The 144,179-nt window shown below is 41.1% G+C and overlaps 1 long non-coding RNA gene across 2 annotated transcripts; it reads left to right on the top strand.

The window, feature by feature from the left end:
- Positions 1 to 30,887: 30,887 nt before the first annotated feature.
- Positions 30,888 to 124,878, top strand: LOC100359711 (ubiquitin and ribosomal protein L40-like). 2 transcript variants are annotated; one of them, XR_015628184.1, is made up of 5 exons: positions 30,903 to 31,246; positions 38,051 to 38,151; positions 51,684 to 51,736; positions 76,356 to 76,494; positions 78,217 to 78,328. It is a non-coding gene; the product is annotated as a ubiquitin and ribosomal protein L40-like (long non-coding RNA). The 2 variants fall into 2 exon arrangements; XR_015628183.1 differs by lacking the exons at positions 76,356 to 76,494; positions 78,217 to 78,328 and adding an exon at positions 123,330 to 124,878 and having other exon boundaries at positions 30,888 to 31,246.
- Positions 124,879 to 144,179: the final 19,301 nt, after the last annotated feature.

Genomic DNA, 144,179 nt, shown 5'->3' with positions numbered 1-144,179 from the left:
GTAAGAACCATTCTGTATCCATGGCCCATTCCAAAATAGGTCATAGTTTGCCCAAGTTATGAGAGGATAATTTTAAGCTCATTCTAGCACAAGGCCAGTGTAGTTAACCTCTGAACTCCTTCTTTTTTCTCTATGAGAGGTTGGTGACTGAAGTTCATAGAGTTTAGCAAGACCCACTGTTATTTTTACCTAATGAGTTTGAACAAATTTGAGACCCTCTGTATCTCAGTATTCTCATCTGCAAGACTGAGGGGACAGTAGTGACCCTAGCTCTGCTACAGAAGTGACAGTGATTGTTACTTATTTCATGTTCTGAGCAGTACGTGGCAGTAAGCATTTGATAACAACTCTGTCATTAAGGTTCTATTAAAACTCTATTCGTCTGCTGGTTCTCTTCCCCAAGGGCATGGTTAGTGAGTAGTGCTCCTTTCTTGAGTCCCTCTTCTCTTCAAAGTCTAGAACCATAAATGAGTGACCCCTATGTCACTCACCTGATTAGTAGATCAGAGCATGGACTGGACTGGTGTTCATGGGCAAGTTGTTCACGCTGCCTGGCAGCCTCTCAGAGCAGGATCCTCACCTGGAGTTATGGAGGCAGAGGGGCTGGAGTTAGCATTAGAGCATTTACAGCCAGTGGACATATTTATAGAACAGGTAAGAATTTGAAAAGGAAGTGCCTGCCATAGCTTCTCTGGACACATACATGCAGGAGTGTGGGATATTTTGGGGCTTAAGGTTAAATATATTGGGGTTGTGGGTGGAGGCCTAAAGAGCTTGATTCCTTCCAGTGTAATTTTCTTTGGGAGCTATATGGCTGAAGACATAGAGCCAAGTGGTGCTGCCTTTGAAGGGAACACTACCTATGCAGATCCTGAAACTGGTGGGGATCACATCAAGTCTACAGGAACAGTCCTGGGTAGAGAGGCTAGGAGGGGACTTCTGAGCACTGAACATTTCTTTCTGCTTGTAGATTCTACCAGAAAAATTTCCTTGGGGCTCTTTAGAGAACCTGACAGAAGCATTCCAGGTGTCTACAGTTTGGGAAATCAAGGTTTACTGTTTCATTTCTGCCTGAGGAAGAGTAAAAGCACAAAGAGGCTCTGGGGAATGACCTCCTCCACCTAACGGGAAGAACTGTTCTTGGGGCCCAAATGTGGGCTCTACAGGGAAGCAGTCTAAGAATGCGTAAGTGAGACTTGCATGGAGCTCTGGAGTCCTGGGAGGCCAGGACAGCACAGCCTTCGCTACTGCCAAGAGAGATGCAGTCAGCAGGCTCAGCAGGAACCGTAAGAATCAGAACTTACAAATTAAAGAGTCCAGCAGTCACGCACTTGTCACTTGGTTGTTGTCCATGGAGTTGCAACTGTGTTTCCCTGAGAAACGGCAGTTTCTTTTTTTTTTTTTCTTTTTTTTTTTTTTTTCCAATTCTGATAATTATCAGTTTATTTGGTGTTCCAATAACATACTTATTTCTTGATATTACACAAATATATTTTTCTTATACTTTTCTTTCAAAATGAGACAATTTACTTATTTTGGCTGAAACAGAAATAGAAGCTGATGCTAACCTACATATATCATTATCTTGACAGAGGTTCATTTATAATCTTTTTTTTTTTTTATAATCATAAAATTTTAAGTTTATAGTTAATTTTTTAAACAAGTAGGTAGAAATAGATTGCCTAAACTATTGGTTAGGTCTTGGCATATTAATTTTTTTTTTTTTATTAACTTGAGTATTTCTTATATACATTTCGAGTGTTATTCCCTTTCCCGGTTTCCGGGCAAACATCCCCCTCCCCCCTCCCCTTCCTTATGGGTGTTCCCCTCCCAACCCTCCCACCATTGCCGCCCTCCCCCCATAGACTAGTTCACTGGGGGTTCAGTCTTAGCAGGACCCAGGGCTTCCCCTTCCACTGGTGCTCTTACTAGGATATTCATTGCTACCTATGGGGTCAGAGTCCAGGGTCAGTCCATGTATAGTCTTTAGGTAGTGGCTTAGTCCCTGGAAGCTCTGGTTGCTTGGCATTGTTGTACTTTTGGGGTCTCGAGCCCCTTCAAGCTCTTCCAGTTCTTTCTCTGATTCCTTCAATAGGGGACCTATTCTCAGTTCAGTGGTTTGCTGCTGGCATTCGCCTCTGTATTTGCTGTATTCTGGCTGTGTCTCTCAGGAACGATCTACATCCGGCTCCTGTCGGTCTGCACTTCTTTGCTTCATCCATCTAGTCCAATTGGGTGGCTGTATATGTATGGGCCAAATGTGGGACAGGCTCTGAATGGGTGTTCCTTCAGTCTCTGTTTTAATCTTTGCCTCTCCCTTCCCTGCCAAGGGTATTCTTTTTCCTCATTTAAAGAAGGAGTGAAGCATTCACATTTTGATCATCCGTCTTGAGTTTCGTTTGTTCTAGGGATCTAGGGTAATTCAAGCATTTGGGCTAATAGCCACTTATCAATGAGTGCATACCATGTATGTCTTTCTGTGATTGGGTTAGTTCACTCAGGATGATATTTTCCAGTTCCAACCATTTGCCTACGAATTTCATAAACTCGTTGTTTTTGATAGCTGAGTAGTATTCCATTGTGTAGATGTACCACATTTTCTGTATCCATTCCTCTGTTGAAGGGCATCTGGGTTCTTTCCATTTTCTGGCTATTATAAATAAGGCTGCGATGAACATAGTGGAGCACGTGTCTCTTTTATATGTTGAGGCATCTTTTGGGTATATGCCCAAGAGAGGTATAGCTGGATCCTCAGGCAGTTCAATGTCCAATTTTCTGAGGAACCTCCAGACTGATTTCCAGAATGGTTTTACCAGTCTGCAATCCCACCAACAATGGAGGAGTGTTCCTCTTTCTCCACATCCTCGCCAGCATCTGCTGTCACCTGAGTTTTTGATCTTAGCCATTCTCACTGGTGTGAGGTGAAATCTCAGGGTTGTTTTGATTTGCATTTCCCTTATGACTAAAGATGTTGAACATTTCTTTAGGTGTTTCTCAGCCATTCGGCATTCCTCAGCTGTGAATTCTTTGTTTAGCTCTGAACCCCATTTTTTAATAGGGTTATTTGTTTCCCTGCGGTCTAACTTCTTGAGTTCTTTGTATATTTTGGATATAAGGCCTCTATCTGTTGTAGGATTGGTAAAGATCTTTTCCCAATCTGTTGGTTGCCGTTTTGTCCTAACCACAGTGTCCTTTGCCTTACAGAAGCTTTGCAGTTTTATGAGATCCCATTTGTCGATTCTTGATCTTAGAGCATAAACCATTGGTGTTTTGTTCAGGAAATTTTTTCCAGTGCCCATGTGTTCCAGATGCTTCCCTAGTTTTTCTTCTATTAGTTTGAGTGTGTCTGGTTTGATGTGGAGGTCCTTGATCCACTTGGACTTAAGCTTTGTACAGGGTGATAAGCATGGATCGATCTGCATTCTTCTACATGTTGCCCTCCAGTTGAACCAGCACCATTTGCTGAAAATGCTATCTTTTTTCCATTGGATGGTTTTGGCTCCTTTGTCAAAAATCAAGTGACCATAGGTGTGTGGGTTCATTTCTGGGTCTTCAATTCTATTCCATTGGTCTATCTGTCTGTCTCTGTACCAATACCATGCAGTTTTTATCACTATTGCTCTGTAATACTGCTTGAGTTCAGGGATAGTGATTCCCCCTGAAGTCCTTTTATTGTTGAGGATAGCTTTAGCTATCCTGGGTTTTTTGTTATTTCAGATGAATTTGCAAATTGTTCTGTCTAACTCTTTGAAGAATTGGATTGGTATTTTGATGGGGATTGCATTGAATCTGTAGATCGCTTTTGGTAAAATGGCCATTTTTACTAAATTAATCCTGCCAATCCATGAGCATGGGAGATCTTTCCATCTTCTGAGGTCTTCTTCAATTTCTTTCCTCAGTGTCTTGAAGTTCTTATTGTACAGATCTTTTACTTGCTTGGTTAAAGTCACACCGAGGTACTTTATATTATTTGGGTCTATTATGAAGGGTGTCGTTTCCCTAATTTCTTTCTCGGCTTGTTTCTCTTTTGTATAGAGGAAGGCAACTGATTTATTTGAGTTAATTTTATACCCAGCCACTTTGCTGAAGTTGTTTATCAGCTTTAGTAGTTCTCTGGTGGAACTTTTGGGATCACTTAAATATACTATCATGTCATCTGCAAATAGTGATATTTTGACTTCTTCTTTTCCGATCTGTATCCACTTGACCTCCTTTTGTTGTCTGATTGCTCTGGCTAGAACTTCAAGAACTATGTTGAATAAGTAGGGAGAGAGTGGGCAGCCTTGTCTAGTCCCTGATTTTAGTGGGATTGCTTCAAGTTTCTCTCCATTTAGTTTAATGTTAGCAACTGGTTTGCTGTATATGGCTTTTACTATGTTTAGGTATGGGCCTTGAATTCCTATTCTTTCCAGGACTTTTATCATGAAGGGGTGTTGAATTTTGTCAAATGCTTTCTCAGCATCTAATGAAATGATCATGTGGTTTTGTTCTTTCAGTTTGTTTATATAATGGATCACGTTGATGCTTTTCCGTATATTAAACCATCCCTGCATGCCTAGGATGAAGCCTACTTGATCATGGTGGATGATTGTTTTGATGTGCTCTTGGATTCGGTTTGCCAGAACTTTATTGAGTATTTTTGCATCGATATTCATAAGGGAAATTGGTCTGAAGTTCTCTTTCTTTGTTGTGTCTTTGTGTGGTTTAGGTATAAGAGTAATTGTGGTTTCGTAGAAGGAATTCGGTAGTGCTCCATCTGTTTCAATTTTGTGGAATAGTTTGGATAATATTGGTATGAGGTCTTCTATGAAGGTTTGATAGAATTCTGCACTAAACCCGTGTGGACCTGGGCTCTTTTTGGTTGGGAGACCTTTAATGACTGCTTCTATTTCCTTAGGAGTTATGGGGTTGTTTAACTGGTTTATCTGTTCCTGATTTAACTTCGATACCTGGTATCTGTCTAGGAAATTGTCCATTTCCTGAAGATTTTCAAGTTTTGTTGAATATAGGTTTTTATAGTAAGATCTGATGATTTTTTGAATTTCCTCTGAATCTGTTGTTATGTCTCCCTTTTCATTTCTGATTTTGTTAATTTGGACGCACTCTCTGTGTCCTCTCGTTAGTCTGGCTAAGGGTTCATCTATCTTGTTGATTTTCTCAAAGAACCAACTTTTGGTTCTGTTGATTCTTTCTATGGTCCTTTTTGTTTCTACTTGGTTGATTTCAGCTCTGAGTTTGATTATTTCCTGCCTTCTACTCCTCCTGGGTGTATTTGCTTCTTTTTGTTCTAGAGCTTTTAGGTGTGCTGTCAAGCTGCTGACATATGCTCTTTCCTGTTTCTTTCTGCAGGCACTCAGCGCTATGAGTTTTCCTCTTAGCACAGCTTTCATTGTGTCCCATAAGTTTGGGTATGTTGTATCTTCATTTTCATTAAATTCTAAAAAGTTTTTAATTTCTTTCTTTATTTCTTCCTTGACCAGGTTATCATTGAGTAGAGCATTGTTCAATTTCCACGTATATGTGGGCATTCTTCCCTTATTGTTATTGAAGACCAGTTTTAGGCCGTGGTGGTCCGATAGCACGCATGGGATTATTTCTATCTTTCTGTACCTGTTGAGGCCCGTTTTTTGACCAATTATATGGTCAATTTTGGAGAAAGTACCATGAGGAGCTGAGAAGAAGGTATATCCTTTTGCTTTAGGATAGAATGTTCTATAAATATCCGTTAAGTCCATTTGGCTCATGACTTCTCTTAGTCTGTCGACATCACTGTTTAATTTCTGTTTCCATGATCTGTCCATTGATGAGAGTGGTGTGTTGAAATCTCCCACTATTATTGTGTGAGGTGCAATGTGTGCTTTGAGCTTTAGTAAGGTTTCTTTTACGTATGTAGGTGCCCTTGTATTTGGGGCATAGATATTTAGGATTGAGAGTTCATCTTGGTGGATTTTTCCTTTGATGAATATGAAGTGTCCTTCCTTATCTTTTTTGATGACTTTTAGTTGGAAATTGATTTTATTTGATATTAGAATGGCTACTCCAGCTTGCTTCTTCTGACCATTTCCTTGGAAAGTTGTTTTCCAGCCTTTCACTCTGAGGTAGTGTCTGTCTTTGTCTCTGAGGTGTGTTTCCTGTAGGCAGCAGAATGCAGGGTCCTCGTTGTGTATCCAGTTTGTTAATCTATGTCTTTTTATTGGGGAGTTGAGGCCATTGATGTTGAGAGATATTAAGGAATAGTGATTATTGTTTCCCGTTATATTCATATTTGGATGTGAGGTTATGTTTGTGTGCTTTCATTCTCTTTGTTTTGTTGCCAAGACGATTAGTTTCTTGCTTCTTCTAGGGTATAGCTTGCCTCCTTATGTTGGGCTTTACCATTTATTATCCTTTGTAGTGCTGGATTTGTGGAAAGATATTGTGTAAATTTGGTTTTGTCATGGAATATCTTGGTTTCTCCATCAATGTTAATTGAGAGTTTTGCTGGATACAGTAACCTGGGCTGGCATTTGTGTTCTCTTAGGGTCTGTATAACATCAGTCCAGGATCTTCTGGCCTTCATAGTTTCTGGCGAAATTTCTGGTATGATTCTGATAGGTCTCCCTTTATATGTTACTTGACCTTTTTCCCTTACTGCTTTTAATATTCTTTCTTTATTTTGTGCGTTTGGTGTTTTGACAATTATGTGACGGGAGGTGTTTCTTTTCTGGTCCAATCTATTTGGAGTTCTGTAGGCTTCTTGTATGTCTATGGGTATCTCTTTTTTTTTAGGTTAGGGAAGTTTTCTTCTATGATTTTGTTGAAGATATTTACTGGTCCTTTGAGCTGGGAGTCTTCACTCTCTTCTATACCTATTATCCTTAGGTTTGATCTTCTCATTGAGTCCTGGATTTCCTGTATGTTTTGGACCAGTAGCTTTTTCTGCTTTACATTATCTTTGACAGTTGAGTCAATGATTTCTATGGAATCTTCTGCTCCTGAGATTCTCTCTTCCATCTCTTGTATTCTGTTGGTGAAGCTTGTATCTACAGCTCCTTGTCTCTTCTTTTGGTTTTCTATATCCAGGGTTGTTTCCATGTGTTCTTTCTTGATTGCTTCTATTTCCATTTTTAATTCCTTCAACTGTTTGATTGTGTTTTCCTGGAATTCTTTCAGGGATTTTTGCGATTCCTCTCTGTAGGCTTTTACTTGTTTATTAATGTTTTCCTGTGCTTCCCTAAGTGTGTTCAGGTCTTTCCTGAAGTCCTCCAGCATCATGATCAAATATGATTTTGAAACTAGATCTTGCTTTTCTGGTGTGTTTGGATATTCCATGTTTGTTTTGGTGGGAGAATTGGGCTCCGATGATGGCATGTAGTCTTGGTTTCTGTTGCTTGGGTTCCTGCGCTTGCCTCTCGCCATCAGATTATCTCTAGTGTTACTTTGTTCTGCTATTTCTGACAGTGGCTAGACTGTCCTATAAGCCTGTGTGTCAGGAGTGCTGTAGACCTGTTTTCCTCTCTTTCAGTCAGTTATGGGGACAGAGTGTTCTGCTTTCGGGCGTGTAGTTTTTCCTCTCTACAGGTCTTCAGCTGTTCCTGTGGGCCTGTGTTTTGAGTTCACCAGGCAGCTTTCTTGCAGCAGAAAATTTGGCCTTACCTGTGGTCCCGAGGCTCAGGTTTGCTTGTGGGGTGCTGTCCAGGGGCTCTCTGCAGCGGCAGCAACCAGGAAGACCTGTGCCGCCGTTTCCGGGAGCTTCAGTGCACCAGGGTTCCAGATGGTCTTTGGCTTTTTCCTCTGGCGTCCGAGATGTGTGTGTAGAGAGCAGTCTCTTCTGGTTTCCCAGGCTTGTCTGCCTCTCTGAAGGTTCAGCTCTCCCTCCCACGGGATTTGGGTGCAGAGAACTGTTTATCCGGTCTGTTTCCTTCTGGTTCTGGTGGTGTCTTAGGCACAGGGGTCCTGCCGCTCCTGGGCCCTCCCCCACGGGAGCCCAGAGGCCTTATACAGTTTCCTCTTGGGCCAGGGATGTGGGCAGGGGTGAGCAGTGTTGGTGGTCTCTTCCGCTCTGCAGCCTCAGGAGTGTCCACCTGACCAGGCGGTTGGGTCTCTCTCTCACAGGGTCTGGGGGCAGAGAGCTGCTGCGGGCCGGGATCCGTGGGTGTGGGATTTCCGGTAAACACAGAACGTGCCCGGTTCTACAGGAATTCTGCTTCCGTGTGTCCCAAGCTCACCAGGCAGCTTTCTTGCAGCAGAAAAGTTGGTCTTACCTGTGGTCCCGGGGCTCATGTTCGCTCGTGGGGTGCTGCCCACGGGCTCTCTGCAGCGGCAGCAACCAGGAAGACCGAAATGGCAGTTTCTCTTCTCATTCTGGACAGGCACCGGGTGCCGGGAAAGGAAAGCAGATGGGAAAGTTAGAAGAATCCTCCCGTGCCTGCAGCCTTTCTTCTGGCCTCTAACCTAAAGAAAACAACCCTTGAGCCTAAGAAACTGTAAGTTGGATGATGTAAAGTTTTTGATTACAGTGAACTGGATATTTTAACTGAATTGAGGCTACCATAAGACTTTCTTGAAATCTTAGCTCAACCACAGGGAAGATAAATTCAGGGCAATTTTGCAAGGATAGCAGGCAGACTCTAACTTCTTTTGTTGCAATTTAACAAATCCAGTTTAGCTAATAAAATATTTATTTATAAAAGACTGTCGATAAAATGGAAATACTTTAAGAACAAAACTCATCAATGTGTGATGTGATGTGTGTGTGTGTGTGTGTGTGTGTGTGTGTGAGAGAGAGAGAGAGAGAGAGAGAGAGAGAGAGAGAAGATCTAGAGGATAAAGAGGGGAAATTAGTTCTAAAATCATAGATGCTCTGATATTCTTTAGCCATTCTAATTATTTAACTATTCCAAAGCTGATTGAGTCTCTTTATTTGTTAATGGGTACAGTTCTAGCAGGGTCGTAGAATACTTGATAGTAACACTTGAGCATTCATTCACTAAGAATTTATAAATACAATAAGCACAGATTTAAGGGACTAACAAGATTGCTTCCTGACCACTCCGACCACTTCTACTCACTCCTATGCATTCAATCTAGGTGCATTTTCCTTCCTACCCCCCCCCCCCCAAGCCAACATCCACAGTGGAGGGAACAGTATAAACTTTATTTACCTCTTCATTGTCTGAAACTTTTGGACATTTAGTATTCAACACACATATGTCCCATGAGTGACTCAAAGGAAGATCAAGCAAGGGTTCTGTTCCAAAGAAATCATTACTAAGTTAACAAAAAGAAACTATAATAGAGTCAAGTGAAAGTGCAGGCAAAGTCCTGACCCAAAGGAGAACTCTTGGATCCAGTTCTAGTTAGTGTGAGGTGGAGAATTCACGATCTCTGGACTGATGAGCGAATGTCACAGGGATCTCTCTTTGTTCAGTTGCTCATTAGCTCATTTGTTCTGCAAATACTTGAGTGTCTAACCTGTGTTTGTAGTCTTGCCATCTGTTATAACTGAACAACCCCCAAACTCATTGTTTCTTGGGATTTCAGTGCTCTTTTCTTAAGGATGTGGTTAAGAGACTCAGACCAAGAAAACACAGTTCACTAAGGTAGGCCATAAGTTCACGATGAAGTTCAGGTTTCTTGGACATACTCGGGTCAGCTAGGAAAAGGCTGAGAGGGAGCAAGGCTTGAATCAGGCACAGGTGACTGATTATATGACTTGCAGCCCATACTGGTCTACAAGTTGTTCACCCTAGGGTCAAGGTCACAGCAGCATTAAAACCTAAACCTAAGTGACATTACAGGGAATCAATCAAACCAGGGCTGAGCTATGACCCGAGCAAATTGTCTGACAATTTTTCAGGGGAAATGTTCCCCCTCTCTCCTTGCCTTTGTTTCCTCTGAGAGATATTTGGTGCACTTTCTGAAAGTGCTGACGGATGGCCAGCCAGGCAGCAGAGTTGGGTGTCTGGGCTGTCAATATGCAAGCCATCTGTCTGTCAAGCTGTCAACCCCAGTGAAGGTGCTTCAGGAGTGTGTCTGGACTAGATCGAAGGCCTAATGTGCACAGTGGCCTGTCTGGAGTTGGTGGGCACTGGGAATAATTGCCCTCAGCAATCACTGGACCAGATGACCTTGATCACTTTAACTTCCTGTCCGGTCCTGTCAAATGGCCTTCCTCTGTTTAACTCTACCCCGCTACCCTGCAGCACTCTGGCTCAAGTCTTTTGTTTCCTCCACCTTTCATCTGCAACCACTTTGCCCATGTGTTCTTTGGTTTAAGCAGTGTTTTGTCCTGGGAAAGGAACAACAGCTTGCAGGTCAAGGTTTCAGATAGTTCAGTGATCCCAGGCTATTGACCGTTAGGCATAATGCAAACCCTCTTTCCCCTGCCTCAGCAGGGAGATCAGTAATCATAATCATTTCTCTGCCGTTTAGAGTGTTTCAGGGGAATGCATATTTATTGGCTATTCTTTGAGAACAGTGTATCTTGAAATTTTTTATATTTAAAAGATGCATTATCCTTCATAGATTGGCATCTACACTAGGAAACAAAGAAGCGAGTACATTAAAGAGGAGGACTATGGACTGCTTATAGGCTGTTTGCTTGCCTGCTAATCTCTGAAGTTCCCAGACACTTTTCCAGTGAGGCAGAGGCAGAGGCAGGGTGGGAGAAGCTTTGGGGGATATTTCTTTTCCTATTCTTTCAATGGGGACCTGGATTTTGAGCTTGGGGGGAAGCCGTGATATTGTGGTACGTGGGAAAAATGATGGATTGAATTCTAAGTTCCTCCTCACACTGAAACTTATTACCCTAAGCACTCTTTACTACTGCTAGACCTTTCTTCTCTAAATGCTAGTTGTTTAAAGATGAGGGTTTGAACTATTTAGCCTATGAATGGTACTACTCTACTTTGTTACTTAAAAAAGAATCTATCTAATCACTTACTTTTTAAAAAGATTTTTTGGTGTTTATTTTCATGTGTGTTAATGCTTACCTGAGTGTATATCTGTATACTTTGTGTGTGCAGTGTCCAAGGGTGTCAGAAGCCAGCCTTGAACTGCAGGTACTGGCAGCAGTGAGCCTCCATACCCCTTACTACTCAAAAGTGAAGTGTGTTCAGAGGCAATGTTTCTCACAGGGAACCAAACCGGAGTCCTCTATAAAAGCTGTAAATAATCCTAACCTCAGCGCCATCTCTTCAGCCTATCTAGTCCCTAATGTACTTATCCATTCAGCTTTCCATTAGTTTTACAAAAAGATTGCAAATTCATGTTTTTATTTTTGTTTAAAATCAAATACCTGAGACTTTTACGGAAGGAAAGCAGTGAGGTTGGAAACTGGAGCAAATGCTCTGCTTCTTTCTTGGAAGCTGTACCGAGAGTTCAGTTCTTAGTCTGATGGACACACACCCTGAGGCCCTGTAAGAAGATCCATCTGAGAAATATTGCCTCTGAATACACTTCCCTTTTGAGTAGTAAGGGGTATCAAGGTAGAGATTGTTTAAGTAACAGCAACAAACCCCCTGGATTTTCAACAAATTGTCAAGAATGCAGTTGTCAATATAGAGATCTAGTAGGCGAAGCAGGGGATGAGGACAGCTAAGTCTCAGGTCGGGGCTTGAGAAAGAGTATTTGCTTCAACCCAGATTCGACAAAAGAAAAAAAAACCAATTCTTCATGATCCTTTTGAAAGTAATGGACTTGAATTGAGGATCAGGTGATGGATTGTGAGAAAAGAAGAGCAAAAAGAAGTTATTACCTTTCTTACAACCTGGCGGGATGTGATGAATGCTAGAAAGGTCAGAAGGACCCAGCTGGAAAAGTTCATTCAGGTCAGGAACATTTACTCCGGGCTGAGTCTACCGAGGAACAATGCCACTCAGAGCCAACATGGTGGATGGAGCAAGGCTGCCTGAATTTTTAGGCAGAAAATGAATCCATTCTTAGCTGCAGCCGAACGATTTTGAGAGCTTGAAATAAAGGGAGGTAGGTGTTGGGTGACATGGATGAAGGAGTTATGTCAAAATAGGTTCCCGAATGCAAAGCATTTGTGCTTCCAACTCCTTGGCTGCAGATTTCCCAGCAGTTACAGAAAAAGGAATAAGAGTGAAACCCACTGGCTAAGAGGCTCACATGGCCGTGAGGTTGAGCAGGTAAGATGCATTGCCGCAGAAGGGGTGGAGTGTTTGTGGACATGCAGCTCTTCTAAGAACAGTTAAAGGTATTCTTGGAGGCTGTGATGGTTTGTATGTGCTTGACCCACAGAGTGGCACCATTTGGAGGTGAGGCCTTGTTGGAGTAGGTGTGGCCTTATTTGGAGTAGGTGTGCTACTGTGGGTGTGGGCTTTAAGACACTACTCCTAGCTACCTGGAAGCGAGTCTTCAACTAGCAGCCTTCAGATGAATATGTAGAACTTTCTGCTCTGCCTACACCATGCCTGCCTGGATGTTGCCATGCTCCTGGCTTGATGACACTGGACCGAACCTCTGAACCTGTAAGCCAGCCCCAATTAACTGTTGTCCTTATAAGACTTGCCTTGGTCATGGTGTCTGTTCACAGCAGTAAAACCCTAATACAGAGGCAGTTTCCCTATAAGAACTAGATCATCAATAAGTCCTGTGCTCCTGCTATTTTAAAAATGTTTATATCCACAAGCTTCTCTATTACCTCTAATTTTCAGTCCTGAGACATTTATCAGATTTTAAATTTAGCAAGGTGTGGTTTATTTCTCTATTGCCATTAATAATCTACAAATTCTTTCAGAGGTTTTCCCTTAGGAAAAATGCGTTCCATTTCCTAGCCCAACAACCCCAAGGAAACCTCTAGAAGGAGAACCATTCAATGAACACAGTCTTAGTGGCGTTTGATGCCTCCAGTTATCTAAGAGCCCCAGGTTCTTATCCAGAAGCCATTTTCTGGAACTTCCCTTTCCCTCAGCACTCCTGCTAGAGTTTGCTTTCACCCAGCCTGCCCAGTGACCAACAGGGACTTAATCGTCACATATGTGCCATCCATTTTAGATGTGTCTTCCTAGGTCAGTTGCGGGCATCTTTCTGAGAACTAAGTATCGATCGCTCCAGTGGATTTCTGCATTGGACTACCTTGGCTCGCACGGCCTACATTGTCCATCCCTTTGGGCTTATAAACAGAACGCTTGGTTCCCTAAAGCTCCCATTTATATCCTTGGTTGCTGCTCATCCTCCATGATGAGACACAGGGCTCCTCCACACGGCACCAGCAAGAAGCCATCTTTCTTCCTGCTAATGCCTGTCCACCTGCTAATGCCTGTCCACAGGCAGGGGCAGAGGCTAGTTGTTATTGTAAGTGCCGAATTATAGGGATTTCTCAGGACAGCCATTGGAAGGTTGTTGAGCTCTTTTCTTCCACTGGAGAATCCTGGAGATCTAGGAGGCTTCTCGGTAAATAAATACTTTGTTCCTCCTCCCCGCAAACAGACCTGCCTCATGACTCACCTCTGGACGCAAGAGACCCTTTTTCTTTGCTCTTCCTGGCAGGCTTCAGATCTTTTTTTTTTTTTTTTTTTTTTTTTTTTCTGGACTCGGAAACCAGCCAAAACATCTCACTTTTCACCTTTCTTGCCATTTGAGTAAAAGCGGCAGGAGGAAAAGGTTGGCATTTTAACCTTTCTTCTGCCCCTACTTCCTTTTTTAAAGTTAGGAGGTGAGGAGGCTGGGTGATTGAACATAGCCCTTGGGCATCTTTATCCTAACAGCACAGATAAAAAGAAGAAGCCAGCCAGAGCAGAGGCTGGTCCTGGCCAGCTAAGGATGAGCCATAGAGGAATCTGGGAGCCATCCCAAAGCCAGGTGCCCTCCTGAAGTCAGGCCTGGTGCTCTGTGAGGTCTCATTTGCATCTCTGAGGAAGCCTTGCTATTTTGAGGATTTTCAGACCTTACCCTTAAGGTGTTCATTGTTCACTATTCATAGCTTGGGATTTTTTTTCCTGGAGTTGTTGAAATCAGAAGCTGACAACTTTGCGTTGCCTCCATAGTCTCCTCCTTTCCTTGCAAACGCATTACGTCATTCTCTGGATGCTGTGTACTTTTAGGAAGTGGAAGCTCACACGCAGATGTGTAAAGAACCCAGTCACACATGTGCTGTTCACAGGAAAGGTGCTCAGGACAGTCCCAAGTGAAAGCCTGTGGATGGAATATTATTTTGCATATTTCCCATATGCTTGAACCATTTGTACCCCAAAGCAGGGCAGAGATAAAATAACTACTTGATGAAGAGCTTGCCTGAATATGCACACTTGGGAATAGTAAAGCAGTTGAGAGTATGCAGACAGCTGTAGAACTGTTGACCCCAACAGTTATATCTCAACTTCCTGGCCTGGGACTCACTTTTGTCACCTACTTAGAAGCTGAGGGAGTTCTCCCTTTCTCCACTGTTAGGATTTCTTACACCCATGTTGCTTGAGAGTACCTTAACAACTGTCTGTTCAACCTACGGGGCACATAAAAGAATACAACACTGGCTAATCAGAATGCTAGGATCAAAGAAAACCACCACGACAGTTCTCTGCATTGTAGCCCAACAACTAGGAAGGCTGAGGGTACCTGGACTACACAGGGAGACTGTGTTTCCCTCACACACAAATAATACAGATGCTCATGTATGTGTATAAAAAAAATGGCCTCGGAGTAGTTTGTCTCTATGCCTTTTGTCACTTCTTTTCCTTAACATTTAAGGCTTTGAGTCCCCTGTATCTCACTCCTGCAAGTCTTTCTCTTTTTTTCCATTTTATCCAGGCAAAAGTCATGTATTCAAGAAGTTTTGTACTCGAAAGAAGCAGTAAGTGAAAGGAAAAAAAAACTTCTTAACAAAATATCTTTAGTCTTTTATGTGGACTTTTGGTTTCAGTGATAGAGATATTTAAACAGGGGTTCTTTCCCAGTATGGCGAAATGTTTCAATTTTTAAAATGGAAAGATCAGATAGGGTAGTCTAATTTAATAGTATGAATATAAACTTGCGTGACATTGACTATGCCCTAGCATTGATTCGATGCTTTAAATGTTTAACTTATTTGGTAAATCACAGCAGTGAAGTGGTGTGAAGCAAATGCTTTGATTGTCCTTATTTCAAGATGAAGGGCTCAAGACGTAACACTAGTCTCATGTACAGGCTTTGTCAAGCTTTGTACTGAGAGTCATAATGGCTGCCGGGAGGGCTCAGGTGCAGCCCCTGTCTTTACAAAACATACCATTCAGCAAGGGAACAGGGGACCAGGAAACAGTCATTACCCCAGCATGGAACTGATCCCATCTTAGGGGTCAAGGAAGATTTGAGGCGTGTTGCTAATTGAGAAAGAGAGGTCACAAGTGTGCCCATTCTTCTTTCAAGCAGCATTCAACACAGATTGAACACACTATCACTCATGGCATTCCAGGCCAGGCTAGCAAGGACATTCAACTACATTGTTGGGAAGGGTGAATAGGGCAGAGCTGTGGACATGGAGTCTGGCAAGCATTTTGTTTATATTCTGTCCCTGCCCCTGCTCCAGCACGGCCTGTTCTGAATCCTAGTCCATGCAGAGTTTACAAGACATTCTCTGTAAGTTTGCCTTTATTTTCGTATGCCCAGCCCCCAGTGTTGCAAGGAGAAGTCAGTGAGCATTGACACCCTCTAGGTTTTAAAGTTTGCTTCTCTCTAGTCCTTGCTATGGTACGTGGGGAATGTGTATAGCTTTAAGACAGGCTCCATCACACTGTCAGTTCCTCACAGCTTACCCCAGAGGAGACCCTGGCCAGCCTCTCACTGGCTTCGCTGGAGCTCTGCAGGGCTCTGTGATCCAAGGCACCTTGACTTCTCTTTCTATTACGGTTGCTTTGGGATTTTGTGCTGATTCAATTTGCTTCCTTCTGGGAACTTTACAGGGGCCCAGAGACTCCATTTATTATAATTCTGCATTTTGTTATTTATCCTAAGAAGCCTTTGGGTGTGAGCAGCTGTAGATTAACATTCATTAAGCCTGCAATGTCGTGCATCAACATTTCTAAGACCTGCACTGGACTTGCTGTGCACAGGACTTGCTGTGCTCTGGTATCAACCAGTAAGGAGGAAATAGGGGTGTCCTGTGGTCACAGAAAATATATTTTCTTGATTTTACCATTTCCCGATTGGAAGCAGGTAAAGGGTTGCCAGAGTCACCTACAGGGATGCATTCTCTGGCACAGTGTATTCCTTCTTGTGTTTAGCTCCTCTGAAAGAATAGTTGTTTCCTCTTCTGAGTGCTGTCTTCCTGCCCTTCAAATGGGCAGGTTCGACCAAACCTGGTACTTTAATCCACAAACTTGGTAGCAAGAGTAGGAATGCCTCCTGCTCTGGTTAGTTTTTGTCAACTTGACATAAGGTAGAGTCGGGAAGGGGGAAACCCAATTGAAGTGGTGCGACTATCTGGTTGGGTTGTATGCAAATTTGTGGAACGCTTTCTTCATTAATAAATGACATGGAGATCCCAGTCTGCTATGGGCAGTACCACCTCTAGGCAGGTGGGCCTGGTTGTATAGAAAGGCAATCAGACTGAGGCATGAAGTCCAGGCAGTACACATTCCTGTGTGTGGTTTCATGCCTCTATGATTGCCTGAGTTCCTGCTCTGACTTCCTCAGATGATGGATGTGACTGATAGGTATAAGCCAATTATGCCCTTCACTCCCCAAATTACGTTTGGTCGTGGCGTTTATCACAGGTTTAGAAAGCAAACTAGAATACACCCTAAAAGAATGTTCTGCAAACCTTGCAAAATCCTGGAGAAGCTGAGGCACTAGAGTACTGACCGTGGCTCACTTAATAGAGACATTGTGGGGGAAGAACCAGTGACGTCACCACAAGGCGCCTGCTTAGTCCCGCGTTCTGTGACTACACAATGATGCGCCGTCTGGTCTGCTTCTTCACTTCAGAGAGCTTGAAATCAAATTGTATAGTACAGGGTGTATAGTCTGCAAATACACAAGAGAAAGCAGTGCTGTTTGATGCTCAGTGGGCATGGTGGTGCTCACTGGAATATAGGAAGAAGCATGAGCGCAGACGCTGCTCCTTAGCTTTAGCTCTGGACTCGATGCAGGCCAGGGTTATCTGAAGGACTCTCCCTTGGGGGATCGCTTTCATCAAATTGGGCTGTGGGAACGTCTGTAGAGATTTTCTTGATTGTTAGTTGATGGAGGAGGGCCCATAAGCAACATCTCTCTATGGCATCTCCATCAGTTCCAGCCTCCAGATTCCTGCTCTGACTTCCTTTGGTGATGAACAGCAAATACAAGGAAATGTAAGCCAAACAAATGTGTGTATTGCATAGTAGCGGAGTCCTTGCCTGGCACACACAACACCCTGGGTTTGCAACCCAGTGCGCTTACAGATTCCAGATGTTCCCTACTAAAAAGTACATTGAGTTTGCAGTATGTACCCAGTTAAGATAATGATTACTAAAATATAATGATTACTAAAATAAAGTTAAGTTCATTGGAGCAATATGTCTGGAGGTTCTAGTCTCCTGTGTAGTATTTAAAAGACAGTGTAAACTTAGTAGAAAAAAAAAACCAACCAAAACCAACTAGAAAACATGTGGTAACTGTGTTTATGACAGGATAGAATAAGTGGAACCAGAGACAGAGGCTGGGTTGAGCAGGCAAGGATTTGAAAGCCGCTATTGTGGTTTCTCAAAAAAAAATCATAAAATGAGCTCGGGGCAATGGACAAGCAAGACATTTCAGCAGATAAATGGAAATGAAGAAAGAATCAGATGGAATTTCTAGAATTAATTCCCCAAATTTTAGAATAAACAATATTTCTCGTTAGCTTAAGAGCATATCGGTGATGATAAGTGAAAGATGACAGAGTCTATTTAAAAACACAATGAGAGAAATTATCCATGTTTAGTACCAGAGAAAATTTTGTTTCAAAAGAAAAAGGGTTCAGACACATGTGAGCCAACAGCAAAGCTCTAACATACATTTAAGGAGAGACTCAGAAGGAGAGAGTATGGAAGGACAGTTGTGGGGAATTATGGGGTCCTGAGGGTGTGTGTGTGTTACTGGCATGAGCGAAGCCATGACAAAGATCCTAACCTCGGACACATGGGGACTGGCAAAGCCTTCCTCTTGACTGAATAGAAAAGTTGAAAGTGTTCACACAAACTATCAGCCACACATTCTTTTTCCAGGAAGACTGTAGCCTGAGACAGCTTCCTTATGGAGACCTCCCCCTGGTTAAACTAGGCTCCAGGTCCAGCTGTAGACCATGAATCTGCCTTCTTATTCAGGTGTATAAAATAAGCCGGCTTCCTCAGTCCACATGGATAAAGTCAACTTGCTGAGGCTGTGGGTTGCTGTTGGTGGTGGTGCATCTCCGTCAGAGTATGCAGCCCACAAGATCTCTGGATGTCTGTCTTTTCTTCACTCCCTCATTGCCCCAGTCAGGTTTGGAGGACTTGGAAAGTTATTTAAATAAACACAGAACAAAAATAATTTTTACATTTGATAAAGCACAAATTTGTAGATTTTCCAAAACCTCTGAAAACCCCATCTAGAACAAAGACCAAGAAACTTACATCTGGCAAGTCCAAGTGTTGAAAACCACAGGTTGAGTTGTGAAAGCAACCAGAGGAAAATGTCAGCAGAATTAGCAAAGTTGTCTTTGGGAACAGTGGGTACCAGAAGGCTGAGGACTGGTATCTTGAAGCGATGAGGCAAAGCCCACCACCTGAAAGTCTGCTCAAAGCAGCTTCTAAAATAAAGATAGAAGGAGGAGACAAGTGTCCGACTGATTCGATGACAAGATATTCTTTTAAGCTGTAAGAGGATCAGGGAAATTTGGGTTCTTAAGAAGAAACAAGAGACATAGAAAATATATGAACAAGTAGAAAAGTTTGATGTTAGGAGCTGGGGAAGAGGCTCAGTGGGGAAGGTGTTTCTGTTCAAGCATGGGTGCCTGACTTTGGATCTGCAGAACTGGGCCATGGAGGTAGGCTGACCAGGGAAATTCTTGGAGATCCAGTCTAGCCTAGTGGTGAACTTTGGATTTAAGCAAGAAACTTTGTCTCAAAAAATAAGGCAAAGAGTAAAAGAAAATACTCAATATTGACTTCTAGGCTTTACACATACCTATGTCCACACAAGTACACACACACACACACACACACACACACACACACACACACACATCCACACATATACCCATGCAAAAATGTACTTATAGCATGCACACATAAATAGTAAAAAACAATGTTTGAAATTTGTTTAAAATATTACATTTAATGTCTAAGCCAAAATTAATGTTGTATTGGAGTGTATAATAGATACCCATCCCACGAATGTGGCAGTCAAACCAAGGTTTGTGGATAGATTAATAGAATTGATCAATTCTTACATTTTATTGTATGTGGTCTGGTACTAACTCTAAGTATACTAAAAAACAGAAACATAAAGTATAATTTCTAAATGACCAAAAGTAAGAAGTGATGCTCTCAGAATAGGTAGACCAGGAGCTGAGGGTGGAGCTTACTGTGAGAGTGCATGGCTAGTCCTGGGTGTACTTCCTTTAAGGAAAAGGTTTGAGAAGGAAAAGGAAAGAAGAGACAGAAGTATGAACTTGGAGAATAATGATAAAATAATTGGCTTAAGTCCCGCTAACTGCACTGTATTAAACACAAACAGACTATAAACACTCCAATCTAAAGGCAGGGTGATGATAATAAGCACATTTTTAGTCTCATTGTCAGAGATTCTGGTACAGATATGGGGATGACAGGAAAGGAAGTAGATGTTAGAGATATACAACAAGAAGGGCAGGCACAGGAAGGTGTCCTGGCTCCACCAATACCAGACAGAGTTTTAGTTATAAATGTGTTCCTAGAGATAAATCAACACGTTCTACAATAATAAAAGGGCCAATTCACACACAACTTCATTCACAAGTTTAAAAGCCATCAATGGATACTGGACCTTTAAAAGATGAATACAGGGTTAGCAAAATTAAGAGAAGAAAGAAAACTGAGTAATTTTCACTCAGTTACTATAGAATTACTTACAAAAATAAATTGGCTAAAAACACAGATTATCCGAACAATAGAATCATCCACCTTGTTGTAATTAATATTCACAGACTTTACACCCAATAACTGTGGAGAACATTCTCTCCAAGCACAGATGATGTGTTCCTCAAGACGGACCATATGTTGGGCTATAAATCAAGCCTTGGTAATTTAAAAGGATTGAAATTATACAGATCATGTTCTTTGATTACAGTGGAATTAAATTATAAATAAGTAATAAGCTGTCTGGAAAACTTGACGATTGGAAAATTAAGCAATGTATTTCTAAATAATCCATGGCCAAAGATGAAATCACTGAAAACTGTTAAAAAACATAACTCAGTGTAATGAAAATACAATATGTTAAGCTTGTTTTCTGTTAAAGCCGTGATCAGAAAAAAAATTATAGCATGGAAATGCATTCAACGGCAAAGAAGGGAAGCATAACATTAATAGCCCATGGTCACCTTAAGAAGCTAGATGAAAGCAAGAGAACCCAAAATAAGCAGACAGAAGTAATAAAAGGGAGCAGACAATTCCAAAGACGAAAACTGAACAATACAAAATGAACAAAACTGGATACTGGTTTTATGAAGGAAATCAACAAAATTGAGACTTCTGGGAGATGTTTCCAACACCAGGAATGATAATGGAACCACTATAGTCATGTTATATTCATACATAACATATTGTGCTGTATTATGAACAACTCAAGATTGGTATATTCAACAAACTACTTGACATAAATGTTTTGGAAGATGCAATTACCTATCCTGGTATAAGACAGGGATATGAAATCATACCTGCCCTGTGTATCTATTGACGACTACAGAAGTTAAGTTCATTACCCTCCTGGAGAAAACTTCACGTCCAAATTGCTTCACTGATAATTTTTCTTAGCATTTAAGAAGATGATAATATAAATCTTTGCAAACTCTTATAGGAAATAACCTATAATGTTCATTGATAAAAGATAAGTTTGATTGTGTGCAAATTAACCGAGCACCAGGCTAAGAATTTCACATTTATTATCCTATGCATCAAAAACACTGGTAAGGAAGATCATATTTCCTTTCCATGTTATAGGTGTGCAAAGAGCCATAGAGAAGATTCTACTTCCGGATTCACAGCCTGCAATTGTCTTCCCATGATGCTTAATTATGTATGATGCGATAGTTGTTAAGCATAATATAATATCTGATACACAATCTTCAGTGTACAGCTTTTGAGATTGAATAAGATACATGAATCACTAACATTGGTAAATAAATACTTCTTCTCCTAAGCTAAAATGAGGTGGTCCCAGGATCATTAACATCCAGAGATAACTTTGGTCTGGGTTGCCTTGTGTGCCTACCTCCTCCTCCTTGGAAGTCTGAAGTCCTTTACTTGTCTTGCTGTGTTGTTTCCTGTACTGAAAATGCTGATTGTCTTTATCCTTGTATCTAGTGATACCGAGACTTGAGGATGCCCCCACCCCCCTTCGAGTGCAGGGTTGCCTGAATCTTTCTGCTTCTATAGCCTCACTTCATCTCTTTCATGGAGGAAGCCATAATTAAGGAGCTGTCTAAGACTGGGTGTGGTGACACACACCTGCAGTCCCAGAGGATGAGGTTCTCTTGAACTACATATTGAGTTTAGAGGTCAACTTTGCCTACATGGCACTGACACTGTCACAATAACAAGCGAACACGAACCTTACATAGTTCCCGACATCAATCTTGGACAGGGTGTTTGTGGCATGGCAACAGTGAGTGGATCTATTCAAAACTGTGTCATTTAGGGTACAAAGGTGACCAAGCACAGCTCTTGTTAAGCTTGTTGAAACCGTATAATGTCACATAAGATTAGAAGGCTGCCGTTCGTTAGAGTAAGAAATAGGTCTCTGTGTGATGGCTTCTAACTGCTACTTTGAGGCCCTTGCTTCTCCTGGGGCCTGAGGATTTGCAAGTACAACTTATTTACTCTGTGTTTACATGACAGCCACAGAGGTGCCAAGTGTCAGAGAGGGGGAAAAATTCTGGAAAGTTGATGAGCTAAGCAAGCCATTATTGGAAGGAGAGAGACTGTGGGTCCTTGGCTGGTATGAAACTTTATTTAAAGTGAGAGGAGGTCAGTATCCATGAACAGGTTAGACTTGCAGCCTTCAAGTGCTTTTAGTGTCTAAAATGCCTAGCGGGGGTGGGGTAGGGAGATGAAGTAAGGGGAAAGAGTAATACTTTGCTTTGTTATTTTATTGAGGAAAATTTTATATATCGTGAAATTCACTTACCTTTACAATTCAATTTTTTAAAAATACAATTATCTGCTTGGTGCCCATCAGCACCATCCACTTTCAGAGCAGCCTCGTTTGATAAGGTCTCTCCTGCCCATTTATGGTCAATCCCCTTGCTTACCTCTGCCCCCGGGAACTGCTGATCCTCTTTTGGCCTCTAAAGATTTATCCATCTATCTGAAACATTTAATACAAATGGAACTATGGAGCACTTATGCGTTTGTCTTACTTTGGAACAGCGTTCAAAGATTCGTTTATGTCATAGCATGCATCAACATTCAGTCCCTCTTGGTTACTGCATGTTATTCCACATTATGAAAATGTTTCATTTTACTCGTCCATTCAGTGCTTCTTAAAATTTGGGGCATATACTTTCACATTTGGTTAAGTAATTTTGAATCATTTTTTACACTGTAATTTAGCTTCTTGTTTAGTTCCCAGGCTTCATAGATACTTGTATTTAAACACTATATTTTAAAGATAGGAGTCTCATTATACCAGGCTAGCTTTGAACTCATTATGTGGTTGAAGATGGCCTGGAACTTAGGATTCTCCTAACTGCCCACCTCCCAGGTGCCAAGAGAAATGTTAATTTATAAGTTAGTGGCTATGTTATTGATTAGAGTCATCTTTCAGAAATAAAAGTACCTATTCAAACATATATGGAGTACAGCATGTACATATTAGTATTCACTGTATAATAAATTTTGTTTGATTGGTCAATACACTTAGCACAGTGTCTTAGGGTTTCATTGCTGTGAAGAGACACCAGAACCACAGTAACTTTTATAAAGGAAAACATTTAACTGGGGCTGGCTTACTGTTTAGAGGTTTAGTCCATTATCGTCATGGTGGGGAACATGGTGGCACACATGCAGACATAGTGCTGGAGAGGTAACCAAGAGCTCTAAATCTGGATGTGGCCTCAGGAAGAGAGATAGAGACACTGGGCTTGGCTTGAGCATCTGAAATTTCAATGCCCCATAATTCCTCCAGTTCAGCCCATACCTACCTCAATGCAGCCATACCGCATAATAGTGCCACTTCCTATGGAAGCCATTTTCATTCAAATCATCACACAGAGATCCCTATTCTTACAGGGCTTTTGCTCTATTTGGGGGGATATGCACAATAAGCAAAAAGAGAAGGGAAAGGAAAGAGAAGGGAGGGAAGAAGGGAAGGAGGGAAGGACAAGTACCCTGGAGGCAATGAAGTAATGGGCTATTTTAGATGGGTTTAAAGTAGACGATTATTTCAGATTGATGATCCAGAGAATCTCTTTGGAGGCATAATGTTATAATTGAAGGTCCCATATTGTAGCAGTTGTAGCCTGTCATACTGTGTACACTGCACATGGGGCAGTTAGTGCAAAGGACCTTCAGCTAGAATGGTGGCATCTCCTTGGTAAACTAGAAAGTGCCCACCTACAACCAAGGTCTGAAGCATAAATGACAGATGAAAATGCCCAGCAGTAAGGCGGCAGATGTAGAGCAAGCTTTGCTGTAAGCAGCATCAGGAACATTCTCTCTCTCTCTCTCTCTCTCTCTCTCTCTCTCTCTCTCTCTCTCTCTCTCTCTCGTACTGGAAAGCAGCCTACTTTCTTTAGTTTACTATTCCATTTCCTTTCAAACTAGTGAGTGCCCGTAAAGCTTTTTCATAAATCATTAATTTTGGTTAACCGCCTCACTACCAACCCCCACCCCATCCCCACTTAATTCTTTCACCCACAATATACTCCATATCTCACTTGCATTTTACTGACTCTCCAATTATGTTTTAATTAAATTCCAGGACAATAGGCTTCTTAAGGTTGTTCATACCTCCTTCCTCTCTGTTATTCTCCCTACCTTCTGTTTCTTCCTTATATTTGTGAGCTCTACCCTCCTTAAGCCTCTGTACTTTCACTATTCTACCTCTCAACTTGTCTAAAATCTATTATTTCCTCGATCATAATTACCCTACATGTGTGGACAATGCTACTCCCAGAAGACAGGAGTGATTAAATAAAACTAACAGTGCAAGGAAGATCCTAAATGTCTGTAAAGAAACAGTGTATTGTCATTTTCCGGCTTCCCCACCACAATGACAGTAAGAATCTATGGTTGAGTATATCATATACTTTGGCAGTAGGGCAGAGAAACACCAATTTCAAACCAACAAGGAAACTCACCTTTCTGGTGCTATGTGGGCTGCTTTGGGAGAAAAGACTTATTCTCACCTAGTGCTAGAACCTGTCTCCTACAACGGTGTTCCTACTGGTACAGTGGTGCTGACACTGTTAAGGATGATGACCACTTTCTCATTGGATTTGAAATTGATGCCCAGGAGACAATTTTATGCATGGTACAGTAATCTTGGACAAAAGCCCAGGGATGGGGATTTAATAGACCTGATACTCTTACTTTACCCAACAATCATGTCATCAAATTGCTTCTAAGCATTTTCCTTTACCCTCATAGACTGGGGCTGCTCTTGTCTCAGGCCAGAGTGGGCAGCAGTCGTGATGACTTGCGTAAGTGCTGAGAATAGTACTTAGTTCTCATCCCAAAATAGAACATCTTTATTAGCTCTTTTTCCAGTGCTTAGTGAACATCTAAGAAGAGGAGGTAGAAAGAATGGAATAAATGGATGATGAGGAGAAATACTGAGAAATGCTATTTTCAGGACATGGGCTGGCTACCATATTCATGAACTCATGGCAGTTTTAGTTACCATCACAACTGCACAAGAGTAAGCAGCTTGAGTTCTGCATCGATGGGGAAGGTGCTCTTTAGACCCCACCCTTTACTAAGGAGCTATTGGCAGTTGATAGCTACTGAGGGAGAGATGTTCTTGCGAGTAGGATTCCCATGCCCCAGTGCAGAACTCTGTATCCATATTCAAATAGGTTATATAGGTTGGACTTAATGGCTATAAAGAAAGAAGACATGAAATTTGGCAGGGAGAGTGCAGGGGAAAATGAAAGAGGAAGACAAGGATAAGGGAGACTGAATATGGTCATAGTTCATTGAATTTATTTATAAAATTCTCAAGAGTAAAGAACAAGTATAATAAAAAATAACAGAAATACAAATATTCCATCTTGGGCTTCTACAATAGGAATGGACTGTGGGAGGCAGGAGTGACACAGGGGGCCTGGTGAGGAGCCCCTCATTAACAAAATAAAGTTTCATATAATCTTATAGAAAAACAGGAGAATGCATGTGTGTCAGGATTTCCTGGGTGCAATAACTAAGACTTGTTTTAAGGATTAGGCAGTAGAATAGAGATGGGTTTCATGTGTTTTGATTTGATGGAAAGGACCACAGCGAACAGGAGATTTCCACAAGGGAAAATACAGGGCAGACTTTTGTGTTTAAGATGGCTGCTCGGCATGAGTGAGAAGACATCTGGCAGGCAGTGGGAACTCGGAGTCTGAACTTCTGGGAAGAGCTCAAGGTTATACAGCTATGGCTAGACAGCTCTGGTAGAGCAGGCACATGTGGGGAGCAAATCCAGGGAGCTGAGAAAAGCTATCTTTCCTCAAGAGGATTTATCTATAGAATGTCATAGAGACCTCTCTCAGTCAACATGGTCCTGGGCATAGCACTCCTCTCAGAAAAATCCAGTATAATTGGATTGATTCTTTTACTCCTTGAAGAAGTTAGCCACTTGCTTCATCCTCTATTGAAGGCTATTTAAATTCTCCTCAAGTTCTGTTGTATCACTCACAGGTGCGTCCTAAGATCCCATTCCCTCAAGTAAGAATGATAAGTACCTCCACTTTGCAACACATGCCATGGTCACAGCAGTGCCACTGATCTGTTGAAAAAATTAATGCAGATGCTCTTGCCTCACCTGGCCAGTCTCTGTGCTGTTACTGACTTGAAAATCTACTTCTCTTACTAACATGTCTGCCAGAAGAATCTAAAGATGACTCAAAACTTAACATTGAACTTCTTTTTATTCGGTGTTTTATATTGCTGGAGGCTGATCCAATGTACTACGCAGGATTCACAGTCATTTTTAAGTGTGTAGCTTGAATTTTACAGACACTGCTGTTTAGCCACCACCACCATACACCTTCATAATGTAAACAAAGGTTTTTATCAGGCCTGTATATGGGGGGGATCAAAACATGTACACAAAAGTCTTTCAAGGTGAGGGAGATAAAAAGATTTAAATTTCTGGTCTTAAACACAAGTTTTTTATTTAATTTTAAAAATCCCTCATTTAATATTTCTTAGGATCCCCAAGTCCCCTCCCAACTTAATATCTCTTTCCTTTTCTCCCATTAATACACTAAGTCTAATTAATATTGCTCATATGCATATGGGAGTGTGTTCATCTGCTGGGAGAACAGTCAACCTACCAGGGGCCACATCTAAGGAAAACTATCTTTCTCTCCTCTAAAGCCATCTACTGTCAGTAGCTCCTCAACTTGGGGGTGACAGCTTGTGTATCCCTGTCTTCTCCCTTCAACGATGTTGATTGCTTGATATTGTAGAAATCTTCCCAGGCAACCCCTGCTGCTAGTAGTCCATGAGTAAAATGGTCCTGCATGTCTAGAAGATGTGTTTTACCCTAGTCCTCCCTGACCACAAATCATAGTTTGGCTAATTAAGAGTCTTTGTATTAATCACCACCTGATACATGAAAAAATTTCTCTGACCAAAGCTAGGGAGATCATAAATCCTAGGAATGAAACTCCTATTACTTTGCTATTTAATAAACATAGCATCAAACTGCCTTCAAAATATGTATCTCTATATTCACACATTAGGACAGATGTCAGTCCAGAATGTTATCTTCATGAACTGGAACAATGAACCAATAAACACTGACTTCAGTGTCTTCTCTCATATTAGCCTCTGGATATAACCATTCTCCTATCATTGTCTGCATTGAACCTCGCATAAATCGAATCACACAGAGCTTGTCCTTTTGTGACTTCCCTGTTTCACGAGCATTCTGTGAGCAATGTTTGTCCACACCATGGCATGAGTGTCACAATTTCTTTTCCCTTTGTTTCTGCTCATTTAACAAGGTCTGCTTACGACTCTCATTGAGAGTTTATACTCTGGGGCCAGAGCGCTGAGCTCTAATCATGTCCTTTCATTTACTAGCTGTGTGACCTTGAACAAGTAGTTTGGGTCCAGTTCTTTCTCTGAAACTAGCTATTACAATAATGATCATTTCTAGATTTTTATCATCAGATAGAATAATGTAGTTTATGCAAAGATCAAAGAATAATACCTGAAATAGAGAAAAACACAGTTGTTGTTCTTATTTGTCTTGTTTAATAAGGTCCATCAAAGATTAAAATAACAAACATGAATATTTCCCTGATAACAATTTTAGCTTGAGAAAGAAAACACATTGTACTTTAAAATAGCAATAATATACATAAGAAAATAATATAAAGAGATAAGAGATGTATGTAGGAGGTCAACATCACCTTCTAAAATAGGGAGTTTACTATTTTTAGAATTGTATACAATATACTTTGAACATTTTCATCACCCCGTAGTGCCCCCTCCCCTTATGACCTTCTCTGCCTTCCCATCCCATTTTAGCTAATTTGGAGATGATCACTTCCTTTTATTTTCTCCCATCAAGTCCAGTTTCTGTTGCTCAGTTGGTCCTTGGGATGAAGCTTGCCCCACCCTCCACCCACCGGGCCAGCCTGTCAGGTGTCCCATCAGTAATGGAAACTGTTTCTCCTTGACGCCCTAGTTATCAAATGGCAGTAGCCCCTCAGCTCCCGGTGGGATGACACGTCTACCGTCTACCTTCGATGCTAGGATTTTGTATGGCTAAATCTTGTACAGGTTTTGTATGTGCTGTCACAGCTGCTATGAAAATAATATGTGAATCTGCCTCGCTGTGTCTGGAAACACAACTTTCTTGATATTGGCAACCACCTCTGGCTCTTAAAACCTTTCTGCCCCTCCTTCTGAGAAGATTTCCTAAGTATTTGGAGAAGGGGTATGATATGAATGTACAATTTAGTTCTGAGCACAGAGATTTTTATTTTTAAAGTCTGACTTTGTAGCTTTAAAGTAAGGCAGTATGGAATAAAATCTAAGCAAAGAGTGTTGAAGAACAAGAATAGCTGTATAGCATATTTATATATTTGTTATAGAAAATTATATTTGACTAAATATAGTGGTATAGTATTTGCCAGATTCCCAGAAAAAAACCTCTCTCTCCCTTTCTCTCTCTCTCTCTCCCTCTCTCTCTCTCTCTCACACACACACACACACACACACATACAAAGACACACACCTAGGCTAGATAGTCCTCACACTCTTGTAGAGGAAGCACAAAGGGACTTTTTTCCCTCTTTATATTTGATGTCTGATAATATTATCTGACATAGAACTCTCTCTGGCATATTGTAGACTCTGAGGCATCTTATTCTTGCTGTTGGTTCTTGGTGGCTCCTGAATGGATTTAGGTGGGTAATTGGCTTCCTGGCTTCCAGAGAAACCAACTAGTAACCATCTAGAAATGTCACTCTTACCCTCAGCTTCAGGGAGGAGAGAGGAACCAGAGAAAACTTCATAACCAGAGAGCAGTGGGGCAACTAAGCATGCCCAAGGTGGTGAGCTGTCACAAACATCCAAATGAACCCAATTTGAAAATGCAGTGGATAGGAGGAAAGTTGGGGTTCTTGGAGGTGGTGCACATGGAGAAGGCCTGAGAACCCTACACACCTTCCTCCATACTATCCCCTATCTTTGTTTTATAGTAAGCCAACAAGCCTAAGTGTTTTCCCGAGTTCTGTGAGCTGTCCTCATCAAACGCAAGAAAACTGTGGAATGCCTCATTTACAGCTAGCTGTTCAAAAGTATAGATGAAATTTACTGCTTTTTGATTGACATCTAGCATGTACATGACCCATGGAGTTAAACCCTCTGCCTGTGGGGGTCTCACACTATTTGCAGGTTGCTGGTGTGAATATGGAATTGAATTACAAGACCAGAGAACTGGTCAGTGTGAGAAAAGCTCCAGACATGTTTTGATGACCCGAGGTGAAGTACTCAGAATTGGGTGTGAATGGAGAAGGAAAGCAGCTGGGCTTTCCTCTTATATAGATAGAATAGTTAGGGAAAAAGGTAGGAAAAGAAGTACCCAATAGGGCCTAAGGCATTTAGACAGAACAATTAGGGAAAGTTCAATGTGATAGCATAGTGAGCAGGCCTGAGGGAAGCCATCAAGTGATGATGTAATAAGCTAGAGCAAATGACAATGAAGAGTCAGAATCAACTCTCAGCTAAGTGGGCTAGGAGAAGTGAGCAAGTAGTGGACATTAGCTGTTAAGGGCTGTGCTTTCAAGTGAGTACTCCCTTAGAAGGTTGGAAGTTTCCATGGAGGTGCCAGTGATCATAATGTTGACTAGAATCCATAGTTCCATACTATTCCTTCAGTGTACACTACAAGCAGTTGACACCATCAGCTCTCTCTAGGAGTAAGTGAGGACTCTTGAATCAGGTCTTGTGCCTTTCTGTCTAGAATCTAAGTCTTCCCTGGGGTGCTAGAGGCAGTTGAGGTAGTGTTGGTGGGAGGGAGTGGTTCTCTGTTGGATTATACAATATTCTCTTGTATAATAAGGTCTGGAGTACTTGACTGGGGAATATCTGACCCTCTGAGGAGGATGGGATGGCGGACAGCAGTTTTCACTGAAAATCAAATCTGGATCCATCTTTCTAACATTCCTATCTCACCTCATAGGGTCCCACTTCATGCCTACCTGTGCCCTCCCTACCTTTATGAAGACATCTGGTGAGTGTTTTTGCTATTGGATTATCTGTGTGACTTTGCTCAGTCATTTCTTCCCAGAGCTGTAAGGTTGAGGGGGCTCCTTCAAAGATGTCATGGAGCCTTTAGATTTTCTAGCCATAGATTGAGCATGAAGTTGAAGTTCACTGCATCTTCTTCCCTGTGCAGTCCCTAGCATTCAAGAGCAGCAAAGTCTGATCTCCCAGTTCCAGAATCACTGTTGACAGCCCAGTCCCAGTGGAGCTTGATCTCCACTGCATCGTGCCACCGCCATTGCTAATTCAAGTAATCTTCATGCTATTCCAACTCAGGTACCTGTCAGCTCATTTCTCTCTTTTAAAGTTAACTAGGGCTCTTCCAATCCATACTGTGAAGCTCCACCAAGAATCAGTTTCTTAAAGGGACTTCTAGAACATGTTAATCTACCAGTCATGGGACCATGCAGGAGTCGGATGGTGCAAATTGTTCACTCTGTGTATATGCATATAATTTAATATTTATCTATCAAAGTATCCCTAGGGCCCCTACCCACAGTTTAGGTTCCTGTTGTTCACAACCCAGTGGAGAAGATGGGGGAAATTTGGAAATACTTTGCACATATGCCAAGCCAAACTTTTAGCACAACTGAGAAATTCACCAGAGCATAGAAAGTCAGGAGGGGTACAATGTTGCAGGGTATTTGAAGACATTATGAACCCTGAGACTGTGAACTGGTAAAACCTGTTCCCTATTATGGTGTGGCCGAGCACTAGCACACACCTTTAACTCAAGAGTTTTGTGTAAACAAGAGTTAAATAAAGTCAACAATAAGTCAAGAGGGAGAGCAAGTCATCAATTGACAGGGAGTGAACATAAGAAAACCCAAGAAAGAGAAGGGAGAGTCTTTGAGTTGAAAGGTATTTAACATAGCATGGAGAAGGGAAGGAGCTTTTTCCTTCTGGGACATCAGTGGAGTAGGAAGGTCAGCTGGGTGCTTTCTCTGCCTCTCTGAGCTAGCAGGCTTTCACCAGAGTGTCCTGCTTCTGAGTCTTCACTTAGTAAATCGAAGCTTTGGCATTTTGTTTAAATGTTAAAAACAACAGAACAGTGCAAGCTAAGTTTGGAAATGTGATTCGAGACCAACTCTGAAAACCCTTAAATTGCCAAGAACTTGTGGCGTTACTCCCAGCTTCCTCAGGTAACAGATACGGATTTTCATAGTTCATTTCCTGTTACTATACCAAAATATTGAATACTGGACAGGTTTTAATTGATGGAAATCTACTTGACTCAAGATTTCGGAGGCTGCAAAGTAAGAGAGCTTAGTGATTGTTGTGCTCCAATGTGCGAGGGTGAGGCCGATGAAGTGTGCTAGGTCTTGTTACTCTTCTTATCCTTGTAAAAAAAGTAATGCCCTTGGGTTCCCTACTATGACCTTATATGTGATTAATAACTCACCAAAGGCCTGTTCCGCAAACATCATTAACTATGACTTTGGGGATTAAGATTCCAACATTGAAATTTTAGGGGACACATTCAACTCCTTGCATGCATGGCGACGGCTTTTGAAGTGACATTATTGGACACATATCTTTGAGCAAGCAGTATGGTACCTATATGGCTGTGGGGTGAGATGCAGTGTCAATAGGCTTGGCAGAGTCCATTGCTGGAATCCATGATTGTAGAGGTTGGTGGGTAATTGGCAGATTAGAGATCATAGGAAACTGATTTAGAGGAAGAATTGAGCAGCATTGGAAATAGATTGGCTATAACTAGGAGCAAGGGAGAAAGTCCATGACAGCTCTGCTACATTCACCAGAAAATGGGGGTGGGGTAGGAGCTTGTATGTCCTGTGCACTGTGCAGACTAAGATAGCTGTTAGCACTCTCATTACGAAGAAAACTGAAGTCTTTGCTAGACTAGGTTAATATAGTTTGATGGGAAATTCCTACCAGGCTAATTTGATTTTCCTATCACATTATTAAGATATTAAAGAAAACGATTAATAATAGACAATCCTGTAAAACGAAAGAAATCTCAGCTTAGAGGAAACATTCAAGCAATGATATTAATCCCTTGATATGGAGATGACATCTTTTCTAGAACTGAGTGCACATACTCAGACATGGACTATTAATATTTGACATGCCAAATGCAAAGGCTCGCAGCCTATGCTCTGCCCATGCTAGGAAGATGAGACGGCCTAGACATTTTTCTAGTTTAGGAAGGCCATATGTTCACTGACATTTACTAGCTTTCTGGCAAAGTCTTTTAGTTTTAAAAGTTAATGGGCCTTTGAGAGCAAACCTTCCTTCTTTTTTCTACATTGTTGATGTTGAGACATAACCGTAGTAACAGTACCAGTGACAATTAGTGCTTGTTGACTCTTTCTGTGCTGGCCACTGTGTTAGGTCCTTTCTCACTTAACCCTCACACACCCTTCTTAATGGGGGCACTAGCATTAATCCCATTTTACACCTCACAAAGTTGAGGTACATACAAGGTCATTAATTAATCAAGACTGCAAGCATAGCATCTAGTGATGCTCATTCAAGAACCTTGGTGCTGGCACTTCACTTTAAACTCTTTTGGTGGCTATCTACCTTTGGGGGTTCCCTTGAGGTCAAGACACAGAGCTTGACTTAGTAATGACAAGTGGGAATTGGTTGCCAAGAACTGTGATCCTAGCCCTGGATATAGGGAGACGAAACATAGTTGTTAGGGGAGAAATACCTTACCTAGGCCTTCTTTGGCTCTGTGTCCTCTAGTTTCTCTCACTGGTGAGAACCAACTGGATGCTGTTAATGAAGATGGCAACTGACAGAAGCCTGACAGGGTGACTGTTGACAGAGCAGTATCTCAGACAGCACTTGGGCCTTCCTGAGACCCAGGTGACTTTCTGGAGAGGATGGATCCTTGGATTCCTTCTCTGTAGATCTTTGTTTTGTATCGTCTGTAAACCACTATATCCCAGATAGGAAAATTAATGTTTTTTGCCAGTTCTTGAAAAAATATCTATTTGCAAAAAGCACTAGTGTACAAGATAAAAAAATGCCTTCTATTAGGTAAGTCTAGTTTCCTAAATATCGGCCTTGACTTTACTCAGTCAGAAAGTCCAAGTTAGTTGTCCATGGTGTGTACCCCTTCTTCACTACTTTAGCATCTGCTCCTTCTGTTTCCTGTAACCCAATTTTCTTCTAGCTCCAAGCTTGGCAACACAAGTATTAATAGACCAGCAGATCCAAGGTCCATCTGTGGCCAAGATCTACTCCCTTGAGATTATATTTTCCTGCCACTTGTGAGTGTAACATATTTGTGTAGAAATTTTATGTCTGTTATTTCTACTCATGTACACCAGAGCTCAGATATGTCCTAACTGGACAGATATAATTTACTGGACACAGAAACATGTAGTATCTCCAGATACTGCCCCAGTCTTGGAGTTCCACAGTACAGAGCTGACAGAAAGACACTGGGTCAATTCCTAACTCAGCCACTTCCTAATTTCTGTCACATTGTTTATGCCAACGCAAGCAGACCCCACTGCTAGTGTCAGTTAGGGCCTAAAGCTAATTCTCTGCTAGTCTTCTGGGTCTCTACGCATTTTAGAGATATGGATTATTTTTTCTCTTTCCTGATATCTGTCAATGAATGTTGGACAGAGACACATCTTTCTGGGGGAAAAAAAATGTATGTTTCTTATCATCACTATCAGAGTGACAATGTTCCACTTTGGAGAAAGGGCAAAGGCAGTCAGTCATGTGTAATGCCCATTCTAAAAGGCCTGAGTTCTTTATATTCAAGTATTTTTTCCTGTGATTTACCTTGTTGCATATTCAAGAACTCTCTTAAGGAGAGTTAGGATGAAATGTTTCTCTGGCTGTGAATTTTCTGTGAGTGTCCATAGCACTTTGTCATTGAACCAAAGGAGTTTCATATCTCCTACCAGCAGTTAACCTGTAAAATAAATCTGTCCAATTTACTCCTCTTTTTTTTTGAGATGTATTCTTACTATGTAGCCTAGGCTGACCTCAAACTCACATACCTCCTGTCTCAGCTTCTGTGTACTGATTACACGTGTGTACTGCCATGCCTGGTAATTTCTTGGTTCTTGTTCCTAGCATTGAGGAATGTTGGGAGACCTGGTAGTCAGTATCATGGGCTGCAGCTGGTAATGTGACCTTGGGGAAGTCATAATAAGCTTGTGAAACTCTGTGCTTTTATCATGAATAGCAAGATAAAAACACATGCCTTATCTGAGTTGCTGTCTCTGGAAGGATCAAACATAGTCATCCATGGGCAAATACCTTGAATAAAGAGAATAAAAGCAGTGTATGAGAGAGGCAAACAGCCATGTTCTTAGCACTCTGCAAGGCAGTATGCTCTTTCTAGTGAGATTTGGAGAGCCACACTGGCAGCAAAGAGGGCTCTAATGAGGATTTCTCATTATTGCCATTTGCTTTGCTTCTTATTAAATTTAACAATAATGTCCAATTAATTCTATGTCCATTAAAATTTGAAATAATGATTTCAAAGAACAAATATGAGTGGATTGCATGAGATACTTCAAAATTGAAGAGAGATGTGTGTGTGTGTGTGTGTGTGTGTGTGTGTGATTTAATTGCTTGGATCTCCTAATGAGGAAAGATCATGAGAATATGTCAGGCTGTAAGAGGAAACTGTCACTAAGCTCAAAGGGATGCATAGTGCTCAGAAGCTCAAAAACATCCACATTTGAGTTCAAGTTGTGTGGTATGGCATTGATCAAGCCATGTTAAATAGGGATCAGAGAGGAGGCGTTTTCTTGTGTGTGTGTTCAGTATGTGTATATATGCATACATGTGTGGGGCATGTGGACATGTCACCAGTCAGGCATAAGAACTGGTGAGGTGGAATGTACTCAAACCCCAGAAATCTCAGAGATTCGCGACCAGAGGAGTGGAGCTGTTCCCTCCCTACCAATATGCCTGCTCTAGAATCTGTAACCACAGCTCCTAACTCAGGTAACCTTGGATAGTCAGTCATGAACTGCAGCACCTGGAGTCATTCTGCATGCAAATAGAGCACCACCAAAACCTTAGCCTCAGCCAATAGAAAGCTTTTACTTTCCAAATCCCATCCCACTTCCCAAGGTTCATGTAATCCTTGTCCACAGAAATAAAGTGCAAAAGTTATTTCACTGAGGATCGTCTTAGTGACTTTCTTAACTGAGCTGTAATGCTTGGAGGAGGGCTCTTTCTCCTGAAGCACTCATCGTTGAATCTTAAACCTGCTTGCCTGGCCAGGCTCCCGCTGCCCACAGAGGCTCACATCAGAGCACTGGCTGATGATACTACCATTGCTGTAGCAGCTACAGAACTCAAGATGACCTGCCTCATACCAGCTGCCTGAACTTCTTTATTCCTTTTCTTAAGAGCTGTAACACTCCCACACTCCAGGCATTCCTGGACAAACTGGAGCCCTGTGGAATCTCTTCACCCCTGGCTCTGCCTCACCCAAGTTGGTCTGGCATACAGCAATGACTGATGGCCTGAAGAGAAATACAGACTGAGAACTCCCATCCTGGACTTCGCCCAGCACCCTCCGAGCCAGTGTATCAGTGGCATCCCGCCACTGCCAGCAGAGGGGCAGAACACAGAACCACACTGGTGTACATACGCATTCATGTACATGCATGTAGGACTCAAAGGACAACACTTAGAGGTTGACAGCAATAGTATCTTTCTCTGTCATTCTCGACCTTATTCTTTGAAAGAAGGTCCTCACTGGATCCCATGTGGGCCTTTTCAGCTAGAATGACTGACCTGCAAGACCTTAGCATCCTTTTGTCTCTGCTTCTCAGCCCTGAGTTTACAGATGTGTGCATCTGCACCCAGCTTTTCAAAGGGATGGACTGCACTCAGGCTCTTGTACTTACTCAGAAGTATTTTATTGACTGAGCCACCTTTGCAGCCTTGTGGCTTGTTTTTGAAGACTCGGGCTTACTACTCAATGACTCATCCCTTACACTGAGTATAGCTGATCAAACAATACTGACCCTCTTCCAGTTCATTCCTCAATATCCACCTCTGTCCTACAGTAAAGAGTCATTTTATTTCCTTTATATCCAGGAATACAGTGCATACTTTTTATCCCCCTCAAAAATGGACACTGTAGCTGTAGTCCCTGATTTTTTTACTTGCTTTGCTCGTTGCCATTAATTATGTCCTTGCTCTGTATTTTTTCACATTAACAGGATTTTTTTTTTTTTTTGATGATGTAGCTTATGAGCTCTGTTTTCCTTGCAACGGGCCATAGGCATCGTGTGGCATTTGGGCTGTCCTAGGCTCAGTGCACTTCAGTTGAAGTAAGTTGTTTAAAAGAAAGGTTGCTAGGAAAGAGGGTACTCTTTCCTCAAAGAGTCTCAGAGGAGGGGACTGCAATGTGCTGGCTTAGAGAAGGCACTAGAGAAATACAAAGGAACCAGAGCATCACAGGAGTGCTGGCTTTGGCTGCAGTCCAAGTTGAATAATTGCATCCTGTCTATGGAAAGCCCCCTGCCGTTCCAATCAGATAGGACACTTAGTTCAATTTCTTACCTAAAGTCTTTGCACTGAGGAGTCGAGGCTACATATAAGCAATGGTCCACTGACCAGTAGAAGCTTCATGTAAGGAGTGGGTCACTGACAAGTAGAGACTGTGTTTAAGAATTGGATAAAGGGTCAGGGAGCTGAAGAAAGGACATAGAACTTCAACAGTTCTCTTCATCTCCCTCCTTCCCCACATCCAAAGTCATACATCAGTTCCTGAAAGAGAGAGAAGAAATCCAAGGATAAAGATCCTTGCAGAAACCAACATTTTAGTTAAACAGTCACCATTCTTATAAAAGATAGTAGTCCAGTGATCTGGTGAACCATGACCCCTGCAGACACATTACATGTTTGAAATTCATGACCTCCCGCCAATTGATATTTGCCTAAATTATTTAGACACCCCATCCCATCCTGGTCACATCGCTCTCAAAGAGATTGAAGACAGGAGATGGGGAGCTGGACTCTCTCGCCCCCACAGCTTCCTCATTACACTTAGGTCCATTAAGAACAAGCTCCTCAATGATTTCCTCTTCTTGGCCTATAATGAAGTCAAACTGACTCTGATTGTCATCAATAATTAATGAGTCCGATGGTTCTCAGCCTCTCCAGGCCATTTGGCAGATGGCACCGTCGATTTACTATTGTGCCTGCCATTCTGGAAGCCTCGCAAAAGTGGTTTATGTTGTGAAATCTAGTTACAAAAGGCTTTGCGCTTTGGGAGATCTCTGGGTTTTGACATTCTCTGTGACTTTTTCTTCCTGTGACTGTAGAAGAGGAATAGGCAAGTTCTGTTGACAGAGTTCCTAACAAAAACAACAACAACAACAACACAGATCTATGTATTTACAGCCGATGAGAAAATAAGCTGGTGGAGACAAATGGCATTTTTGGAAGGCACTAGGTGCCCAGTGACCCAATATTAAAAGGAAAATTTGTTCTGAAGGTTGGGAGCTATCTAAGGAACACTATTGAGCCAAACATTGAAATCTTATAAGCTTAAAAAAATGTTGGAGGGCTGGAGAGATGGCTCAGCGGTTAAGAGCACTGACTGTTCTTCCAGAGGTCCTGAGTTCAAATCCCAGCAACCACATGGTGGCTCACAACCATCTGTAATGAGATCTGATGCCCTCTTCTGGTGTGTCTGAGGACAGCTACAGTGTACCTATATACATAAAATAAATAAATTTAATAAATAAATAAATAAAAAATGTTGGAGTCTACGTGAAGATAAATGACTCATGCATTAGGAAGGGTAGGTTAAATCTAGATATATATTTGAAATCAAAGTAACTTGAGTGATGTCTGGTATGTGTGCAAGAGCGCATGTGTGGCTCTGGGTATGCACACCTGTGTCTGTACTTGCTTTGGTGTGTATATTTCTGTGTATAGGTGCACACCCCCATCCCATGTGTGTATGTTTTTTCCCTCAGGGAGAATCTTCACATCTATTGCCATCAGGGAAGGCATACCGGAGCTGGGAGTCTGTGTGACTTTTCTTAAATTAAGTGAGTGTGAAAAGAAGAGGGTTAAGGTAAGGCGCTCAACGGAATTCACCAAACATGCATTAATGTGAAACAAAAGGTTTGTCCTACACACAAAGAATTTTAAGGTTAAAGCTTAGGCTCACACAACAAACTAGTGTTTCCTTCCCTAAGCTGTTTCGAAAAACACCAAAGAATACCCCCAAAAATTTCTCCTTTGTAGCTATTATGGTCCAAAACATGGGTTAAAACTGCCCTTTAAAATCATGTATATCTTATTGAAATGCTTATGAAATATCTTTCAGGAACAGAAATTTTAAAAGCAGGTCCAAGAATGGCATTTCAATGCACAGATCCCTGGGGAACAGGGAAAATCCCAGTGTCTCAGATACTTCTCCTTATGTCCAGAACTCTTGCTTAACATTACCAATAGTTGGCTTCCCACAAAGAAGCTGAATTAAATTGCAAGTCCTGGCTTTGTAAAAGCTTAGGTTTTTACAGTGCAGTTGCTTCTCGTGGAGTTCAGAATGTCTGCAAGGTTTGACATGCTTAACCTTTCCCTTTAAAAGGATATCTTTATTCACCTTTGCTAAAGCAGGGTCCCTTGGTGTACCTCTGCTAACACAGTTACATCCCAGAGAAGCAAACAAAAAGCCCACTTCGACAGAGAATGGGACAAAGAAAGCTGGTTTGTGAACATTGCCAGCTTTAAGTACATAAAAATCCATGAGCAAACATAAGCATCTGTGTTCATTCTTCCCGTAGTCGAGAACTTGGTGACTAAGGAGAGTGTTTGGGTAGAGGTGTGTCTTTCCGAAGAGTAGCAAGCTCTTTAAAGGATGTGAAAGGACGCGATGTGCACACAAAGGAAACAAAACCAAAACATTTCAGAGAATCCCTTCCTTATTTATGACCAGGTGTATTATTCTAGCCAGGAGATTATCTGTATCTTCTGTATCTGTGTCTATGATGTGCATGTGCATATGTGTATATGTGTATATCTGTATCATCTGTCTATCTAACTATCTATCTATCATCTAACTATTTCACACACACACACACACACACACACACACACACACACAGCTCCAAATGGATCTTGACACACTAACTCTGTCAACTGCACACTTGTAGAAACAACAGGCTGAAGCTCCCTCAGGGGTTACCAAGCATGACTCTTTCAAGGACAAGTATAAGTGAATTGCCTGTAGACTGTAGCTGTCAGGTGATTGAGAGGGGACATTAGGAAGTTCACATGAGTTATGAATGTGGGCACCTCCTTCTTCTTCTGTCTTCTGCAGCATGACCACTAACACGAAATTACAGATCAAATTGTCTATATGGAGTGATAATGGTGTCAGTAAACAGAGAGAACAAAGGCATTATGATTTAGGCATGCTATCCTAGAAATGAAATAAATCATATGCTCATGGGTCCTCTATAGGCTTTTGTTCCTACATTCATTTATTTTTATTGAGAATGCAGCATCAATAAATTAAAACTTGAAAAATAAGCATATAGCTGTTCTTAGTCCTTCCTCAAAATTGCATTTAATGTTTCCTTTAATTATTAATATATTACTTAATGTTAAAATTCCTAAAAGACCAAAATATTAAAATCAATCATAACCTTACAGTCTGGAAATAATAAATACCAATGTTTTGAGGTAATAGTATTTAGTTATTAACATTAGTTTTGAAGTATGTACATTTATAGCACAAATAATTAGACTCAAACTGTAAAGATAGTTTTGCGCCTTCCATCTTTGAAGGCAGTAATACAACAGGAACGTTTTGTCAGTTTATTTCAACTCATTAGCAAAATCATTGCTAAGGGATTCGGGAGAGGGGATTTATTACAGGACAGAAACGTGTTTTATTTTGTCCTAATAATCTTAAGTAGAAAAGGGAGATATTTTTGGAATGAAGTAGGAGGCTCCAAAGTGTGTGATATATGTGGGGAACAGATGAAGACCTGAGTCAATGTGTATTGTTGACATGGGGACAGTCATGTCAAGGACCTCAATGCCTTAGACCTATGGGAATGGCAGTGTTTCCCCTTAGGTCATGCTCAGAGAATTGGTGAAACCTTACTTTGGTTGGACAGTATGTGCAAAAACTAGCAACAAGAACTTCCTCCTCCTGAATCACTACAACTTAAGACTGCTCTCTTACAGAGATCTCCTACAGAGACTCAGTAACCTCTCCTCTTTGTGATGTACATAACAAATGTTCCAAGTTTTGAGTTTTGCAGGTTTTGTGGTAGGTGTTCTAGATCAGAGCAAGAGCAGCTCACATGATGCCAGCTTTCCTCTCTGTGTGTCTTCTTTTTCATCACCCCAGTCAGCTTTCCAGAACCAAGTCATGCAGGATGTGGCAGAGGACAGTAATTAATTCAATATATTAACTGTCTATCACATGGAAAGTCATGTGTTGGTTCTGGGGCAACCAGTAAACATGGTCCTCAAAAGAGAGTTCAAAATTGATTGTACTGGCTGGCAGTCATACTATAGTCACACGTCATTCATTTGATCTTCTAACACATGTTTGAAATAGCTGCTGTTTTGATGTTCATTTTATAAATAAGGCTCACAGAATTTAAGCATCTGTATAAGTACCTATTTAAGTCACTGAGTGACAGAGTTGGCCTTTTCTCTCCCAGACCAGTGTTTTCCTGTACACCTTTCTGTCACAAACCATGTGCCTTGCTATCCTGGCATCCCCTTGTGGTGGGCTCTTCCTAATATCTCCTTGCTCTTCACTTTTGATTGACTCTGGCTACTCTGCTACATTGAGGAGGAATGACTGACTCCCATTTCCTTTGGTATTCATTCAGAATATTCTCCCTGTGCTCTCAGTTTCCAGTTTTTCCTGCTAAAAGTGCACAGCATCTACTGGAATGGCCAGTGGAGAGTCGGAGGGAACAGAAAATGATGGCTGTGAAAGAAAATAGTTCAGAAGAGAAAGGAGGATGGAGGAATGGGATGGGAGAAGTAAGGAAATGAGGATCTAGGATGGGGAGCTAGGCAGTCAAATTACAGAAATTCAATCACTAAGAGAGAGACTAATGTAGAGGTTGGGGAGGTGGCTGGCAAAGAGAGATAAGGAGGAGGAGGAAGGGGAGGGGGAGGAGGAGGAAGGGGACGGGGAGGAGGAGGACTAGGACGAGGACCAGGAGGAGGAGGCGGAGGAGAGCTGCTTTGAACTACCTCAGCATTCTGAGCTGTGGGTTATTTTGTTATTGTATTTTAATGAATTTTGGCTCTATTCTTTCTCTCTCATTGCATTAGTGGTACCATTTAGATGAAAAAGAAAAAAACAAGAAAGAAAAGAAAATGGTAACAGACAATTTAGGGAGAAAGGCAAGTACACACATATAGAGAAAAATTACCAGATGCCAGCATGAAGATACAAACACTCACTTTTTTTCCCGTGGGCTTCTCTGCCAGCTACTACAGAGTTGACCCAGCTGAAGGGAACCCAATTGGATGGTCTGGAAAATAGTCAGAAGTGAGAGGTCACAGACAAAGGAGCTAAATCATTCTTTTGGACTGAGGAGGCCAATTGCAGCTGGCTGAGGACATCTACTAGCCTAGGACTCCTCATGAGGAAAGCTGCTATGGGTTAGAGCAGGTGGGAGAGGAGCCAGGGAGGAGCCAGGATGGTCTTACCATCTGAATTTTTTGTGGTAGTCACCAATTTCTTCTTTTCTGATACCTCTGCCTTTAATGTTATCATGTTTTTGTTTCCCTTGCTAGACACTTTTGTTATTTGATAAGCAATCTTATGCATCTCTCAAGATGTCTTCTATTTTTGAGAAATCAACCACCATCATCACCACATGTACACACACACATACACACACACACACATATAAACACACACACACACACACACTAAGGGGAGAGAGAGAGAGAGAGAGAGAGAGAGAGAGAGAGAGAGAGAGAAAGAGAGAGAGAGACTGTAACGCTGTAATGTCTATTCCTAGTTGTCAATTTGACTATATTTGGAATAAACTATAATCCAGACTTGGAGGCCACATATGTGATCCATATCTTGAAGCTGGAAGACACAAGTTTGTGACCTAGATCTTGGCATAGAGATCTTGAGGCACAGTGGCCATGAAAAGATTAGGCACAGGCAAGGTATTGTACAGCTTTGATCCCTGGAGGCTGAGGCAAGGAGATATCTGAGTTCAAGGTTAGCCTGGGACAAAACAATTCCTGGATCCAGGAGTGATAGTACACACCTTTAATCTGGGCCACATCTTCTGCTGGAAGCCTAGATAAAGAAGGACATTGGAAAAAGGAAGATTCACTCTTTTTCGACTATTTGCACTTACTTGTCAGCATATCTGTTGGAACCTACTTCTACAGAAGAGCAGCTCAAACAGCTAGACTCGTGGGACTGAGCAACTACTAGATTCTTGGACTTCCCATCCACAGCTGTTCATTGTTGTATTAGTTGGAATATAGCCTGTAAGTCATCACAATGAATTCCCTTAATATATAGACATTCCATAGATTCTGTGACTCTCGATAACCCTAATACAGAGACAGAGAGACACAGAGAGAGACAGAGGCAGAGAGACAGTGAGATGGTGCGACAGAGACAGAGAGATTGTGGCCATGGATACTGGAAAGATACCCAAGCTCAAGAGGGCAATGTGCTCTGCTTTATGTTAGGTTTCTGCAAAAAAATCAGCAGCAAGTAAGCAAAATCATAAGCTTTCATTTTGGATATAGTAGTTTTTGAATATACAAGGTTATTAACTGTTTTGTTACAATCTATCATCAATGTGTGCATGATGATAATTATAATGATAAGATGTATGTCTTGCTCAGAATGTGCCAGGATCTCTCCTAAACATTTCATAGATACTATTCCATATGTTTTCCACAATTTTCCTATGGGTTATATGCCCTAGTTCCCATTGTTTCATGAAAGCATGAGTGAAAATTATAACTTGATTCAACTTTGTTGTTGTTGTTGTTGTTGTTGTTTTCCTCCATCTTTATTAAAGTGAGTATTTCTTGTTTATATTTCAATTGTTATTCCCTTTCCTGGTTTCCAGGCCAACATCCCCCTAACCCCTCCCCCTTCCCATCTATATGGGTGTTCCCCTCCCCATCCTCCCCCCATTGCCGCCCTCCCCCCAACAGTCTAGTTCACTGGGGGTTCAGTCTTAGCAAGACCCAGGGCTTCCCCTTCCACTGGTGCTCTTACTAGGATATTCATTGCTATCTATGAGGTCAGAGTCCAGGGTCAGTCCATGTATAGTCTTGAGGTAGTGGCTTAGTCCCTGGAAGCTCTGGTTGCTTGGCATTGTTGTTCATATGGGGTCTCGAGCCCCTTCAAGCTCTTCCAGTTCTTTCTCTGATTCCTTCAACGGGGGACTTATTCTCAGTTCAGTGGTTTGCTGCTGGCATTCGCCTCTGTATTTGCTGTATTCTGGCTGTGTCTCTCAGGAGAGATCTACATCCGGCTCCTGTCGGTCTGCACTTCTTTGCTTCATCCATCTTGTCTAATTGGGTGGTTGTATATGTATGGGCCACATGTGGGGCAGGCTCTGAATGGGTGTTCCTTCAGTCTCTGTTTTAATCTTTGCCTCTCTCTTCCCTGCCAAGGGTATTCTTGTTCCCATTTTAAAGAAGGAGTGAAGCATTCACATTTTGATCATCCGTCTTGAGTTTCATTTGTTCTAGGCATCTAGGGTAATTCCAGCATTTTGGCTAATAGCCACTTATCAATGAGTTCATACCATGTATGTCTTTCTGTGATTGGGTTACCTCACTCAGGATGATATTTTCCAGTTCCATCCATTTGCCTATGAATTTCAAAGTCATTGTTTTTGATAGCTGAGTGATATTCCATTGTGCAGATGTACCACACTTGCTGTATCCATTCCTCTGTTGAAGGGCATCTAGGTCCTTTCAAGCTTTTGGCTATTATAAATAAGGCTGCTATGAACATAGTGGAGCATGTGTCTTTTTTATATGTTGGGGCATCTTTTGGGTATATGCCCAAGAGAGGTATAGCTAGGTCCTCAAGTAGTTCAATGCCCATTTTCTGAGGAACGTCCAGAATGATTTCCAGAATGGTTGTACCAGTCTGCAATCCCACCAACAATGGAGGAGTGTTCCTCTTTCTCCACATCCTTGCCAACATCTGCTGTCGCCAGAGTTTTTGGTCTTAGCCATTCTGACTGGTGTGAGGTGGAATCTCAGAATTGTTTTGATTTGCATTTCTCTTATGACTAAAGATGTTGAACATTTCTTTAGGTGTTTCTCAGCCATTTGGCATTCCTCAGCTGTGAATTCTTTGTTCAGCTCAGAACCCTATTTTTTAATAGGGTTATTTGTCTCCCTGCAGTATACCTTTGTGAGTTCTTTGTATATTTTGGATATAAGCCCTATATCAGCTGTAGGATTGGTAAAGATCTTTTCCCAATCTGTTGGTTGCCGTTTTGTCCTAACAACAGTGTCCTTTACCTGACAAAAGCTTTGTAGTTTTATGGGATCCCATTTGTCAATTCTTGATCTTAGAGCATAAGCCATTGGTGTTTTGTTCAGGAAAGTTTCTCCAGTGCCCATGTGTTCGAGATGCTTTCCCACTTTTTCTTCTATTAGTTTGAGTGTATCTGGTTTGATGTGGAGGTCCTTGATCCACTTGGACTTAAGCTTTGTACAGGGTGATAAGAATGGATTGATCTGCATTCTTCTACATGCTGACCTCCAGTTGAACCAGCACCATTTGCTGAAAATGCTGTCTTTTTTCCATTGGATGGTTTTTGGCTCCTTTGTCAAAAATCAAGTGACCATAGGTGTGTAGGTTCATTTCTGGGTCTTCAATTCTATTCCACTGGTCTATCTCTCTGTCTCTGTACCAATACCATACAGTTTTTATCACTATTGCTCTGTAATACTGCTTGAATTTGGGGTTAGTGATTCCTCTGGAAGTCCTTTTATTGTTGAGGATAGTTTTAGCTATCCTAGGTTTTGTCTTATTCCAGATGAATTTGCAAATTGTTCTGTCTAGCTCTCTGAAGAATTGGGTTGGAATGTTGATGGGGATTGCATTGAATCTGTGGATTGCATTTTGTAAAATGGCCATTTTTACTATTATTAATCCTGCCAATCCATGAGCATGAGAGGTCTTTCCATCTTCTGAGATCTTCTTCAATTTCTTTCTTCAGAGGCTTGAAGTTCTTATCATACAGATCTTTCATTTGCTAAGTTAAAGTCACACTGAGGTATTTTATATTATTTGGGACTATTATGAAGAGTGTCATTTTCCTAATTTTTTTCTCAGCTTGTTTCTTTTTTGTGTAGAAAAAGGCTCCTGATTTATTTGAGTTAATTTTATACCCAGCCATTTTGCTGAAGGTGTTTATCAGGTTTAGTAGTTGTCTGGTGCGACTTCTGGGATCACTTAATTATACAATCATATCATCTGCAAATAGTGATATTTTGACTTCTTCCTTTCCAATCTGTATCCCTTTGACCTCATTTTGTTGTCTGATTGCTCTGGCTAGGACTTTGAGAACTATATTGAATAAGTAGGGAGACAGTGGGGAACCTTGTCTAGTCCCTGATTTTAGTGGGGTTACTTCAAGTTTCTCTCCATTTAGTTTCATATTAGCTACTGGTTTGCTGTATATAGCTTTTACTATGTTTAGGTATTGGCCTTGTATTTCTGTTCTTTCCAGGACTTTTATCATGAAGGGGTGTTGAATTTTGTCAAATTCTTTCTCAGCATCTAATGAAATGATCATGCGGTTTTTTCATCTTTTAGTTTGTTTATATAGTGGATTACGTTGATGGTTTTCTGTATATTAAACCATCCCTGCATCCCTGGAATGAAGCCTACTTGATCATGATGGATGATTGTTTTGATGTGCTCTTGGATTTGGTTTGCAAGAATTTTATTTAGTATCTTTGCATTGATATTCATAAGGGAAATTGGTCTGAAGTTCTCTTTCTTTGGGTCTTTGTGTGGTCTAGGTATAAGAGTAATTGTGGCTTCATAGAAGGAATTCGGTAGTGATCCATCTGTTTCAATTTTGTGGAATAGTTTGGATAGTACTGGTATGAGGTCTTCTATGAAGTTCTAATAGAATTCTGCACTGAATCCATCTGGACCTGGGCTCTTTTTGGTTGGGAGACTTTTAATGACTGCTTCTATTTCTTTAGGAGTTATGGGGTTGTTTAAATGGTTTATTTGTTCCTGATTTAACTTCGGTACCTTGTATCTGTCTAGGAAATTTTCCATTTGCTCCACATTTTCACGTTTTGTTGAATATAGGCTTTTGTAGTAGGATATGACGATTTTTTGAGTCCTCTGACTCTGTTGTTATGTCTCCCTTTTCATTTCTGATTTTGTTGATTTGCACACACTCTCTGTGTCCTCTGATCAGTCTGGCTAAGGGTTTATCTATCTTGTTGATTTTCTCAAAGAACCAGCTTTTAGTTCTGTTGATTCTTTGTATAGTCCTTTTTGTTTCTACTTGGTTGATTTCAGCTCTGAGTTTGATTATTTCCTGCCTTCTACTCCTCTTGGGTGTGTTTGCTTCTTTTTGTTCTAGAGCTTTTAGGTGTGCTGTCAAGCTGCTGATATATGCTCTCTCCTGTTTCTTTCTGCAGGCACTCAGAGCTACGTGTTTTCCTCCTAGCACAGCTTTCATTGTGTCCCATAAGTTTGGGTATGGTGTACCTTCATTTTCATTAAATTCTAAGAAGTCTTTAATTTCTTTCTTTCTTTCTTCCTTGACCATGTTATCATTGAGTAGAGCATTGTTCAACTTCCATGTATATGTGGCCATTCTTTCCTTATTGTTATTGAAGACCAGCTTTAGCCCCTGATGGTCTGATAGGACACATGGGATTATTTCTATCTTTATCTGTTGAGGCCTGTTTTATAACCAATTATATTTTCAATTTTGGAAAAAGTATCATGAAGTGGTGAGAAGAAGGAATATCCTTTTGTTTTAGGATAGAATGTTCTATAAATATGTTAAATCCATTTGGTTCATGACTTCTCTTAGTCTGTCTATGTCTCTGTTTAATTTCTGTTTCCATGATCTGTCCATTGATGAGAGTGGGGTGTTGAAATCTCCTACTATTATTGTTTGAGGTGCAATGTGTGCTTTGAGCTTTAGTAAGGTTTCTTTTATGTATGTAGGTGCCCTTGTATTTGGAGGATAGATATTTAGGATTTAGAGTTCATCTTGGTGGATTTTTCCTAGGATGGATATGAAGTGTCCTTCCTTATCTTTTTTGATGACTTTTGGTTGAAAATCGATTTTATTCGATATTAGAATGGCTACTCCAGCTTGCTTCTTCAGACCATTTGCTTGGAAATTGTTTTCCTGCCTTTCACTCTGAGGTATTGTCTGTCTTTGTCTCTGAGGTGTGTTTCTTGTAGGCAGCAAAATGTTGGGTCCTCGTTGCGTATCCAGTTTGTTAATCTGTGTCTTTTTATTGGGGAATTGAGTCCATTGATGTTGAGAGATAGTAAAGAATAGTGATTGTTGTTTCCTGTTATATTCGTGTTTGGATGTGAGATTATGTTTGTGTGCTTTCCTTCTCTTTGTTTTGTTGCAAAATTTTTAGTTTCTTGCTTTTTCTAGGGTGTAGCTTACCTCCTTGTGTTGGGTTTTACCATTTATTATCCTTTGTAGTGCTGGATTTGTAGAAAGATATTGTGTAAATTTGGTTTTGTCATGGAATATCTTGGTTTCTCCATCTGTGTTAATTGAGAGTTTTGCTGGATACAGTAAACTGGGCTGGCTTTTTTGTTCTCTTAGTGTCTGTATGACATCCGTCAAGGATCTTCTGGCTTTCATAGTCTCTGGTGAGAAGTCTGGTGTAATTCTGATAGGTCTGCCTTTATATGTTACCTGACCTTTTTCCCTTACTGCTTTTAATATTCTTTTTTTGTTTTGTGCATTTTGTGTTCTGACTATTATATGACGGGAGGAGTTTCTTTTCTGGCCCAATCTATTTGGAGTTCTGTAGGCTTCTTGTATGCTTATGGGCATCTCTTTCTTTAGATTAGGGAAGTTTTCTTCTATGATTTTTGTCGAAGATATTTACTTGTCCTTTGAGCTGGGAGTCTTCACTCTCTTCTATACCTATTATCCTTAGGTTTGATCTTCTCATTGTGTCCTGGATTTCCTGTATGTTTTGGTCCAGTAGTTTTTTTCCATTTTACATTATCCTTGACAGTTTTGTCAATGATTTCTATGGAATCTTCTGCTCCTGAGTGTCTCTCTTCCATCTCTTGCATTCTGTTGGTGATGCTTGTATCTATGGCTCCTTGTCTCTTCCTTTGGTTTTCTATATCCAGGGTTGTCTCCCTTTGTGCTTTCTTTATTGCTTGTATTTCCATTTTTAATTCTTTCACCTGTTTGATTGTGTTTTCCTGTAATTCTTTCAGGGATTTTTGCATTTCCTCTCTATAGGCTTTTACTTGTTTAATTATGTTTTCCTGCATTTCTCTAAGGGAGTTCTTTCTGTCTTTCTTGAAGTCCTCCATTATCATGATCAAATGTGATTTTAAATCTAGATCTTGCTTTTCTGGTGTGTTTGGATATTCAGTGTTTGCTTTGGTGGGGGAATTGGGCTCCCATGATGCCATTTAGTCTTGGTTTCTGTTGCTTGGGTTCCTGTGCTTGCCTCTTGCCATCACATTGTCTCTGGTGTTACCTTGTTCTGCTATTTCTGACATTGGTTAGACCGTCCTATAAGTCTGTGTTTCAGGAGTGCTGTAGACCTGTTTTCCTGTTTTCTTTCAGCCAGTTATGGGAACAGAGTGTTCTGCTTTCAAGTGTGTAGTCGTTCCTGTCTACTAGTCTTCAGGTGGTCCTGTGGGTGTGTGTCCTGAGTCTACCAGGCAGGTCACTTGGAGCAGAAAAGTTGGTCTTACCTCTGGTCTCGAGCTTGGAGTCGCTTCCCAGAGCCAGGTTTCAGCTCTCCTTGAGGGCAGCAACCAGAAGGGCCTGCCCCACCTTCACTCAGGACCCTGTGCATAGGGGGCCCAGATGGCACTAGGTGTTTTCCTCTAGAGTCAGAAATATGGGCAGAGAGTAGTCTCCTCTGGCTTCCCAGGCATGTCTGCCCCTCTGAAGGTCTAGCTCTCCTTCCCATGGGATTTGGATGCATGGAGCTGTTTGACCAGGTCCCTTCAGATCCGGGAGGTGTCTGGACTGCAGCATTGAGTGCCCCTATCTTCCTGTTCCCAAAGGCCCTATACAGTTTCCTCTTGGACCAGGGATGTGGGCAAAGGTGGGCAGTACTGGAGGTCTCTCCTGCCCTGCAGTCTCAGGAGTACCCACCTGTCAGGGCGATGAGCTCTCGCCCACGGGATTTGGAAGCAGGGCGATGAGCTCTCGCCCACGGGATTTGGAAGCAGGGCGCTGTGGGCTGGGATCTTGATTCATCTTCTAAGAAATACTGGAAGTCATTGAGAGGCTGAGCAGGGTAGTGATACAATCTAAAGTATGTTAAAGGTTATGCTGTACAGTGCTGAGGTCAGGGACAGAATGTAGAAGTGATAACAGAAGTAAGAACAATGAATACCATTGAATAACCCTGTGGAAGATTGAATGTAAGGTAAGAAGAAAGAATGAAGTCAAGGATAGAAACTTAGATCCTATCTGAGAATCAGGAAACCGAATACAAAATTCTGCATCTTTGAACATTCAGATGCTTAGAGGTCAGGAAACTGAAGAAGGACCAGAAAAGAAGACAAAGGAAGACCCATAGCTCAGGTCAGAAGAACATGAACAACTTAGAGTCATTGTAGTCAGTAAAAAAATATGTATCAATGGAAAAGATGCAACTGACTCTAAAGAATGTTGCTAAGACATCGCAATGCAAGGTGCACTCAACCAAATACTAATCAGTATTCGTCTTGACCAGAGTAGTTTTATTGGACCAAGGCAGAAAATGTGAAAACCCAGTTTAAGGAAGGAATAGAAGAAAGGAAAAAATTGGAGACAGAAAACAAGCCATTATTTTAGAGAATTATAGTGTTCAAAGTGTTCAAAGGGGGCAGCAAGTTGAAAGAAATGTGTGTATACTGGCTTTCTGTTATATAGGAAAAGTTATACTCTGCTCCATGTCCACATAATGGTCCAGCAGAAGAGAAGAGTAAAGGGGAATGGAGAGAATTTCCATTGAGACAACCTTGAGTTGGGACAGGTACTGAGGATTGATGAGTGTGTGTGGTGCTGCTTTTGACTTCTCCTACACCGTCTTATGGTATAGTGGTTGACAGAAAGGAGTCAATTATAAAGGTTAAGATATGGACTGATAGAGGTTATGAAAGTTTTCTGGTATCTTGTACAGAAATAGAAACCAAATTTATCAACTACAAATAAGGAGTGGGAAGGAACTGTTAAAAAATAGATAAATTATAATGTAACCTGACCTTGTGATTTTTATTTCTGTATTTGATAGTGCATGATAAAAAAAATCTCACCAAATTCAGTGTTTTGATGTCTACAACACCATCAGTCATAACTTCTGTTTTCTCCTACTCCAAGTACTTCTCCAATGGAGAGCTACAAAGTGTCCTGCATTCTGATTCAATTCTGGTGTTGTTTGCTTAGAGTCAAGAGTAAGATCCCACATGTTAGGGGCAGTGTCCCACTTCAGATGTCAGTCACTAATCTGAGCTTTTCAACTAACCGAGTGGCTAGAAATAAGAGAAACCCATGACCCTTATGGGTTATACCACCTAGATCATTTGCTAAAATGGTTCCAAAAACTCAAAGGATCCTGACTTACGTTTAGCAATTCATTAAAAAAGACATTCCGAAGTATATAGATGAAAGGCAAGACAGAAGCAATGCATTGGACAAAGTAGGGGTCAGGGGAGTGGTATGAAGCTTGCAAACTCTCAAGGGGATGATCCTCTACCTGTTCAGCAATGAGGAAGTTCTCCAAACTCAGTCCATTTCAGTTTATTTTACAGAGGCTTCATAATGTAGGCCTGATTGGTGGAATCCTTGGCAATTGATGATCAACTCAGTCCAGAGTCACAGGACTGAAAACATCAATGTTCTAATGACACGGTTGGTCCTACTGGCAACTTGCCCCATTCTGAGGCTGGCCAGAAGCCCTCACCATCGGTTATCTCCTCAGCATACAAGAAGTCACGTTATCACTTCCGAGATTGAGATGCCTAAGATTTTTAAGGAGATGTATGCCAGGAATGGAACAAAGAACAAGTTGTATTTTTCTTATAAATCACAATATCATAGACACTAATTATTTTATGGCATGGAATATACCATAGAAAATAAGTGTGATGATCTTCCCTGTTTAGTCAGATGCATTTTGGATTCTTCCCCAATGGCAAGCATATGTAGCTGACATATTGTGTTGCCTTTCACTGCTTGCTATCAGCTTCTTAAAGGACCCAAGTGTGAAGCCTATGGGTTTGCTCGAATCGCAAGAGGGCACAAAAAGCTACCGCTGCAAAATGCTCTTAGGGCAAAGGGTCTCTGGAGTCTGGGCATGGAAACTACATAGCATTTGCTTGATTCTTGCTCTTTTAAAAACATTTTCTTTTTTTAGGTCCAGTTTGAATCAAACACTTCCTATGTGAGAGTCCTGTGGATTTCATGATGGTGAGTGTGAGGCACAGCTTAAACAGAGATGTAAAAGGCTGCAGGGAAAAGGGAAAAACCGAGAACAAAATGGATTTCAAGGAGATGCTGCTGGGTGCAGCTGTTACTGCATTTTAAAGAGCCACTTACTTTAATTGAGGGGGCAATAGAATAATAATACTGTGCAATAATGATGTGCCTTTGTATGAGACACTTGGAAACCTCCCCATGCATGATGCAATGTGGTCCCACATGGCTACCAAACTGAGCCAGGTGGATCTGCCTGTTTTGCTAAATGAATGGAAATAGCTCATGGAGTGAGCATGCACTTCCCAAGAATATTTTGAAAGATACCTCTTTCTAGACCCCAGAAATATCCATCTGAATGGGTGACCATGAAGATAGAAAGACTGTTGGGTGATCCTTTGCTTCAGAAGGAGGAACTAGTCAGGAGATCATTCGACCGTGCAAGCAAATACGTTCCCAAGGACTAGGTTGACAGAGCAGAGAGATATCAGAGACCAGGACAGGAGAAGAGTCTTCTCAAAGTGACATTGAACATGGACATCAAGCGGGAAGGTAGCCTAAAATGTAAAATGTTAGAATTTGAAGTGAGCAAAACAACCTCTATGTAAATTAATTTAGGTCTGGTTCATGCCCATTACGGTTCTTCGTATCAGTGTCCACAGTGTTTTCTCCTAGGTATGGTTTCTAAGAGGTGGCTGGCATGTGAACAAATGGGGTGGAGGTGGACAAAGAATTAGTTGGATAGGTCTTAAAAGTCATCATCTTGTCTCAAGGTGCAAAGCAGTTTTCTTCTCTCATGAGGTAAATTCAGAATTGATAACAATGGCAAAATGATTTTCTTTCCAAATTGTCAAAGGCAAATGCTCCTCAAATATTAATCTGTGTATGAATCACTTGGGACTTTTGTTAAAGTGAAAGCTCTGACTCAGAGGGTCTGGAGTAGATTTCAAGATTTTGCTTTTTTTTTAAGAATCAAGCAGGTGAAGGTTCTGTGCTTTGAAGACCACACTGTGAGGGCTGGAGAAGAAGCAATTGCCTAGCTCTCTGCTGTTGTGTTAACCCAATTTCCTCCCCTACTGATTGTTTGGTTGTACATTATCTTCTCTCAAGGAGAATTCATTTGCATGAGGTATTTTTAGCTGCAAGGGTCCTCTTGATGAAGCATTAAGTGGGAATGTTTCCTTTTTCTAAGAGATGGCATTGGTTTCTGGGGATCATATCCTTCCAGCTTTCACCAGTGGTGGCATGACCTTGCATGACCTTCGAAAGGTCATGTCCTCTCTGGCCCTCAGCTTTTCATGTATAAGAATGAGATGAATAATCCTTGTCCTGGTTATGTGACAGAGTGGTGGTGATCATATTAGCTGACCAATGTGAGATTGAGATTATAGTGTAAAATACAAAATATGTCCTTCGATGACAATAACCCTACCTGCCTGTTATCTGTAACCAGTATTGAAAATTTAGGCCCCATCCTGAATGAAAGCATTGGTGCATTTGACTTCGTACTGTGTGATGTGAACATTAGGCAGAATGCTTGTCACCGTGTGCTGGAATGCATGTGTTCCCACAGTTACTATGCTCACTTCTCCTTCCCTTCTGACCTCTGTTGTTCTGACCTTTTTCTGTGAGCTCACAGTACATTACAACCTTGTACCCACATTCAGGGAAGGTTAAATCGTGTTGAATGATTCCTGCTGGGCAAGCTCTCATCTTTGAATCATGAGAATACTTAAGTGTTTCCCATATGTGCTTCCTTACCATGCCAGAATATTAAGTATCACTTACACTTCTGAGATGAGCGTTGGCATCACTGGCCCTGGTTCCCACAGCTAATGAGCACTGTCACAGAACTGGGGACACCTGGCTTCTAAGGCTGCCTGGATTTCACTATGACAAGCTGTTACCTCTCATTCATGCTCTAGGGATGTCTTCATGGAATTCTGGTGAGACATCCTGATGAGAAGTCTTGCTTCTGATGGCCATATTTGACGGGGATGGTGACAATGCATTTGAGGACAGGTGGCCCAGTTATGAAGGTTTGGAGATGCTTACCTCCATGTCACCAGGCCTAAAATTAAGGAACAAGAGCAGGCCTCCAGCTTTTCCAGAAAGTGAAGTTGTTCAGTGACAGAGGGAGAGAGCAGTGGGTTCCCTGAGGGGATTGTCAGCTGTCACTTACCCGGAGAGGAAGAGGCAGTATCAGGTGAGAGAGGTGACCTCTACTCCTGTATAAAAGGAGAGAAAGAAGAATGAGCCAGAAGGAAGAATTTAGGGGGGCACATGTACATGGGTTCCCTAGGGATGGTCAGGGCAGGCAGGACAGCTCTGGGTATTCATCTTCCTAAGAGTGGTCTCCATCCTCACCAGGATGTCTGTGTTTGTTCGTCCCATGCATTTGTCTTCCTCCTGCAAGCATGCTTTGTGGGATGCGTTTTATTCACAGTAATTCTCCAAAGTGTTATTTCTGTGATTTATTGCCCCATGGTGTTTATCTTACCCTCCTAGTTTTGCCTTTCCTTCAACTATGGTCTAACATTTTAGAGTTTGACTTTCTGTATTTCTCCATGAAGAAATTTATCTTCTTTTCATATTTATTCCAGCATTTGTCTTGTTCTCCCAACATGTTTCATTCTCAGAATTTATCTCTCTTATTTGGAAAATATGTCTCAGAATATAGTCTTTCCTTTTCCCTATTCAGTCTTTATTTGTTTAATATTTTACATCTTTTCTGTGTTTTCTGAACTTGTGCTTTCTGAAGGGCTATTCTCTTGAGTAGAAAAGTCCTGGCTATTTGCAGCAGAGGCAGTCATGGTGCAAACTGGTTTATGCTTTGCCTGCCTCAATTTTTCAGTCCATACAAATGGGGAGGGGTGGTATTAAAAGCCCCAGAGATAAAGGTGATCTTTGCTTTGTCTCAGAATAGCTTGGAGACTGGGCAAGAAAGAATATTTAGTTTGAAGGCAATGAGAGGAACATTCTGCTGAGGATACGGAGTGTTTTTCATTTTTCTTATCAGCTTTGTAAGGAGGGCAGGTCTACTTGAGCCCCGTTTCTCTAATTTTCTTTTTGACAGATCTAGGCAGCTAGAGGTTCCTCAGCAGCGACTGCAGTTACAGAGTGAGCTTTCTGTTAGCTTTTAATGAGCATGCAAATAGACCCACTGGAATCACTCTTTCATCAAAAGTGATGGCAATACCAACGACAGACATTAACATATGAATATATACATCTACGGTTGCTGAGTATGTCCATATGCGCTCTCTTCTTCGATGAACATGCAAGCCAAGCTAGGTAGAATTATTGTCCTATTTTCTAGAGGGAAATTGAGAATCAAGGAGATTAAGACTGAGGGTAGCTGAGTGGTCAAGGCCTTGCCTAGCATGTATGTGACCCTGGGTTCAACCCCCAACACCATAGACACATAAAAGGAGGGTTAAGTAATGACTAGTAAGTAGAAAATGAACACTGGGATGGGCTTTGTGTCTTTTCCAATATCACAAGGTCTTTAGTATTGGATATACAGTTACGACTCATTTCTCATGCATTAGACTTTCTTTTGCACACTCCTGTTTCTATTCCTTTGCCTATTTTTAGCTTCCGTTGCCCCTGGCCATACTTCCTAGCCTAGCAACCTTCCCTAAAGCCCATGACTGCAAAGATGGCTGCAGTAGGTGGATGGTAGCTGTTACTACCTTCTAACATTATTAATTTCTGATCTCTTTTCAAACTCTCCACTCTTAAATACTTCCTTTCTTCCTGGTTGTCTAGAGGAGGAAGTCTTCATTTTTTTCCACTCCTAGATCTTTTTTCACCCAAAAAATGTTTGTATGACAACCAGTCTTAAAGAAGTTTATTCTGAAACAATTATTTATTTAGTATGTCTGTAACCTTACCATTTATGGATGATGCAAGCATATTTGCATATTACTAAAATTTCTGTATTTATGTTTTTGTTCTCTTTTAAACTTTAAAAATTAGTATTTGTTTCTTTGTGTGACAGGGCCTCACTCTGTAGCCTTGGCTAGCCTAAAATTATGTAGAGCAGGCTGGCTTTGAATCCACAGCTAACTGCCTGCTTCACCTCCCAAGTGCTGGGACTAAAGCTGTGTGTCACCATGTCTAGTCAATGCTTGTTTATTTTTATAAAAAGAGTTAAATCTTGGCTTATTGTTTGATGATGCAGAGTATACAGCATATTTAATATTTTCAATGCTGATGACTATTTTTATAGAAGAAACAGAAAGGCCTTGTTGCCAGGGTGGTGGCTGCTTCTGCATAAAGTTGATAAACAGCAATTGGAGCTGGATAGCCAAGGAGGCAACTTCCACATGAGGGCCAAATTGAAGACTATATATTGCATGAGAGCATAAAGATTGGTGACACAGAAAATGCCAGCCAATCAGGAACTGCCATTGTAAGAGATGCTTGCTTGGAACTGATGGGACGTGGGTGGAGGCTATAAAGGGTGCTCCTTGAGAATTAATCAATGAGCTTCCTTCTGCATTCTCCCCTGCTCCCAGAATCTGTGTCATTGATTCCATACCTTCTCACCCACTGACTCCAAGGGAGATGTTAGACAGAATGGAGGACTCAGATAACATATTTTATTTGATTTATTTATTTTATTTTATTATGTGATTTCTTTGCCTGCATGATGTATTTATGCTCACTGTGTGTGTGTGTGTGTGTGTGTGTGTGTGTGTGTGTGTGTGTGTGTGTTTCATGTCCCAGAGGCCAGAAAAGAGTATTTTATTCATTAAACTGAAGTTATAGGTTATGAGGTGCTATGGGGATGGTGAAAACTCATCCTTGGTCCTCTGCAAGAGTGATGAGTGCCTTTAACTACTGAACCATCTCTCTGGTCCTGATATTTGAATATTCTAATTTGAAGCATACTGCTTCAGTACATATATTCTCTCCTTTAACTATTTTTCTGCCCTCCCTGCTTGCCTCCTCTCAACTTCAAGCCTCCTCCTCCTTCCTCTTCCTTCCTCCCTCCTCCTCCCTCCTCCATCCTCCTCTTTCTTCCCCCTCTTCCTTCTCCTTCTTCAAACCAAGTAACTTCCGCTAGTGCTGCCTCTATGTGCATGGTATAGGCAATCTATTAGAACACAGTGGCTAATAAAAACAAACAAACAAACAAACAAACAAACAGATAAAGCTGTCTCCCAGAAACTATTTTCTGCCAATATCTCCTCAGTAAGAGATGGGCACTCCATCTGTGCCAAGATTTCGGCTGGTTTGGTCTTGTGTCGTTCATGAGTGCAATAAACATGCTGTGTCTAGAAGACAGCATTTCATGGCTGTCATTTCATGGAGGAGCTTCAAACCTCCGGCTCTTAGATATGTTCTGCCTCCTCTGCAAGGATGTTCCCTGAGTGTGGGGTAAGGGTGGAAGTAATATAGATGTCTCCTTAAGGCTGCGCTCCCAGTTCTTCTTCTCAACATTTTGAGTGGCTACCCATCTCTTCACTAACTGCTGTCCACCGCAAAAGACATTTCTCTGACCAAGGTTGAAAGCAGCCCAGATCTATGGGTATAAATATAAATATTTAGATGTTAACTTGACAACGAGGCCATTTTAATGCAACTCAAGACTGAAGGAGGAGATCTGAAATGTCATTCGCTGCTATTCATTCACTTTAACTAAAAGAACAAGGTCTGCTGGAGGGACAGCTCCGCAGTCAGGAGCACGTACTGCTCTGAAGAGCATCAAAGGTCAGTTCCTAGCATCACATCAAGTAGCTCACAAAGGCAGTCTACTTGCCACAGTAAAAGTCTGTACACACATGTCTTAACATGTATAATCATGCACCAGACAAATCTGACACCTCTGGCTTTGATAACCGCTAGCATTCCTGTAGAGAGACAAACATTCAAACTCACAATAAACATATATTTAAAGAAATCATAAAAAAAATGGTCCTTGAGACTCAAGGTATCCAGAGAGCTCTTCAAAATTGAGGATAGGCAGATGGGAATTAAGCTAGGATGTGGTTTTGGGCATAATATAGATGTCAGACTTTATGAGTCAAATTCTTTTGTTTCCAGAAGAATTCGATTTAAACACACCGGGGCAGTATGGGAAAGTCACTGGATCATTATGAGACTATGGGTATCACATGCCAAAGCCTAAGTGCTGACTGGGCTCTTCCTTTCATCATGTTTTTCTATGAATGTCACTTCCAATTTTCCATACCAGCTTTCTCCATGAGGCCAGACCCATGGCCACAGGCTCTGCTAATGCTGTTTCTTCTTATCTTCACCGCCAGACTTTAGGAGAATCTCTTTCCTTAAATTAATTTCCAAAGGCCCCAAAGAAAGATTCTGATTGGCTTGGCTTGGGTCACATCACCAACACTGTGGCCCTGAGCATTCAAAAGCATAGTCAGCCAGGGGTGGAGTTTCTAAATATTCCCATCAGAGAAGAAAAAAGAAAACATAGAAAAAAACCCACTTACTCTCCACCGTACATATGAAGGAGAAAACAAAAGTTTTTTTACTGAATGACATATTCTAGTGGAGACCGGAAAAATATACTAACAGTGAAGAAAATGTTTTGTACTAGCCAATTCTTTTCTATAGTTAACCCCGTCATAAGAATGAAACACTATATTATTATAGATGATAAAACTCAAATCAGTCACTTCCAAGGAGTCATCACACTGCATTGTGACTTCCTATACAAAAGACTGTCTTCCCCATGACTGTTGAGCTCTTTTATCTCAGAAACCAATTATGTCTTTAATTCTGAGGCCAACTTGAACATGAAAATAAAGTAAAGAAAAATTGCCAAATCATATAAATAGGGAAGAGAGAAAAGAAGAGAGGAGAAAGGATCCTTGTGTGCATACTCCTCAGTACCCGGTGGTGATATATGATCCGCGATCCAGACAAATGCGATCCATGATACAAACAAATCCAGCTCAAGGCAGAAGAATTGGGCTCGAATGGATTACAAAAGCATCTCTTTATGGCTCAGAAGTGCTTTGTTCTTCTGAGGAGAATTAGATTAAGCTTCATAAGGAAGCCTACATTTCAGGCTTTCTACAGAAACTCTAACCAGTAGCCTCCAAATTACGAGATGACTGTTTGATGGTTAAACAACAGATTCGGGGGGGGGAGGTTAATGGCAAAAGACTTATTAGAGGGAAGTGTTTTTTCGTGACTTAGAAAAGAAAAACTACGTGAGTTTAAAAGTCCAAGGAAAGTCATCTCCCCTACCACCTGCATAGAAAGATAACCTTCATATATATTTATGAAGGAAGGCCTCTTAATTCATATTTAAGAATAGTATTTTAAACAAAAATAGCCTTTGGAATAGAATGAAGGAGTTTACAGTAAAGAATAAGCTAATTGTGACTAATGGAAAAAGAGGTGTAAAACGGAAATGTTAGGTGCTGTGGTCCAAAAGGAATTCATGGAGATGGTCATGTATCTTTATCTTCAAAACAGCGATAAAGAGGAAGACAGGAGCAGCCCTGATCTGGCTTCCTGCATTTTCAACTGGCCTGACATCGCATAGGAGTATTCCTCTGAATGTCTGGACCTTTTGGTAGAAATTAAAATGAGCAAATATTAGCAAGCAGTTTCACTCATTTTTGGTATATCAGAGTTTTGAGAGATACAACATAGGTAGGAATGGGACGTTACACTAAATCCTAAGCCCCAACATATCAAGGATAATTATCCCTTTAATGAAAATGCAATCAGGCCAATAGGAGTGTATTTTGACTGGGTGTTTCTTTTATCACATATTATGTAACAAACTTGTGCACAAAATTAAGCTTTCTTTATTGTTCATAGGTACATGGTATGATGGTTAATTTTGTGCACCAAGTTGTTTAGGCTACAATGCCCAGTTGTTTAGTTAGATGCCTGTCTAGTGCCATAGTATAGATGTAATTGCCATGTATAATCATCGGTCTTTAAGTACACCAGACCACACAATGTAAGTAGTTTGAAGAAACATCTAGTTGTTGGAAGGGTGTGAAGAACAAACCCTGAGGTTTTCTTAGGAATTCTATGTCAAGACAGGAATATTAGTAACTTTACCTGTGTCTTCTACCTGTTAACTAATGTGGTAACTTAATATTTGTCAGCCACCAAGTTGGGTCAAGCAATTTCCTTAAACTCTTGTGTATGCATGCATAGTCTAGAAGACATTGTATGTATACATATAAATGTTATGGATGAATATGCAACTAAATATAGGATTAAGTGGGCTATTCTGGGGGTTTCAGTCAATCCCTCCTCCACATAAAATGAACATAATGCCCTATTTGTCTTCACTGGGCTTCACCATGCGTTCAGGTAATAGATGCTTATGACTGCTCTCTTTGGCTTCAGCAGCTAATTAAAGATTACTCTTAGGGCAGACTAGGCAATAATGTCTCATTGTAAAGCAAACCAAACAGTGGATTTCCTGAAGCATCGATGATTAACCAGTGTGCATCAATCCCACTGTAGTCACAAATATGGTATCAGGGCCAAAGGATAGAAAGTGGACTCCATCTCTTAATAGGAAAAGTGACGAAATTACATTGCAAAGGGTTTGGATCCAAAGAGAACATTAATTGTGGCTATTAATAAAGCAAGTGCAATACCTTTATAAACCAGGCCAATGCAGTCTTAAATATGGTGCAATTGTTAAGAATGCAACCCATCCTGAAAGCTGTTAACACTACTGCTTACCTGGGTCATGTGGCAGCCTCACTACTACCCTGAGTATTATTTGCAGTGAAGCTATTAAAAAGAGGGTGTTATCCAGTCAAATGGTCTGCAAATTAACAATATTTTGGTTATATTAGCTAGATTTTTGAGGCAACACTCAAAAAATTATTTTAGATTTTTACATTCATTATTTGCTCTAGGAGTTGGAATATACTAAGTATATAAATGGTACTGAAGAAAAAATTTAAAAGGAGAGGGAGAAGCAAAGAAAACAGGGATCTGAGGCTAGGACACATTTTGGCCTAGAGAGAAATGCTAGGATGAGTATATGTACAGGGAGTTCTGTGAACCTAAGGGATAAATCTGAAAGGGGTTGGAGACAGATAGAGAGTAGACGAAGGTGACAGATGATCTAAGGATGGCTGTGTGGCCCCAACTCCTACAGCAAGCAAGCAAAACAATATCTCTGGAAGATGGATGCCAGGAAGAAAGTCTTTGTGGGTGCAAGCAAAAGTATATTAAATGTGGATATGTTTTTCTTTGTTTTGAGTATATTTCTTTCTACGCACTCCTTTTTCATAGAAAAATGGAGTATCAGCCAGAGAACAAACAGGGACATAACAGTGAGGAGAGGACAAGGAAAGGGCTCTTTTGCAAATTACTCCATAGGGCCACTGGCAAGATAAGGTTGTAGGGTCAGGTGGGAGTGATCTGAGCCACACTGGTACAGAGTCCTGTCAGAGCTCCAGTCAACCTGCGGAGTTCTCCACTGCATGTGAAAGGGAAGCAAAAGCTGGGCTGTGATCCTCGCAGTCCAGATTCTCTCTGAAGTGACAGGGGATTTTGTGTTCAGACTTTGTCCCCGCCCTCGCTGGTTTGCTGATGGAACTCACTAACAGCTGTCCCCAGAATAAGGTCAAGAGTTAAAAGTGTGCCCAGGATGGATCTGTCTGATCACAGCATGTGCACACGTCCTGTTGCTCAGGGACATACGGGCCTCTGAGTGACATTTGTTAAACACCAGCAGGGTCTCTAATAGAGTCCACATCCCGATGAAAGCTCGTGTCCCAGCCCAGGAGAAACCTTCAAGGTAGAGAGCAAAATGGGGGTGGGGAGCTCTGGGTAGCCACAGTCACCATGAAGTCAGGCCAGACCTTCACAGATACTGTAATGAGAGTAAAGACAGATGCTTTACCAACTACCTCCTTGGAAATTTCCCAGCAGCCAGTGGCCAAACAGAAGCCTTGACCATAGCTTCTTAAGCTGTGGGCTATGACCCCATATATGATGGGGGTCATACAAGTGGCAACAATAAAAGTTTATTGAATGCACAATGACCAAAAAATAACTCAGGATGGAAGGTGTGATAAATCCCAGGTGTTCTTGGCAGAGCTTCCCCGTCGCTCACATGTGACTTCTTTACAGGATCGATTCCTAACACAGCTTGAGTGTTCTGTACTGCATTTGCCTGCCACCGTGTCACACAATGTATGGATGCCGTGTGCAATGTCTCAGCTCAGATTAGACACAACTTTGTGCTATGGATCGTGATGCTGTCTTTCAATGGGCAAAGTCTTCTTTCTGCTCTTGTGGAAACACAGTAGCTTGGTGATGGAAAGAAATGCTTCGAATATCTCTGTATTGTTGTTCCTCATTGTGAAAGCACCCAATTTCCCTACCATTCGTTTGTATTGTATTAGATTATTTTTTATTATTTAAAAAGTTTCTGCTTGAGTTAGTGATTTCAATTTCCTTAAAAAATTGAATAAAAAAAACAAAAACAAAAACAAACCACAAGTGTTAAGTGGCTTTTGGCTTGTGATTAGAATATCTGGCCACAGAGGACAGCATACACAGGATGACCTTGCTGACATTGGAGAGGAGAGGGAGAAACATATGTAGTATAACACAAAACATATTTAAATAATTATACAATAACAGTGTAAATCAGCTTGTTCAGCTCTGATTTGTTCATTACATGCAATGCATTCAGAACTTATTGGAGCATAAATATAGTTTCACTATTACTCTCTCACCCTCCAAAACTACTGAATTATGACTGTTTGCTTAATTCTATTTCAGGTATGGCCATGTATAAAGAAATATGTAGTATGAATTTTTTCCTGCCATATTTTTTTCTTGTAGCATAGCAAAGATTGGATATGTACTAAAAATAGACAAAGGGACTTGGAGGGTGGTTGAACTAAATGACAATAATTTTCATGTGCAAAAGTGTTGAGAAGAGCAGTCCAGCAAGGCTAATAGGGACTAAACATGAAGAGTAGAGCTTTGCTGGTCTGAAGACAAGGGGTACCCTGAGTGAGGAGGACATGGAAAGGGAACTAAAAGAAGCTTCAGGAAAATAAAAATAAAAACATACCTGAAAAAGAAAAAAAACTTTTTTAAACATTTTTTTCGCTTTTTTTATTGGATAGTTTATGTATTTACATTTCAAATGTTATCCCCTTCCCAGTTCCTCCCTCTCCCATCTCCCTGCCCCTGCTTCTATGAGGGTGCTCCCTCTCCCACCCACCCATTGCCACCTCAACACCCTCGCATTCCGATAGGCTGGGAAAAAGAGCCTTCATAGGACCAAGGGCTTCTTCTCCTATTGATGCCAGACAATGCCATCCTCTGCTACATATGTGGCTGGAGTTATGAGTCCCCCGATGTGTACTCTTTGGTTGGTGGTTAAGTCCCTGGGAGCTCTGGGGATCTGGTTGGTTGATATTGTTCTTCTTCCTTTGGGGTTGCAAACCCCTTCAGCTCCTTCAGTCTTTTCTCTAACTCCTCCATTGGGGTCCCCACGCTCGGTCTGATGGTTAGCTATAATCATCTAAATGTGTATCAGTAAGGCTCTGGCAGAGTCTCTCAGGAGACATCAATATCAGGCTCCTGTCAGCAAGAACTTTGTGACATCAGTAATAGTGACTGTGTTTGGTGGCTACATATGGGATGAATTCCCAGATGGGGCAGTTTCTGGATGGTCTTTCCTTCAGTCTCTGCTCCACTCATTGACCCTGTATTTTTTCCCCCTGTGAGTATTTTGTTCCCTCTTCTAAGAAGGACTGATACATCCACATTTTGGTCTTCTTTCTTCTTGAGCTTCTTATGGTCTGTGAATTGTATCTTGGGTATTCCAAGCTTTTAGGCTGATATCCACTTATCAGTGAGTGCATACCTTGTGACTGAGTTACCTCACTCAGGATGAGATTTTTCTAGTTGTTGGGTGAATAGAAAACAATGACAAAAAGTCTGTTCAGTGCTACATTCTTTCCTTCTATAGTTAGCCCCATGATAGGGATGAAACACTGTGGTCTATAAGATAACAAGACTCAACTCACTATTCACTGCAACCAATCACATTGCGTTCTAATTTCCCATGCATAGGACTCTCTTCTCTCATGGCAACTGAGTTTCTTATGCAGAATCTCATAATGTCTTTATTCTGACTCCCACTGTAGATTATGTTGAAACATCTTACCAGAAAATGAGTAGGGAAGAGAGAAGGAGAAGGGAAGAGAGCCTTGAAGGCAAGGTGCTGACCATCCATTGAAAATCAGACAGAGAAGGCATCACAAGGCAGAAGACTCAGGGCCAAATAGGAGTTGCAAAAGCATCTTTCCATGGCTCAGAAGAAGTGATGTATTCATCTGTGGAGAATCAGATCAAGCTTTATAAAAAAGTCAACCTTTGAACATTCCCATGGAAGCTCAGTCTAGCAACCCCCAGAGAGGAGATGGTGTTCAGGTCATAAACAGTAAGCAGGAGGGAGGCCCATGCTACAGCTTGAGATTACTAAATGACAGTGGTTCTTAATGAAATAAACAGAAGAGATGAATGTTAACTACGTAGAATAGAGACGCTTAATGCAATCAGAAAAGAAAGAAGTGGCAGTACATTGGAAGCTTCAGAAGTATAAAGGGTCATGAGGGATTGTTATGAACAATTATGTGCCAATAAATTGAATAAGTAAGAAAATATATTCCTAGAAACATGCAACTGACCAGGAATGAATCAAGATCAAATAGAAACAGTCCAATAATAGACATGGAAATTGAACAGAAATTAAAGACCTCCTGAGAAATAAAAATGCAGGACCAGACAGCTACATGCCTGAATTCTACCACTCATAGAATGTATAATCCAGTTCCAAACAAAGAAACAGGCAAAGAAAAACAAAGAATGAATTTAAAGTAATTTGATGTAGCCAATATTACATTGACAGGAGAAAAGTTCATGCTAATATCTGTGGTGTCCACAGATTAAAAACTTTTTAATATATACAAATTAACCAAATTTGACTACAGGCCCAAAAGATAATACAAGATGAGCTATTTGGAACCACCCCTGGGATACAAGATAGGTTTCATTTGTAACTCAGTCATGGTGATTATGAGAGATTAAAAGAAAGAACATGTGATCATCTTAATAGGTATAGGCTTTACAAAATTCATCTGATGTGTTAAAAGTTTCATCAATACAGGCATGGGAAGAAATATTTTCAACAGAATAAAACCAATCTTTGGAAAGCCCGAGATAATAGGACACCAAGTTGGGGAAAAAAACAAAAGCTTTAAAAAAATCTATTCTACAGTATATCAAGAGTAATCACTCAAGAATACTAGGGGAAAAAAATAAAGATCTGAGATACACTCAAGAAGTAAAAGGAATTCACATGACAAAGGAAGAAAAAAATCACATCTGTTTTTGAATGACAGGATCCCATGTATGGAAAGTGCTAAAGACAACACACACACAAACACACACACACACACACACACACACACACACACACACACAATGTTGGGAGCTAATAAACAAGCACAGTTAAATCTTAGGGTAGAAAATCAACATACAAATAACAGTTCATTTTCTTTACATCAACAATTATCTTAAAAATAACTTACGAACATAAGAACATAAGTTATCTGATGATAGCATGAGATAATATTGTTCCTAGAAAGATATCAATGTGATAAAAGGTCTGTGCATTGAGGACAATAAGATAGTGATGGGATACAACTAAGGGGAAAGCTATTTTGTGCTAGTAGATGGGATCGTAGATATTCCTTAAACACCTATACTATCTAGAACAATAAGTAGACTCAGTGTAATGTCTATTAAAATTCCAATGTCATTTTTGATAGAGAAAAAAATGACAAAATTCTGAAATTTCTATGGAACTACAACGTACCCCAGACAAAACAATCATGAGAGAAATGGATTTGGAGGCACACACTATAGATTTTAAGCTCTATTAAGAAGCTAGCTGTAGGAGCTAGAATAATGCACTATTGGCACACACTGTGTAATAACAACACAGTAGAGAGCCCAGAAATAATACCAACCATGTTTGATCACTTAAGGTTTGGATATCTATGTATAAAGATAGAATTGGACCATTACATTACTCAAAAAGGTGAGCTCCAAGTGAATTAGGACCACCAAAAAATAACACGTTGTAAGACTTTGACACTGACTTTGGAATATATATTTCTGAATACAACAGCTGAAGTTCTGGTAACAAAAGCAAAGATTCGGCAACAGGGTGACATAAAATTAAAAGTAGTGGAAATCACAGAATGAACAAAATAACCTAAATATTAGGATAAATTGTTTGCAAACTGTATATTTAACACCCAAAGCACATAATGAATTCATACAACTCAATACCAAAGATATTTTTAATACACGAGAGCCCGAAATGAACACATAAAGGCATATTACCGGCTAGCCATTTGAGAAGTGTTCAACATTTAACATCAGGGAAACACAAATCAAAATTACAATGGGCTACCAGCTCTCCCTGTTAGGGTGAATTTTTCAAGAAGAGTTGGGTAACAGCTACGTGTGCAGAATAGAGAGAAATGGAAACCTTTTTGCATTGTCTGTGGAAATGAAACTTAGTGTTATATTAATGACTATGAGGGACTCATGAAGGCAAAAATTATGGCTTGTAAAAGAGATCTGGTCAACTTCCTGGGAATAGAGAAGCCACAGATCTTGAAGGAGAACCTACACTTAGCACTTCTCTAAGCCAGTACAGTCCCTAACTACATGCTATATTTGTTCTTATATCTACAGATAAGTGAAGTTTTCATCAAGGAAACTTCTCTTTGCAACAGATGGAGACCATTCCAGAAAGCCATAACTCATCAAAATTTAGGATTGCAGAACCCAGACCCAGTTAACACATCTACAACAAACACAATGTCCTGCATCTAAGGTTCAAAGAACTTTTGAGAAGAGGAGTCAGGTATATCGTAGGGATCAGAGGACCAGGATGTCTGCTGTTTCTCCTAGAAACGTCAGAGAAGCTACATCCATCAAGTCTTACCAACATGGCTGACTAAACACGATCTAAACAAGGATGGCAAATCGACATGTTCACACAGAGGGGAGACAGCTTTTGAGATCTCAACCCAAGACAATGAGCTATAGGGAACTAAGGAATTGTGAGAGCAGAGAAATAGGCTTCTCCAGCAAAAAGCACACCAATAGTTTTCTAACACCGAATGGTCAGCGCTGAAAACATACATACGGGTAGCATTATATAGAGCTAACAAGCTATATTTATATACAAAGGAATCCCAATTCCATACACACAAACACACCAACAATTAAAAAAAAAGAAGGCTGTGAATTTGAAAGAGTAAGGGGAGGTACATGGGAAGGTTTGGAGTAAGAGAAAAGAGAAGTGTAAAATGATATAATTATATTAAAATATCAAAAAATTTCAAACATATTTTAAAGGGACTATGCCAAAGTACAATGGTGTTTCTATAAAAATATAGAACCACCACAGGATCTGATAATCCTTGTATGGGTTTATAGCCCAAGAAAATGATATCACTTATTTAGGGAGAAACCTTCCTGTTCATTACAGCATGATTTACAATAGCCAAGCTATGAGAAAAGAAGTGTCTGTTGATGGATGAATGGATAAAGGGACCATTGTGTGAATGCACAATGGAATGTTGTTCAGCTTTTACGGAGAAAGAGGTCCTGCCATTCGCAATGAACCTGGAGGATATTATGCTGAGCGAAATAAGCCAGACACAGAAAGAAGAATACATGACCTTACCTACATGCCAATTACAGAAAAAAAGTCAAATATGTGGAAGCAGAGAGTAGACCTGTGGTTGCCAAGGCTTAGGAGTGGAAGATGAGAGTGATAGACGTTGCTGGTAGATGGGCACAGACGGAAGACGAATGAATCCTAAAGAATCTAGTGCACAGCATGGTAAATATAGCTAATAGGAAGTGTAGCCTTGAAATTTACATTAAGAGTAGATTTAGTATTCTTATCACGCATAAAAATAACAAGACAGGGTGCCAAATGTGTTAATTAGCTTGATTGTGGCAATCACCTCACAATAAGTGTCTATATAAGTATATCAAAACAATAAGCTATACACATGATAGATAGCTATACACATTTTATATACACACACATATAGGTATATGTGTGAATAAAATATTCTTTTTTTGTTTGATGTATCACAATAAAAGCTGAAGAAATGATAAAAATAGTTGACTTTTTATACTGTGACAAATGGTGAACAGATCTATCTATAACATATTGGTGGTATTAGAGTAGGTAGAATGAGTGTAGAACGTTGTTAACACTTCACTAGGAACTTGGGTTGGCGAAGCTGTTTAGGGACAGCTTGTTAAGTCTTGAGGGCCAGAGTGCAGCATTATAGAGGTGACAGTGTATTGCAAAATCTTTTGCCTTACACAGCAATTAATGACCTCTGAGGGGACAAACACAGGGGAGCAGACTTACCTGCTCATGGTATGCGTAGAGGAGGGTAATCAAACAGACACTGGAATAATCTACCGTACATTAGGATTCCTTATCCATCCACACATTCATGGGTAGTTCTTGTGTGCTAACCTTGTGTGCTGGTGGAAGGGCACAGGGATATCAATCCGACAAGCACACAGCCTTTTCAGAACTGGGGGATGACTATGTCATAATCCAACTGGGTTCCTGAAACAAAATGCTATAGGCTACATAGTTTATAAACCACTGAAGTTTTCTCAAGGTTCCCTAGTCTGGAAGTCTGAGACTAGGGCATGGGCAGATTTTAGGAAGGGGGTGTCTTCTTTCCTAGTTTGTTAATGGTGTCTTCTTGCCATGCTCCCACGTGGTAGAGGAGCAGAAACAAGTTCTTCTTGGCTTTTTTGTTTGTTTGTTTGTTTGAATGATGATTGTTTTTCCAAGGTATCAACCCGCATGATCTAATTACCTCCAAACACCATGACTTTCCCATTGGTCATTTAAACAAATGGATGTGGAGGGACTGCCAACATGCAGACAAGAGCATCATGCAAACCAAATGCCTAGTCATCTGTTAGAATGAAAAATGAATAAAATGATCATTTGAATAACTCGAATGTACTATATTCCAAAACAATGTTCTCATTCTGTCTGAAGTCAGTTAAACTGATGCTTCTGATTTCCTCCTCACTCCTCTTTCTATTGTAATGTCTGAACCCAGCATGGATCCTTCCATTCTTTCAATTTTGCTCTACCAACTTCTGGGTTTTGGTCAATCAGAAAAGTAGACTGAGCCCTGCCTGAGCCTTTGTGTCTCTTACCATTCGATTCAGTTTAAATTATTCATTTACCTAGCTGATTTTTTTTCCTTCATAGGTGGTACCGCAGTAATTTTCAGTCTTGCCAACATTGGAATGATCACATATTCTTAATCAGTGCAGTCCAAATTTAAGATCTGATGTTTCATTAGAATCTGCATCCCATGTAATTTACTAAGCGCTTTAGAGCTGCTTCCGGTTCCCTGTTTGGAAACAAGACTCCCACGTGTACCAAAACTTCGTCGCACAAGAGGCTGAACCCAGGTCTAAATGTTCCCATCTGAATTTAAATCTCAACTCCTTGGAGATCAAGGGTCTCTGCTTGTCCAGATGTTGGCTGGGTGCCAGGAGTAGGCAGAAGGTCTGGATGTGTGGTGTACCAGCTCCTGCTGTGAGAACTTGTTACATGTTTGATATTAGCTCTCAACTGGTAGTGACATTTTGGATGGATATAGAACCTTTAGAAGGTGAGTCCACTGGGTGTAGATTCTTTGGTGGTAGGTTTTAAAGTCTATAACCCCATTCCACTTCTGGCCCAAGTCCCTGCTTCTGAGTTTAACGATCTCTGAACAAGGAGCCACATGTCATTAGTCCTACCTTCCACTGTCTGCGTAATACTGGATTTTATCCCCATGAGCCGAATTTCTCTTTCTTTAAGTTGTTTTCTGTCAGATATTTGGCTACTGTGATGAAAAATGTGATATAGGACCAATGGCTCAACACGAATGAACTGAAGGGACTTCTCTCCAATGATGGTGGGCTTTAAGTGAACAGAAGAGTTGAAGTGATAAATCCATGTGAGGCCAGACAGTGGCAAACTCATCCCAGGTAAAGTCATTCAGTCAGTGTTTGCAAATCTGTCATGAGCTAGATAATCAGAGGGCAAAGTCAGTGGAGACCAGGAAAATGTGGCGTCTCTTGAGCTGATCTGGAAGCCTTTCTGAAGTCCTTGTGCTCTAAAACCAGACGTGTTGGCTTCTTCCCCTTTGTACGTATGAAACAAAGGTTCTTCGCACTACTTTATAAACTCAAATAAAAACCGTTTCCCCAACAACTCCATGGGACTCTCTTCTCATTCGAGAAGTTTCCTGCATGGGTAGCAGGCTAGAGGTAATCTTGCTGTAAGTCCCCAGAGAGGCTCAGTACCTCATATAGCGTGAATCTGCTAGCTGCCATCAGTGGCGTTTTTCAACTAGTTGCTTGAGCACAGACTCCCACTCTGAGGCTCTTCTGTCCTTTTAAGACTTTCCTCTTGTATTTTGTTCTTAAACTTTTCACCCTCATTAAATTAAGCTCCGGTTTTTTGGCAAAACCCTGTCCCTAGGGGGACTTCTTTAAAAGTCCCACATTGAGTTAAAATAAAATCCTTCTTTTACAATTACAGTAGTAGCAGACCTTCCTGGTATTGAAAGTCCCCAAGTCCACACAGCCTTACCTAGCCCATGGACGCTTCTTCCGTTTGATACCCAAAATTATCTTTTACTGAAAACACCAGGGAGGCTGGCTTCTAACTAGTATGTTCTTTTAAATTCGCTTCACTTCTTGGACAGAATCAGCTCATTATAAATCCGTTCCTTGTCCTTCATTTGAAGGCGAGAGGGAGCAACCACGCTTCCTGGACCAAAACCGTTACATCCTTTCAGTTCTTTGAGCTTCTGATGTCCCATCTTGTATTTCCACCTACACCTGCCAGGACAGAGAGAAAGGACCTGGTGCAGGATGACAATGCTTCTTAACAAGGAGCTCTGACTATCTGCCACTTTGGCCTTCGTTCTTTTTTTCCTAACAACCTTGATCTAGCCACAGTATTGAGCAAGTTTATCTTTTGTAATTGATTGCATTTTTGTAACACACACACACACACACACACACACACGCATCTAGTGTAATGTACACATGAACAATGGATTGCTATGATAACAATATTTTACTAGATCATAAAGCCACTGGAAATGTATACAACGGCTAAGACTGTGAAGAAATTGGAGAAGAGCTAGGCTTGTAGTGCATTGGAGCAGAGTTGGGTGAGAGACTGGAGGTCTGTTGTTGAGACTTCTCTTCCTAGCAACACTTTGGTCACTGCTGGTGTCTGCTCAACTTGAAATGATCTCTTATTCTTCCCAGACTCCAACAGATCTCCCTGGAGCTATGAATATAACATGGGAATTGGAAGCAGAACTAACTTCATGTATTCAGCTATTCATTCACTTTCATTCATTCATTCACTTTCATTCATTTATTCACTTTCATTCATTCAATCATGCATGCAAATGTTTCAGAAGTTTTGTCTACCTCAGCTCTGAGGATACAACAAATAACTCACTTTGGTCTAATAGAAAAAGAAAAGCTTTTTAATACAATGGGGAAATTATATTGAAGATGTCCATGAACACAGTGCATTGAATACAGTGCAATGTTCTAGAATACAAACATGATCAGGGACAAGAAACTGTTTACAGAGAAGGTAGGATGCCCTCTTCTCTCCCACACACTTGAAATGTGCTTTGGAGACAAATATGGAATTGATTGGTTTGTCATCCATATGCCTAATAGCTAGGACCATGTGACCAGTCTTGAATCTCAAAGATCAGAGTCTCAAACCTACAAGTACTTTTAGCTAAGTACTGTGGGATGTGTATTAAAATGTAGATTATTTTCTTTGGTTCTGGGATGAAGCTTGAGCGACTAGCTTTTCAATAAATTTCTGATTAAAGAATCATTCTGTTATCTTATATGTCTCTTAGTAAAAACAAAACACTTAAGTGTCTCTTTATTAAACAAAAACTTTAAAGAGTAACACTAGTTCTCAACCTAAAGAAAAATTACAAGAATGATACCAGAAACTATTGAATGCCCAGTGTCCAATGTTTCATGAAGACTCAGATTCACCAGTTGGTTTCATCCCACCCTCTGCAGGCTGGCACACCTTTTCTACATATCCATATACAATATTTTCCAGTAAAACTATTTAGAATTGATCTCATCTACATCCCTCCACTCCTAAACTCTTCAGGGATGAGGACATTACATTCATCAGGATCAAGGAAAACAGCCCTGACACATCACCAGTAGCTCCTGGACTATCCGCAGGTAAATAGACAACACTAGCAGCTCTGGAGTCATGAGCCATGGACAAGTAAACACTGTCATTCCCATCCTGCTTTGTGTAGCACTTTCCCTACCCTTTCGTCTAGGATCCAGGTCAGGGTCAAGTTTTGCATTTGTGTCCCTGGGTTTTCTTTGATTTGGAAAGCTTGCTTAGCCGTTTATGTTTTTCTTGACCTTGATCGTCTTGAACACTACGGCGCAATGATTGTGTAGCGTGTCCTTTGATTTGAGATTGTCAGATGCTGCTTCTTAATTAGTTTGGGTACTCGCTGTTGGCTATCAGAGAGGCAGTGTGGTGACCCAGACTGTGTTTTTGCGCCTGGAGTATGCAGGCTGTGCATCAATACTGGCCACTATTGTCCCAACCAGTGTTCTCCTTGGCAGGAGTCCTGTGCTCCTCAGTACTTTACCTGGCCCACTCTGGCTGGGAAGGACATTCCTAGATTAAGCTAGGAACTTTGCATAATAGATCTTCTCTCTTTCAGATGGGCCTTTCTGTCTTATAACCTTGCTATGTGTATATAAAATTAATAGAATATTTTTTTGGAAAGATCATTCCAGTTAACACAGAATCATGCATTCTGGAAGAAGTTTGTAGTGGCAGGCCATTCTGCTAAGAGCAGCTAGCCAGGGCCCAGGGGGAACTTCTAGGCAAGGCCAGAAAGAAAGTGGTTGTCACCTCTCCCAGGGAGGCTCCCGCTCTTTCCCAGTAAAGGATCTTGACAAGATGTGTCCTTCTCTGAGCTTCAATCTTGTCATCCATAAAATGGAATTTTACTGTGACCTACGTGACAGGTTTGGGGACTTTAAGCAGACTACTCATTTATAGGCAGTCTGCTTAAATGGGTAATTAAATCAGACTTGAATGATTTCTTGCAGAAACTCCGGCTTGATGCTGGATCGAGGCCAGTGATGCTTTTCCTATCTGGAGTTCAGATTAGGCTCACAGGCTGAGCCAGCTCTGAACTTGCAGATGGTGACAAAGTTGTCCATCTTCTTAGGTCTGTGGTCCTCAGAGTCTGGGAAATAAGCAACCAGTATGTGACAGTCAGAGCCTCAGTGCCAAGGGGATCAAAGCTGAGCAGCACACATTCCAGGAGCAGTGTCTGAGGTGGGGACAGAAGCTATCATTGCATGGGAGGGTTTTTATGAGAATCTCAGATAACTGTGTCAATCTGTTGTGAGTGAAAACTCCCCACACTGCCTGAATGAGAAGTGCCAAGGAAAACAATCCTGATTCTTTTGTCACCAGTGTTTTCTCTGCAACACACCCAAAGGCATTTTGTAAAATAGGAGCAGCGGCAGCAGCAGCAGGAAGGAGGACGTGTTAATAGGATACGGTTTGGGTGTCATCAGCTCGTTTCCAGAACGAGCCTCTCATGGAGACAGACATCAAAATGGAGAGTGGAGATGAATTCACTCACATGTTGGCACTTGATGGAGAGAAGGAGAAAAATCAAATGCTTTAGTGGCCCGGATGCTACCACTCTTGACGTGAACATTTTTAGCTCCATTTAGCTCTCTCAAACTAATGGGGTTATAAAATCATTTTGCAAGGATGACACCATTAGCAAATGCTGTTCTTCATTGCCTTGGAACTTGAAATGTATCAATTAGCAAATATTTACTGAGTGTCCACTACATGCCGACACCGGGCTAGGCATGAAAGGACAGTGGGAAAGAATGTAAAGTGTTGACACTGATGACAATGACTGAATGGGCTACTCTTACAAGTCCTCCCCTCATTTTATTCAGGTTGCTGTTTTAGTTTGCTTTCTGTTGCTGTGATAAACTGCTGACCAGGAAGTTGGGGAGGAAAGGATTTGTTTTACACTATCATATCACAGTCACCAAGGGAAGTAGAGCAGGAACTCAAGCAGGAACCTGGAGGTAGAACATGAAGTAGAAGACATGGAGGTGCTCTGCCTGGTGCCTCACTGTCTTTGCCCTGTGTGGCAAGGACCTTCCCCTAATGAATAGAGATTTTTGGGGGAACAATCACTGGGCAAGGAGTAGGCAGGACTTCCAGGTCAGATGGGGAAAGAGAGGAGGATCAAAGGGGGTACAGGGAAGAGGATGGAGGAAGATGGAGAAAGAGAAGGACGACCCAGATCTTTGTGGCTTTAAATAGCCACAGGTAGCTATGAATATCTTATAAGGGATGGATAATTACAGAGCAATTTGTCTAATCTAGGTGGGCAGTTTATATCAACATCAATTGGCTCTGAGTTTATTGTGTGGACATTATGTGGGGTAAGAATTTACTGATATTACAAGCCTCAAGAGTTTTGATTTTACAGGATTTGTGACAGCTAACCGTGAAATGGGTGGTCATTGCATGGGGCTGATATGGGGCCAAGGGAACTTAGTGAGTCAGATGGAGACATTTCAGGAGCTCTGGGCCAGAGAGTCTGCCGAGTCTGGCTGACAGAGATGAGAATATCCCGCTGATGCCATGTGGCCTGCCAGTACTGGCCCTAGCATGAAATGGAAAACCATTTTTTTATTAAATATTTCCCACTACAGTCCTATTTGAGTGCATTTCTTATATAGCCCAGGAACACCTGCCTGGGCATGGCACTACTCACAGTGGGTTGAGAACTCTTTTATCAATTGACAACCAACAGAATGCTTCACAGGCATGGCCACAGGCCAATCTTTGGTGACAATTCCTTAGTTAAGGTTCCAACCTCTCTGGTTGGAGAGATAGCTTAATGGTTAGAAGAACTCATTGCTCTTCCAGAGGTCATGAGCTCAATTCCCAGCAACCACACGATGGATCACAACCATGTGTAATGGAATCCAATACTCTCTTCTGGTGTGTCTGAAGACAGTGACAGTGTACTCACATACATAAAAAAAAAGAATAAATAAATATTAAAATGTTCCCAACCTCTCCCCAGATGTATCAAGGGGACAACTACAGCTAACCCAGATTCCTAATTTATAAACTAGAAACAAAGTGGGAAAATTACAATAGTAACTGAGTTTATATTTAAATATAAATGTGAGTATGAATATGAATGTAGATGTAAATGTGTGTGTATGTGTGTGCATGTAAGTGCTCATGTAGTGGTGTCTGAGGAGGCCAGAAGAAGGCATAGGATTCCGAGGAACTAGAGTTACAGGCAGTTGTGAGTTGTCTGATATCCGTCCTGGAAAACAGCTCAGGTCCTCTTAGCTGTTGATATATTTCTCTGCACCCTGTCACATTTTGAAAAAAAAAAGATGTATCTGCACTCAGCAGCATTAGACAAGAGATACGGTGCACATATAAAGAAGACAAAGGAGGCAAAATACTGTATGGCAAACCTGGATTGTTTTCTAGTTTGGAGTCAGTCCATTTGACAGAAGGTGAAATTGGAACACAGAGGGGTGTTCTTAACACCAGAAAGGGGTTCACTATTCAAAGAGGAGAAGTCAGGGACCTTGATGCCTGTCTCTCTGAAGCTTCCTCAGTAACCCTGGCATTGAAAAACCATGGCTGCTTGGCAGGGGGAAATCTGTCTGCTTTCTGGCTATCTGTGTCCTGCACAGATGGTGTCTGGAGTATTTAGTGTAGCTTCCCTCAGCGACAGTTTGGAAGAAGGCAATGTCATCACTCATTCTAGGTGTACCACCTCCTGCCAGGGTTCCTCGGGGTCCTGGAAGCAAAGCAGTTAAATGTGGCTGGGAAATACCGTCTGCGTCACTTTGAAGTGGGTCAAAATGTTGATAGGATGGGAACAGGCTGCTGGGAGATTGATGTGTGCAGTCAGCCCTGCACAGAGAGGGATGGCCATCCTGCTGTCGCTCCCTCCTCCCTGCTCCCTGACAAGTGTTCTGGGCTGTTCGAAGAGGCATTGAGGGAGCATGCCTGGGTTGATTCAGTGAGAAGCATGGCTCAGAGCTAGAATGTTCCCATCCTATAGGGATAAGAGGGGCATGGCGAGGAACTCTGGTGGAGACATACCACCTTCGGATGAATTTATCACTGGGAATCCTACTCCCGTTCCCTAGAATAAGAGTCGAGAGGAAAGACGGAGCTAAACCCCAGGCAAAGAGAGTTAGTTAATCTGTGTCCAGAGCACTTTGAAATAAAAAAAATCAGAGCAGGTTCACTGGATGCCATCCACTTCCATTTCATGCTCTCGGAGCCTGAAGACAGACTGATGAGCTTGGCTGGCAGGGTTGTTTCTTCCTCTCCTTGGCTCCCTCTCTGACTTCATTCTTCCTCCTGCAGCAGTGGGGCATGGTCTGAAGGAACCTGGCTTGGGGAAGCATCACACCAGGGTTCCAGTTGCCTCCTTCAGCATGGAGGAAATTCATTTCTGCAACTTCCACTTTCGTGTCTTCCTCTTGGCCTTTACTGCACCTTCCAGGTGAGCTTACTGATGCTTTTTATCAGGGTACAGACAGCTCCTTCTGAGGACCACAATGAGTCCCATCAGAAGGTGCCAGGGCAAGGAGGACTTGAGCACCTGAAGCTCAGTCTTGTCTTGGGAAAAGTTTGCTTTGTGGCCCAAGCCTGCAATCTTATAGTGTATTAGTGTATTAGTGCTATATACTCACTAATGTCACCTGATCTTGTGTGATAGTGTAGTTGATCTTGTAGTTAGTGATCACCTGATTGCCTTCTAGAATCCAACTGACTTTGATCCCAAGGCAAGGAGAAGTGGGATAATAATGAGAAGGAAAAAGAACTTCTGGATTCTCCTTAATCCTAACATTTGGAAGGACTTGACATGCAGTCATTGTGCTCCAGATTTATTACTACAGGAGAGCCTGGGGAATAGGAATGACACAGCGATCTATTGGAATGCAACGCATGGTCATAGAAGCACAGGTCTCCTGTACAGAGAGTACAGTGGGGCCTGGGAGTGGGAACTGGGTTTTCCAATGCTCAGTTTATCATCTCCAGGCTCAGGGCAATGGGATGCATAGTGACCTAGGGAAATGACCTACTTCTCAAACCTGCAGAAGATGGGATGTAGCCTCTGAAGAGATCTGCACACTTAGGGAAGGGATGGGAGAAAGCCCTACAATTGCAACTAACTGAGGGGCTGCCATGAGGCAGGATTTACCCTCACGATGTTCCCTTCATCCTAAATTTGCATACGATATGATTTGAGCTCCTAAGTACCAAGCAATTTTTACCCAAAGCCATCCAGCTTGCAGCTGCACAGGAGTGATTCTAGCCTGTCTAACTTCAAAGCTCACATGTTTATCTTTCCCTAGCAGACTATAGGAGGACTTCAGTTTGAGATTGTTGGGTGCTTGTCAATAAGTGAGTGAAAAGTTTTCTGTAAGGAACATTTTGTCTTCCTGTCTCTTATGTCATAAGTTGAGAAAGAAAATCCTTTTATTTTCTACAAATTTTCCTTCATGCTAGTTTCCTTCCTCTATGAGTGACAGGGTGAAATAATTAATTAAACAATTAAACATGTGTTATTCGGTGCCTACTTCTTGCCAGGCATTTGGCTGGATGCTGGCCCTATATGGTGAAGGATGTCAAAGTAAAATTTGGGAAAAGGAAATAACAAATTCACAAAAGCATTGAAAATAGAATTAAAATACATGACTCTAGCTTATGAATAGGGCTATTTTTTTTAAAGTCAAAGACCATGGGGAACTGCTATAGATCAAGAAATAGCAAATTAGGAAGCTAGGTCAAAGTTCCTAGCATGACAGTCAAAGAGGTGCAAAATATGGCAGAAGGAATACTTCACAGAAGGAACATCAAGTGTGAAGCCCTGAGCTGGGGAAGAGCTGGTTGTGTTTAAGCTATTAAAAAAGGGGGTGGGATGGGGAGAGGGAAGAACCGAAGGCTGGAGAATCCAGATGCGAAGTTGCTTTTTCTGCTTTTGAAAAAGATTGGTCAGGTGGGCTCCAATCGGCCATGCCAAGGAGTTTGGAGTAAGCTGTGGTAAGAATGACAAGATATGACTAAGGATTTACAGGGAAAGAGTGGTAAATATATATATGTAAATTTTACTGTCATCTTTCACCATATAGTGCCAGCATCCACCCAAATGCCTGGCAAGAAGTAGGCACTGAGTAACACATACACATGTATATGGTTTTGCTTGTTTTTTTTTTTCAAGATATGGTTTCATTGGACAGCTATGGCTGTCCTGGAACTCACTCTGCAGACAAGGCTGACCTTGAATTCACAGAAGTTTGTCTGCCTCTGCCTCCTGAGTGCTTGAATTAAAGGTATGTGCTACACCAGCCAGCTCAAAATGTAAAAATGTATTGGTAGAATCAATCTTCTTATTGTTAATCTTTAGGTATCCAGCTACTCTGCTATACTTCTGAATGTTACACACACACACACACACACACACACACACACACATACACACACACACACATTATGTTTATGCACATGTATGCATATGGTAAATACATGTATGTTTATGAGCATATGCTGCATATTGGCATTTTGATCAGTGATAGATCACATATACATAGTGATCTCTTTAAAACTATTCTGTAGTGATACTGTAGCCATCCCTTGGGGAAATATATCCTACAGACTTTGCTTAACGGTGAAATGGTTTAAGGACACATTTCCCTGAACATAGCTTTGTCATTAAGCAACACATGATACTGTGTGTGTGTGTGTGTGTGTGTGTGTGTGTGTGTGTGTGTATGTGTGTATTAACACCATTAATTAATTGACATGGTTCTGTAGATTCTCCCCTTCCCTTTCACTTTGTAATACATCTTGTATGCATGGTATATAGGCATGTAGAACAGTGTCTTTATGCATATCTGAATAGTCGTTTTGATGCATTGCCTATGAATGTAGCTTCTGGGAACATATTACCTGACTTTGAATCCTGTCCTCTTTGACTTTGGGTAATTTGGACTCTATAACTCAATGAATTCATCCAGTTAATTAGAGTGACAAGAGTGCCACTCCATAGTGTTGCTTTAGAATGAAATGATAATGAAAATCATACCCAGCAGCACTTGGACCAGTGTGGCACGGCTGCACTCTTGTTGGTTATGTACACACAGTAAATTACAGTCCTCTGTGTGTCACTTGGTGCATTCCCAGTGTTCGCTCTTTAAATTCAACAACAAATACCAGATGCATACCATTTCTATACTGTGGGAGTATGTTCGTAGGAAAAAAAATAACCAGGAATAAAGTTTTTGGGTTCAAAAGGGTCCATACTTAATTTCAATAGGTGTCATCAAATTCTTTCATAGATGATTTTTCAATTTACAAGTTCACTCCCAATCTCAATCTTCAAGCTTTTTGTGTTAAGCTTACCAGAGAGGTAGACAACGGTATCTGATTGTAATGTTTTTTCCATTTCCCTTAATTTGATTGAGTTTAAACATCATTTTTATATTAAAAGTTATTGCATTTCCTTCTGTGTAGATGTTCTGCTTATTTCCTTTCATATTGTTGACACTTTTCTACTTAATTGCATTATGTTAGTTCAGTGAGTGAGGGTGTGGGTTCTGTGGGAGAGTCTGGTTAGAATCACAGTTCTGCCTGTTACTAGCTGTGTGACCATGGCAGGCTAATTAATCCCCCCGTGTCCGAGTTTCCATTGGATAGCATAGTATATATGTCACATCTTGTTCTAAGTCTTGAATAGATGATGAGAGGCTGATCATAGAACGAGAAAATGGCTAGAACCTAGACAAAATAAAACTCTGACCCACAGGGTAATGGAATAAGGCCAGGAAGCAAGCACACTGTGATCATGATAACAATGGGGCCACGGTGGTCAAGATTTTGTACAACATCCAAGACAGTGAAGAGAGGCAAGCATGCTCTTGCTTGCAACTGCATAGCACCCTGCTGCAGATGGCCTTTGCCCTAATTGTCCATAGCAACAACATATAATTGGAACACTCCTCAGACATCCTACGTTTCATGTGTGAAGCTCTCCCACTCCTGTATTCACCGTTGATCATCTACCCAACACAAAGGATGGTGGCTGACACAAATGATGCTACAGCAGACTCTGAGGAAGTGGACTTTATTTATTCCTGTAATTAGGGATTGGAAAAGCTTAGAAGACAACTTCGCACATGGAAAACACCCAGTCCCACAGCTGCTCTTGATGGTACTTGCCTGTGATTTGTGGTGTTTTCAATAGTTTTTAATCTTTTGTTTTTGTTTTGTATTGTCTCATTTTGGTTGTTTTCCCTTCTAGAATGGAAGCTTCTTGAAAGCAGAGATTGCTGCTGAAGGTACACTTTGAAATCTTCCCAACTCATGCCTCATAAATATTTGAGTTGAAGGGAAAGATAAATCACGCCTGAGTTTCAGGCAGGCCTAGTTGTCCTGTGGTTTAAAGCTTCAAACATTCCTATGAGGCCCAGGGAGCATTAGATAGAATCAGGACCAATGGATCCATTTATGCTGAAGTCGGGACAGAAACACATCGATGAAAATGGCTGACAGATTGTAAGACATTATAAATCTGAACTGTGAGACTACTGGCAAATAATAAATACCTTGAGTTTCTTCCAAATTAGATCAGGAAATAGTAATTTAACAGAAGTGTGAGGAGATTATTGTGCAATAAAGTCCTTTGTGGGTATTCAGTTCATCTGGTGACATAAGCAGAGAGTGCTTAGCAAGCGTTTATCTTTCTATGATCTCAATTGCCAATCACAGCAGTGTGTAGGTAGGTAGAATCAAAGATGCTCAAGGGCACTGGACTAGAAAGAGTAATGTGTTAATTTCACCGTTGTTCTTCTGAATTGTACATGTAACCCCTAAACCTATATTTCTTTATAAACTAGTATGTCTTTACATATTTATATATCTTTTAGTCACTCACGACTCTTCTAGACAAAGTGTGAAGGCTGCCATCCACTGGTTTCTCAGAGGCCAGACTCTGGTGAGCTGAGACAGGGGCCAGGGCCCATATGGAACCACTGTGTCTCCATTCCTGCTTGTGTGATTCAGTCAGCACTCACTGGTGCCATTTCCCCTTAGGCCTTTGGGCACTGCAAGAAACAGCAGCTGTGGCCATCTAGTTCATGCCACTAATTAAATCGAATTTATGTTTCAAATTTGGAAATGGCTATCTTCTTGCCAACGTACCATAGCTCCCTGAAATTAAGCAAACTCAGAGATTCAGGAGTCCTTGTCTGGCTAGGCACTCCTCATTCTATTCCAATCGGCATGTATTGATCAAGGGTTCCATGCCAAGGAAACAAAGACTAGACTTCTTTGCTAAATCACCCCATAAATGCTTCCTGAATACCCACAAAGTACAAGGCAGTGTACTGTGTTTATGGATGGAGAATGAAAAGAGAGATAGCTGAGGAAGTTCAGAATCTGTGGGAAGTGTCGCCCTGGGTTTAAGTGAAACCAGAAAAAAAGTGAGACTCTAGTTTCTGGCAGGGCAAGAAAGACTAAGGGAAAGCAAGAAATGCCTGGGATTCTCAACCTCTGCTCCTACATGAGGAATGGTAATACAGAAGTTGGAATGTACCTCAGTGATAGAATATTTGCTTCCTATGTTTGTGTGAGGACCTGGGATCAATTCCCTAGCATTGAAAACAAGCAAACACATGACTAAAACATCAGAAGAACTTTAATGAAAACACAGTCAGCAAACATCAGATTGGCTTTCTTTCATTTGCCCTTGAACTCCTGAGTACCATTCCACAGAGGAAGGCAAGTTGTCCAAAGTCCAGGGTCTGGAATCGCTTTGCTCACTTATGCCACACCTTAGATTTCTTGTCAGGAATCTCCCTCTCACCAGTTATACTATCCATAGGTTATTAGAACTATCTTTTGGCTCATAGACAATTATCTATTCAGCTCTGGACTGGTGAAGGTAGACCCGTTGTATTCTGAATGTCCATCCTCTGTGATGAGACTTGCTAAGTTAATGTAACATGTGGAGTAAGCAAGGACTCAGGGACCCCTTCTCTCTTGACACCACCTAGGGAGGCTGTGCTACCCCATGCTGTCTGCTTTTGTGAATATCTGCAGGGCTTTAAATAGAATCCCTTGGGAATAGCTCTTTTTTAGCTGGAAGTTGAAAGCATTTCCCTGAGCCGGCCCTTGGTCTACATCAAAGGTAGGTATCTACCCAGCAGGAGTCTCCTCTCAGTCCTGTTCTGGTCTGAATTAACCACAAATGTCTTTTCATTAAGTAGTGGTTAAAAGCCTCATTTCTGAAAGGGAGTGGGGAAACAAAGAAGATAAAGAAGAAAGGAAATAAAAGAGTTTGAAATGTTTCTTCAGAGACTACCTAAGTCTAAAATCATGAGAATGCTTTTCTAAAATTACAAGGCTAGAAGGACACAGAAAGGGTGAGCCAGGGTAATATTTATAGTCCTTAATGGTACCTCTCAAGGTGTTTGACTTAGTTAAAATGCTTGTTCTCCCAAATCCTAGTCAATCAGACTTTGGGTAAGATTTTTGACATCTCTGAGCCTAACGAGGGTGATGACTGTTGCAAAGGTTTACTGGGTGCATTCAATGAAACAAGCTACATGAAGAACTCAGGGATGGTGGTGACAGACAGCAAGCCTTTCACCATCACCATCACCATCACCATCACCACCATCATCACCACCACCACCACCACCACCACCACCACCATCATCATCATCACCTCTATTCATTTTATGAGAATTTTCTGTTTTCAGTTCCATCAGGGCGTAAAAATGGATCTAATGTCAGGGAGGGTCATATCTAAAAGAAGAGATAAAATCATATAGAAACACATGAATACAAGGAAGAAAGTGAGATTGCATTAAGAAATAGGCATAATACAATGAGAGACCAAAGCAGAGAAACTTTAATTTTGGGTGAGGGACACACACACTCTATGAGAAAGGCTGGCAGAAGTGAGATGTTTGGTCTGTGCTTTGTTGGATAAATAGGACCTGAAGTAACAAAGAGAAAAAAAGTCATTCTAAAGGGAGAGATTTGTGTGATTCAATCCTTGGAAAATCAGCACAAACTGAGGGAAAGTCCAGTAAGCCAGTTTGTACAGAATACAGGCTGTTTACCGAGGGAAACAGAGTAGAATATAATAGAAGGGTTGAGATCTAATCACAGAAGCACCCAATAATTTTTAATAAGCATACTCTCGACAAAGGTCTTTGGCATTTGCATAGATACTTAGAGCCAGAGATCATTGACAATTGTCTACTCGCATCTCTTGTGTCTGAAAGTCATGCTTTGAGGTTTGAAATTCATTGGCTGCTCCTTGCTAAGGCTCCGCAGGGGAGGAGCACCTTTGTGTCAGGTGTCTCGGGGACCACTGAGCAGATGTCAAGCCAGTGCAGCATCTTCTACTAAGATATGGAGTGACACTCCAGCCAAGCATCCCTCCATTCTACTTCTTCCTCCATTCCTTTGGCTTGCCTTGTACAGGACTTATGTGTAGAGAGAGTTAGGCTACTTGCCTTGGGTTTGGGGACGGGCCACGATAAAGGACATAAAAATAAAGTTTATAGAGCTCTTGTAAAGTGTCTTATTGGCTTTCCTACATTAAAAATCATTTAATTTGAAAGATTTCTCGAGTGTAAATCCTGTCTCAGCTTTTCTGATGATGAGAGCAGCATTCAGAAAAGGAGTATCCTGAGTTTCTCAGGGAGCTGCAGGTAGGCAGTGGAGATGGCTTATTCCGTGAAACCATCTCTATTACCAACCCGAGTCCATTTCACCCTCAGTCATTGGGCTCTTTCATGACTCCCTGAAAGAGTGGAACTAGTTAAATAGATTTCTAATTGTCCAAGAATATAAGCAAAAGCATATGGGGGGAGGGGCATTTCTTTGTCGCTTTCCAGCTTAGGGCTTATTATCAACTTTCCTCGGGGCAGCAATTCTATTTAATATCTATCATTAGGTGTGCTGTGTCTCCAATGTACTAAGTAACTATTGACAGCAACGGTGACTCTTGGTCTCTGAAGCCTCAGAAGGTGGTGTGGTGTAATGGTAAGCGTGCTGACACTGCTATAAAATCTTGAAATTCTTGCCTTTGCCATTGCTTACCATGAGAAGGGGAGTCTTAAGTCTCACTGACCTTTGGTAAGCTGTTCTGAAAAAATAAAAGCATATTTGTTTAGATCCGCCTACTAGTTAGAAATGTAGTCTGGGGATTCAATGAAAGCATGGCTGGCATAGAAGGAGCTTTCTCCAAGCTCCAGGTCCGCACGGGTTCAGGTATGGACAAAGGTTTAAAGAAGGAAACCTATGAAGGAAACGAAACTGTGTCTTCATAGAAATGAAGGAAGGGCAAAGGACTGTTACTATACATTGGGCATCATCAGCTTAATTCCAAGGAAGTCTCAATGCCAAGACCTGCATTGTTCCTTACTGGTTTTTTTTCCCTCCCTGTTGAAAAATTAATCACATTCTTTTCCCCATGACATTTCATCTAAATCAAGTTGTCAGGAAGGTGTGATTTCCTCTAGGTGTGCTCTGAAAATGGATAGGCTGGTTTTGTCTCGGGGTCATTAAACCTTACCTATTTTTTGTATCCCAGGTTTGCTGAAAGCAACAATGGATAACATTCACAGCTAGAATGGGTGGCAGAAAGTGTTCCCTGGTTCTGTCACAGTTTGTCCTGTTGCTTTTTCTTCTTCTGGAATGTTCAGTAACTATTTCAGGTTCCCATTGCCTAGACATATCTGGATTCTTTGCTTTTAAGGTTGAGGTTCTGGGGAGATTTCTCAGTAGTTTGAGCTCTTGCTGTAAAACCATGAGCATCTGAGTTCAACGTCTTGTGCCACAAGAACAAGCCAGGTCAACTTTGGGTGCCCCTGTTACTCCAGCCTGTGGTAGGAGGGTAATAAAAATAGGAAAATCATTGGGGCTTCCTATTTGCCAACCTGGCAAGAGAGAAAATTGTTTGATATCTCTGGAAATAAATATTTATACAGATTCTAGAGAGTGTTGTTAAATATGTGTCAGACTTGGAAAGAAAAGTTAATAATAACATAGTGTGTAGTTTTCACCTTTAGGTAAGGGATCCCATACCCAACCATCCATGAATTCATCCATTCACCCACCCACCTACCCAAAACATATTTACTCATTAATGTGCAGGGATTCTCTAGTATATGACAGGGACTTGCCATGAAAGTCCTCATGAGGTGTTATTTTTTAAACTTCAGAGACATTTTGATATTTGACTAATTTTTACTGAGCTTTCTCTTGTGTGTGTGTCTGTGCATGGTGCGTGTGTGTGTGTGTGTGTGTGCGCCCGTGTGTGTGTGTGTGTGTGTGTGTGTGTGTGTGTGTATGGGGAGGAGAGGGAGAGAGAGAGAGCGAAAGAGAGAGAGCGAGAGAAAGAGAGAGCGAAAGAGAGAGAGCGCGCGAGAGAGAGCAAAAGAGAGAGAGCGAGAGAGAGAGAGAGAGAGAGAGAGAGAGAGATAGAGAGAGAGAGAGCAGAACCTTGTGGATTCTAAGCAAGTGCTTAGCATTAAACTATAACCCTAGCTTGCTGTTGATTAATTTTAAACAACAATAATAATTTTGTTTGTGTGCTTGATATAATCCATGGGTCGTTTTCATGCATTATTCATCTGATTATTATGAGTGTATAAGAAGCAGGTACTATTACTGATTTGTTTTTCAGATGGTCAGTCAGAAGTTCAGGAAATTGAGTAGCCTGACAACCATTAGGAAGTCAGTATGAAAATTAGCATTGAAATCTACCTCTCTAAGACCACATGACTACATGTATAGCGTTGCATGGTGAAGTTAATGGCTCTGAGAAGAGATATGAGTGACCATGGGATCATAGGACAGTTTATGATAGAGGCAGACTCTACTGAAGCAGATTGTTTTGTGTGTGGATGCAAATAACTCTTTATGTGTACTTTCTTTCAACTTTTCTCTTCAATCCGTTAAGCAATTTTGCACTTTGTACCTTGCTAAGTCAAAAACATTATTTTTCTCCTTTAAAAAGCTTGTTACACTATTCAGAGTGTGCCTTTGAGTTTGAAGAATGTAGTCTGAAAAGTACAAGAAATCATATAGGACCAATAAATCATTTAGAGAATTAAGAAAAGGGAAACATGGTACCACCATTAAAAAATGGCTACCCTGGAAGTCACACTTCCGACAACATCTGCTCAAACGTAAGCCAAATTGTTAACATATCAATATTCAGTTCCTCAAGAAAAATAAAGCATGGCATAAAAACAAACCAAACCAAACCTAGAACAGGTGTTTGCAGGCTTCTCCGACCTAAGTGGGTTTACAAATCACTTGGTGCCTGCTGAGTGTGGATCTGTAGTCAATAGGTAAGAGGTTGATCTCTAGACTAGCTTATCCTCTCTGCTATGCTACTACTGCTAACCTTTGGGTGACATTTTGAGTGATGAGGCTTCTGGACAAATATAGTTCCTTGTTAGGATCCTAGAGGAAGACTGCAAAGTTGCTAACCTCAATGGGTTTTCTTCATGTGTGGAAAACCATTTTGACTATTGAGACGATCTTGATACAATCTTTGAATCTGGATGACCCATCCTTTGAAAACAGTTCTGGATTGGGGGAGGGGCTTATTTGTCAGTCTGTATGCAGACCAACAACATATCTCAAATGACATTTTGGAGAAGAATGCTGGGAGAGAATCAAGTCATTGCAGGCTCAGTATGGACATCAAAAAAACCTGAACACCGTACTACAATATACCTGGATGCTAAGAAAGACAGGCGAAAGTTCAAAATGAACTTGACAAGTTAAAACTGTGTCAAGACCCCAAATACAACAGGTACATGGCAGTTTATTCAGAGCTAAAGGATGAACAGACACTATTAACACAGGGGACATAGAAGGAAAGCCAGAGCTAGGCCACCTCACAAGCCGCAGATGAATTAGCAATAAGGTTACCACAGTGGGATAGAAAGACAAGTAGCAAGATGCTGTAAAACTTTAAAGTAACATTTCCACAAGAAATTTTACTTGGCCTATGATATTAAAATTTTATGCAGAGTATTTTAAGGGAAATATAGAAAAATGGAAATAAAAAAAGTAACATATCTTCGAGTCTGCGAATTGTCCTGGCAAGTCCTCAGTGCTCCTTCTTTGCTCGCATGTTTTATTCCCATGCTCTTGTCATTTACAATAGGACATAAAACTGAGTTTCAGTAAGACATCTATCCTATGTGAGCCGCTGTTAAACCGGCAGACTCCCCTGTAAACACGTTTGGAATTCAGGTTGTATAGCTAGTAAGTTCCCTACTTGGACAGTTTGCAAGGCAGTTTGTTTACTCTACTGAACTATAACAATGATGTTTGTTGAGCCACATCATAGAAATGCTGATTCATGGAGTTGGTTCAGTCTTTTCAAGGGATTAGGGTTGGGGGCAAATCCCTTTCTACCTAGTTAGTGACAACTAACATTTGTTTAGGACTTTTTTTTTTTTTTTGTAAAACGAATCAGTGAAGAGAAGTATTTGAGGATTTGTTTGGAATGTCAAAAGTCACGAGAAAGTTTAGGGCCTGTAATATTCTTGTTTAAGTTTATTTTCATTCTGTTCTGAGGCTGTTTCTGGGAAACTTGGAGCCACGAGTTGCCTTCCAGGCAAAGCTTAATGGCTGTGTTCATTTCACTTCATTTAAAACAGAAGCTGAGAACTGCATCCTATAGTTCCCAGTGCATCCAGGGGTTCCTTTGGTCCTGGCCTGGCTTAAAACTTTCCTTCACTATAAAAACTAGCTGGCTTACAGTGGCACCCCTCATGTAAATAGCATATCCATTTGCTGGGGAAAAAAGCATTTTTCAGTCATCTGGGGAAAGAATACTTGTCAGGCTTTGCTTTTCAGTAAGAAGAACGCATACATGTATCCACATGTCTTTAACATCCTTCTCTCTTCTAAATCAGCCAATCGGGGAACAGCATTTGCTTTCCAAGGACTTCTCTTGACAGATCTATCTCCAGCAGTCACATGGTTGTTTCATTAGGCTTTGATAGACGTCTAGAAACCTGAGTTTCAGATATTTTCAAGTCCTGAAAGACAGTAGGCGTGTAGACTAGGTAAATAGGAAAGCAAGCAATTTTATTTGTTTCAGAGAAGTAAAATCACGAGATGAAAGCTTTCATTTTTCTATTCTCATTTATTTTCCAAGGTCCAAGTGTTCCTGTATAGCATTCTTATTTTACTACGAGAACATTGAGGCTAGGAACTGTACAAGTTCATGTCAATCCAAAATATGGATCTTTATTTGGTCTTGTCCTTTCTCCCTTCTTCCCTCCCCTTCCTTTCTCTTCCCCATCCTGCCCCCACTTACTTTTCTCGCATGAACTTCTACAATATGCCAGCCTATATGATAGGTGTGAACCAGATGAAAATTCAGACACACTTCACACTTAGGAAGCCTCAAGGCTACAGCTAAAGGGAGATCCTACTGCATTACCCCAAGTTCTATTACAGACACTCTTCACCTCCTCCCTTTAGTTCAATGTTGTGAAAGTGTTGTTTCTATAGGCTCTGGCACCAGCCTAGCAGACAATCCAGCTCTGTCTGACCCTGAGCTTGGTCCCTTTGTCCTTTAAGCCCAGAGTGCCGCATGGCTTCTCACTGACTATACCAATCCTACTTCATTTTCATATCCTTTGGTAAATAGCCCCTCAGTTAAATTCATCTTAAGGAAACCCTTCTAAACCTGAACTCTTTCTCTGAGAATCCTGACTTATGTATTCTTGGACCACGAATATGAGATCAATAAACTATCTTTATTACAAGGTAGCCTTGTTTTTTTCCCCACCCACCCACAAGGTAGACTTGTATGATCTTGTATGGACACAAATATTAAGGATGCTAGTCTTATAGTCCTAGTAAAACTGCAATGTCAAGTAGAAATGCACGGCCAACAGTACACAAAGCTAAAAACCAATACAATTAGCAGCACATATTTGTACAGTGCCCTGGGTTATTTGCCTGAACGGAATTGCAGTTGTGTGTGGGCTGGTGACTGTTGCACTGTGGGTTCCTTTGTGTTTGGCACATGTCTGCTGCCACATGCTGAGTGGTGACTCAATGTTCCCACCCTATCTCTCTGTTCACTCTACTGAAAAATTATCATTCAAACAGTAAACACTGAGGTCATTTGACCTTCACTTTGAAAGAAATCATAATTTATGTATTTACTCAACCTATATTTGTTCCTCATTAGTTTCCTGGATTAGAGGAGTACAGCGTGTCACTGGCTGACTCTGTTGTAAATATAAACACAAAGTCCAGTCCTGCAGTTGTCTGATGGTGTCGCCTGGAAGGTAACATTTATGGCAATTTGGAGATTGCTTTTGTTAATTTTCATATCATTAGAAATAAAATACATGAGTTTGAAGCATCTATAAAATAATATGATTAAGAGTCAGGGCTCCTAAGTCAGATATCTGATAGTAAGTAAAACACCACCGAAAGACAGCAAGCATGGGGACCTGGGTAAGGAGAGGACTTGAGAGGCAAAGGGGTCTGGCAGAATAACATCCTGTCCAAGGTGGGTTCCTGTACACCTCTGTTATAATTTAAAGATGTGATTGAGGCAAAATATTTAAGGAGACCTCCTGTTCTTCCTCTCAACCGACCTGAGTTAATCGGGCCACATCCTCCATCCTGAGACAGAACGGGTCCTGAAAACAAGATTGGAGGGAGTGACAGCTGGCAGTACCACAGGGGGACTTAACTCTGTGAAAATGGAAAACTATAGACATAAAGAAGTTAGAGCAATCATTCATGTCAATCACGTACACACACATGTATACACACACACACACATATATATATACATATGAGAGAAAGGAGGCAGGCAGGCAATAAGAAGCAAAAAGGACATGGGGTTTAAAAAGTTGGCACCCTGGTTCACCTCTGCTACTAACTTTATCTTGTCAATAATGGTCACTTGAGCATTCATTTCTTATTTATAAAGTGGAGAAGGCTATTAAACTACAAGGTCTTTAAGATGTCTCTGCATCACTATTATCTAATGTCCAACAACAACAACAACAACAACAACACTAACAGATTATATGAATGTTTGAGCGTTCTCACATGTGCATATCTGAAAATTCTTCCCACAACTTAACCTTCAAATTGGTTCCTAAGCAAACAGTGTTAGTCTTGGGTCTTCTGAGTCCTGGTGTGCTTTGGGTCCTTTGTTAGAGTGAACTTTTAGGATGCACAGAGAAATCCACCTAGAATGAAAAAAGAGACCAAAGCAACACTGGAAATAGAAGGTACTGAACTCTAGGAGATACTCAAAGCCCTCCAGGTTCCTCGTACCTACAAGGAAACAGGAGGAGACACACACTTGATCTTTCTAATGGCCAATTATCAGCGGTAACCATGTCAGAGAGGATCGCTTATATTTCTGCTCTCCTTTTCTAGAAACCAGACACATATGAGGGAAAGCACTTACTGTTCTGTCTCTGCCTTCCAAAGAGAAAGGAAGCAGATGAGCTAAGCCTCCAGGGACGGAGGGCAACCACTTTTGCTAGTGGGTAGACTTCCAAGTTTAGAATTCAGAGATCAGTCAAGCAATGTCCTTTCCTCTCACCGTGGGCTTCTTTTGAGTATAGTTGGAGAGGGGACTTTCATTTTCTATTGCTTCAAGGCAGGCATACCTACAAATTATATTGATATAGGGCAAAACCCAGGATGCTTTGTTTTGACCTCCACAGCAACAATAACGGGGAAACTTGATTGCACGAAGGAGTCTATCCAGAAGCCAGCCTTGTGGAGCAAGTGGCTAATGACCCAGCTAAACAAGGCAGCAGTTCAGTCCTCATTTTGGGAAGTGATTTCTGTGTGCCTCCACTGGTCAGTTCTTTGGAGGGAAAGAGATAAATGGTAAGATTACAAAACATTGAGCCTCTCACACTTGTCATTGTCAATGTGGATCAGTGTCACCTCCGACTTCACTGTCAGTGTATTTGCTTCTGCTGTGGACATGGCAGACATCTAAACATGTCTGTAGCATCTTGGTATGCAGACACCTCTCCACAGTTTGCCTGAACCCCCATGCCCTTGGCCATTGGTGCTGTGTCCTGACAGGAATGACAGAGCTTGGACTGACTCAGCATCATTAGCTTTTCACTGTGACCCCTTCCTGGACAAAAGAGATTTATGAGTATTGAGCTTGATCTGTTCCTGGATAGAGATACAGCAATTATTATTCACCAGGTGGCCTCAAACTTCTTTGCTTTTAGGGAAGAAAGAAACTAACTAGAATGCTGAGCTCGTTAAATCTACCCCATGTGGCATGTGTCTGGGTCTTTGCATACCTGCTTTTAGAGGGTAAATATATTTCTGTTCTTTAGGATTTAGAAGGGATTAAATCTCCCTGCAGCTTCCTGGCCCTATGCAGGTGTTGTCCTGGCCTAATATGTCCTAACTTCTGTTGCCCACAAAGGCCATAAAGTTTCCCAGTCATGTTCCTAACCTTCCCCCAGAGCCTGTCAACAGGTAGAGACTAATTTGTGCCTCTCCAAATGAGAAGTTATTTGTGAGTCCTGCAAATCCCAGTTACTGGATTTTAAAGTTGTTTCCGTTGGTCTCATCCAGCTTCTATAACACGTATAAATTCAGGGTGTTCTGTAAATCTCCCCATGTTAATTTCTGGGGGCAAAGATCTCTTTTCAGTAATGTCAAATCTCAGACTCTTCAAGACAGAGTGTTCAAAGTTTCCATCTAGCCTATATTCAGGTTGGTTTCTTTTTGTTTTATAATTTCCTTCTTCCCATGTCTTTCCAATTATTATATTAGAAGTAATCACTACTAAAATGATTCCCTCACTTTCCCTATGGTTCTGTATCTACTCTTTGCCTATCTGTCTACCCATCCATCCATCCATCCATCCATCCATCCATCCATCCATCCATCCATCCATCGATCCATTCACACATACATACATATATACATACATATACATATATACATATATACATACATACATACATCTACCACCTATTTGTTTACTATCTCTCATCTATTTAGTTCTACACACATATATACAAGAAATAAGCATGTAAGTATTTTAAAAAACACATTTTCAGGGTTGGGGATTTAGCTCAGTGGTAGAGCGCTTGCCTAGGAAGTGCAAGGCCCTGGGTTCGGTTCCCAGCTCCGAAAAAAAGAACCAAAAAAAAAAACACATTTCCAGATTTCAAATCTCCCAGTTAACCTCTTTAGGACACTAGATCCTGCAAACCTACTGTTATTCTGCTAATGGAACACAGCAATAATTATGACTCCCAACAGCATACTGCTGTATTCATATATCAGTGTCTCACTCAACCCTTATGAGATAAGATTCTCCTTGCAGTAGATGGTAATTGCTGTGTTTTATAAAAAGAGAGGAAGGGGTATGTTTGGTGGAGGTGCAGTATGGTGTGAGGGAAGGGGGTGCTTCTGTGGGCCCATGCTGTGGTATTCCTTCCCCCTTTTAGGTACCAGTCACATGAAGGTTATAGTATGGAGTTTACTCAGGCCATTCCTTCCCCCTCTGAGGTTCTAGCCACATGAAAGTATAGTGTAAAGTTTATTCAGGGCATGAGAGGGGTGTTGAAAGAAAGGCAGAGAGAGCAGGGGCAGGGGTGAGGGGGGAGAGTGTAGAGGAGAGAGAGAGAGAAGAGAGAAGAGAGAAGAGAAGTAGAGGGCAGCCATGATCACACTGAGCTAAGGAGCTGGAGCAAGAACAAGAGGGAAAGAGAGAGAGGAGGGAGCAAGCAGCCCCTTTTATGGTGAGTCAGGCATACCTGGTTATTGCCAGGCAACTGTGGGGCAGAGTCTAGACTAAATGCCAACAGTAACGGTGAGGGGTATATGTGGAAGAGGAGACAGAAAGATTGTAAGAACCAGAGATTGGAATGACTCCACGGAAACAGTGTCTTCCAAACTCAATATGGCTGATGAACATATGAACTCACACAAGCTAAGACTTTAATGCGGGTGCCTATGGAAGTTGGAGGATCTGGGAGGAGTTGGGAGAAAGGAATGAATAAGATAAAAGTACATGGCACAAATTTCCTTTTAATTAAAAAGAAAAGATTTATAGTCCTGGCAATCCCAAGAGCCAGATCCTTTTGTGCATCATTCTCTATAAAGTGTCAACCCTCTTCCCACTTCACAATTGAGGAAACTGAGGGAATATAGTGTGAACGGTGATGGATTGTGCCCTATCTGTCTGCATGACACTGTGCTGCCCATTGGCTGGACTCCTCTCTCTGCTCATCCCACTGTGATACAGTTGTACTTTCTGTCATGTGGAGAGGGACAATACAGCTTCAGCCACTGCACAAGTTGCACAGCTGAGAAGAGGTTAGGTAAAAGATTAGACTCTAGCTGTCAAACTCCATGTGCCTAAGTCCCTGGTATAATGATTACCATATTCTGTTCTGGTTCTAATTAGTAATATTTTGGTTGACTTTGTATTCTCGGGTGGAGAATTGTATCTAGTTTCTTGCTTTTGATAAGTATACATTGGATGATAGAGCTTTGAATTAAAGCTTACCAGTGATACATTGCTTCTTATGCATCGAGAGGAAAGCAAAAACAAACAACAAAAGAAAGCAAGCCATTTTGAATACATGCTTGCCCGTATTCAAGGGCAGTTACTTGCACCTAAAATACAAAAATGCCTTTTCCTTTGCAGATGTAATTGCTGCATTTGTGAATTATGAATTCCTGATGAGGGCCAAGAGCAGATGGTGTGGTCTGAATGGAATTTTCCACAATAAGTGCTCCCGTTGAGGGTTCCATGCTGCCTTTCCAGTGGGGAGGTATTCTGCAGAGATGCTCTGAGGCCTCCTAGGCCTGCTTAGGGGTGGGGGCGTTCACTGCTCGGTCTAAGCCATGGTTATCAAACCTTGGAGCTGAAAGCTGTGGAGATGGTCTTCATACCTGACACAGAGATTTTGGTGTGTCCTCTAAAGAGCGGAACCCAGGAGTTTAACTCATGACCTTTATTTCAACCAGATTTTGGAAAGAGACAAGTGGAGTTTAGACTCGATTCCATAAACCTCTCACCAGAAGCTAACTTCTTTGCACCCTAGGAAGTGTTCCATTTGTTTCTTAAGGGCTTGGTCCGTGTGGGAGGTTACTCTGAACCCATCTTATTTTCCAATCCCACATCTCCCAAACTGCCAGTTGCGAGTGCTACAGAAAGGAGAGGCAAACAACAAATAGCGGGCGCTTGCTGGTAAGGTTGCATTTATAGATTTAAAGCATAAATTATGGAGCTTTTATTTATGTGAGACATACCTCACAAACTTCAAATTATTAGGTTCTAGCATATTATTGAGATGGTAATGAACACTCGGTTCCAGTCATTTTCATAAGCTATTGGAAAAGTTTGTAACCGCATAAACATTTCTGGAAGGAGGCTGCTGTAGCATATACAATAGTTTAACAGTGTGCCTGGTTTGCATTGAGGTCTCTGCTAGATGTTGTGCACTGGATCTGGAGGCAAATATTGACACTGTGTTCTTGCCACTATTGCAGCCTATTCCTTATCAGCTAAGTAGAGATTGTGAAGTTTGCCCTCCTTACTTCAAAGAAATGTCATAAGATCAAGTAGAAGGACATATTCAAAAGCCCTCTGTAAATTTTAAAGGGTTTTGCAAATATCCACGGTTTCTAGAATATCATATTAATACAGAGTTTTTCAACCTATTGATATTTTGGGCCAGATAATTCTGTTCAGGGAAGCAGAGTTTTCCCATGTGTTATTGAATTCAGGAGACCATCTCTGGCCTTAACCAAGCACAGGCCAGTAACATCACCAGTGTCACGATCAAAAGCATCTCCAGGCAGTGTAAGAGGTCTCTTTAGGGATTCAGTTGCCTGCAATAGATAAGAACTACATGAATACAATGTAGTTTTTCCATTCAAAGCATTACTAAGTAGAAGAAGACATTTTAAGAGATTGGCGTCCTGGTTCTTTTCTTTCCTTAGGCTATATTAGTCAGGGTTCTCTAGGGTAACAAAACTTATAGAATGGACCTCACTTTGTATATAGAAAGGGGATTTATTGGAATGATATACAGGCTGTGGTCCAGCTAATCCAATAATGGATGTTCATGAATGGAAGGTTTAAGAATTCAGTTGTTTTTCAGTTCTTGAGACTGGATGTCTTGGCTTTTTTTCAGCATATACTGGCCTCCTAAAGAAGTAGGCTAGGCTCTACTACTAATGAAGGAAAGAACATGCTAGCCAGGAGAGAGTAAGCAGGCAAAGCAAAAGAGCTTCCTACTTCCGTCGTCTTTATAGAGACTACCAGTGGGTGTAGTACAGATTAAAGGTAAATCTTCCCATTTCAAAGATCTGAGATCTGGATTAGAAGTGAGTCTTCCCACTTCAAAGGATGTAAATAAGAAAAAAAAAATCCCTTGCTGGTGTGCCCAGACATTTATGTCATAGTTAGTTCCAGATTTACTGAAGTTGACAACTAAGACTAGCCTTGACATACCCATCCTCTGTCACATTGACAATCATAACTCCTTTTACCATACCTAATTTCTAAATAACACCAATAAACAGGTCATAGTTACACCTAAACATGATCTAACTATTGCAGGTAAAATTGCAAATGCTTTACACATTTAACCAGGTCATAATTATGCCTAACATGATATAACTCTTCCTTGTATAACTGCAAACATATTATAAATTTAGAATAGGTGACAACATCCCTCTGGGGGCATTCTTTTAGTATGTCTCTTAAACTTAAATATGATAACCATTGGTAATCTCTTAATTGATATTAAATCACATGATAAATAATCAAGGGGGAGAAAAACATAAATATTTGTATAAACATGTTCTTAACAAAACACATCAGGAAAAGAAATTCTCACGACAGCTATAATCCTCATTTCTGTAACTGGTCACATCGTCCTAGTTGGTATTTATCCCTACCATCCTCTGCTATCCATTCTGCATTTTCTCTACCTTAGCATGCACTCAGCAGGTCTTGGTTCTTTTCCTGGAGGAGTGGCCCAAACCTTCATTCTAAAGGATCTGAGCCTTTTGTGTTGTTCCGTCTGGTTTAGGTTGATGTAGTTTCACATTGACTTTAATCATAGAGCATGGTAGCACCAAGAGCTGCCTCAAAGGATCTCCAGCACTCTAGACATAATCTTTCTTACTTCTATTGTGGAAAAGCTACCCAGTTGTCCCTTAGTAATCGGTATCATCATGCCTAACATAGTTATTTCTTTCTTTGGCTATTGGGTTAAGAGTATCAGGAAGCCCAAAGTGACTAGGGGAAAATTTGAACTTCTAGTCCAGTGAAATGTTTGTTGTAGCTCCTGGCAGTGGCTTTCCCCCACCTAGAACCAAAACTTCTAGCAGAACTTAAAGTCATGGGAATAGGAAGCAAAAATTTTTCTAGTGGGTCACTGTAGGTGATAGTGAGTGGAACCATTCTGTTTTCTACCCCTTGATTCCTGGATTCATGGATCTTGGCTATGGAGGAAACTGTCACCTATATTAGATGTTGATTCAAAGCATGTATCACATTCTGGAGAACCCTGATCCTACCTTTCAGGTTGCTGTCACCTAATTGGTACTGTAGCTGTGTCTTCAAAGCTATTCCATTTTTCTATCAGCCTGTTGCGTTATGATGGTGGAATATATGGTAATATCAGTGGATTGCATTACTGTAGATCCACCAAAGCACTTCTCTGGCTATGAAGTGAGTTCTTCAGTGAGAAACCATACTGTGTGGAATACCATGATGTTGAATAAGGTATTTTGCAAGTCCATATATGGTGGTTTTGTCAAAAGAAGGTTATTTTCAGGAAAAGAAAATCCATTACCAGAATACATGTCTATTCCAGTAAGGGCACAGAATCGCCCCATTCAAGGAAGAAGCAGCACACTGTTGCCAAATTGCTACCAGGTCACTGGATGGTTACTCTGTGAAATGGTGCCATATTGGGGACTCAGTTGTTGTCCCTGCTATTAGCAAATCTGCCACTCATCAGCAGTTGTAACCAAATCAGCCTTGGTGAGTGGACATCCATGTTACAGAGCCCAGGCATAACTCCCATCTCTGCCATTATGGCTACTTTATTCATGGGCCTATTGGACAGTGACAAGAATGACAAGAGGAAAGTGGCTGCCTGTTTGTAGAATCGTACCTCCTTGATTATTGAACTTCTCACATGAAGTCACCTTTTTTTTTTTTTTTTTGGTTCTTTTTTTCGGAGCTGGGGATCGAACCCAGGGCCTTGCGCTTCCTAGGTAAGCGCTCTACCACTGAGCTAAATCCCCAGCCCCATGAAGTCACCTTTTGATGAGTATTTACATAAGACACAAGTATCTTTACATTCTTCTCCTATCTACATACACCTTCCCAAAAGTCTTTCTCACCAGTTTTTCAGTCATGTGCTTTCCAAGTTCCTGACCATGCAGCTGATTCATTTGCTACAAACCATGAATCAGTAAACAATAACGCATCTGGCCATTTCTTCTTTCATACAAATGTTTGACTATGTCTACTGTCTGAAGTTCTGCCCAGTGTGAAGAATTTCCTTTACCATTGTCTTTAATTTTGTCCCAGAAGAGGTTATGCTACTACAGATAATATCTTGGTAGTGCCTACATAACATGCAGAACCATCAGTAAACCAGGCCCTAGTCTTTTCTTCTTTAGTAAACCAATCATATGGCATTTCCTATGAGGCTATTGTTCTTCTCTCTTGCTGGTGGGAGGTACCAGGTGCAACGACTTATCCTTCACCTTAAAAGAAATATTTTTGCAAGCTTCATACCAGTGGACACCTAACTACTTCACTGAGGTAGAAGACCCTTGAATATTGATAGATTCTCTTCCCACTCATCTTTTGATGTACATATGTGTTACCAATAAATTCAAAATGGTTGCTATTTCATTCAGTCAAAATAATATCAATATAGTGAACAAATGCGATATTTTGTGGAAGAGATAGATGATCAAGATCCCTTTTAAATAAGCAATGAAGCAAGGCAGGAAAGTTAATATATCCGGAGGTAAAACTGCAAAGGTATTTTGTTAATCTTGCCAATTGAAACAAAATTGCTTCTGGTAGTCCTTATGGACAGGTACTGAAAAGAGATATTTACTAGGTCAATAACTGCATACCATGTACTAGGAAATGTGTTAATATGTTCAAGCAAGGACACCACATCTGGTACAGAAGTTGAAATTGGAGTTACTACTTAGTTGAGATTTTCAAAAATTAACTGCCATTGTCCATGATCCACTTGTCTTCTTCATTGGTCAGATAAGAGGCTAGATAAGGAAATATGGTGGGAACTCCATCACCCATATACCATCACCATGTTTCTGCAGTTCCTCTGGGGATGTGATACTATTTTTGTTTCATCATTTTCCTTAGCAAATATAATTATAAAGGCTTCTGTTTAGCCTTTCCAATAATAATAATAATAGCCCTTATTCCACAAGTCAGGGAACCAATGTGAGAATTCTGTCAACTTCTAAGAATATCTATCCCAAGTATATATTCTGAGAAAACAACAGGATTAGTTCAGGGACCTACTGGACCTCCTATAAATCAGACTTCCACCAAAACTCTATTAATCAACAGATTGCACAAGCCTCTTCTTTAACTATAGGGCTACAATGCTTTTTGGGATCTCCAAGAATTAGTGCCAATTCAGAACCAGTATTCAATAGATTTTGGGAAGTCTGATGATTTTCTTCCCCCTATGTAGCCTTGTAAAAGCCCATAGGTCCCTCTGGGGAAGGACTGGGGAAAGTCTAAGAGTAAAACCTTTATATATTTTATCAAAGTCTCCCTCAGGGGTAGCTTGGTGTCTCTTCATTCAAGGGCCTCTGGGTCGTGAAACTTGAAAAAAATTCTAGAAATTCCCTTCAGGTACCATAATCCAATGTACCTTTCTTTCATTTGTTTAAAAACTTTCCACTTACGCAGACCAAACAGAAATGCAGTAGACTGCTTATCTATTTCATGCCTGGAAACACCATGATTGATTAGACAATACCAAAGGTTCATATGAGTCATGCCACCATAAAATGCACTTTGCCTGTGCTGACCATTATGGGTCAGACCATTATAGACATTGCTTTGTCTATGCAGTCCATTATGATAACTATGATTGCATTCCCTTTAGCAATTCAATGTTGCCACCTGGCCCCTGATTCTTAGGGGCTCTATTAAACTCATTGCATTTAATTCATCCAACAGAGCAGCAGAATCTTCAACCCTAAGGTCTGGCACAAGAGAAAAGACAACTACAAAACACATCAAACGTGCTGGTACCCTTCTCACCATTTTGTGTCTTATGGGATTAGTGAAGGGCATATCTTCTAGGCCTTTCCATTGTGGAGGATTAGGTTTACACAGTGTACCCACTCTAGCATTGCAACTTCTCTGAACCTTAAAATCCCTTCATTGACACTAAGCCAAGGGATATCAGGCATCTCCAACTCCTTTTCAGTTGGCCATCTTTTGACAAATGCTTTAGCCAACCATTTAAACAAGCTTTTGACCCCATTTTTAACTGTGTAAGATTCTGTATTAAACTCAGAATCTCCACTGAAAGGGCCTTTATCAATAAATTCAGCCTGACCTAATTTTTCATTCCTCTACCATTATCCTACAACCTTAAAATCCATTGCAACAATATTCCCCAGACTTCTGGTTGAATGAATTAGTAAACTCATTAAGCTCCTTAGTAGTATAGTACACCACCTCATGGACTACACTTTCTACCTCCCCTCTAGGAGCCTACTTTGCCTTGAGTCTTGCTATGGGTCTAGAGGCAACTATTGTTAAGCCCTGAGATAAATCAATGTTGTCTCTCTAGCATTTCCTTCAGAGAAAATCACTGCTGGTTTAGCAGATAATGAAGGATTAATTTCCTCAGTCAAAGGTAAAATGGCAATATTTCAGGGGCGAGGGTGTGAATCAACCAACTATCATCATCATCATTTTCCTTATTTTTCCAAAAAGGAAGTCAAATATTTTGTATACAGTCACCAAATTTATTTCCTCTCACAAATAGTGAATTGGGATAATCAAATACATTTCTCTTAAGTTTGTAAAATAGTTCATACAATGGGTTTTCAGTATGCCCTGAGCTCTCAGGAGAAGCTTTAGGATCTGGAGAGGCTTCAATGTAGGTATTAGCAAATGGAAAACCTATTCCAGATACTTAATATAGGCACTCTTATACTTCTGTTGTCTAGAACTACTTCTGGTACCAAAAAATCTATATTAGTTAGGATTCACCAGAATAACAGAAATTATATAATGAATATATACATATATATATATATGTATATATATATAATTTATTACAATGACTTATAGGCTCTGGTCTATCTAATTTGACAATGGATGCCTATGAACAGAACATCCAAGAACCTATAAGTTGTTCACTCCATGAGGCTGAATGGCTCAGCTTGTCTTCAGTACATGTTTGAACCTGGTAGAAGTAGGCTTTAATGCTGGTGAAGGAATGGACTTACTAGGAAGGCAAGAGCAAACAGGCAAAGAAAGAGAGCTTCTTCCATGCCCTTTATATAAGCTTCTAACAGATAGTGTTGCCTAGATTAAAGGTAGATTTGAATTAAAGGTTTATCTTCCCACTGGCTTAGAAATGGGTCTTCCCACTTCACATGATTTGACTGAGAAAAATATCCCTTACAGATATGTCCAGTCATCTGTGTTTTAGGTAATTCCAGATAATGTCAAGATGACAGAATAACCATTGCAGAGGCTGAGGAGCCTGTCATTCAAAGAAAACAATACACAGGATTCAGGGTTCAAGAGATTCATTTAAGGTATAGCAGTTGAATATCAACTCTGAGTCATTCTTGTGAAAAACAATCCCCACCATATTGGATGGCCAGCGGAAAGGGGGCGATAAATATTTTTCTTAATGGGACAGAAGTCACACCAGACTTTCAAAAGGAAGGCCAAATAGGAGCTGAGAACTTGTCAAATAATATTTGTAGTGATTAAAAAAAAAATCTCACCCAAGAGTTGGTGAGAGATAAGATTTTCCAATAAAAATAATGAAAAGCAAGTTAAAAACTTATCTGGCCTCATTAAATTTCTTAAGTGACTGAGAAATATGGTGATTATGTAAAGCACAGCACAAAAAGCACCATAGAATTTTAAGATCAAAGCAGATTCTTCAATTTGCAAGTCTATGTGGCAGGCAGGTGAGCCTATTGTGCTCATAGAAGGGCCCCCGATAACTGTTCCACAAAGTGAACAGCTCACAGGGTCCTGGGGAATTTTGTCTCCAGGTGCAAATGAATCTCACTGAGTAGAAGTAAGGAAAGCTAGGAAAAAGCTGAGGTGATGACAATCATAGAGCTATGAGTTTAACTCTTCCTCCCCTACCAAGTAGAAGTAACCTTGGATATGTTGCTTAAACTCTTGAGCTCCAGTCTGGAGACTGAGAATAATAAGCATAATGATTTTTTTCAACTATGAAGATGATTTTGATATATCAGTATTTGTAGAATGACATCCTAAATGTCTAGTTAAGACATAGTAATACTGTTGATAATTATACAACTACTATTGATATTAGTAATTAGAATTTGATATTAGGGACTCCGGTGGTGGTGTTAAATGTCCAAGTTTTAACTTGGGCAATACTCTTTGTTAGTTCTAAAGAAATGTTTCTACAGTCGTGGGCTCCTGAAATGGTTGCGTTTAGAACTAAGTCAGGTTTGTTTTCTTTGCCAGTTAAAGAATTAAAGGACAGTAAAAATTGAAGTACAACAGGTAGTAGTAGAGAAATTTCAAACACAGAAAAAACAGTAAAAGAGCAATTAAAAGAAGGTGAGGGTGAAAGTATAGAAACACACATGTAGCAGGGCGCAGAGAATGAAGGCCCTCTGCAAAGCAGAGGGGAGCACTAACAAAGCTGAAAGAGCCATTTGTTTTTCTAGGGCTGGGCTTTTAAAGCCACTGAAAAGTTTTCCTCCCCTACTTTAGGGTTGATCAGTTGGAAGAAAGATGGGATATTCGATTGTTCCACAATCATTCTGTGTTATGTCCTGATCAAATCTTAAACTTATTAAACCAGTTCATCAGCAGGCAGGTTGCTGGTCAATTCAAGACTTCGAGGAAGAAGCAGGGCATCTTGGAGGTTCACCACCTTTATTATATTTCCATGCCCATTCTCTAATTCTCTGCCTAATAGCTAACTCTTGAGATGCATCTCTTAGTATCTTTTCAGTAGAGGAATAGAGGTTCAAATAAACAATTTCCTGGAGATAAGGGGATAGATCAGCAGGTAAGACTACTTGTTCTATCAACATAAGGACATGAGTCTAAATATTCACAACCTATGTAAAAAGATAGGTGAGTTGGATGTGATCATGTATTCTTTTTTTTTTTTTAAATTAACTTGAGTATTTCTTATATACATTTCGAGTGTTATTCCCTTTCCCGGTTTCCGGGCAAACATCCCCCTAATTCCTCCCCCTCCCCTTCTTTATGGGTGTTCCCCTCCCCATCCTCCCCCCATTGCCGTCCTCCCCTCAATCAATCTAGTTCACTGGGGGTTCAGTCTTAGCAGGACCCAGGGCTTCCCCTTCCACTGGTACTCTTACTAGGATATTCATTACTACCTATGAGGTCAGAGTCCACGGTCAGTCCATGTATAGTCTTTAGGTAGTGGCTTAGTCCCTAGAAGCTCTGGTTGCTTGGCACTGTTGTACATATGGGGTCTCGAGCCCCTTCAAGGTCTTCCAGTTCTTTCTCTGATTCCTTCAACGGGGGTCCTATTCTCAGTTCAGTGGTTTGCTGCTGGCATTCGCCTCTGTATTTGCTGTATTCTGGCTGTGTCTCTCAGGAGCGATCTACATCTGGCTCCTGTCGGCCTGCACTTCTTTGCTTCATCCATCTTGTCTAATTGGGTGGCTGTATATGTATGGGCCACATGTGGGGCAGGCTCTGAATGGGTGTTCCTTCTGTGTCTGTTTTAATCTTTGCCTCTCTATTCCCTGCCAACGGTATTCTTATTCCCCTTTTAAAGAAGGAGTGAAGCATTCACATTTTGATCATCCGTCTTGAGTTTCATTTGTTCTAGGCATCTAGGGTAATTCAAGCATTTGGGCTAATAGCCACTTATCAATGAGTGCATACCATGTGTGTTTTTCTGTGATTGGGTTACCTCACTCAGGATGATATTTTCCAGTTCCAACCATTTGCCTACGAATTTCATAAAGTCATTGTTTTTGATAGCTGAGTAATATTCTTATAACTCCAGAAATGTAAGGGGTAGAGACAGGAGGATCACTGGTATACACCTATGAATACACCAGATTCACATTCTTTACTCCCCACATTGCACGCACAAGTCCACATGCACATGTTTGTGTGTGTGCGCGCACACTCGTGTATGCGCGCGTGCACATACACACACACACACACACACACACACACACACACACACACACACCGTAATTCCTAACCATATTATAAATATTTATAGTTCTACTCATTGAAATTTTTCTGCAACAAACATAGACTGTTACAGCAAGCCACAGTGGATCAAGTTGCAGAGAACTAGTGTTTGTGGGTACTCAGTCTCAGCTTACCCATCTACAACAATTTCTGAATGGAATACTGAAGGAACATATCAGAAGAGAGGGCAGAATGATTGTAAGATTCAAAGAATCAGGATGTCTTTTGACAGATTTCAACTTCTAGAAATGTCTGGAAACCTACACCCATGAAGTCTCAACAACAGGCTGTGTAAACAAGACCAGAACAGGGACAACCACAGACATGGAAAGCAGGAATCTCATAAGTACCTAACCATAGACAAAGAACTACAGGCAATGAAGGAATAAATATAGTCTTCCCTGGGGATGAAACCCACCAGTTAGCTTTCCAATACCAAGTGATCAGTCCTAGAATTATATACATACAAATACTGTTATATGGACTGAATATATTATATTTATACATTTAGGAAAATATGTAATAACTATTAAACAAAAAGAGTCAAGAAGACATGAATGAGAGAGAGAGAGAGAGAGAGAGAGAGAGAGAGAAAGGGGGTGGGGAATATAGGAGGAAATAGAGGGAGGAAAGGGAATGATGAAATTCTGTTTTAGTTCCAACAACTTTTAAAAAAATTAAAAAAGAAGGAAGGAAAAACTGAAAATAATTTCCTTCTCAAGATAACATATCAGCAGTGGAGCTAGGATTCAAAGCTAAGACTCCTACTTCTCATTACCCAACTTTTTTCCTGTTTTGTAAAGAATTTTAACACAGACTTGATACTTGTATGCCTTACATAACTTCTTATTTTCTATGTATTTATTCTCTTCAATCACTCTCTTCAAAAGAGATTTTGGTTTGGAAACTAAAGATGACCCCCAACTTATATTTTCTTTACAGTGTTGTGCAAATAACAGTAGAGTCCTTCAGTGGAAATTATACTTCCATTTTTGAATTTAATTTTTTTCCCAGGTTGTTGATGTGTGGCATGATCTCTCCTGGGATCCTGGGTAGCAGAAGTGAGTACAGCTCCAGTCAGCCTTGTAATCACAGCTAGAAAGAGTGCAGTCTTCATAGGTCATTGTGTTTTCAGGATGTTTTGACACACATACTCAGTAAATTACCTCCAAGCTTGATGTAAAATGATCTTTGTATCTTTATTAGTTTACTTTCCTGTTAGTGTAATAAAAACACTCAGATGAAAATTGCCTTGGGAAGGAAAGGGTTCATTTGGCTTACAGGTTATAGCTCTCCATCAAGAGAAAGTCAGGAACTCAAAGCAGGAACCTGGATGTAGGAGCTGAAGTGGAGGCCATGGAAGAACACTGGTTACTCAGCTTGCTTTTTCAAAAAACCCAGGCCCACCTGCTGAGCGCTAACACCTACAGTGGGTTGGGTGCTCTGACAGCAATCATCAATCAAGAAAATGTCCCAAAGATATGTTCAGAGGCAAATCTGATGGAGATAATTCCTCAATCGAGGATTCTACTTCCTAGGTGACTCCAATATATATTATCCAGTCATGTTGCCAGATGAATCGTCCTAACTATAGGCTAATGTAAGTTTCCATGCATATTAAAGATTGTCTAAGGTAAGACTTGATGTTAGAGGGTTGGACACAATAAATAAACTCTAAATTTTGAGTATTTTCTGTTGCTTCAGTGAGTTTTTTAGTTGTATTCCTTTGTGTTTTTGGCTGGTCTCCACAAGCACCCACCCAGGAACTATCTCAGGTCTGCAAATAGAAATTTCTCTCTCTCTCTCTCTCTCTCTCTCTCTCTCTCTCTCTCTCTCACACACACACACACACACACACACACACACACCAGTTAATTTTAAAATGCCTTGACTACCTCAAAGCCTGGGCACACCTAAACCTTCCCCTGTCATCCCAGGCCTAACTGGGGAAGTAGCCAATGAATATTTCCCCAAGAACTCATATGGTTGGTTGGCTTTATCTCCTGCCACTACTGGCTATTGTGCCCCCTTCCTCTTCCCCAGTCCTGGTGATTCCTCCTGCATCTTACCTGTGCAAGGACCTTCAGTGTCTGGACAAGCAGATTCAAAGCATTCGCACTAATCTCCAACAATTTTCAGGGTATGAAGTCTTTATCAGGGTGTGATTCCACTGTAAGCCCAGGGCCATATATGTTACCATGTAATTAGGGATGGTTATCCATTTTACAAAGATAAATAGATGAAATTTTTCAGACACACCTCCAAACATTGGTCAGAAATGGCCAGTGGCCTGTGTCTTGCATATGTCAGCTATCTGGTTTGCCATCCTTGTCTCTATTCTGCAGACATCTAGCTTATCCTTATCTGCCTTTCCCCAGCAACTTAGTACTTAGTACTTTCTGCTCGTCCTCAGGTTCTGCTTCTAGAAAAGAATATGATCAGCTTCTTGATATTCGCGCAAGAGAATGTCCATGCAAGCTCAATCAGACCCCTCACAGGTACATTTGTCATTTATAAACATACTTTTAAGTCACAAATTTAAGGACAAAGAGGTCAATGAAGTATAGATTTCAGTGTCAGTCTTGCCTTAGAGATATTTCTGTGTATCTGACACAAAACACAACCCTCAGCCCAGATAGCTAGCTTCTCTAAATTGCTTGCTACCATCAAGGCTAAAACCCTGAGTCCTACCCCCAGGACCCACTCAGTGGAAGAAGAGAACCAACTCCTGCATTAACCTCTTATTGTGGGACTGACTCTCTCTCTCTCTCTCTCTCTCTCTCTCTCTCTCTCTCTCTCTCTCTCTCTCTTTAAACCACAGCTCTTACTCTAACAGGAATAGTTGAACACTTATTCTGAGCCAAATATGAGTGGCCATAGACTGGGAAAACAGGTTTTTGTTACTCTGAGTAACTCATTTCAGCAGGGAATCAGTTTTATGAACTTTCATAGTCTCAGCAACAAAGGAAAGTCAGACACCCAGACACCCCCCCCCCACACACACACACAAATGTTCATATAATTGGGACCAAGAGGTGACAGGTGGTTCTACCAAAGAGAGGAATCTCTGCTCCAGATTTTAGACATTATCTGATTACATTTTTAGTTTTAGGTTGGTAGAAGCTAGTGGGTCTGTTAATACATTCCAAAAGTGTTATCTGATACAAGTAAATCAGGTCAGACACAGAAGTGGGTAATAAATGGTTACTAAAGGCACTAGACACCGTCCAATATCTCTTCTCTCTGGATCTGCAACACTTCACGTTTTCACAATCATGGCATCCGATCTTCAGTGTAGGTGTGGTTTGTTTTTGAGGACTTTAATTTGTGGCATTCACTTTGTGGTTATGAGAAAACGCCACTCTGAAGAATGCTCCTATGACTTGAGTTCAGCATTGAAGTATTACTAATGTTGGGTTTAAAAGGAAGAAGAAAGAATTGTGTTCTGTTAAATTTAGGAAGCCAAAGTTTTTAACTCTCCTAACTTTGGGACTATTGCACTACTTTCCTGAGGAGACAGGAACAAGGGTCTGTTCATCACAGACAGGCACCAATGACAGAGTGAGGAAAACATTCAATCAGCATCTCCCTTGATGAACCCGTGACTTTATTGAATTTGCTTTCAGGAGTGTTCCTGACTCCAGAATAGCTACACTGTTGGGGACAATGTCACCCCACTGTGGGCAAAGGTCAAGTCATGGAGCCTGGTCTTCAGTTAACCTTCCTTCTCTGTATTCAGGCACCTGCCAGGATTGTACACCTGTAAGAGGTAGCAGTGGGTGATGAAGATCTCAGCTGAGGACTAGTGACATTCTGCCTCTCCTACTTGGATTGGCACCAGCTCCATTGTCCAGACATTTGAGACTCAGCTGTCACTATAATGTTCTGTTTATTTTCCCTCCACCCACGGGAAATTTTGAGGCCATGCCTCCAGGACTGAGAATTCCCTAGGTCATAGAGGCATTTCGTGATCCTGGATGGCCAAGGATATCTCACACTCATACCTGAAGAAAATATTTTTCCTTATCAGGGACAATTTGAAGGGAATAGAAGTAAGAGATAAAAATCCAAACTTTATCTTACTGCTAATGGCTCTGTCTAAAACTATTTCCAAATTCAGACAGACTCAATGGTCCCTCACTCTCTTTTAGATTCCCTCTAGGGGTGTGAAGAAAAGAATACCTAGTGAGTGGTGGGGAGGAGATTATAACTTTTGCCCTAACTCTATGTTATGCTTGTATAAAGTTGACAAATTAACTTTACATCAGAATTTCCCACTTATCTATCCGTTCAAATAATTGCAATTTTAAGAAAACAATTAAAATTGAGGTGCAAAAGACTATGGTAGAAGGGTTTGGCAAAGTTCGTGTTTCCTATTCTGCAGGATTTCTCAGGGCCAGTATTGTATAAATATGCACTCTAAGAACTCAAGCAATTGTTTACCACTGACTTTTCTAAGTGGATGCGCCATTTTCCTGGGGTATCGGACACACCTTAGCAAATGCTATCTAAAGATGCAAATGGAGGAGGGGGTTTTGTGATCCTTAAAATTAGCAAGCCATTGAAAGAGGATTGGAATTCTGCTAATGGAAGGAAAGTCATGCAAGAACTAGCTAAATTGCTTCCACTTAGCGAGAGGGAAAGATGGAAACAGCCTTCTGTTGTAGCATTCTGATATAGCAAAAGTGTATTGCATAGACACGGGCATTTATAGTGTAGAGACTTGCTGTAGCTTTGAATTAAGCATACGTCTGTTAATATGTGCACTCATAGCATTTATGTGTGTGTGTGTGTGTGTGTGTGTGTGTGTGCACATGCAAGTGTGTATAGTTTCCTGGTGATAAGGAGTCAATTTTTGTTTTGTTTTAGGCTTTGCCACATGATGGTCTATATAAATCTTATTTTTTCTTTTCTTTTACTGGACATTTTCTTTATTTACATTTCAAATGTTATCCCCTTTCCTGGTTTCCCTGGAAACCCCCTATTCCATCTCCCCTCTTCCTGCTTCTAGGAGGGTGCTCCAACCTCCACCAACCCACTCCTTCCTGCCCTGGCATTCCCCTACACTGGGGCATCTAGCCTTCATAGGACCAAGGACCTCTCCTCCCATTGATGCCTGACAAGGCTGTCCTCTGCTACATATGCAGCTGGAGACATGGGTTGCTCCATGTGTACTCTTTTCCTTCCCTCTTCCACATGTGTCCAGTGTGGTTTAGAGCTTAAGTCCTCTTCCTTCTCTTCCTCTTCCTCCTCTTCTTCCTCCTTCTTTTCTACTCCTCCTTCTCCTTCTTTGTAATTTGGTTAATTTTCACATGACTTTGGCATATGGAGCCAGTTCACTCAAGGAGCTCCTAAGAGTCCTGGAGGAAGACTTCCTTTTGGTCAAGCACAACCACAGTTACTTCCTGAGTTCATTTTATACTGATGCTGCCTCATAGGAGATCTTGTACTGCTCTACTATGTCTAAACGCCACAGGAACAGGAAAGACAGCAGCTCTGGGGCAATACCTGGACTCTGCTAAGAGACTCAAGAGCTGTCCAGGAGGGGAACCCTGGCGAACTTGCCCAGAGCCCCAGGGCTATCACAGCCTCCTTGTAACAGTTGTCTGGAGTCAGAGGCCACTGTTCTTCATATTTGATTTGTATCCAGGCACAAAACTCCCTTTTGTTGCACAGTCTCCCCAACCCCTCCCATAAACCTGCACATCCCTTAGTTAGAAATGGAACAGATTGGTAGAGGTGATGATCTAGAAAGAGATCACTACACATCCTGGCCATCCTTCCAAGCACCATTTAAATGCTCGTCTTACTAAAGTGCTTGTACTTGAGAGTGTCACACTCTCACACAATGTAGTCACAGTTGTGTTGGCACTTCCTTTAGAAGCCTCTGCTTTCAGGTGCACATGACAGCCTTGAGGGAAAAATCTCTCTTTAGGCTGAAATTTCTCATATCTGTTCTCACCTTAGAAGTGCAGTTCTTGCTTTGAAAGTCTGGCAGAAAGTTCGGCACATATCTCCTCGAGATCTCTCACAGGGCCTGCTGGGGAAGGCAGTGGGCAGGAGTAGGAATGAGATCTGGGAAGGTCAGGATCTTCAAGTCAGTCTCTGGGATTTGAAATCCTGTGATCACCTCTTGTGCTGTGATTCAGCCAGGTACCTTATTTCTCTGATTCCTTGGTATGTTACTTCTAGAAACATGCCAGTGAGATGGTGCTGCAGCAGGAACCTGCACTTGAGCTTCCCTGGTTGATCTCCATACCACTGTAGACACTAGTGGGTAGCCAGTGTGGTAAGTTCTCTGTGAATTTATCATTTAATTAGCCTGGAACCCACCTCCACTGTGTTTTGTCAAAGCTCCCAACTTGCTTTAAAATGCAGGTCATACAGTGACTCATGACTCCTTCTTGCCTTTGTCTTCTGATTGTATGTTCCAGGGCCATGGCGTAACCCTCATATAACTCACTCTCCTCGTGTCCTTCTCGTATGTCTTCAGTTCACAGATCTTCCATTATTCAGGCATTGCTCAGAAGATTATCTGAGCAGACTTAGATTTCTGTAAATAGTTCAATACCTTGTGAATACTGGATAACCTATAAATGCTTGTCAGGTCAAATCATTTTATCATCAATACCTATTAATCTTCCAGTCCACACCAACTACTCTACAAAGCAATCATAGGACCTTTGAGGTTTTTGAACAACTGTACCTTAGTAGGTCTGATTCTTGGCCTGAAAAACATGATGTACAATATATGACAAGTGGGCAAATGAAAATATTTAAACATTAAGCCAGCGGGCAAATGCAGAACTGGTGACAAAGTTTTAGGATGTAGATCTGTTACATTCAGTACCTTTGTGACTGAAGTTGGATGGTGATTGGGAATGAATTTGTGGAAAGTTTTCTGCTGATCTCTTTGTTTCATTAAGGTAATTGAAAGCTGGTTTCTTCCTTCCTTCCTTCTTTCCTCTCTTCCTTCCTTCCCTCCTTCCTTCCTTCCTCCCTCCCCCCTCTTTCCTGCCCTTCCTCCCTCCCTTCCTTCTTTCCCCTCCTTTCTTTCTTTCTTTCTTTCTTTCTTTCTTTCTTTCTTTCTTTCTTTCAGGCTATCAGTTGAGGTGAGTCTAAACTGTTTTCTCTAGTAGCTTTCAAATTGTTCTTCAGATAAATCAATTTGCTATTGACTTAGGGCAAAAGTTAGTCCTTTTAGCAGCACTTGCCTGAGAAGATTGGTGGCACTGTATGCTCATGCATATGAGACTATTGAAGAGTAATAATACCCTTAAATACAATGTGTGTCTTAAGCAGAGGTTATAAAATATCTCACATGCCCATCTCAGTACTTCTATTATTCATGTCTCTGCACCAAGGCATGGCAGATATTCCTGGATTCTTCTTCTGTCTCTCCTGTATTGGATCTGAGGTTTGTTTTGTTGAGCAGACCGACCCAACAGGGAGGTTGTGGAGAAAAGATCAGATCCTGCACTTGTTCCTTTAATTTTGTCTGTTGTATTGCTAACTAAAATGACACTAGGAACCAGCATGAGACTGAGCTCTGGTAGGACAGGTCTCGATACAACTGTTGCATTTGCTCCCAATTATTGAACAAGTTCACTCTCTGGAGAAAGGGCCCCTCTGGTCAATTTTCAAATGGTTGTGGATGTTGGAGGATATTCTCATCTTCTGTGATTAAATCCATCTCAGGGTTTAAACACAGACATTCTGCTCATTGGGATAATTAACTAAAGCTTATCCCACTTTATCCCAAATCTCTGTTGACCTATTTGAGGTGTAATGTTCAAAGGCTGTGGTGCGAAGGCGGAAATAGTCAGACAAGAATAGTTGCCCATTGTGTCCCTTGACTTCTCAAAGAAAATCTGCTTCTTTATGACCTGACTCTTACACATACACCTATACCTACACCTACACCTACACACACACATACACACGGGACAGAAAGATGCATCTTTGACACTGGAACTCTAGAACTCTAGTGGAGAGGATCACTGCACCAAGACAGGCTAAATCAGAGACCTTCTGTTTCACCTGGAAAGTGACTTTGAATATGCTAGGTGTATCAAGGGTCATGCCTTGCTTTCCAGGGCATTGCTTTGCTAAAATCTTACACACACACACACACACACACACACACACACACACACACGCATTCACTCACAGAGTCAAGGCAGAAGGGAAAGGAAAGGAATGATGGGGACTGTACAAGAATGCTTGAGCACACACTCAGAACAAAGCCTTTTCCTTTCTGCCCCCCTCTCTCTCCTTTACCCTCGAAGCAAAATACACACCAACAAATGGCCCAGCTAATTCCCCAATTACACAGAGAGGTCATGTGGCATTGAAGTGGGCCCTGAGGATTGCTGTTTACATATTTTAGAATTTTACCACTTTACAGCAAGCACCCCTCTGTCTCTTTCCTTCCCGTTATTTTTGACCTCTGCTGTTATCTTTAGATTTATCAGCAATTCGAGATGGCTTTTTCACATCGGTGAGCACCAGCCAAAATCTAACAATCAGAAAGAATCAGAGAAAATAAATCAATGTCCACAAACAACAGGCCAATTTTGGCAAGTACAATTTATTCATAAAAGCTACAGTTCGCTGGGGATTCTCTTGTCTTGCATCCACAATGCCCCTGATTCAGATGCCAGCGTGGTGAGCGCCAGGTGGCAGCCAAGATGGGAAGGTGCACATTGTTTCATAGGGTTGCTTTGTTCCCTAATGCCTGAGCAGCCTCTCCTTAATCTCCGAGGCACACTCTAGGCTGGGGATTCTATACAAATGTTATCCCAGCTAATTGAAGGGTAAATCAAAGTGAAGCTGGTTTTTTTTTTTTCTTTTCGATGTAGAGGTGGCAAAAAAATCAAAACAACAACAACAAAAAAAAAAAAAAAACCAAAACAAAACAAAAAACCCTCCTGCACTGTCAATAGGCTAAGTGGCTGGGAGAATTCTCCATGCCCTCTTCTGATGGTGTCTAGCACTGCTTTTCAGAGGTCGTGATGGCGGATCTGCAGAAACCCTCTGAGTAGAAAGACGTCCACATTCCAGCTTTCTGCTCCGTTTAGGCATAATGGCATATTTCCTACCCAAGGTACTTTGTGTTTCCTCATCCCAAGCCCAAGCCACAGATAGTTTGTTTCAGCTCCCTCTCTCACCTCTCTGCTTATATTTCCATTAATAAGGCGTTCTCGGGATGGAAAGCCGTCTGTCTCTACACTGAAAGCTGGGACTAAAAGCTTTGCTTTTTAGTTAGAAACCAGAGGCAGGTGAATGGGTTAAAAACAAACAAACAAACAAACAAACAAACAAAGAAACAAAGAAACGAGAGAAAGAATGAGAGTGTTTGTAGTCTACAGCTGGGAGACGGCGGGCAGGGTTGAAACACAGGCAGGAGGCTTTGATTTCTACCAGTAAGCAAGGCCTCCTCGACCTGAAAACAAAGAGTAAATAATTCTGTTGACAATCATTAATTAATGATAATAGCCTGGACTCCGCACTCAGCCTTCGTGGGGTGACCTCAGAGCACTTTACAGACCGCGCTTAATGAAGCCTCCGGTTCTCAGTCCTCGGTGGAGGCGAGCACATATTACCAACACCCTTCTAGTGCTGAGACAAAGGCCCAGTGGGGCTCACTGGTTCATCAGTGACTGGTTATTCTGCAATTGCTGCTCGGTGGGGGAAGAAAGGAGCCTTCAATCAATTTGCCAGGTTCCATGTTTGTGTCAGTGAAATGGCGGGCAGTGACCCGCCTGAGTGACCAGCGTGTTCTGCTGGCAATTAGTTGCCAACCTAACACAAAGCCCGCCGAGCCTGTGGTTCACGCATCTCTCTCTCTCACCTGCACGGGCTGGCTGGCTTTCAGCCTCTTATCTGGCTGAAACATGAAAAATTCGGGCTTCCTGTTCCCAGAGCAAGCTGGGATGAACTCTCCTGCGCAGACAGTATTTAATTTGTGATGGCTTGATGAGGTTAGTCACCTTGCTCAGCACCGCTGTGTTTTCCTGGCCCCGGTGCTCCACGGACTCACTTTTCGCTGGTGCCTTGTCATTTGGGGTTGATGGAAAGGGATCTGAGAGGAACAGAGGAGAGGGGGCTTGCGTCTGCCTGGGTGGTGCTGCTGCACTTTGCAGCTCATCTTTCTGTTGGCCCTCGGCTGGCAGCTGTGGCTACACTCCCCTTCCCGCAGGGCCCCCCAGATGGGAAAGAGGAAAGATTAGCTCTTTTTGCATCTGATGCCAGGGCTGTGCGGTGGATTAGGCTGGCAGAGAGATCCGAATAGCTTCATCTTCAGGAGTTGGAGAGTCTTCTCAAGGTCACCCTGCAACCGCAGATGCTTTAAGGTTGCTCTGGGACACGGCCTCCCAGGTCAGCCCACTGGCTGACTCCTTCAGCTCTGACTGTGAAGAGTGATTCCCCAGATTCTTAGTATTGGCACTGCTTTTCTAAATGTCAAATACCACCCCCCTCCGTTTTTTAATTAACTCTTTGAGAATGTCATACAATGTATTTTGATCATATTCACCCCTCCCCCACTTAAAGCATATTCATTCCCTCTTCCGAACCCATAAACCTATCCAACCATGTTATGTCCTCTTTTTTTAAAATTAATTTTTAACCTATCAATTCCAATTGTGCTGCCCGTAGACTCTTGCCTGTGTGGCCTCCACTGAAGGGTGCTTGACCCATGAAGGGTTACATCTTTAAAGAAAGCAGAGTCTCCTTTTACCAACGTCTGTCAATCGCCTCCTACTCTAGGAGTGAGATCCATATCCACTTCCTTTCTTCCCGTTGGAATTTTGTCTAGCCTGAGTTTGCATAGATCTTCTGCATGCTGTCTCAGTGGCTACATTGCTAACTACAGAAGATCCTGTTTCCTTTCAGGTCATCCACTGCTTTTGCCTCTTACAATCTTTCTGTCCCCTCTTTCACGATTCCCCAAGTTTTGGGATGGAGTTGTGATACAGATGTCTTATTTTAGGGTGAGCATTTTGAAGTCTTTAACTCTCTCAGTCATGACCAGTTGTGGGTCTCTGTCTTCACTGCCCTCCACTATAAAGAGAAGCTTGTCTGAAGAAAGTTTAGAGATGCACTAATTTCTTGGTGTAACAGGAAGTCATCAGGAATTGGCTTAATTCAACGGAATACTTGTGGTTCCTTCCTTAGGATCCATGACATCTTAGAGCCACAGGTTCTAGGCTCCAATAACTGAAAGCAGTTATTGTTTCCACTTGCGGAAAAATCTTAAATCCAATCAGCAAATAGTAACTCCTATGATATTTGTTCCATGATTTCACTAGTGGCCATGCCTTGCCAGGGCAATCATGGCTGAGAGGCTTGTAGGGTAGTAGTGATGGTTACTTTTCTACTCTGGTTAATATGTATAGCACCTTCCAACACCACAAAGCTAGCCAGTAGTGAAGAAGCTCCCAGGTGAGTACCGCCTGGATGTTTCCTTGCTCTATGACTCAAGAGTGTGTTATCTCCAGCAATATTGTCTTACCCTCAAGTTCTGGAGGGTGACAACAAATATTGGCAATAGCCTGTATTGTTTATGGCTCTATAGGAATTCACTCATCCACAATTCCAGAGGATGTAACTCCTTTCTGCCTCTGCGTTTTGTATTTGTTAACCTGTTTTAACTGGTAAGTGTATTGTTGCCTAATTACAAGATAACTATTTAAACTCCTTTTCTGTATGTGAATGCCTGTATTTTAAGATGCTTCTAGTACTGGGTTTCCATATGAATTTTTCAAAATATTGCTAGTATCAGTTATCTCTCACGATGTTCATGCCTCTTTTCTGCCCTCTCCTCCCACTGGTACTCACTATTTAACCCCGTCCTTACCATTTTTCCCCGTAAACTCTTTATACCACTGTGTTCTATTTCTCCTCCCTTGAAATTTCCCCCATGGCCTTTACTGATCTCCTGACCTTCCTAGATATTCCAAAAGGAATGTAACTATCTCACGATTCCCATCTAACATGCATAAATGAAAGAAACGTGTTTGTCCTGTGGGTCTAGTCTACTTCACTCAGAGTGATTATTTTTAGCTCTGCCTATTTATGTGGGGAGTTTTTGAATACAAGTTTTTCTTGTCCCCCCCCAAAATACTCTGAATTCTACTTATAATCCAGGCTCTTGATTCTGGAGCTGGGTAACTGAGGTCTTACTCATCAGCATGCTATACTGTTTCTTTTTCAGACACATAGATGCCATCCAAGAACTTACTGATATCCTTGTTTTTAACTGTTGTGGCTTGCTGTATCAAAGCTGCTGAATTTGAAACAAGTTCAATATCATGCCCTTCAAGGATTTACTCATCCTTCTGGGCTTAAGAAACAGAACAAGCAACACGTGTCCTCATCTGAACTCTGTGATTTTTTTTTTAACCCAAGAAATTTTGTATTTCAGCTAGAGACCCATTCTCCTGAATGATGATGTGGGTGGAGAAGAGAGCAGATTGGGGTGTCATCTTAGAAGCCCAATGTAAGGCTCTTGATCATGTTCTGAGTATGACTATGGAGAGCTCAGTCAGTAGTCAGCTCTATTCTGTTTTGTCGCCGTTTGTCGGTTGACCTAGGGCCTTCTCCTTTTCTTTGCAAGAAGACTCTGTCCTACTTTGATGTGATTGAGGTCTCACTGGATGTTTCCTCTTGGGTCTTTTAAGTAACTGTGTACCCCATCAGAGTGGTATTCATGTTTTCTAGAGCAGTGGTTCTCAATTTGTGGATTGTGACCCCTTTGTGGTCTCATGACCCTTTCACAGGGATTGCCTGAGCCTGTCAAGAAGCACAGATATTTGTATCACTATCCATAACAGTAGCAAAATGACAGTTACAAAGCAGTAACACAAATAATTTTATAGTTGGGCGATAACTGCAACATGAGCAACTGTATTAAGGGTCACAGTATTGAAAAGGTTGAGAACCACTGCTCTAGAATGTCTGCAGTCTGATTGCTGATTTTACTTGTGTGTTATGGGGATGCTGTTCAGAAAGTCCGTCCCTGAGCCATTAACTTCAAATATATTTCCTACGTTCTTGTTTACTAGACTTGGGGTATCAAGACTTATGTTGAGGTCATTAATCCATTTGGGCTTGAGTTTTGTGCAGTGTGAGAGAGATAAGAATCTGCTTTCAGTCTTCTACATGTAGTTATTCAATTTGAGTAAGTTTGTTGAAGGTTCTCTTTCCCCTTCCCCAATATGTATGATTGGGTTCTTTGTCAAATATTAAATGACTGTGTGAGTGTGAGCTTATATGTGGATCCTTAATTCTATTCCATTGATCACCGTGCCTGTTTTTATGCCAGTCCTATGCTGTTAAAGCCCTAGCTTTGTAGTATAACTTGAAATCTGGGCTGATGATACTTCCTATTGTCCTTTCATTGTTGAGGATTGTTTTGGTTCTCTTGGATCTTGAGTGTTTCCAAACAAAACTTAATGTTATTTTCCCCATTTCTACAGAGAGCTATACTGTGATTTTTGGCATGGATTTTTGTTGAATCTGTAAATTGCCTTGTGTATGATGGGCATTTTTCACAGTATTAATCCTTCAAATCATGAGCATGAGAGATCTTATGGAGTCTTCCTCAGCTTCCTTTGTTAGCATCATAATGTTTTCAGTATATGAATCTAATATTTTTGGTGCCACTGTGAATGGAATTGTTTCCTTGGTTTCTTCTCAGCATATGCTTGTAATCAAAGGCTACTGATTTTTGTGTGTATTAACTGTGTATCTTGCTACTTTGCTGAATGTGTTTATAATCTGTAGATTTCTGGTGAAGTTTTTAGGGGTTTTTATGTATAGAATCAAGTCATCAACAAATAAGAAACTTTGACTTTTTCCTTTCCTATTCAGAACCCCCTCAACTTTTTCACTTGCTTTATTGGCCTAAGACTTATAATATATTGAGGCAGGAGAGTGGACATCCTTGTCTTGTTTCTGATTTTAGTGAGAATGTTTTGAGTTTTTCTCTGTTTAGAAAGATGCAGATTGTGGGTTTAGTGGGTAATACCTTTATTGTGATGAGATATGTTCCCCATAGTCCTGGATTCTCTAGGTCTTTTATTATGAGGGGATGTTAGGTAATGTCAGAAGACTTTTTGGAATCTACCATGATTATCATGTGGTTTCTATATTTGAGTTTATTTATGTGGTGGGTTATGTTTAATGATTTATGTATGTTGAAACATTCCTGCATCTCTGGGATAAAGCTGACTTGATCATGTTAGATAGTATTTTTGGGTAGTCATGAATTTAATTTGCAAGTACTTTATTGAGAAGTTTTGCATCTATTCTCTTCAGAGAAACTGCCCTATAATTGTGTGTGTGTGTGTGTGTGTGTGTGTGTGTGTGTGTGTGTGTGTGTACCTGCCTTTGGTTTTGGTATCAGAGTGCTACTGGCCTTACAAAAAGATTTTTAGAAATATTTCTTCATCTTCTATTTTATGGAATGATTTAAGGACTATCAGTGTTAGTTCTCCTTTGAAGGTCTGGTAGAATTCTGGACCAGGTCCATCTGGCACTGGACTTTTTTAGTTGTGAGATTTTAAGTATTGTCTTTATTGAACTGTATGTATGATCTGTGTAAACAGTTTATTTTATCTTAATGTAGGGATAGTAGGTCACATATATCTCCAAATTCATCTATTTCTTTTAGAGTTTTTCTGTAGATTATAGCATACACTTGTCAAGAGTAACGGAATATTCATGATCTCAATTGCTCAACAGTAAACAGAATAACGGATTAGATTAGACACACCCCCTCTTTCTTTTGGTTAAGCTGGCTAATGCTTTACTAATCTTGTTTCATATAGTTATTGTATTTGAAAAAATCTATTTCATTCTTCAGTGAGGCAGCTGAGTGACAGACGCCACCCTGCAGATCTTCGTGAAGACCCTGATGGGCCACTGACAAGATCGAGATTGTCAAGGCCAAGATCCAAGACAAGGAAGGAATCCCACCAGACCAACAGAGGCTGATATTCGCCAGCAAACAGCTAGAGGAAGGCCGCACCCTTTCCGACTACAACATCCAGAAAGAGTCTACCTGGCACCTAGTGTTGCGTCTGTGCGGTGGGTGGCATCATCGGGCTGTCCCTTCATCAGCTTGCCCAGAAGTACAGCTGTGACAAGATGATCTGCCGCAAATGCTATGCAAGCCTGCACCCCCATGCAGTCAACTGCTGCAAGAGGAAGTGTGGCCACACCAACAACCTGCACTCCAAGAAGAAGGTCAAATAAAGCTGGGGCTATACCTCCGGATCAAATAAAGTCCCCTTCCATCTGCTAGAACAGTAAAACAACAACAACAACAACAGCAACAACAACAACAACATTCTATTTCATGAATTCCAGTCCCTGTTTTGATTAACTATTCCTATCTAGTTTTTGGGGGATAGGGGTATTGATAATGTTTTGCCAAGACTTTTTTTTTCCGGAGCTGGGGACCAAACCCAGGGTCTTGCGCTTGCTAGGCAAGCGCTCTACCACTGAGCTAAATCCCCAACCCTTTGCCAAGACTTTTAAGTGAGTTATTAATTTGAGTTATTAGCATGTTTTTCTTTTAATGTAAGCACTTCATGGTATATGCTGTCCTGTTAGGGCTGTTTTTATTAGATCCCATAGATTTTGGTATACTTTACTTTTAGCAAGTTGTAAGAATTTTTAAATTTTCTTCTGCAAAACTGCATCCTTGACCCTTAACCCAGTTATTGAGTAGGGTGTTGTTTCATTTCTGTGAGTTTCTTATATTAACACAAATTCCTGTTGCTATTGATATCCAGTTTTTTTTTTAATTTGGTCAGTTATAATACAAGATGTGATATTCTATATTTGTTGAGTCTTGCTTTGTGTCCTAAAATGTTGATTTTGAGAAAAATCTCAGTGTCCCAAAATGTTGATTTTGAGAAAAGTTCAGTGGGCTGTCTAGAGGAATGTCTATTTTTCTAGAGCGTGGTTACACTGTACTGATGATATCAGTTAGGGTCACATGATTTGTGATGCCATTTAATTCCAGGGATCCACTGTTTCACTTATTTCCAGATGCCATGTCTGTTAGTAAGAGTGGGGTATGGAAATCAATCACTACCAATATGTTGAGGTCAACATGTGATTTTAGGCCTAACACTATCACTTTTATGAAATTAGGTGCTCCTGTGTTTGTTACGTATAGGTTTAGAATTGTAATATCCCATTGGTGGATTTTTTTTCTTTAACACGTATGATGTGTTCTCCTTATCTCTTCTGACTAGTTTTAGTTTGAAGTCCTTTTGGTCAGACATTGGAATAGCTATATGTGCCTGCCCTTTACTTTCATTTGTGTACAATACTGTTTTATATCCTTTTTGCCTAAGATGGTGAGGTATTTCTTAGAGCTAAAGAAGATGAATTCTATTTTCTAATCCAATCTGTCATTCTATTTTTTTTTAAATGTGGGATTGAGATCATTAATATTCAGAGTTCCTATTGAAAAGTCTGTGCTAATTCCTATTACTTTATTAATTTTGTGGTAATGTTTTCTCAGATCTATTCTGATTACCTCTCCTGGCATTTGTTCCTAGACCTCTTGAGTATGTTTATTCTTCTCTTCAAATTGAAATATTTCATCTAGAATTCTCTGTACTTTCGGTTTTGGCATCAAAATTTCCCTAAGTCTGTTTTTATTATGGAAAGACTTCATTACTTCTATCACTTTAATAGATACTGTTGCTGGGTATAATAGTTTCCGTTGACAGATGTAGTTTTTCAGAACTTAGAGTAAAACTTTTAAGGTTCTTCTGCCTTTAAATTACTCTGCTGGATAATTAGGTGTTATTCTAATAGGCTTGCTTTTATAAGTGACTTGATATTTTTTCTGTGAAGCTTTCAGTACCCTTTCTGTTTTCTGTGTTCTGAATGTTTTAACTGTAACATGCCATGGATATTTTCTTGTCGTCTATTTAGTATTCTGTAGGCTTTATATATGAATAGGTACCTCTATATCTAGTTTTTGAAATTCTCTTCTATGATTTAGATGAAGTCATTCTCTGGATCTTTGCCATAGTATTATTCTCCTCCTTCAGTGGCCATAATCCAGAGGTTGGTTCTTTTTATAGCGCCCCCAAACTCTCTCCCCTATTCTGCTTATTGTTCTTAACCTCCACTTAGTGATCCTGTTCCTCTGCTTTGTCTTCCACCCTGGACTTTTATTTTCAACAGGATCCATTCTGTCAGGGAGGTTTTCCACTGAGAATTTTAACTGATTTCTAAAGTTTTTCATTTCCAGCCTTGTTTCAGTGTGGGTTTTCTTAAATCCAAACAGACACAACCTGTTCTTTTGGCTTGAAATCCTCTCCCTGTCCTAGAAAAAGATAGAGGCCCTCCAAACTGTGTGCATCAGACTTTTATAGCATTACATATTGTAAATTGTGTCCCTTCCAAACAGATTAAGCATTTTAGCAATCAGATCTTTGTCTTTGTCACAAATATATAAAATCTTACACAACAAGTGATATACAGTAGGGACACACACACACACACACACACACACACACACACACACAGAGAGAGAGAGAGAGAGAGAGAGAGAGAGAGAGAGAGAGAAACTGAATACAACCCTCCATTTGATTAATTTATACATCTGCAAGCCCTGATTTAAATGTTTCTTCTTTATTGAAGCCTTTTTTTATTACACTAGGAAATCAGTAACAATTTCTCCTAGTATATTTTCCACTGATTTTCTTTTTTTTAATTTATCAGCCACAGAATAGAGAATATCACTCCACCTTATTTCTAGTTCAAGTTAGGACTCAACAAAACTATCAGAAAAATAATAATTTCATTTATTTAGGGATTAATTATTTTTTTAAAGAAATCTAAAGTCTATTTTTAAATCTTAGATTGAGTTCCTAATTTCACTTCTCTCTTTGTCCTTGTCTTCTTTAAATTGTTTGACCATAGCTAAAATTACTCTCTAGAATTCTTGGTAAGCTCTTCCCTGGCATTTTATTAGTGACCATATTGCTATGGGATTTATATTCTTTGAGAAGACATGTTATTTTGATTTTTCATGCTGTTTTTATTTTGTATTGGAATGTTCACATTAATAACCATTAATTTGTTAGTTAAATTTTTCTTTTTCTCTTTCTCTTTCTTTGCTTCCTTTTCTTTTCTCTTCCCTTCCTTCCTCCCTCCCTCCCTTTCCTCCCCTTCTTTCTTTTCTTTTCTTCTTCTTCTTCTTCTTCTTCTTCTTCTTCTTCTTCTTCTTCTTCTTCTTCTTCTTCTTCTTCTTCTTCTTCTTCTTCTTCTTCTTCTTCTTCTTCTTCTCCTTCTCCTTCTCCCCCTCCCCCTCCCCCTCCCCCTCCCCCTCCCCCTCCCCCTCCCCCTCCTCCTCCTCCTCCTCCTCCTCTTCCTTTCTTCTTTTTGTTTAGGTCACTTTTCTTCTCTCTGCAGAGGTGTGTAAAACATGTAAGATAAAGATAATTCAACATAAAGTTGGATGTTGATTTACTATGTTTGGAATTTGAGGATATAGCCTCTATTAGTGTTTTTTGTTCTCTGCTGTAGTTTAATGTCTTCATTGGTCTGGTCACAGAACCTGGAAGAATTATCCTTAGTAGTGTATGTTGGTCCTGAGACTCAAGAACAAATAGGGCAATGGGAAAGTCCCAGTAAGGCAGTTGGGAGGATTGTGGGACTCTGGGTCACATGTGATGGTTTCCTGGTGGAATCCTGGTGGTAAGCAGGTAGTGATCTTATTAATCTAAAAGGAAGAAAGATAGTGAGGAGGGCTTATCCCTGACAAGAAGCCCTGGAATGTGGATAACCGAAACGGAGAAAGAAATGGTACCGAAGAGATAGCCTACCTTGTTCTGTGCTATATGAGATTGCTACAGAGTCCCTGTTTGCAAGGTGGTGTGTGCTTTGATGAATCCCCGAGGGAGGGAGATAGGTTGAGAGGAGGTAAGTGTTTCTGGCAAGCTGTTGTGGGACTTGGGTGACCTGATGGGGAGGGAGAGCGCTGGTAGTCTATATGGGTCTACACTCAAATATTTTACAGACCTCACTTCTTGTCAATTTCCCCACCATAAAATTTTATGTTATTATTACTGCCTTTTAATTTTTATCTTGTAGGGAAACACACAACAGCAAGTAGCTATTATAAATGCAGTAATGATTTTTGTAGATAATATATTTTATTTATATATAAAGCACTTGAAAATAAATAAGTGTGGCTGTACACTGAAACCACTTTTTTTTTCTAGTGGAGAGCTGATACTTAATGCACACTAAAATCTGAAATCTTTAACTGTAGCTGCATATTGTTCAAGGGCACTTGGCTCATAACTTGAAAACTTTTGGTTTATAATATCAGGCATATAAAAGTTGAAGTGATTAAGTCTGGGAAGGTTTACCTGAAATAGATTTAACCCATTCCTGGATGCTCAGCTCACTTGGCTGATTAATGCTAGGTGCTCATTCCTGTGGAGAAGTGTAAACAGAGAGTGTCTACCCCATTCATTAGGTGAAATAAAGAGAATCCTGAGGGACATGCTTCATAGATTTCCTTCTAGCTGTTACTTCCAGATTCCGTGTGTGTGTGTGTGTGTGTGTGTGTGTGTGTGTGTGTTTAGCTAATAGTACCAAAATATCAGCTATGTGGCTATGATATGAACTACAAAAATCATGTAAAACATGTCAAGGTCACATTAGATCAACAGCATCTGTCAGAGGTGCTTCTGTATAAGAGGTATTGCTAACTATGCTTTTTAATTTGTATTTTAATTCTCTTTTCTTTGCAGGGCTGAGATCTGGGAAGCCAACTAAGAGAGCTAAAGAAGATTCAGGACTACCGGAAGTTGATGAGACGGGAACAGATTGTCGTACAGACCAAGAATAGCCTGACATCACTCATAGTTTGTTTGTTTGGCTCCTGCTATGCCAATATATTTGCAGGAACTCAATAACAAGATATATGAAGAGTGCACATAATGCAGTTGTTGTTATCTGTCTTCTTCCTGAGAATCACAAAGGGTATTTCTCTTCATTCTTATAATTGAGAAATAGAAGCTCAAAGTGACTTGTGACTTGCTCAAGGTCACAAAGCTACTAAATGGCAGAGTCAGGGTCAGATACAGGTTCTACTACAGTGAGAGGCACAGACAGACTGACTTAGGATCTATTGGGAGGTTCGACTGCTTTCCAGGGTCATTTGAGACCATGATCTGCTATCTAGTCGTAAGAACTATCAATAGCAGGTGTCTCTCTCTGGAGAGAGATGTCTGCCTTCCTGTGTTCCTGTGGACACACTGTTGTGTGTGTGTCACGGTGGGGGGGAGGGTTCTGCCATCTGAGCAAAGGATTGATGCCTTCTGGAGAGCTCAATGGGGTGTTCCTACAGAGAGAAAGCAGAAATTCTAGTGTTCGCTCTCAAGAAAAAAAAAATAACATGTAAACTCAGAGCTCCACGTATATCATTATAAGACTTTTAATAAAATTCTCAGCATCTCTAAATCTGGAGTTCTCTTTTCTGCAAATTAATGGTTTATTCAGGTAGTTTTGTTGAGTTCTAACCATGAACTGGCTGTAAGGTGGAGTGATGTTCTCTTTCCTTCAGTAACTCAATTCTGTGGCAGATAATTTAAAAACAAAATCAGTGTACAAAGTGGAGAAAGGTACTAGGAGAAATTGTTATAGATGTCTGGTGAGATCAAGAAAGGCTTCAGTGAAGAGGAAACATTTGGATCAGATCTTACAGCTTTACAAATAACCACATGGGGAAATAAATTCAGTGTTTGTGTGTGTGTGTGTGTGTGTGTGTGTGTGTGTGTGTGTGTGTGTGTGTGTATTTGTGACAAAGATATAGACCTCATTGCTAAAATTCTTAATGTGATTGAGCAGGACACAATTTATAACATGTGATGCTACAAAGTGTGATGAGCCCACACAGGAGGGCCTCTGTCTCAATCTGGGGCAGGGAGAGAATTTCAAGCAGAGAGAACAGGTTGTGTCAAGATGATAAATTATGGAAGGTCGCAGCATGCCCCAGCACTGTGTTTGTGGGGAAGAATGTAGAGACTGGAGAATGAGTTAAGGGACAGCCTGAAATGGGTTACACATGTCTAATTAAAAGTTCAGATTTTAATCTGATCACAATGGGGGACTTTAATCATGGAAACACACCAAATGAGTGGGTTTTGTTTTTGTTATTGCTTAGAGAAAGTTAGAACAGAGATAGTGGAATTTCCTCTGAAACTAGACATCCACTGGTCATTTTGTCATTTTTTTCTCCTGTAATTTCAGTTACCTATAAGTAACCTTTGTTAAAAAATATTAAATAGGAAATTCCAGAAAAAAATCTCAACTTGTAATTGTGTTCTATCCTGACTAGTATGAAGAGACCTTTGAGTGTCTCTTTCCTGCATGGGGTGGAAATCACCGTTTGTCCCATACATCCAGACTTCCTTAGTAACATCCCTTAGTAATTTGGGACCTACCTTGGTTATTACCTAGACTGTCTCGGTGTTGCAGTGTTTGAACTTAAGAAAGCTGTTCTTTATTTAATAATGTCCTCAAAGTAAAAGAATGTTGACTCTGACAAATTGAAATACGAAGTAGAATTCATAAAGTGCCTTTTAAAAAGTGCCATCTATTAGTAAGTATGTGTTGTTAAAAAACAATCATAGTCTATGTGTAGTTCAGCACCAGCAGGAAGTCCAGGAATCCTGTGGGGGTCCTTATTTGGTAAAGGGGGCTATTATAATGACCTGGGGGAGCCAGTGCAGGTAGAGGGTGTCCATCTGAGAGGGTACAGTAGAGTGCTATTAGAATGAGAGGATCAGAGCCAGGAATTGGCTCTGAATTAGAGGGGACCACATGCAGGTTGATGAGATTCGAGGATGAAGAACACAGAGGTGGTGTAAACATTTTCATCCTGAAGGTCAGGTGTGCTAAGAGCAGGGTAGAGTTCTTTGAAACAGACCAACATGGGATTCATTGGTAGACCTCAGAAGAAAGGCAGCAACTTGAGGTCTGGATTTGATGATCATAAGTAGATGTGTTTCTGGGACACTGGGGGGAAGGAGGGCTAAGGAGAAATCCCTAGAAAGGGTAATTCAGTGTTGCCTGGAGGCAGATCTGTGGCTGAGTTTGAGGAGGAAAATGGAACATGGCTGGTATTCTGGAGACTGAAAGGGGCAAGGAGCTCATGTCACAAGGCAGGATGGTCATGGAGAAAGACTCACAGGGTAGTGACTAAGGATGGACTGGAGCAAGGGCCAGAACTTCCTAGGCTAATGTAGTAGGGCTGTGCTGAAGCAGATGAGGTAATAGCTAGGGAAATGACGCTCATGACCCCACTGAGGCCTCTGCCTGCATCTTTTCTCCTCCCACTCCCCCATCACTCATGCACTCTCCAATTCTATTTCAGCTGCCCACCCCTTCTTGTCATTAAGCCCCATCTTGTTACATCTACCTCCCAGCCATTTTGCTGAATCTTTGTTTCTTTATTCACATTCCTCTGCTAGCCTCATTTTACCCATTAGGACTTGGTTAGGCTATTTACCCTAGAAAGTCTTCTCCAATTCTTGGTGAGACTTCCCTTTCTCCAGGGCACCCTTCCAGGACACCTATCCAGGACTGGACAAACCATCCCAACTCTGGACTTCTCTAACTTATTGTGTCTACAATTACCATATAGTGCCTGTTTCCACCCTCACTGGGACTCGTTTTTCATTCTCTTCTCTGTGTGGGATTCCTATCTATTTCTCTTACAAATTCCCACAGTCCAGCCAAATGCTGGAACTTTACAGTCTCAACAAACTGTCACCAAACACAAACAATCAAACAAGATGCAGACACCCAGGTGCTGTTTCCTTTTCTGGAAATCAGAAGAGTAAGTAGTCTCCTTTCACGACTCACCTCAGAAGGCACACGGCCCACTGGGAATTGTGTGGCCACAGCAGTGTACACTACTAATTACAACATCTAGTCCATGTGTGTGCAAATCCAGAAACAGTGTGTTAGGGAAAAATAACTCCTGATCTGGACACATCCCCAGAGCTTTTCCCTGAGCCCAGCTGTGTAGAAGTGATAGGCGTCATGACCACCTGATAAACTTATTTCTATCTGGTAAGTGTGGGTGGGCATACAGCAGCATGAGTGTGTGCAAAACCCGGGTGGGCAGGGCAGGAGCTTCTGGAATGAAAGCACGATGAGAAAAACTCCCTTGGGACCTCATCATGTTTGGGGTTAGGGAGCATGAACAAAGGAAGAATTAGTCTGTTGCTGTGTTTCCTGTATGTACCTGACTTTTATGCTCAGTGTGGTATATACCTTCAATCACAGATCCATAGGCACACACCTTATACAAATGAGCTCAGAGGCCCTCGTCGTCTTCTGGAGCTTATGCGAGCTTACCTTCTTGGTAAGACATTGGACCTGACAAAGAGCAAGCCCGCAGGGTTATTTGGTAATGTCACCTTTATTAATAGCACATAGAGCAGAGTGGGGTACTTTCCAGGCCTTCTAAGAATTATTGGTGCTTTTGGGACAAGTGTCAGTGATGGACGAGGAAGAGAGAGAGAGAGAGAGAGAGAGAGAGAGAGAGAGAGAGAGAGAGAGAGAGAGAGAGAGAGATTAGGTTTCTCCTCCTAGTACTATTACAAACTGCACAAGGTTGGGAAAAAATTTGATGTCTCTGAGCCTTTGTTTAACTGTCCTTAAACAAGAAGCTTCAGCCTAACAGTTTGCTAGGGTTCTGTAGGCTATGACTGTAAAATATTACCCTCTAAACTTTACAAGCATTGGTACATGCTAAATTTGAGTTCATTTGGAGAAGCTGAATGTTAAAGGGACCATGGCCTCGCCTGACACTTTAGAGCACTCTAGCTACTTCTAGCCCTGGTTTTCTCCTATTCACACAACCCAGTTTGTTTGGCCATGTCTTTGTTATTTTTATCTCCTGGCCTTTGGTGATTCCCATTTTCCTTGATCTGACTCCCAACAGTGCTGATGGGCAGTTGTGAGCAGCCAAGACCTGTCATAGAATACTCAGAGAGAGGAGTGAAAGAAAAATGGAAATTCACTCGGTTTGTAGCGGTGCACATTCATGGGCCTCTAGCTCCTTTTCCGTTGCCCATGAACCCAGCCAGGATTACTATCCAAGGCCTCTCTACAGCGCCTGCAGTAATAGTGCATCACAGTGTTAGGCCTGGAGGGGTTCTCTTGCAGATGCAGGCATCCTGGATTGCTTTTTTTCGGATTTTTCTTAGCCAATAGGGACAGGCCTGGAAAGTACCACACTCTGCTCTATGTACTATTGATAAAGGTGACATGTTAGTTTTTAGAAATAGAGGGATGGACAGAGTTTTCAGGAAGCTTACCACACCGAAATCCCTCCCGGACATGTAGAGACAGTCTGCTCACTGAAAGCTCTTGAAGTGGGCTCTTAATTTTCCCTGAGTTTCTTTCCAGATTCTCAATTGGTGCTACTCTAACAATTCAGCTTGCATTAACTGTGTTTAGAGAAGTCAGCAGGGACTTAGCAAATAATGGGAGTCCATGGGTTTTATTCTATAGCCTCAATTTATTCTATAAATGTGAATTAAATGCCTACTGTGTGCCAGCCCGTTTACTAAAGGCCATAATTATAAAAACGAACAAGTCTTCAGATCTGGAACTGTAAGCATCTATGTCTAGCAGGATAAATTGTAACAAGAAAATTGTCACCAAAGCTATGGAGTTGAGAACTGCTACTGAAATGCAAAACAGGTAATGACCACAATTTCTTCCTTGGGGAAACTGATATTTGGTATCAAGGGGAGATTTTTAAAAGTGGAAACTGAGTAAGGTGTCTAGGCAAAGAAGATATTGCCCCAAGGAGACACGCACAAATGTAAAGGGACGCTGTGGGAGAGAGGTAATTCTTGGGGGCTTCAGGCTTCTCCACCTTGTTCCTCTGTGTCACAGTCTCTCACTGAACCTACAGCTTGTTTTTTTTTTGGGGGGGGAGGGGTTGTTGTTGTTGTTTTTTGAGTAGGCCCCAGCAATCCTCTTTTCTCCCACTCCAAGTGTTGTTTAAAGATATCCATACCACACCCAGCTTTGGACTTGACTACTGGGGATCTGAACTCAGGCCCTCATGCTTGCACCCTGAGCCATCTCCTCAGCTCCCCGCTAGTTAGTGGACTATGAGGCTGGCTAGTAAAGGGAGTGAAGAGGTCCCATTGCTGAGGCTTCCTGCTCCACTGGTGCTGGGCATTGTGTCCATATCCTTTTGGATGGTTTATGAGACAATGCTGCTAAACACCCCCCACCTCTTTCATATCACAGCAGTCTGGTTTGACTGTGGTTTGTTCACACTGAAGCTCACATTGAGAGGGATTTATGCTAGACCTCCAAGGAAGATGTTATGACACCCATTTTACTATGTGCCTCAGCCTATTTTATGCCACCATAATGGAATGAATACCCGATGCCAGATAACGTACAAAGCTGAAAGAATATTTCGGTTGATGATTCTAGCAGCAGGAAGGTCCAAACACAGAAGCTTAGTAGGAACGTTAGAATGCGATTAAGAGACTCCAACCTCTTGAATGGCTTAATGCTGCCTCCCTGAAGTGGGCCATGTCTGGTGGGAGCTAGGGAGGCAGAAGATTAGTAATTCAAGGACATTCTCAACTGCACCGGAAGTTCAAAGCCAGTGTGGGTTTTTAGATGAAGGTGAACCTGAACGTTCGGTCTCATTTCACTTCTCATAGAAATACAAGTTCCGCCTGTGGCCAGTTTGCGTTCTACTTCTCTTCCCACCTCTCCACATGTGATATATCCCTGGGGCCCTCACCAGTGTGAACTCTCCACACAACAGGATGATTGGCCAAATCAGTCTCTTTCCTTTATGCATTAGCACAAAGCAGACAGATACACATAGTAAAATGGATCTAATAATATCTTCCTTGCAGGGCTGGCATCAAGGTTCCCTGTAGAAACCTGAGAGCCTTCTGTCTCTCGAGGCTGCGAATCCTACTGTCTGTTAAAACGGAACCTTGCAAGTGGAGCTGGTAGATTCTGACTAACCCAACCAGCAGTGCAATGGGGGTCCCCCTCATGAACACTGAGCAGGGGAATTTGAGTGGAGGAGAGGGCTCTTTCTTCAGTACCTAAAGAGTCAGACGTGCACAAACCCATGAGCAGAGCACCAGAGGGGCTGGGAAGCAGAACTGTGGTAATGGGGCTTCATTCAGATCATCTATGCCAGGTGAAATCATGAACTGCTGAATGGAGCAATGGATGCTTAAGAGAGAAGGGCTGTGGGGGTTATCTGTTAAGTACTGATGTAAGCATCGTGTATCATCAATTGTCAACTATCATAACCAATGACAGTAGAAATACTTATAGTAACAACAGCTTCCAAGACACTCAGCTCTGCAAGACACAGAAGGCTGTGTGGAATATATTTTTTTCTATGTGGTTTATTTTACTTGTGTTATTTAGTTTATGCCCCACAAACCTCACAATGGACCTCACTAAGAACCCCATGACATGGACAAACCAAAGCACGACCAAGTTAAAAACCAGAGTTTCCATCTAGAAGCTAAAGTAGGGAGAATTCCCCGGAGCATAGGCCTCACTCCAGTGCCATTTGAGTATTGCCTTCCTTCGCTTAGGGAGAGTTAGTGCCTTGGATCCTTTCCTACCTGCAACAGGGTGGGACTGGGATTGTGGGGCATTATATAATCAGGGCTGAGCACAGCAAATCAGAGTTGGGGAGGGGAGATAGCTCTCTCCACACAGCTGTGGGGTGAAGAAGCATTGCAATGAAGCTTCTCATGTGAAGCTGCGGTGGGAAGCCGCGCTCTGCTAACCCCTCCAATGAGAGCTCGTGGATAACTATATATTACAGCTGGAATCGCAGGCAGTAATTACTAGACAGGAATTGAGCCTGAAAGGTGAGATGGGAGCGGCTGGCAGTGGAGCCCTTTGCTCTCCTCGCCCACAGATAATGTTTGTAGACAGAGAAGAGTGGGACCCTGGGACCTGGAGGAGGGGATGAATTTTAGAATTCTAAGTGCCCTGTGCCCCTGACTGTAGCAAAATCATAAACAACTCTAGCCAGTACCCAAACTGATATATTCAAATGCCTTGATAAAATGACCAAAGCAGACTATTAGGAAAAAAATACATCAATTTCCTTGCTGTCTCATTAGAACAAAAGTATTCTGATACACTGTAGCCCTCATGCCTCAGTTGACCTCAGCAGAGACCCATGAGAAGACAATAATCCCATCCCAGATACAGCTTGGCTTTTTACATTTTCTTCTTAACTTCCTTTCATTTCTTGATTTGGCTCCTATTGCCCGAACTTCACTGTTTGGTTTCACGGCTACTGCTATTTTGGATTTGTGAAGTCATTTCTATTCTTAAGTGAGGAAGTGTGGTCAGACAGTGCGAGTCCACAGTCAGGTGCTCCAGCATCTCTCTGCCTCAGACAGCGAAGATTCATCCAGCCTGTCTCCTCTGCTTTCCAGGAGGCAACAGGACTGGGTGGGGCTGGTGTTCCATTTGAGGTAGCAGAACACGAATAAAAGATGCCTCCATTACACTTCTGATATATCCATAGTGCTTTGCAAACCCCTAGTCTCCAAGCATTACTTACAGGTTGATCTTACCTGGAAATGACCAGGAATTTCCCTGTGCCCTAAGACAGGGCTCAGCTACTATAACCATCAATCACGTCCAGCTTGGTCCCAGCTCTGTGGATGCACCAAGGCACCTGGCTAGCCTGCTCACCTCTCTTTCTGTTTCCTGTCCCACCTACGATTGGAAAAATGCTTTCCTGTCTTAAAAAATGCATAGACATAGAAGATGAATGAAGACAGAGAGCTAAATTCGCTATTACTATTCTACTTGAACTTGTTTGTTTCCCACGGAAACTAAATAATGGATCTAAACTGTTTGCCGTTATTTTAAGCACATCACAGAAAGCTTTTGAAAACATTTCCCCCCAGTTTCATGATTTTACTTCAAATGCAGTCATTTTCTCCCCTCCCCTATTTGTTTGGTTTTATAGTTTTGCTTTATTTTCTATTGTTTTATTTTTATTTCTTTCAAAGCCTTTGCAAGGGAGAAGATCCTTGACTGACTGGGAGGTGCAATAACAGTACTATTGAGCTGGAATATTACTGACAGTTTGAGAGGATAAGCTCACATGCCCCTGTCCCTTTTCTGACCACAGGTGCTTTGGGACTCTGCCGACATATTGCACTCCCTTTAATTTTCTCCCGTGGGCCCTGAGAAGAGGCTCAGCCAAGGCTGCAGAGGGATCAGATGGCAGAGTTAATCGGTCAGCCTCGGTCATGATTCTACCAGTAGACTGTGAAACCGAGAATTGATATTCCAAAGGAAAGGGAAAAAATTAAATTCATTAAAGGTCCATTACATAATTGCTTAATCACATAATTTTGCTTTTGGAAGGGAACATTTTATTGATCACCTATCCCAGACTCATTACCGGCTAGGAAACTAATACCAGAAAGGAGTCCAACTGCCTCTGTAGCTCAAGGTCATCTGGGCATGCAGGGATAGGACCGAATCTGGATTCACATCTTGAAATGGAAGCTCTTACCTGCTCATCTCACTACTCATGACTTCTACACAAACGAGGGGGATTCAATCAGCATATCTGCTTATTTTGGTTATGCATATATTAAGCAAATGTTATGCAAAGACTAATCAAGTGAAACAGGTCGCATTAGGTTCTGATGACACACATATTGAGGCAAAATGGTCCCAGTTCCTGGAGCTCAGAGTAAAAGGCCACCAGGCTGAATCCATGCCTCCCTTTCCCTCCCTTCAGCTTGATTCCTAGCCCTTTTCCTGAACTCCTGGTTTCCCATTTCAAAGCATCAGAGGACCATTCTGATGTGACTCTGAACTGTTAATTGAAGCTTTGTATTTGGGATTATTGATGGGGAAGATTGAAGAGCAGAGCACAGGATCTGGATGAAATCAGGGTGTGTTTCTGGATGAAGGCAGGGTGTGTTTTTCTTGCTTGTCTGGAGGAAATCTCATCTTACTTTCTCAATCTAACTGATACAATCTGATGATTGCTATAGTTTATCTTTTAAGTGCAGGTTTAGAAATTAAATCAACAGAATAACAGTACAGAATGCTGGTTAAATAAAAAAAAAGTGATTAGGACTGACATCATAGCAGAGGGAACTGAAGAATGTTTGCAAAAGTAGGCGTGTTTGATCCTTAGCCTACAGCCTGCCCTTCATGTTCTCTTGTCCTTTCCATCTTCAACATAGATGATGTAGAATAAAGGTCCTTACTATGTGCAACCAACTTCATATTGGACTTCTTAGCCTATAAAACTCTGAGAAATAAATGCATACTCTTTTATGAAATACTGAGAAGGTGCTATTCTGTTGTAGATAGAGAATCAGCACCAGTGGGTAAAGCTATTGCTACAACAAAGAGCTGAAACTGTGTAAGCGTCTCTGAGTCCAGGTAATGAGTCGCAGCTGGAAGATTTGGAGGTTCAGATTTGAAAACGTCTAGATTGCCATAAAAGAAACATTAAGGGTGATTGTGATGAAGACTCTGGGGAAGTGAAGAATGTAACTTCCTAGAGGTTACTTAAGTAACTATGAGTAGACTGTCATTAGGAATGTAGTCTGGAAAGGTCACAGATGGAAATAAACAGCAAGGTACTAGACTAGAGGAAAGGCTTGTGACAGGTGGTAAGGAACTTGGCCGAATTGTGCTCCTGGCCATTGACTTTATGGAAGACTGGCTTGAAGAGCTTGGATATCTGATAAAGTTTCTAGAAAAATGTGTAAGGAGCTACATGGATACTTTTAACCATAAGCAGTAATATGTGAGAGAAAAGAAAAGGCTCAAATAAGGAATCTATAATTAAAAGAGAAACAGAATAGAAAAAAATGAAAAATTTACAGCCTGGCCATGTGAAAATGAGAAGGTACTTGGAAGTACAACCCAAGGGTGTGACCAAGGACTTTTTATTAAGGTAAATAGAGATGGCTAGAAAGGATCATAAATGCAACAGAAAATATCCCCAAAGACATCTGGGCCATCTTTTAGGCTACTCTTCCCATCACTGACCCAGATCTTTCGAAGGGCCAAATGGTTTCTAAGGAAGGATCCAGGACTATATTCCTGGGTTTAATGATCAGAGCTGTGTTGATCTTTGGCCTCTGAATCATCTCAGCATATCTGAACTCAGCATATCATGTCACAATCATGGCCCATATGAGCCCAGGCACACAGCTTTGGAGGGAATATGCTAGAAGATTGGGTGGCCTTGATGTATGTCAACTCTGAAGCTAGGCAGAAATCAAAACACGCAGAGCCATCCATAGTATCCTCCACCTAGACCTCAGAGAGTGTGTTAGATAACTTAAATAAATTTGCTTCAGCTGTGTAGTACCTCTAGGGAGCCCATCAGATGCACAATGTCTCTGTATAAGTAGAGAAACTTAGAGAACAACTCCAACCTGGGACAGAGGCAAATCTCAAGAATGCTGAAGTGTGGGCTCAGCCCAGGGGCCCGAGGCTTTGAAAACCCGACTGTTATCCTTAAATGCACCCAGGGGTCAGTACATGCAGCCAAAAGAGATTACTCCTTAGCTCTAAGATTCATGGCAAGGGAGGGAGAAATATTAAAGAAGGTTTGAAAGTCGAGGGTGATTTGATACATATGACATAACCAAAAAGGGAGAGATATGGGGGAGAGGAAGAGAAACAATAAGAGGGGTTCCGAGGGCACAAGGGAGGGTACTGGGGTGCAAGGATATGTTAGAATAGAGTTTAAGGGCAGACATATATGAACATGGAGTAATGAAACCCAGTACTTTGCTATGCTAACTTGCAATTTTTTTGAAAAAAAAATGAGCATGTTCTAAACTCTGTAACTTTTACTTTATTAATTCTATATCTTTATTCCCACCCGACCCCTCCCACTGTTGTCTTCATACCTGCATTAATAAAGACCTTTCATCAATGCAGCTTTGATGCTAGAGAAAAAGCTGCAGATGTGCTATTTAGCAGAATGTGACATAAGCAAACATTTCTATAAGCTAGAGGTTTAATGAGTACACATGGCATACCTCTCTAAAACCCTTCACATGGCTTTTATGGTCTCTTACATTGGCAAAATATGAACACACTCGCTAATAAGACTCAAAGACACAATCAAAATTAACGAATGAACAAATAAATGAGACGTGCTATGTACGCAGTGGAGTTTCATCGAGCCAAGGAGAATGAAAGTAGGTTGTTTACAAAAAGCCGGTGCACCTGGAGATCATCATGGTAAATGCCATAAGTCAGTCTTAAAATGAAAAGAATAACTTAGTTTTCTTCATATGTGGAAGCTATAGGGAGAGGGAAATGAGACTTAAAATGAGGGCTACTAGGGATAGGCAAAGAGGAGGAACACAAAAGAATAATGGAGAGTGAATATGACGAATATGATGAAATATATGCAGGTATAAAATGTCATAATGACCCCATAAGGTACACTTAATACACAAAGACTCACATATTTCCGCCCTTGGGTTTTCAAATGACTTGGGGAAAGTCACCTCTCTTTTCATGCCTGTTTTTCCTCTTTGGAAAAGGGAGTGCCTATTGCTAATCCTGCCATTGCCACATTTTGAAAATGTGTAACTTGTTTGATGTTACGTAGGTTCACAACTAGAGAGGAATTAGCCTTGGAATGAATCATGCCTGACATCTCACCCATATTTGATTTAGATGAGACTGGGGACATTGGAGTTTCCATTTGATGTAGGACTAAGTAATGATTTTCTTACTACAGGGATGGGGTGAGTATATTTTGCATTGGGAGGAAATGAGATGAATTGGGACCTGGGGTGGGCTACTCATAACTATGGTTTGAATATGTCCTCCAACATATATTGGAAACATATTCTCTAGGTAACAAATGTGATGGTTCAACCCTAAAGGAAAGTAAATAAGTAAATAAAGTAAATAAGACTGCCATTATAACTATGATTACAGTCATTGTTTCAAGAATGGGTTAATTATCACAATCATGCACTGGTCATAACACACAAATTCTGCTTCACCCTTCTTTTTTGAAAAAAAAATCTTTATTTTCTCAATATTTGTTTTGTGACACAAAGGTTCACACTTATGCCTCATGCATACTGGACATGCACACCTCTGAGCTGACTATGTTCCCTTTCCTGCCTCAGAAGGAAAGATCCTATTACCATGGACAGACACAGCATAGCAGCCCTCTTCAAATGCCAGCACTTTGCCATTGGACTTTCCATTCTCCAGCCTGGAAAATATATTTATTTTCTTTCTGTTACTCGGTCTGGCTATCCTGATACCTACATAAAACAGAATAAGACAATCAGGTCTCAGCAGGAATATAGAGCCACCAAAGCTACATGAAAAATATCCAGTCCTGGCTTTTGCGTCTTGGGACCAACAGGAAATATAATAGGCAAGAGAAGCCATAAGATGCTTGGGCATCTTCAAAGTCACGGGAATAATGATGTGATCTGTGTCAAGAGGTGAAATCTAGAACATCCACCTTTATTTCCTGTTTCTTGTCTGGTCTCACACTGGAAGCTGCACCTGGGTTGGCCTGCAGGGGTAGTCAGCATGAGCCAAAGGTTATTTTCAATGTCTAGCCTTCAGGACGGAAGGCTCTCCCCATCAAGGAAGGTAAAGTTAGACCTAATTTGTTCCCAATGTGGTCCATAGGTCACCATCCCACTGTTTTGTGACCGCTATCTGGTTTTGAGTGTCTAGGAGTGGGCAAACTCCTCTTGAATGCCAAATCATATGGCATGAGCAGGCTCTGACTTACAGGAAAGCAGAAAAGAGAAGACAAGGAATGTTCCGAGTAGACATGTGGCTTGTAGACAGTTGATGTGAGAGCTTCTTTGACTAGGCAACCATGGTAGTAACTTTTAGCCTCTTTTTCATTTTTTTTGAGGCAGAGCTCAAATCCTTGAATAGCAGCATTTAATTTCTCTCCAAATACATAAGATACAGTACTCGGGAATTCATTGCTCAACCCAGTTCCAAGTTCTTTGTGTCTCCGTCTTCTACATGTACACACCACAAACACACTCTGACCCACATACTACAAACACACACACACACACACACACACACACACGCACACACACACGCACACATGCACACATTCACATGCATACACGCACACACGCACACACATACACACACACACACATACACTTCATTGGTATCCTTGGATCTGGAGCCAGGTCCAGCATATTTCTCCTTATTTTCTTCCTCTAAGAAACAGAGATTTCCCCTGATTAGTGGTGTTTGCATCTTCCCATATCCATCTTCTTTTGGAGAAATACCTGTTTCCATTGCTTAGTTTTAATTATTAATTTAACTTTGGTTTTTGGTTGACTTGTTCAGCAGATCTTCAAGATCCATCAAACAGTCAGCCTTGTGGCTCTGGCTGGGTAGGGAGATATTGCACACTGTAAGTTGTCTTTTTGTAAGTATAAACTTTCAGATCGGTTAGATGAGTAAGTTTAAATATTTGCCATACAATAGCGTGCCTGTCCTCAACAGTGAACTATAAACTTAAAAGTTGTTAGGAAGCTAAGTCTCAACTGAAGTGTTCTTACAATGTAAAAACAACAAACACACATGTCAGGAAGCAGATAAGGACAACGGAATGATGGAGTTGATGTGACATTTATTTCCCAGCATCTTTAAAAAAGCATCAAACTATATGTGTGTGTGTGTGTGTGTGTGTGTGTGTGTGTGTGTGTGTGTGTGTGTGTGGCAGGGGAGTTCTAGAATCTACTCAGTATTTATCTCTCCCATTTAAAAACAATAATGTCAAACCAGCCCTGATATTGACCATTCTTGAAGGAACATGGAAATTAAAAATGTACTACAACTTGCATTTAACTGCAAGGACTTAGCAGGTCTGGGGTGCTATTTGTGGATTCAAAATCTCCCTCTATTAAAAAACAAACAACAAGCACAAAACGCAAAACCTTATGTGCATCTTCCCTTTAGAGGACACCTCTCGCTGATCTGTGACAATCACACTGAAGCCATCTGGTAGCCTGTAACTTGCAGTCCTGGCTGATGGAAATTGCTGGATTTGCCCTCTACTGAGCAAAAAACCTGTTGGGTCTAAATTACTTTCTGTACAAGTATGAATGGATGCCCTTGTCACCATGGCCTTTCAGGCTAACATGGCTCAAATGTCTGGGCTTCTTGATCATCCTCGCAATGAATTTTTTTTTTTCTGTGATGAAAAAGACAGCATGTTTATTTCTCTGCATGATCCATTTTTTCCCTATATTGACTGTCAGGGTCACTTTTTGGCCACTGGTGAAGCATGAGAAGATTTGATAGTCACTGGGAGGAGGTCAGCTGGGTGCTGGGAAGGTTTTCACACACAGTCATAACTGATCTGGAAGTGGGTATCTCCCCTCCTCATTGTCCTTGTGGCTGAGAATTCTTTTTGACAGACTTCTGTAGTATGGCATTGGGTAGGGATGTTATTTCACAACAAAGAGCGGTCCTTAGGACTGCTCACAGTGACACATTCTACACCTACCCTCCCCCTCCCCAAATCTCCTGCATAGCCTGTGATGTCGGGTCACTCGATTTCAAAGTCTTGCTGTGTTGATTCTTGATTCTGAGAGTGAAAGTAGGCATGTGGCCTGCTTTGATAGCAGCGCTGTCATTGCTGCTGTGTCTCTAGAGCTTTCATAGCATGGCCTTCTTGCCTGACCCACATTTTACTGATGTTTCTTCTAGGATCTATCTGAAGCAGCAAAGGGGGATACCCATGGTATGACCTAGATGTCAAGAAGAGAAGAGTGGGAGGTATGTGTAATACTCCAGTGATCAAAAAATGGTCACATACCAGGCATGATGACACCCATTTCTAATCCCAGAACTTGAAAGGCTGAGGCAGTAGGATTATTGTGAATTTGGATTCAGTTGTGATACATGATCGATTTTATTCTAGCTTGGCTACAGAACGATACCTATCTCAAAGGACAGCAAATAACAATGGAAAAAAATGAAATAAGCATCGATTGTTCTTGACAGGATGTGCAAATGAATATCAGAACTAAGCCCAAGCTGGCACCAGGGAACTGGACTCAAGGTAGGAAGAAACTCAGATAATAATGGAATCAGAAATTAAAACTGGAAGGAGAATAGTTTCTGATTAAATAATGTGGTACTTGGTAGAGGGTACTAAAATGATGGGATTCAGTGGTACCCAGACCATATTAAGCCATTATGCTGTACAATTAGCCAATAATCATGGAGCCTGGCTCTATTATATATCCCTTTCCTTCCCTATATCATTTCTCTTTCAATGCCTTGCACTGCTCATCCTGACTATAATATTCTAATCTTGCTCTCACTCTTGCTCTCATTCTTTCTCATATTTTTACCCCATCCTCACTCCTTAACTGTCAGTTGTTTAGTTTTTAGTCAAAGTGTAATTTCCTCTAGGAAGCCATTTTTAACTACTGTACCCCCTCAGGTTTGGCTAGATACTTCTGTGTTCTTTCCTCTTTCTGATATGCATTTTTTTAATTTTATATTTCTTGGATATTTTATGTATTTACGTTTCAAATGTTGTCCCCTTTCCCCCCTTTCCCATAGCCCCTTTTCTTGCTTCTATGAGGATGTTCCCATTCCCACCCATCCACTCCCACTTCAACTCCCTGGCATTCCCCTACATTGGGAAAAGGAGCCTTCACAGGACCAAGGGCTTATCCTCCTATTGATGCTGAGAAATGCCATCCTCTGCTGCATATGCAGCTGGAGCCATGGGTCCCTCCAAGTGTACTCATTGGTTGGTGGTTTAGTCCCTGGGAGCTCTGGTGGGGTCTGGTTGGTTGATTTTGTTGTTCTTTCTATGAGATTGCAAACCCCTTCAGCTCCTTCAGGCTTTTCTCTATCTCCTCCATTGGAGTCCTCATGCTCAGTCCAATGGTTACCTGCATGCATACTCATCTGTATCAGTAGGGCTCTAGCAGAGCCTCTCAGGAGACTCCTGTCTCATATCAGACTCCTGTCAGTAAGTACTTCTTGGCATCAGCAGTAGTGACTGTGTTTGCTGGCTGCATATGGGATGGATTCCCAGGTGGGGCAGTCTTTGGACCACCTTTTCTTCAGTTCCTGCTCTATTCTTTGTCCCTGTATTTCCTCACAGATTATTTTGTTCTCCCCTCTAAGAAGGTCTGAAGCATCCACATTTTGGTTTTCCTTCTTCTTGAGCTTCATATGATCTGTGAATTTTTTTCTTAGGTATTCTGAGCTTTTGGGCTAATATCCACTTATCAGTGAGTGCATACCATGTGTGGTTTTTTGGGACTGGGTTACCTCACTCAGGATGATATTTTCTAGTTCCATCCATTTGCCTAAGAATTTCATGAAGTAATTGTTTTGAATAGCTGAGTAGTACTCCACTGTGTAAATACAAAATCTTTTTGGTATCCATTCCTCTGCTGAAGGGCATCTAGGTTCTTTCCAGTTTCTGACTAGTATAAATAAGGCTGCTATGAACATAGTGGAGTATGTGTCCTTGTTATATGTTGGAACATCCTTTTGGTGTATGCCCAGGAGTAGTATAGCTGGATCCTCAGGTAGTACTATGTCCAATTTTCTGAGCAACAGTCAGACTGATTTCCAGAATGGTTGTACCAGTTTATAATCCCACCAAAAATGGAAGAGTGTTCTTGTTTCTCTACCTCCTCATCATACACATCTAGCATCTACTGACACCTGAGTTTTTGAACTTAGCCATTCTGACTGATGACTAAGGATGCTGAACATTTCTTTAGGTGCTTCTCAGTCAATTGGTATGACTCTAATCAAGCAAGTAAAAGATCTGTATGACAAGGACTGCAAGTCGTTGAAGAAAGAAATGGAAGAAGGTCTCAGAGGATGGAAAGATCTCCCATGCTCATGGATTGGCAGGATTAATAGAGTAAAGATGGCTATTTTGCCAAAAGCAATCTACAGATTCAATGCAATCCCCATCAAAATTCCAACTCAATTCTTCATAGAGTTAGAAAGAGCAATTTTCAAATTTATTTGGAATATTAAAAAAAAGCAGGATAGTGAAAACTATTCTCAACAATAATAGAACTTCTAGGGGAATCATCATCCCTGACCTCAAATCGGATTAGAGAATGGTTGTGATAAAAACTGTGTGGTATTGGTACAGCGACAGACATGTCAGTCAATGGAATAGAATTGAAGACCCAGAAATGAAGCAATATACTTATGGTCAGTTGATCTTTGACAAAGGAGCTAAAACTATCCAATGGAAAAAAGTATTTCCAACAAATGGTGCTGGTTCAACTAGAGGTCAGGATGTAGAAGAATTGTCTCATCCTTATCTCTTTGTACAAAGCTCAAGTCCAAGTGGATCAAAGATCTCCACATAAAACCAGATACGATGAAACTAATAGAAGAGAAAGTGAGGAGGAGCCCCAACACATAGGCACAGGTGAAAATTTCCTGAACAGAACCCCAATGGCTTATGACCTAAGATCAAGAATCAACAAATGGGACCTCATAAAGTTGCAAAGTGACTATAAGGCAAAGGACACTATCAATAGGACACAATGCCAACCAACAGATTGGGAAAAGATCTTTAACAATCCTATATCTGATAGAGGACTAATATCTAATATATACAAAGAACTTAAGACATTAGACTTGAGAATCAGAGAATCGAATAACCCTATTAAAATGGGGTACAGAGCTAAATAAGAATTTTAACTGAGAAATAATAAATGACTGAGAAGCCCCTATATGCATCATAACATCTGCATCACACCATTTTACACTTACCTTAATTCTTTGTGGAGAAGGGTCAAGAAAACAAGGGCCATACTTATTTTGCTCCACCACCCATATAAAGTGCCAGCCTTTGCTTGTATGAGAGCTTTTTTCCCTCAAATGTGGCTTCTAACTATCAAGATCAAGGCCAGCATTGTAAAAGACCATTCTATTCTTCAAATAAATTAATCCGGCCCCCTCCACAGTTATATAAGAGAAGATAGAAACCATATTCTACTATTTCCCTCCCTCCATAATAGACTATTTCCTTTTCCCAAAGTCCAGCATCATGCTGGGACTTTAGAAAAGGCTCATTGAGAGAGAGAGAGAGAGAGAGAGAGAGAGAGAGAGAGAGAGAGAGAGAGAGAGAATGTTGTTTGCAAGGGTTAGCTTTCAGAAAAGGAAGGGGTGATCTCTTCTTTAAGACAAAACAATTTGCTTCAAAGCTGAGTATTTGAGATGAGACAAAAATTCCTTTTTAAAATAGGAACGAGGGACTATCATAGGTCTTGCCCTCGTTCTTTTCCTGTAGAAGATGAAGCAGGCATATCATTCCATTGGAGATGTTGTCTGCTGAGAACAACCCTTGGGATTTGAGAGGGATTATTTGACCACTGGAGGGCTCTTACATTTTCTCATGTAATGCAATTGAAACCTATTCAGACTAACTAAATAATTAATGCCACGATGTTCAAAGCCTGCTCCCTGGCTTCCACCACAATTTCTCTAAATGCAGAATTTCAGGAGGACCAGATTTAATTCACTGTGTGTTTCGATTCTTCAACAAAAACGTAAGCTGAATAATTTCCCCACATCATGACTTTACATTTCCTTATAAGTAGGGCATCTGTTGAGATGGATCATTATGTAGGCAGCACTGACATGATTAGGTTCAAACACCCACATGAAATGGGAATTGCTTAAGGAATGACTCAGGGAAAACTGAGAATGAGAATCACAGGAGAAACATGGCAAGGCCAAGCAGTGGAACTAAGCTAAATTTGTGTTTCCAAACAAAAGGATGAGCACCCTTCCTTGTTATGCACTATGGATCTACTGTATATTCAGCACTGTATTTTGATACAACAATGCTATTATTTTGTTACTGAGTATGCAAATAAAGGCTATGAATAACACCACCAATCACCTCTTCTACCAAGGGTCTAGACATTGCCTTCAACATCTCTAAATCTAGAATCTCATTAAAGTAGGGCACAAAGTACCTGCATACTGTAATAGTAAATGTATATCCAATGTTTGCTGAATTCTTTGTGTTTTAGATTGTCTTTTAAGTTTGCCTATTTGTTATACCTTTAACCATCCCAATAACACAACACTTACCCTATTTTTAAATATCTTAAAATAGAGGAAGCTGAGGTAATGTGGGATTGAGTTGTCTGAGGTCACTAGAGATGGAATTGGGCACCGACTGATATATAAGTGTTTCCAATCATTAAGCTCCACCATATAGATGATAATCCTGCAATCTGTGCATTCACACCTAGCACCCAAAATAAATGTGTAAGCAAGTGGCCAAAATAAAAGTAATATAATTAGAGAAAGACACTTCTGCTGCCACACTTATCTGCCTGGAGAATTCTGGAAAGTTGTCATGTAGGAATTACCACTTGATCTGGTTCATGAGGGTGATGTGAACAAAAGCATAGCTGACCCCCAAAGATACATTACATGAGCCGAGTGTAGTCTTTTATAATTACAGATTTGAGGGCAAAATCTTTTGTTACTATGTAATGCCCTATCATGCTCTGATACTGCACCATGATAAAAAAAGTTATTTTAAAGAGTAGTAAAGAAGAATTTTATACATGCATATGAATTTGTGTATATCTATATCTACTTATTTTGCAAAGTTTTACATACATACACTCATGTGGATTATACAGCTCAGTGAGTTTTCATAAGCTGAATATACTCACTTGCACAGAAAGAAAAATAATACAGACCTTTAAGCATCTTTAAAGCCATTGGTAGGAGACTGGAGAAATGGCTCAGTGGTTGAGAGCACTGTCTGCTCTTCTAGAGGTCCTGAGTTCAATTCTCAGCAATGACATGGTGGCTCCCAACCATTTATACAGGAATCTGATGCTCTCTTCTGGCATGAAGGTGTACATGCAGATAGAACACTCATATACATAAAATAAATAAATAGAATCTTTTTTAAAAAGTGGTTATTAGTTTATTATGGCTCACATAACAGATAGTAAAAGCAACATTCCTAGGCTAGGTGCATTCTGAAGGCCAGATGTCTACAGATCACGCACTGGCAGAGCTTCTAAGGAAGATCTTGCTCCCAACTCTCTCTTATTAGCTGGTGGTTCTCACTACTTTTCTGCATTGCTCTGTTTAGTAAATGCATCTCTGTTTAGTCTGTGAGTCCATCAGCACATGTTTTCTCTTGTGGGTCCCAACTCTGTCTCCTTCATAAGAGCACTCGTCAACTGATCAAGATGATCTTTTCATGGGAACCTTCCTTTCTTGCCACTGGCCACATTTTCAAAATACCTGAGAAGCAGAACGAGGAAAGATTCCTTCCGATTCACAGTTGTGGAGGTTTTTTCTTGCAGTTGGTGGGCCCAGAGAAGTACATCATGGCAGGCATGCGGCTTTGCTCATGGAAGACAAGAAAGAGAGAGAGAGAGAGAGAGAGAGAGAGAGAGAGAGAGAGAGAGAGAGAGAGAGAGAGAGAGAGAAAGGAGTGGGGAAGGGGCTGGGATTTCAATATTCTCCTCAAGAAAATGTGTTCAGTGACATAA

Source organism: Rattus norvegicus, chromosome 8 (assembly GCF_021556685.1).
Source record: "Rattus norvegicus strain SHRSP/BbbUtx chromosome 8, alternate assembly SHRSP_T2T, whole genome shotgun sequence".
Classification (NCBI taxonomy): Eukaryota; Metazoa; Chordata; class Mammalia; order Rodentia; family Muridae; genus Rattus; species Rattus norvegicus.
This window is presented reverse-complemented; position numbering and strand designations above follow the sequence as displayed.